The 137,106-nt window shown below is 62.2% G+C and overlaps 5 protein-coding genes across 12 annotated transcripts in view; 3 read left to right on the forward strand and 2 right to left on the reverse strand.

Moving 5' to 3' along the window:
• The first annotated feature begins 8,444 nt into the window (after window positions 1-8,444).
• On the forward strand, window positions 8,445-17,907 carry PIWIL1 (piwi like RNA-mediated gene silencing 1). The gene is made up of 20 exons (XM_070399600.1): window positions 8,445-8,522; window positions 8,740-8,851; window positions 9,714-9,839; window positions 10,293-10,507; window positions 10,651-10,772; window positions 11,079-11,159; window positions 11,611-11,808; window positions 12,063-12,174; window positions 12,254-12,380; window positions 12,511-12,628; window positions 13,017-13,131; window positions 13,471-13,658; window positions 14,063-14,135; window positions 14,486-14,686; window positions 14,754-14,857; window positions 15,328-15,398; window positions 15,544-15,697; window positions 16,299-16,424; window positions 17,552-17,699; window positions 17,791-17,907. The coding sequence occupies exons 1-20, from the start codon at window positions 8,445-8,447 to the stop codon at window positions 17,905-17,907; spliced, it is 2,586 nt and encodes an 861-aa protein (XP_070255701.1).
• A 1,830-nt stretch (window positions 17,908-19,737) lies between these two features.
• RIMBP2 (RIMS binding protein 2) lies at window positions 19,738-74,160 on the reverse strand. The gene is given in 24 exon segments (XM_070399589.1): window positions 19,738-20,789; window positions 22,774-22,908; window positions 23,375-23,446; window positions 24,541-24,647; window positions 25,497-25,665; window positions 26,650-26,834; window positions 27,766-27,880; window positions 29,507-30,184; window positions 32,577-32,732; window positions 34,374-34,514; window positions 34,750-35,040; window positions 35,043-35,189; window positions 36,247-36,398; window positions 37,516-38,346; window positions 39,027-39,136; window positions 42,555-42,631; window positions 43,738-43,883; window positions 44,759-44,963; window positions 48,246-48,296; window positions 51,779-51,883; window positions 53,535-53,660; window positions 54,446-54,534; window positions 63,764-63,897; window positions 74,083-74,160. Coding segments are annotated over 20 exon segments (4,059 nt in total). The 5' UTR covers window positions 51,881-51,883; window positions 53,535-53,660; window positions 54,446-54,534; window positions 63,764-63,897; window positions 74,083-74,160; the 3' UTR covers window positions 19,738-20,600.
• Window positions 74,161-78,369: 4,209 nt separating this feature from the next.
• Window positions 78,370-90,761, reverse strand: STX2 (syntaxin 2). Of its 5 annotated transcripts, none has more exons than XM_070399609.1 (11): window positions 90,628-90,761; window positions 86,959-87,033; window positions 86,277-86,376; window positions 85,522-85,596; window positions 84,795-84,868; window positions 83,845-83,953; window positions 83,125-83,198; window positions 82,899-83,036; window positions 81,451-81,561; window positions 79,667-79,790; window positions 78,779-78,868 (listed from the first exon to the last, which is right to left on the reverse strand). In XM_070399609.1, exons 1-10 carry the CDS (start codon window positions 90,655-90,657, stop codon window positions 79,710-79,712), a joined length of 867 nt encoding a protein of 288 aa, XP_070255710.1. In that variant the 5' UTR covers window positions 90,658-90,761; the 3' UTR covers window positions 78,779-78,868; window positions 79,667-79,709. The 5 variants fall into 5 exon arrangements, with proteins under 5 accessions (XP_070255708.1, XP_070255711.1, XP_070255710.1 ...); XM_070399608.1 differs by having other exon boundaries at window positions 78,838-78,929; XM_070399607.1 differs by lacking the exon at window positions 79,667-79,790 and having other exon boundaries at window positions 78,370-78,868.
• A 7,783-nt stretch (window positions 90,762-98,544) lies between these two features.
• Window positions 98,545-101,848, forward strand: RAN (RAN, member RAS oncogene family). The gene is made up of 6 exons (XM_070399612.1): window positions 98,545-98,644; window positions 99,200-99,245; window positions 99,433-99,643; window positions 100,882-101,069; window positions 101,208-101,378; window positions 101,461-101,848. The coding sequence occupies exons 2-6, from the start codon at window positions 99,210-99,212 to the stop codon at window positions 101,503-101,505; spliced, it is 651 nt and encodes a 216-aa protein (XP_070255713.1). The 5' UTR covers window positions 98,545-98,644; window positions 99,200-99,209; the 3' UTR covers window positions 101,506-101,848.
• Window positions 101,849-116,829: 14,981 nt separating this feature from the next.
• The window catches only part of ADGRD1 (adhesion G protein-coupled receptor D1), a 39,485-nt gene continuing 19,208 nt past the window's right edge, over window positions 116,830-137,106 (forward strand). The window contains exons 1-14 of one of the 4 annotated variants that reach the window (XM_070399596.1): window positions 116,830-117,529; window positions 117,673-117,709; window positions 121,532-121,615; window positions 123,164-123,259; window positions 125,460-125,582; window positions 126,747-126,926; window positions 127,573-127,827; window positions 128,809-128,870; window positions 129,338-129,544; window positions 129,842-129,898; window positions 130,458-130,575; window positions 130,879-130,989; window positions 131,625-131,700; window positions 132,295-132,436. In XM_070399596.1, the coding sequence (XP_070255697.1) occupies window positions 117,467-117,529; window positions 117,673-117,709; window positions 121,532-121,615; window positions 123,164-123,259; window positions 125,460-125,582; window positions 126,747-126,926; window positions 127,573-127,827; window positions 128,809-128,870; window positions 129,338-129,544; window positions 129,842-129,898; window positions 130,458-130,575; window positions 130,879-130,989; window positions 131,625-131,700; window positions 132,295-132,436 (1,611 nt within the window). In that variant the 5' untranslated portion in view covers window positions 116,830-117,466. The remainder of the gene's footprint in view (window positions 117,530-117,672; window positions 117,710-121,531; window positions 121,616-123,163; window positions 123,260-125,459; window positions 125,583-126,746; window positions 126,927-127,572; window positions 127,828-128,808; window positions 128,871-129,337; window positions 129,545-129,841; window positions 129,899-130,457; window positions 130,576-130,878; window positions 130,990-131,624; window positions 131,701-132,294; window positions 132,437-137,106) is intronic. The other 3 variants (XM_070399597.1, XM_070399598.1, XM_070399599.1) reach the window with 3 other exon arrangements.

Below are 137,106 nucleotides of genomic sequence, written 5' to 3' on the forward strand. Positions count from 1 at the left end.
GCGGCCAGGACAAGCGAACATCTGCTTTAAGTCCTCTTTTATGAACACGGCTGAGCGTCCTCGAGGCTCTTATCTTTTAATTTCAAAATTCTTTGGAGCAATAACTGCAGATTATAACCGGCCGTGTGTCTGGCCCTTTAAAAAAATAAAAGGTGGGGGAGCGGGAAGGGGCCCCCACCGGGCTTTGAACTTCTCTTTCTAATCCCCCCTCAGGCCGGGCGGGCGGGGGGCCCCCTTATTTGCGTTTAGATCGGCTGAGTCCCCCCCAAGGGCAGTCTGCTCCTCTGGGAGCCCGGCCCCGGGCCCAGCGTGAGGGCAGGCTTATGGGGGGGTCCCCGGCAGGCTCGGCTTCCCTCTCTAACCCGGGGACCACCCACCCCCTTTCACAGAGTTCCTCTGGCTGCCAGCCCCCAGGAGGGGGCACTTGAGTGTCCCGGGCACTGGATCCCTTTTCAGGGCCGGAACCGCCCGGCACACGGGGCCCAGGTCCTCGGAGACGGCATCGGGGATTGGGGGGCGGGGGGGGGGGGACTCGAACCAACAGGTCGAGATGCCCCCTCCTGGGCCCATGCCCTTCCTGCTTCCTCCAAGCGGGGGCTGGGGTAGCAGGTTAGCTGTCAACCGGTTAAAAACGCAGGTACCGGTTAAAAATGTGGATTTTGTCATCAGAGAAAACACGATAATTTCAAGAGAAACATGGAAAGTGCTTTATTCCAAGTCATGTCCATCGCTGGCCACACATCCCCATCTCTCAGGTGATCGGTGGAGACCGTCCCAATAGAACTTTCCTTGTTGTGAGGCAGGACACTCAGAGACCCAGTTTCCCACGTCGTCGCACGTGTGGAAGCGCCGCTCAGAGAGCGCGTGTGCCGTCGATCGGAACAGGTGGTCATCGGAGGGAGCAATACAACAGCATAGCACACACATCAAATCACATGTAGACCAGCACACGCGTGACTCCATCGATTGGGAAAACCCGCATTAGTCACCGGTGCACCTGGGAAACATCCATGATGCGAGAGAACCATGGACCGGCCGCCTCCTGCACGCCCCCCAGTGGGGATGGAGCCTGAAACCCTGACCTCCTGGTTCCTAGGTCTACGCTCAGTCACTGAGCCATGTGGCCAGGCAGACCCCTCCCCCGTTCAGTGGAGAACCTCGGCAAATGCCTACGCCCCCCCCCCCCCCCCCCCCCCGCCACCGGAGAGCAGCCGGCGGCTCCCGGGTGTTGACATCCCCCTTCGCCGTGACCTTTGGGCGCTCAGAGCATCACGTGTGAGTGGATGGGCCTGCGTTACGTGCGGTGACTCACCTGTGTCTCACACACACGTCACCTGTGTCACACGCGCACACGCCACCTGTGTCACACACACACACGCCACCTGTGTCACACACTCACACGCACACGCCACCTGTGTCACACGCGCACACGCCACCTGTGTCACACGCGCACACGCACACGCCACCTGCCGCCAGGCCTCTAACAGGAACCCGCTCGGCCTCCTGGGCAGGGTCTGTGCCTTGGTTTCCCCGTGTGCCCGGCAGGGGCAGCGCCTGTGTCTGGCGAGCTGCTGCCACGGTGTCGCTCCCTCTCCCTGGCCCTCGGGGCTGCGTCGGCGACGGCCACACGCCCGGCTCCAGCTGCGTGGGAACCTGCCTCCGTCCGTCCGTCCGTCCGGCTCAGTCCCCGAGACATTTCCCGCCCAGGTGCCGGCTGCCCTGCGGCCTCCACGGCGACCTCCACGGTGACCGCCACACCCAGGGGGCCGGGCGGCTGGCACTCGGGACCCCGCGGCTCCCTCATTGTTTGTCACAGGATGGGGGACAGGGGGCGGGGGCGGGCGCAGCACAGCCAGTGACGGGAAGGGAGGGGACGGGGACGCCAGCCTTCCCAGGGCCCGCGTCTCACTGGAGAAGGTTTTGACCGGGAAGAGCCAGGCCGTCCCCCCAGGTCAGACCAGAGCGCTGCCTGCCTTCCTTCCAGCAAGTTCTTCCTCAACCCGAGGGGCGGGCCCAGCACCTTCCACGGTGCGGGGGGGGGGGGGGGGGGGGGGGGCGGGGGGGGTGCTGCTGGGCCCGGGGGCAGCTTCGGGGCACCTGCTCCAGCTGGGCGGCACCCCCTCTTCTGAGCTCCGGGCGCCGATGACCCTCATACCCTGGTTCTCCCCCCACCATCCTAGGAGGGCAACAGCGTCTGCAGTTACAGCTGTTTCTGTTTTTAAATATATTTTATTGGTTTCAGAGAGGAAGGGAGAGAGAGAGGGAGAGACAGAAACACTAATGATGAGAGAGAATCGTGGCTCCGCTGCCTCCCGCACACCCCCCACTGGGAATGGAGCCCGCAACCCGGGCAGGTGCCCTGACCGGGAATCGAACCCGGGACCCTTCAGTCCGCAGGCGGAGGCTCTAGCCACTGGGCCACGCCGGCTGGGGCAGGAGTCCTTGCTCTGAGGACGAATCTCTGCCTTATTTGTGTCCTTTCGAGGCCACTTTGCAAATCCGAATCCGAGCGCAGTTCTGAGGTGTCCACGGCCGCTCGCCGCCCGGGCGCTGACTACACACCCAGTGGGGACGCGGCCGGAGGAACAGCTGCGCCGAGCCCGGCCGGCCGCAGTGACGCCAGCTCGGCCACAGCTGCTGCGGGCCCCCCGAGCCTCGGACGCCCGGAGGGCAGAGCTGGCGCTGAGCTCGTCTTGGGCCGAGAGCCATGGTCCCCCCTCCGCAAGGCTGCCCCGGAACCGCTGACACAGAGGGACTGACAGGTCCGAGGGGAGGGGCGGGCGGGACGGACGAAGGGGAGAGATTAGCCGAAGAGCTTACAGGCACGGCCGGTGGACCGAGGGCCGTGTGGCGAGGGCCAGGGGAGGGGAGGGCAGGGCGGGGCTGGGTGGGCGGAGGGGGCCGGGGGGTGTGGGGGATGGGGGGCATCTCTATGAAGGTCAACAATAAACAGGAAATACAATTTTTTAAAAAATGGCGCAGAGACTGGCCAGCGTGGCTCAGTGATTGAGTGTTAACCCATGACCCAGGTCAGGGTTCGATTCCCGGTCAAGGGCACAGGCCCAGGTTGTGGGCTCCATCCCCAGTGTGGGGCGTGCAGGAGGCGGCTGATCCATGATTCTCTCTCATCATTGATGTTTCTCCCTTCCTCTCTGAAATCAATACAAATATTTTTTTAAAGAAATTTTTAAAAAACAGCAGATTGTAAGTAGCAGGCGTGGGATTTGAACCCGAATCACAGCAGCCAGAAAGCAACCTTTAGAGACTTTCTCCACAGGCGCGAGTCATCTTTTGACGAGAGAGAGAGAGAGAGAGAGAGAGAGAGAGAGAGGATGTGGCTCCAAGATGCAGCGTCCGGGCTCCGACCGTCCTGCGGGCCAGGCGGTGCCCCCGCGGCTGCGGGTGGAAGGCGGGCGTCTTGGAAACTCGCTCTGTCGCTAAAGAGAACTCGCTCCAGCGATCGCGGCTTCGTCTGCGCGGCCGGCGGCCGGGGCTCCCCCAGCCCACATCTGAGGCTCAGAGCAGCTTCCATCCGCCCGGCTCTGGGCCCTTCCTGCTCTTACGAGGCTCAGGCTCGGGCGCAGCCGCCTGCGGGGAGAGGGCGAAGCCGGGGCAGGAGACCGTGGGCTGGGATTGCGCCCGCCGTGCGGCCCGTGAGCCCCCGCTTCCAGCCCGACACGAGGAATATCCGTGACCTCGCGTGGCCACAAAGACAGGCCTCAGAGACACGCGGCGCTGAGTCTTCCCCTGGCCCAGGGTCGAGCTTGGAAACGGATTCCTGCCCGGCCCGGCCGGCTCGGTGGCTGTGCTTTGACCTGTGAACCAGGAGGTCACGGGTCGATTCCCGGTCAGGGCACAGGCCCGGGCTGCAGGCCCGGTCCCCAGGGGGGGCGTGCAGGAGGCAGCCGGTCCATGAGTCTCTCATCATTGATGTTTCTCTCTCCCCGTCTCCCTTCCTCTCTGACGTCAATAAAAAAAGAAAAGGTTGTTTAAGTCCGTCTCTGTGGATCTGCGTGAACTGACTGGTACGGCGAGTGAATCAGACACGCGGTGGGCCTCCCACTAGGAATGGAACCGACACGGGAGGCGGGCGGGCGGGCGGGCGGGCAGCGTCCTGGGCCCCTCCTGCCCGCGCCTCTCCCCGCGCCCGCGCCGGGCTGCCCCCCGGAGGCGCGAAGGGCAGGCTCACAGCTGGCCGCTGGCGACGCCCGCTCCCCGGCTTCTCTTTCCTGTTTACCCTCCAGCATCGCATGTGCCTTCGGAAAACTCCCCGGTTCCCCTCGTCCTGTGCCTTTGTTCTGTTTCCATTTAGGGACGACATGGAAGGGAAGTGGTTATGGCAACAACTGGAGACGATGGGGGAGGGCAGCTCAGTGGGGAAAAGAAAACACGCACACAGGCGTGCACACCACACGCGCACATGTGCACACACCATGCACATGCCACACGTACAGGCACATGTGCGCACATATGCACGCACAACACACGTGTGCGCACTGCAGACACATGCACACATATACACATGCACACGCCACGTGCGCACATGCACACACGTATACAATGCGCACGCACCACACGTGCGTGCACCGTGCACATGCCACACACATGCACACACCACGCGCCACCCCCCACCACACACACACATGCACGTGCACACACACATGCACACACACACAAGCCCAAATAACCACTGGCTGCCGCCCCTTGTGTGGGATCAGGAAAAGTGAAAGGTGGACCAATGTTACACACGGTGGCGTTTCACCAGCTTTTCAGGACTTTCAGCTTCAAGACGACTTTGTGTCTGATTCTCACCAGGTGACCTGGACACCCAGCTGTCCAGTGCACCCTGACCCCCCGCCCCGTCCCCCATCCCCCCGTCTCCCACCCACCCCGGTACCGACTTCAGGTCTCTTTGGAATCAGCCACCTCCCATAAGAAGGTGTGTCTGGCCCGGCCGGCGGGGCTCAGTGGTTGAGCGTCGACCTAGGAACCAGGAAGTCGGGGTTCGATTCCCAGTCAGGGCACAGGCCCGGGTGGCGGGCTCCATCCCCAGAAGGGGGCGTGCAGGAGGCAGCCGATTGGTGAATCCCTCTCATCATGGACGTTTCTATCCCTCTCCCTTCCTCTTGAGATAAAAAAAATATATATACATTTAAAAATAAAAGAATGAGGGTGCGAGGATTATCTACATCTTGCTGTATCACATCTTCTGTCCTTAGAAACTAAGATTTAAAAATATATATTTTTTTATTGATTTCAGAGAGGAAGGGAGGGAGAGAGAGAGAGAGGAACATCCACGATGAGAGAGAATCACTGATCGGCGGCCTCCCGCACGCCCCCCACTGGGGATGGCGCCTGCAACCCGGGCCTGTGCCCTGACCGGGAATCGAACCTGGGACCCCCTCAGTCCGCAGGCCGAAGCTCTACCCACTGGGCCACACCGGCCGGGGCTAGAAACTGAGGCCCTGTGTCTTCAGCAGCGACCAGGAGGTCAGGCAGAGAAAACGAACGTCACTGCTGCCCTCTAGCGTCCACCCCGGGTATTGCTCTCCCTGCGGTGGGGGCTGCACCTAAGATCTGTTTCTTGTTTTATGGCGCCACCTGCTGGCCAAGCGGCAGCACATCCTTTTCACCGAACTCTTCCCTCCTCTTCGCCAAAGATCACGTTCCTACTGTTTCCAAAGGTGCCTTTTATTTTACAAAAAGCGCAAAGCTTTGTGCGCCCCCCCCCCTTTTTTGGCCCCAAATCACTCCCGTCTTCAAGTGCTTTTGCCTTTTCTCATTAATTCTTTAGGCGCTAACTGTTCTCAACCTGTGGGTCGCGACCCCTTTGGCGGTCGAACGACCCTTTCACCACGCGCGCACATGCACACACACACATGCACGCCTAAGACCATCCCGCATGTCAGATATTTACATGACGATTCATCACATCAGCAACATGACAGTGATGAAGTAGCAATGAAAATAATGTTATGGTTGGGTCACAGCATGAGGAATTGTATTAAAGGGCCGGAAGGCTGAGACCCGCTGCTTTAGGGGAATACTGCCAGGATCACTGATCTTGCCTCCAATTACTGAGACTTCTCTGAGCATAAGAATCACGTGGCGTCTCCATTAAAAGTCTTTGCTCCCGTCCCAAACCTACTGAGGCGGCCTGATCTGGGAACCTGTGCTGTTCAGAGGCCCCCGTGGATTTTTAAAAATTTTTTTTACAATCAAGCTATTATGGGAAACAATGAGATCTAACCTGCTCCTTTACCACCCCCCGCCCCATACAAGGACTGGGGGAGCTGGCTTTAGGGAGCCTCCCCGTCATCTTCATCAACACACACATTCTCAAGTATGAATAAAAACCAATATGTTTGCGATACAAGTGCAGCTTGAAAACAAGTCCCCAGAGGCCACCATGTTGCCACTACCCCCTACACTGGGTTGTAAAGAAGCTATTGAATGATCACAGGACTTAGCTGCTCACATCACTAGTTACCGTCAGCCCCACTTCCAAGCGGACAACGAATTCTGTTCCACTTTCCAATGTGTGCAATGGTTCTGGGTGGCTTGTGCCCAATGAGGCAGCAAACCCCTGTGGCGGTCACCCCGGCCTGTAGCCCAGTGACCCCTGTCAACCTGGACCCTGGACAAGTGCACGAGTATCACGTGGAACTTATTGGAGATGCAGGTTAGGGAACCTGCGGAGCCGGGACTCCCAGGGCCGGGCGGAGCCATCTCTGGGTTAACGGGCCCTCTGCCCGGCACCTTGTCGCGCACGCACCCAGCACACAGTCGGTCGACTTGGAAAATTAAGTCTGTCAGGCACGCAGCCGCCTGCCGTCCTGGCCTTGCCATGCCCTGGTGTTTGGGGAGGTCGGGGTGAACATTCCAATTACATTTCCCTGGTTGAGGGAGGAGCTAACTTCTAGACGTCAGGGCCAGCCCAAGGTTAGGGCCACCATTGTACCGCCGGGCGGGCGCTCAGAGCGCACCGGGCCCTGTTCCCCGCGCTGGGAGGGCACCAAGCCCCCCGCTCCCTCCGGTCCCCCTTCCGCAAGCCAAGCCCTCGAACTGTTCTGCTCCAGGGAGCACGTGGGGGCCTGGGCGGGGCCAGGGGGCGGGGCGGGGCCGGGGCGGGGCTTGTATGGGCGTGGTCAGATGGCCCCGCCTCCTGGAAACCGCCATCCTCGCGGCAGCCAATCAGGCCGCAGCGAGGGCGCCTGGCCTCGCCGTTGGCCGCATCACGTGCTGCGCACTTTGCCGCGAAGCCCGTGTCCATCCGCCGGGAAAGGCCCCGCCCACTTGCCCCCGCGCCCGCGCCCGCCGTCGCCCTCGATTGGGAGCCAGGGCCGCGGCGACCGGGCGGCCGGCGGGGGGCGGGGGCCGCGGGCCCAGCGGGCGGGGCGGTTGGGCGCGAAGCCCGAGGCGCGAGGCGCCGGCGCGGAGGGATCCACGTGCACAGCCGTTGGCGCAGCGGCTGTTGGTCCGGCGGCGGCGGCGGAGCTCAGAGCGGCTGGTCCTTCCCGGGCGGCGGGAGGCCGGTGAGGCGGGGGTCCGCCCGGCCCTGGCCCCGGGGCGGGGAGGGCGGGGAGGGCGGGGGGAGCGGGGCGCGCAGGTCGGGCGGGGCGCGGGGACCACCTGCCCGCGCTGTTGGGGCGGCCGGTGCTTCCGGTGCTTCCGGGGCCGCAGAGCCGAGACCTGGAGGCCGGGCGAGGGCAGCACCGGGCCTCGCGCTGGGGAGGGCGGGGGGGGGGGGGGCGTTTGTCCCCACATTTCACTGGTTTTCACTGGTTTTCACTGGTTTCAGGGCGGAGGGCGGAGGGAGGAGGGAGACGGAGACGCCGGGGGGAGAGGATCCCGGACCGGCCGCCTCCTGCGCGCCCCCCGCCGGGGATGGAGCCCGTCCCGGGCCTGGGCCCTGACCCGGAACTGAACCCTGACCCCCTGGTTGATAGGTCGCCGCTCAACCCCTGAGCCTCACCTGCCCCCCGGGCTGCCCCCGGGCTCCAGCCCGCGCCCTGGGGAGGGGCCGTGGACCGGTCACCCCGGTTATGGAAACAAGGGCAGGCCCGGCCGGTGGGGCTCAGTGGGTAGAGCGTCGGCCTGCGGACCGAAGGGTCCCGGGTTCGATTCCCGGTCGGGGCACAGGCCCGGGTCGTGGGCCGGATCCCCAGTGCGGGGCGTGCGGGAGGCGGCCGGTCCGTGATTCTCTCTCATCATGGATGTTTCTCTCTCTCCCTCTCCCTTCCTCTCGGAAATCAATAAGAACGTGTATTTATAAAAAACAAGGCCAGGCCGCCAGGCTCGGGCTGTCGGTGCGAAGGCCGGGCCGGCGGGGATGGGGCGGGGGGTGGGCCCTGGGGTGCAGGTGGGAGCCGGTCGCAGAGGAGCAGCCGGTCGGCCGTGGCCTTGAGCGCGGCCCCCCCTTTGCTTCCTTCCCAGAAAGAGACATGACGGGGCGCGCCCGAGCCCGAGCGCGGGGACGGGCCCGCGGCCAGGAGATGGTGCAGCACGTGGGCGCGGCCGCGGTGAGTGCGGGCCGTGTCCCCACCCCCCCCACCCCCCCCACCCCGGCCGGCTGCCCCCTTCCGTGTCCCAGGAGGTGGGGGGGCCCGCGGGGACGGCCAGGCCCGAGCCCCGGGCGTCCGCGGGCCCTGGACTTGGCGCCCCGTGATGACCGACGGGGAGGAGTGTGCGAGCGCAGACCCGTCCCCTCCTCCCGTGTGACCCGGGCGTGACCCGCAGGGCCAGCAGCCGGGCTTCAGCCAGCCGCGACCCCAGCAGCCCCTGTCGGACGCGGACCTGGTCGGCCGAGGGCGGCAGAGAGGACCAGTGGGAGCAACAGCCAAGTCACAAGGTGAAGAGGCCCAGGTGAAGGCGAGTGCAGAGCGCGTGTGTGTGAGTGTGTGTGTGTCTGAGCGTGTGTGTATGTCTGAGTGTGAGTGTGTGTGTCTGAGCGTGTGTGTATGTGGGTGTGTGTGTGTGTCTGAGCGTGTGTGTGAGGGTGTGAGTGTGTGTGTCTGAATGTGAGTGTGTGTGGGTGTGGGTGTGTGTGTATGTGAGTGTGTGTGAGCGTGTGTGTGTCTGAGTGTGTGAGCATGTGAGTGTGTGTGAGCGTGTGTGTGTGTGTATCTGAGTGTGAGTGTGTGTCTGAGTGTGTGTGTGTGTGAACGTGTGTGTCTGAGCGTGTGTGTGAGTGGTTGTGGGTGTGAGTGTGTGTATGTGAGTGTGTGTGTGAGCGTGTGTGTGTCTGAGTGTGTGTGCACGCGTGTGTGTGTGTGTGAGTGTGAGTGGAGTAAGACGTGGGCCAGCAGCCGGCGCACAGACCCCAAGTGAAGGGCCACGTGGGTCCTGTGAGTCCCAGGGGGTGTCCTCTCCCCCAGCCGTGAGCCTGCTGCCGGCTGCATCCCTCCTCCCTGAGCCGCACTGCACGGGGGTGACGTGCGCCTGCGTCTCACGCCCGTCAGAGCAGCGCGTTAGCTTTGGACACAGGACGACAAAGCCGCCGTCCCTCGCGTGGCGTTGGTCCTCGGACGCGGAGTGAGGTCCAGGCTGGGGTAGCCGTGGCCCGGCACCGGCTCAGGTTGCAGACTGTGCAGCTGCAGACGGGTTCGCACGGAGCAGCACCCGGGCAGGGCCCGTGTTCCTGACGACGCCCCGGGGCCCTGTCGTCCGGCTCCCGCGTGTTGCGGGGGGTACAGTGTCCTCTCTCCTCTAAGAGCTCCAGATCTCCGCTGGGTTCCAGGAGCTCTCCTTAGCCGAGCGAGGAGGTCGCCGCCGAGATTTCCACGACCTCGGCGTGAACACCAGGCAGAACCTGGACCACGTGAAAGAGTCTAAGACCGGTGGGTGCCCCACGCTCTCCATGGGGGCGCCGGCCCCTGTGTGCTGTGCGCCCTGCCCCAGCGCGGACACAGGGCCGGGCCTGCCCATCCCCCTCCCGTCCCCCTCCCTGCCCCCTGCAGGGGCTTTGGTGGAGGTCACAGTTGTCCCGGCTGCTCGCCTGCTCGCTGGGATGGGAGCGGTCAGCCTGCCTTAAACCTCTGCTCGGCTCTGGTGGGCCCGTGGGAATGAGTCTGAGGAGGGTTTACTCCTGAAGGAGCCTGTGGGATGAGAGACGGGATAGGGGTCCCCAGCCGGGGCCTCCCCCCTGCCCCCCGCTACCAGGGCCCGGCCTGCTCCCTGCCCCCCACTCCCAGGGCCCAGCCTGCTCCCCGCTCCCAGGGCCTGGCTTTCCCGGGCACAGGAGGTGTCGGGACGGGCACTGGCGCTTGCTGACTGAGGGGCTCGCCTCCCAGGCTCCTCGGGCATCATCGTGAGGCTGAGCACCAACCACTTCCGGCTGACGTCGCGGCCGCAGTGGGCGCTGTACCAGTACCACATCGACTACAGCCCGCTGATGGAGGCCCGCCGCCTGCGCTCGGCCCTGCTCTTCCAGCACGAGGACCTGATCGGGCGCTGCCACGCCTTCGATGGGACCATCCTGTTCCTGCCCAAGAGGCTGCAGCACAAGGTCGGCCAGAGGTCGGCGGGGAGGGTGGGCCCGGGCACTGGCCGCAGCCGGGCCTGAGCGCTTTCCGCGATCCTGGCTGTCGCCCTGGAGGGGTCGGTTCCCTCACACACACACACACACACACACCCCTCCCCCCGGCTCAGGTGACCGAGGTGTTCAGCCAGACCCGGAACGGGGAGCACGTGAAGATCACCATCACGCTGACCAACGAACTCCCGCCCACCTCGCCCACCTGCCTGCAGTTCTACAACATCATCTTCAGGAGGTACCTACCGTGCCGCCGGCTCCTGAGGAAAAGGGGAGCCCGAGGGGGAGGGGGTGTGAGCCCGCGGGGGGGGGGTGGGAGCCCCCAGGGGGTGGGAGCCCGCAGCTCCTGCCTGGCCCCGGCTCCACCGCACGGGCTCAGGCAGGACGTCCTGCCGCACTGGCCCCTCTGGGCTGACTCTCAGACACGCTTTAAACTTGTGTTACGAACACCCCGCTCTCAGCTTCCGGGGCTGTGCCTGCTCCCTGGGGCGGGGGCGCTCTCCTCCCCGTGCTCACGCCTCTGCTCTGACCTTTCACCTCCCAGGCTTTTGAAGATCATGAATTTGCAGCAGATTGGACGGAATTATTACAACCCAAGTGACCCGATTGACATTCCGAACCACAGGTGTGTGTGAGGCCGGCAGCTCCTGGGCTCGCTCACAGGCTGAGTGACCGCTGGCCTTGGACTTGCCTCGAATCACAGGAGACCTCCCAGACCCTGTGGGCCTTAATGGCCATGGGGTGCCACCGTGTCACGGGTGACGCCACTGCTGCCTCACATGCGCTGGGCCTGCCCTCCAGCTGGGGCCGTGGCCTCGGGGCTCAGCGCCTCAGGTGGTGCCCGGGCTGGGTGCAGTAACGAGAACCCAAGGCGCTTTCGGTGAGCCCGGCCGCTTCCAGTCTCAGGCAGGACACGGACACTTGAATAAAGTTAGTTACTGACTTTCAGATAAACATTGTGAGCGTCTCAGGGACAGGTCTTCACGTGGAGCCCGTAAAACACGGGAGAGGGGGAAGAGGAGGGGGTAAGCGGGGTGCCCTCAGCGGGCGGTGCCCACAGACAGGTGTGCCTGCAGGTTGGTGATCTGGCCCGGCTTCACGACCTCCATCCTGCAGTACGAGAACAACATCATGCTGTGCACGGACGTCAGCCACAAGGTGCTGCGCAGCGAGACGGTGCTGGACTTCATGTTCAGCCTCTACCAGCAGACAGAGGAGCACCGCTTCCAGGAGCAGGTCTCCAAGGAGCTGGTCGGCCTCATCGTGCTCACCAAGTGAGGCCCCGCCGCCGGGACGCAGGCCCGTTAGGGGGTCCCGCTCGCCGGCCCGGAGCCTTCCTCCCTCCCTCCCTCCCAGCAGCCCCGGGAAGGGCAGGCGCTGGCTTTAGTTTTACTTCCCGACGGGTCCAGTCCCTCCCCGCCCAGCCTGGTCCAGGACACTTGTTCCTTTTCCTTCCGTGACTCGCGTGGGCTGCGCGGCTGCAGCGTCGACTCCCCATCTCGGCCCAGTAAACGCACTTGCCCGGCAGGTACAACAACAAGACCTACCGCGTGGACGACATCGACTGGGACCAGAACCCCAACAGCACCTTCAAGAAGGCGGACGGCTCGGAGGTCAGCTTCCTGGAGTACTACCGCAAGGTACACACCGCTCACCCGCTCACCGGGCCGCCAGGCTGCGCTCGGTCCTCCCTGCACACTGACGCCCCTCCCCCCACAGCAATACAACCAGGAGATCACCGACCTGAAGCAGCCGGTGCTGGTCAGCCAGCCCAAGAGGAGGCGGGGCCCGGGCGGCGTGCTCCCCGGCCCGGCCATGCTCATCCCCGAGCTGTGCTACCTCACAGGTGCGTGCGCCGCCCGGGCCCCGGGCTGCTGGCCCTCACCGTGCCCGCCCCCCCCCCCCCCCACCCCCCGGCAGGCACCAGGCCTGGGCCTGACCCTGTCCCCGCCCCCTCGTCACCGCCCCCCTCGAAGGTCTGACGGACAAGATGCGGAACGACTTCAACGTGATGAAGGACCTGGCCGTGCACACGAGGCTGACGCCCGAGCAGCGGCAGCGCGAGGTGGGCCGGCTCATCGACTACATCCACAAGTGAGCCCCCCACCCGGGCGGGCGGGGAGGGGGACAGCGGGGGGAGGGGGGGCTGTGTCCCTCTGCCGCGGGGGGTCGTGTGTCTGGGGGGAATGATAGTGACACTAGCCGAGGCCCTGCAGCTCTTCTGTCGGGAACGGGAAATAAGACAGCACGTGGGCGCGGGCAGCGCTGCTCTCCCTGTGACACCGCGGGCTGGTTTCCTTGAGGAGTAGTCTGGGCCTCGGCTTTTAAGTCAGGGGTCTGGTGGCGGGCAGGACGGGGGCTCGGTGTCTCCGTGTCGGCACCAGGGTTCAGCTGGGGCAGACGGACGGACAGGCTGGGGTCCGTGCGCCCACGTCTGCCCGCTGTCTCCTCGCCTGGCGACGTGTCTGTGTCCCCTCGACAGGGACGACAACGTCCAGCGGGAGCTGCGAGACTGGGGCCTGAGCTTCGACTCCAACCTGCTGTCCTTCTCGGGGCGGGTCCTGCAGGCCGAGAAGATCCACCAGGGCGGGAAGACGGTAGGCGCCGAGGTCCCGGGCGGCGGGGGCTCCCCCAGGGCCTTCGTGGGTCACCCCAAGCCCTGTGGCTGGAGGGTCCAAGTGTCTGTCTGCCTCGGAGCCGTGCTAACGTGATGGCTCCCTCCCACGGCCCCGTGGGGAGCGTGTGCAGGTGGGAGCAGCCCTCGCTCGGTCGTGGTCGTGGGGGAGTCCCACCTGGCCCTGAGCTTGCTGGGAGATGCGGAGAATGCGCCAGGGCACCGGGTCGGAGAGGCAGCGGGAGCCCGTCTTGCAGCCGCCCCGCCCTCCACCGGGAGGAGCAGCTGGGCACGCGACTCAGGGGTCTGCACTCTCTCCCAGTTCGAGTACAACCCGCAGTTCGCCGACTGGTCCAAGGAGACGAGGGGCGCGCCGCTCATCAGCGTGAAGCCGCTGGACAACTGGCTGCTGATCTACACGCGCAGGAACTACGAGGCGGCCAACTCGCTGGTCCAGAACCTGTTCAAGGTCACCCCGGCCATGGGCATCCAGATGAAGAAGGCGGTCATGTGAGCCCCGCCCCCCCCCCCCCCCCCAGGCGGGCAGGGGCACCAGAGGGAGGGACTCGAGCGGAAGGTGTCAGAAGCAGGAGTCCCTGGCTGGCGTGGCTCAGTGGTTAGAGTCTCAGCCGTGTGCACACGGGGCCATTGGGAGCACGTGTGGGAGGCAGCCAGTCGATGTCTCTCCCTCCCACTCTCTCTAAAAATAAATACATTAAAATTTTAAAAATCAAGGAAGCTACCCTGGGGTGAGGATTAACAAAAAACACATCACGTCAATGATGTAAAGGCCGATACAGGCCCACAGCCCGTGTGCGGACACGTGTGAGGCTGAGGCAGGGTGTGCGCTGGGGCCTGGGGGCTCCCGGGCTGCGCGTCCGTCCGTCCTCCTCAGTCGTCCTCATCCCCTTCAGGATCGAGGTGGACGACAGGACGGAGGCCTACCTGCGGGTCCTGCAGCAGAAGGTCACCTCCGACACCCAGATAGTGAGTCGCCCGCCCAGAGCCGCGTCCCGAACCGCTGGCTAAGGGGCATCTGGAGACGTTAGGCCTGAGTTCACTCTCAAAGGTTCTAATCGGCTTCCCAAACGGCCCCCACGGCGTCCGCCCTTGAAAGGTGGCCGCCTGCAGGGGGCTTGTGCCCGGAAGGCGGGGCGGGGCTGCCACGTCCCTGTTTCCTGGCGTCCGGGGGGCGGGGGTCCTTGGAACAACCAGGGTCCCCAGAGCTTTAAAGGTCACAGCCGGGGGGCCGGGCACAGGGCACAGCTGAACCCCGGGCACTGGAGAGGCCCCTGCGCTCCCGCTGGGAGCTGCCCTGACGGCTACCCCGCCCCCAGGTGGTCTGCCTGCTGTCGAGTAACCGGAAGGACAAGTACGACGCCATCAAGAAGTACCTGTGCACCGACTGCCCGACGCCCAGCCAGTGCGTGGTGGCCCGGACGCTGGGCAAGCAGCAGACGGTGATGGCCATCGCCACCAAGATCGCCCTGCAGATGAACTGCAAGATGGGGGGCGAGCTGTGGAGGGTGGACATGCCAGTGAGTGTCCCCCGGGGCGGGCTGTCCCCCCCTCCCGGGCCCGCGTCTGACGGCGGTCTCCCTGCAGCTGAAGCTGGTGATGATCGTGGGCATCGATTGCTACCACGACACCACGGCCGGGCGGCGCTCCATCGCCGGCTTCGTGGCCAGCATCAACGAGGGCATGACCCGGTGAGTCCGCCGGGGGCTGGGAGGAAGCGGCTGTAGGCTGCCCGCCCGCCCGCCCCGCCCGCCCGCCCGGCCTCCGTCCCCATCCCCCTCCCCGTCCTGGCCCTCGGGCTGTGCGGGATGCTGAGGCCCCGGGGCAGCTGCAGGTGGACACGGGCTTGGCTTGGAAGCCCCCGTGGGTGCGCGTCGCTGGGTCTGACACAGCGACCTGTTCCCGGGCTCCTGTCGGGACGCAGGGGGTCGCGGGGACGCAGGGAGGGTGTGGCGTCCCCGTCACAGTGGGTGTCCCGGGCCCCGGGGTGCTGACAGGCCTCCATGCGGGATGCGTGTGTTGGCCTCTCAGGACAAAGGTCCCAGTTTGTGGGGTTGCTCAGGGTCGTGCACCTGTTACTTAGAGATGCACCAGGTCCTGGAGGGTCAGGTCAGGTTAGAGCCGAGGCTCGGGCTGCGGGCTGACTGCGCTCCCTCCGCAGCTGGTTCTCGCGCTGTGTGTTTCAAGACCGAGGCCAGGAGCTGGTGGACGGGCTCAAGGTCTGCCTGCAAGGTCAGTGCCTGCTGCCCCTTCCCCGCCACCACCCCCTGCCCTGTCCCCGTCGCCGTAAACCTGCCCTGAAGCGCGGCCCTGCCCGTGCCCAGTGGGGTGGGTGCCGCCTGCTGCACGGGCTCACGTGCGTGTCCGGCTGCCACAGCCGCGCTGCGGGCCTGGAACACGTGCAACGAGTACATGCCCAGCCGCATCATCGTGTACCGCGACGGCGTGGGCGACGGGCAGCTAAAGACGCTGGTCAACTACGAGGTGCCGCAGTTCCTGGACTGCCTCAAGTCCGTGGGCCGCGGCTACAAGTGAGCGCTGTGTCCCCGACCTCATTCCCACGGCCGCCCGCCGCCGGGAGGGGGCAGGGGAGGGGGGCCGCTAGCCACCGAGAGCCGACACCCAGGGCACGGGAAGCGCAGGGAGGCAGGGTCCCTGTGAGCTGGGCGGGGGGAGGTGGGTCTCACCTGGGGCTGGTGCAGCCTGGAGCCCTGAGCCCAGGGCAGCCCCGAGGCCGTGGCGGGGGGGGACAGTGACTTCCTGCTGTCCCTGTCGGGTGGAGCGTGGGCGTAGCTCAGGCCTGGCGTCCGAGAGGCTGGGGGCCTGTCGTGGGGGACCTTCCCCCCCACAGGTGGCACCGGCATCAGCTGGTGCCGGGCAGCAGCCCCTGAAGGTGGGCTGGGAGGCCCCCGGCAGCTTCCCCTTCTCAGCCTTCCCTTCACCGTGAGCGCCTCTCCTGCCGCAGGCGCTGCTGGTGCCCCGGGCTGCAGGCCTTGCGGCCACCCGGGCCTGGCGTGGGCGGGGCCGCTGGGTCTCCCACCACACGCCTCCGTCCTCCCTCCAGGCCTGACGGGCCCCCAGCGGGGAGGGGGGGCTTTAATGGCAGGAGCCCTGACGGCCCCGGCCTCCCAGCCCCAGGCTGACGGTGATCGTGGTGAAGAAGCGCGTGAACGCCCGGTTCTTCGCTCAGTCCGGGGGCCGCCTGCAGAACCCGCTCCCGGGCACCGTCATCGACGTGGAGGTCACCCGCCCCGAGTGGTGAGTCCGCCCGCCGGGCCCCGGGCTTTGAGCAGAGGAGTCCGCGTCCCGGCCCCGGTCGCAGCCCCGGTCGCACGCAGAGGCGGCTGAGCTCCTCGCCGTCCTGTCTGCACGGAGCCCTGTCCCCGCGTCCTGCTCCCGGCTCCTGGGGTCCAGGGTCAGGCTCACCTGGGACGCAGCTGCCGCAGGCACAGCCCTCCCTGCCCCGGGGCCGCCCCACTCAGGACACGCACGGCACACGTGACGCACACACGTGACGCACACGGTGCAGCCGGACGCTGCAGGCGTGGGCCTGCATAATCCGTGGGAACGCCTCCTCGTGAGAGTGAGTCAGGGCGGCTTCTGTGTTCCTATGGAAACGTCGGGGAACTTCCTGTAAAAAGGCTGCTTCCCGGGGTGCAGTGGGCCCGGGCGCAGAGTGGGGAGCATGTTCCCGTCTCACCCTCAGCGCTGGGCTGGACGGAGCTCAGGGCTCCGGCCGTGGGGAGTCACGTGAGCGGGCCTCACGGGCCTGCTGCCCTCGGGGCGCCCAGCCCGGCGCTGACCCGGTGCCGGGGAGACAGCGGGCGGCACCGGGCGGCGCTGACGGGCCTGAGGCTCGGGTCCTGCTCTGGGCCGGTGCTCTGGTCTCGGGCGAGTCCCTCCCACAGCCTCGCTCTTCCGGAGCCCTGACCGGTCAGCTCGGACCTCAGCACACGCTCCTCCAGCGTCAGGGGCGGTGGCTGCGGGCCCACCTGCAGCGGGAAAGCGCGAGGGCGTCTTCCTCGTGCCGCCCCGCGGGCCCCCTGTGGCCGCCTCTCGCCCAGTGCCTCTCGCTCGCTCCCTCGTGAAGACGCCCCAAATCCTGGGGGGGGGGGGGGGCGCGTCTCTGCTGAGCGCAGTGGGGCAGCAGGGCAGGTTCTATGGGGGCACCCGGGGGACAGCGCCCCTGGTGTGGGCGGGCGGCAGCCGTGGTTCGCCCCAGCGAAGGGTGGGCCCGGGGCCCCCAGGACCCAGCCCTCCGCACGAACCCAGCAGCAGGGGAGCCGCCGTCCCACGGGGCCGGGCCAGGGGGGTCCCCACGGTGGCCGGACGGGGAGCGCCGTGCCTGGGGAGCCGGTCCCAGGAGGCCCCGGGCGTGGTTGCAGGTATGACTTCTTCATCGTGAGCCAGGCCGTGCGCAGCGGCAGCGTGTCGCCCACGCACTATAACGTCATCTACGACAGCAGCGGCCTGAAGCCCGACCACATCCAGCGGCTGACGTACAAGCTGTGCCACATCTACTACAACTGGCCCGTGAGTGGGGGGGGGGGGGCGGGGGGGCGGGGGGCTCCCCGGGGGCGGGAGGGGCGGGGCGGGCCCCAGCCTGACGCTGTGCTCCCCGCAGGGCGTCATCCGCGTGCCCGCGCCCTGCCAGTACGCGCACAAGCTGGCCTTCCTCGTGGGCCAGAGCATCCACCGCGAGCCCAACCTGTCGCTGTCCAACCGCCTGTACTACCTCTAGCCGAGCGGCTCCCAGGCCAGCGCGGGCCCTGCCTCGCCGTCAGCCGCTCATCCTGGGGGACTGGGCAGGGGCCGGGGCGTCCAGGGTCTTTATTCCGACATCACTACCAGCCAACGTATGTTATAGGTAAAAATTAGTGTTTTTTAGTTCTCACCCAAGGACACGTTTTTATTGATTTTTTTTTTCTAGAGAGAAGGGGGTGGGGAGAGAGAGAGAGAGAGAGAGACATCAATTGGTTGCCTCCTGCACACGCCCCTACCAGGGATCGAACCCGCAACTTTTTGGTGCACAGGACAAGGGGACAAGCTCAGCCAACTGAGCCGCCAGCAGGGCTGAGAGTTGATGTAAGTTGGCCTCTCAGATGCATTGGGAGGGCTTCTGTTTGTTTGGAGAGAAATGTGGTTACAGTGCTTTGTGTTATAAACAGACCCTTAAACCACTGGAAGTGCCTTCATGAGTGAGGAAGCCATACTTGAACTTGGGTGGACCTTGTGTCTGAAATGTGGGGAAGGGACGGAGGGGAGGCGTGAGGCGGGCAGCCGGGGGCGGCAGGCAGGCTGGCTGGGGCCGCTCCTCTCCTGATGGAAGTGCCAGCAGCCCAGCCAGCCCAGGCAGGGACGGCTTGCTTTCCAGGGGGCTGTGTGCTGTGGGTTCAAAAAAGAGAGGGAGCCCTGGACAGTGTGGCTCAGTGGGTAGAGCGTCAGCCTGCAGACTGAAGGGTCACGGTTCGATTCCCAGTCAGGGCACAGGCCCGGGTTGCAGGCTCGATCCCCAGTGTAGGGCGTGCAGGAGGCAGCCGACCCATGATTCTCTCTCATCATTGATGCTTTTTTTTTTTCTCTCCCTCCCCTCCCTCCCTCTCCCTTCCTCTCTGAAATCAATAAACATACAAAACAAAACAAAAAATTTAAAAACTTTTTAAAAGTTAAAAAAAAAAGATAGTTGAAACATTTTCAGTTTCTGTCCAGAGAAGCATTTGCGGGTCCTTAGCAGGAGAGGCCGCAGCCCACGTCCGTGTCGCTGTGTGTTACTTTGCAGCCGGCACCGTTCTGTCTGTTCTACATTAAAGTGGCCGTCGCCTGGTCTGCGGGTCGGTGTCCTGTTCTTACTGAAGTCAGCACTGGGTGCGCTTTTCAAACTGCTGGAGGGTCCGCGCGGGGCCCACACAGAGGCCACGCTTTTGGTTTAAGTCGATTTGACTGAGGGACGATTCCCGTGCGGGGTAGTGCGAGGCGTGTGGACACACTTACACGCTCCCGTCTCACACCAGGAAGACGTGGGGTCCCCTTACCGCCCCCGGCAACGCTGTCGTTTCCAGGACACGGTCGTGCACACGCATTAAATTATCCCCGAGTTGTCTGCTTCTGATGGTAAATCACACATTTTTATTTTTTATGTTTTAAATATATTTCTTTATTGATTTGGGAGAGGGGGAGAGAGAGAGAAACATCAATGATGAGAATCATTGATCGGCTTCCTGCACACCCCCTACTGGGGATCAAGCCTGCAGCCGGGGCACGTGCCCTTGACCAGAATCGAGCCCGGGACCCTTTGGTCCTCAGGCCGACGCGCTCTCCACTGAGCAACACTGGCCAGGGCCCCAAACACTTTTACTGGGTCACGTGTGCACTCTGCCTGCTGGGTCGTAGGAGACGCGGATGTTGTCTCCCACGTTTGCCGAGTGTCCCCGGCATGTGGGCCCGAGCGTGGCCTGCGTGCGGGACACGTGGGGCTCTTCTGGGAAACATTCCAGGAGAGGGAGGGGAGTGAGCCCCATGCGCACGGCCCCGCCCCAAAGCACACAGGAGGCGGGAGGCGGGCATCGTGGAAAATGACAGTTTATTCTAGAAAAGATCCGACACTGACCGCACACACACCCACACGCCGCTCCCGATGCGCTCGCACACGCAGTGCGTGACCACGGAACATGCTCACAACCTCCCACAGGTTACAAAAAGGCGGTCTGAACACGTGTATAAAGAGTAAAAACAGTTACAAGTGGACGAGGGTACAAAAAAGCAGCCAGCGGAGACACCGCCGGCAACGGGCCAGTCTGTGCTCAATGCCAAGGGAGGGTTGTGTGGGTCACGTGGAGCAGACTGACCTGGGGCTGGGCCGTGGCCTGTGTGTGCCGTGGCCGCGTGTGTGGCCGTGGCCGCGTGTGTGTGGCCGCGTGTGTGCTGCTGTGTCTGTCTGGCACGAGAGGGACAGACCCACCGAGTGACACTGAGGGTGCCGGGCCTGCTCCAAGGTGTGCGTGAGGACACGTGTGGTGTGGTGTGGTCTGGGCGTGGCCGCAAGCCTGCCCGTGTGGGGAGAGCACGAGGCGCACACACAGGAGCACAGCGAGTTTATTGGACGGTACAAACCATTGTGCAGAGTAAGGCAGAACATGGAGGCGCTCGGGGCTCGGACCAGAGTGAAGGGGGAGGGGGTGAGCGTGGGGGGTGGGGCGGGGACAAGTGCACAGAGACCGTCCGAGGGCGAGCAGCCGGCCTGGCCCTGTGCCGGGCCTCCCGTCAGGCCGGGGGCCGCAACCGAGCCTGAGGCCCGGGAGGCCGGCGCTGCCCTCCCAGGTGCTGGGGGGGGACGTGGGGGGCAGAGAGGCCCTGCTGTGTGTGTGGAGGGGGGGAGGGCGAGCGCGAGTCTCGGGAGCCCCGCCGGGAACGAAGCCGCGTCGGAGGTGGTCCCAGTCACTTGACGGCGCCCAGCTTCTGCAGCAGCCTCTTGCCTTTGAAAAGCAGCCCCTTCTTCTTCCTCGAGGACACGCCCCGGCCTCTGCCGGGACCACCTGTACCCACAGACGGCGCAGGAGACCCCGCGTGGAGACGGGCTGTGGGGGACGGCGCCCTCCTGGCCGGGCCTGCCCCCTCAGGAGGCACCTGGTAGGTACAGTGACAGTTTACTGAGCGTGTCAGCGCCGCCCGCCAGCCCGGCCACACGCAGCCCGGCCGCCCTCAGCCCGGCCCGCCCGCCCGCCCGCGAAGGAAGGAGGGACGGTGGGTGTTTTCTTCTTTCAAGTGGGGGCGCCAGGAGCAGCCCGCCCAGCGCCTCGGGGACACGGGCGGGGTGCCCCTCACGCGGGCAGGACGGGGCTGGGGGTCACTTCCTGGTACGTGAGGACCCGATCGAGGGGCGGGGGCTGTAACCCTGGTGAGTGCCCATCTCAAAGCGGACGCACTCAGTGCGAGTCTCGTCTGTGAAAGCGACGGCCCCTGGTCGGCCGAGCGCCCGGGCAGGAAGGTTGGGGATGGCACACCGATTGAAAGAAAAACAAAACTAAAATGAACCTTAATTGCAATCAAAGGAAGCTTCCCGGCCTCCGTGGGCACGGCCTCCGTGGGCGCTGCGCGGCCTGCACGGCACTGGGGTCTTGGTGGGACCTTGTCCGTCGTGAGCACAAGGTCAAGTGCTGAGCTCACGGGCACTGTGGCCCCGCCTGACGGGACCTGGGCCATCCCCCAATCCTGACCTCTGACCTCTGACCTCCGGGGAGCGTGCAGGATTCAGCAGCCACGGCCAGCCACGGGGCTCCAGCTTGCTTGGATTTAGAATCAAGGTCTAACTCTAATGGAAACTCGGCAAGCACCCACGGTCACTGAAGATACCGCGGCCCCGTCTGGGCGTCCACCTCGGAGCCGCGTGTCTCGGAGCGGGTATTGCATTGGCAGCCCCCCGGCGCCTCTCCCCCGAGTCGGTGCTTCGAGGAGAAGCCCGGCTGCACCAGATGGAGGTGGGGGCTGGAGGAGACGCCGCGGGCAGTGGAACTCGACTCGGGGCCGGCCTGCCCACTGCCCAGCTGCCTGAGCTCCAGCTGCACTTTTACTAGGAAATCTGCCGGGCCCTGGCCGGTGTTGCTCAGTGGATAGAACATCAGCCTGGGGACTGGAGTCCCGGGTTCGATTCGCAGGCAGGGCACAGGCCTGGGTTGCGGGCTCGATCCCCAGTAGGGGGTGTGCAGGAGGCAGCCGAGCCATGATTCTCATCATTGATGTTTCTCTCCCTTTTCCCTTCCTCTCTGAAGTCAATAAAAATATGTTTTTGAAAATTTACATAAGGAACCTGCCGTAAACACGTTGGCGAGGTTGTGCTTTTCCGAGAGTGGCTGACAATGCAACACGCAGCCGCGGGGGAGACGCGGGGGAGACACGGGCTCGCGGGAAACATGCCCCCTGCTGGCCTCCGCGGGAACCGCGGGGGATGGTCGCACGGCTCAGGCCGCCACGCCTTCGGCTGCTTTACAACCGAGGCCCGTGGTCGTCAGGGGACATATTTCTTTCTCAGCCCCGTGACCCCGGCGTCCACCGCGGAGCCCGCTGGGCGGCTCGGGGCGTCTAGGTATCTTCAGCTGCTCACTTACGTGAAGGCTACTTTGCCTGATTAAGGTGTGAAATGCACACTCTTCTTCTGTTCCCAAGCAGATGAGCGAAGGAATAAGAATAGATGATGTAAAAACAGAACGAGCACCCGCAGCGATGACGCAAAACAAAATGAGGCGCGACACGTGGATGTCCTCGTCCCTCCAGGAGCCGCGGGCGCCTGCTCTCTGGGGGGACCGCGGCCTGAGCCTCGGGACGGGCCAGCCCCTCGCCCTCGCCCTCGCCCTCGCCCTCGCCCTCTCCACGCCGGGTGTGCGTCTGTCACGCGGGGGGCCCCCTTGTGAGCAGAGGCAGCGGTCGGGATGGAAAATGTCCCTTTTGGTGAAATAGACGTCAGGGCCAGAGGTCAGCAGGCTCAGGACGCCCCCGTGGGAGGGGAGGGCGAGGACACGCTCGGGGCGGGTGCTTCCGGCCCTCGAGGCGGAGACCACACGCGAGAGCGCGGGTGGCGGGGCAGGGGCGCCGGACACACGGGGCGGCTGCTTACCCGTCTGGCCTTGGAGCGCGAGGGCGTGTCCTGTGGGCGGTGGGCCGGGGCGTCCGAGAGGTAGACCTCCACGTCGTCAGGCACTTCTTCCAGGAAGTTGGACGGCACCAGGCCCTTCTGCCCGTTGAGCTCCCCCTGGGACAGGCGAGGCGCAGACCCCTTACTCCCCTCCCTCCTCCCCCCCTCCCCCCAAAGGAGCCGCCACCCCTCGCCCGGCGCTGAGGCCCAGTGGTTGAGCCTCGACCTAGGAACCAGGAGTCAGGGTTCCATTCCCGGTCAGGGCACAGGCCCGGGTTGTGGGCTTGATCCCCAGTAGGGGGCGTGCAGGAGGCAGCGGATCCATGATTCACTCTCATCATTGATATTTCTCTCTCTCTCTCTCTCTCCCACTTCCTCTCTCTAAATATATATATATATTTTTAAAAAAATAAATAAATAAAGGAGCAGCCTTAGGGCAGGGAGGGCCTCCTCCTGGTCTGGGGCAGCCGCCGTGGGAACCCGCCGGGGCCCAGCCCGTCCACCCCTGGTTCCCTCCCCAGGGAGCGAGCGGACAGCACAGGCCGACGCGCCCGCCGACCGCGTGTCTCGCTGCTTCACTCACGTAGTAGAAGCCGTCCTCGTCGATGTCCCCAAGGACACAGATGATATCCCCGGTGCAGAAGGTGAGCTCGGCCTGGGGGGGAGGGCGCGGTGAGGGCGGGTCCCGTGCAAAGTCCTTTTCTCAAAGAACCTCTTCACGGTTTCTTTCATTGTCTCATTTTCCTACGATTTGGGAACTAACCGACGCCTTCAGGCCAAGGAGGAAGAAAGACAGAGAGCCCACCAGGGCCTCTGTGCTCGGCCTCTTAGAAAGAGTGACCACGGCAACGCAGGCCACCCCCAGGGAAGCACCGGGCTCCCAGATCCCAGCCAGAATCCAGCGCTGGCCACGGCCTCACACCCGCCAGATCCTTAACGTTAGCACCTGGGCGTGGGGCACTGCTCCCCGCAGCCCGCAGCGCCTGGGCCTTTACGTAAATGCTCTCCCGCTGCGTCTGAGAGACTGTCCTCAATTATTAATGAAACGTCTATTTCCTCGGCCACGGGGAGGGAGGGGGGAGGGAGAGGGGGATGCTGGGGGTAGGGGGGGGCTCCAGGCTGGGGACAGGCCAACCAGCCTGGTGGGTGGAGGTGCCAGAAAATGCACTTTTCTTTCTAAATACCCGGCCGGCATGGCTCAGTGGTGAGCGCTGACCTATGAACCAGGAGGTCACAGTTCGATTCCCGGTCAGGGCCCAGGCCTGGGCTGCCGGCTCGAGCCCCAGTAGGAGGCGGGCAGGAGGCAGCCGATCAATGATTCTCTCTCGTCATTGATGTTTCTCTCTCTCCCTCTCCCTTCTTCTCTGAAATCAATAAAAATATGTTTGAACAAACAAACAAACATGAAAATGGGGCGAGGCCGCCAGGCATCGTAAGTCAAACCTGCTCAGGGCTCTGCGCACGGGGCCCTCACGCTGGTCCCTCGTCAGCAGGAACGGCCGTGCAGGCCCTGGGCAGAGCTCCAGCCGCTCCCGCCGTGGACTTGGGGCCTGCCCGCCTCGCCCGTCCTCTGCCCTCTCCTCGGGGGACACTACGGGCACCCCCACTGGGTGCTGCTGCGCCCTGAGCTGCAGGGAGGGGCCGCCCGGGCTGCTGGGGCCGCTCCCTGGAGGGTCCGGGTCCTGCGCGGTGCCCGGGACGCCGGCGGGAAGGGCGGGGGCGGGGGGGGGGGGGGGGGGCAGCGGGCACCTCGACGTCGATGTTGGGCGAGCTCTCTCTGGGGTCGTAGTCGTACAAGGCCACCATCCTGCGCGTGGACACCGCCTGCTGCCGGCCACCTCGCCTGCTCCTCTCTGCTGACGGGGAGAAGGAAGCCATCAGGATCCTGCCCAAGCGTGGGCCGTCCTGGTCACCACGGCAACGGGCCGGACGCCGCCCCCACCAGGCCCAGGCTCACAGCCCCGGACAGCCGCGGCCCCGGGCCAGTCGCCGGGCTTCCTAGGTTTTGTTTTAACTTAGAACAAGCGAGCGCCTTTGTGAAACCTGGGGCTGATTCCTCAAAACCAAACACATGCAGCCCAGGCAGCGAGGCCTATGAACCGGGAGGTCAGGGTTCCGTTCAGGTCAAGGGCACAGGCCCGGGTCGCGGGCTCCGTCCCCAGTTGGGGGGGTGGGGGGGGAGGGTGTGCAGGAGGCAGCGGGTCCATGACTCTCATCATTGGTGTTTCTATGTCTCCCTCTCCCTCTCCCTTCCTCTCTGACATCCATAGAAATATATTTAAAGCGCACGCACATGCGCACACACACGCGCACACACACGCGCACACACGTGCACACACAGGTGCACACACGCACACACAGGCACACGCACACGCGCGCACACACGCGCACACACAGGTGCACACACACGTGCACACACAGGCACACGCACACGCGCACACACACGTGCACACACAGGCACACGCGCGCACACACGTGCACACACGCGCACACACGTGCACACACAGGTGCACACACGCACACACAGGCACGCGCTGCGCGCGCACACGTGCACACACAGGCACACACATGTGCACACGAGCACACACGCACACACACACGCACACACACACGCTTTACAGAGGGAACGACAACGCTCCGCGTGGCTGGTTCCCGGGGAGGCGGCCCGCGGCGCCGGGGAAGGACAGGTCCCGGCGGGCGCTCACCCGTCCTCTCCACCGGCGTGCTGAGCGGCAGGAAGCCCTGTCGCAGGAGCTGCTCCATCATCTCCTCGTCCTCGGCCTGGATCTCGGACACCATGTTGCAGGGGATGAGGCCGGACCGGGCGCACGTCTCCCCGCGGTAGAAGCCGTCCGCGTCCTTGTCGCCGTAGACCTGGGGCCGGGGAAGAAGCCGAGGTCTTGTGAGTGGCTGGCTCAGAGTTACGTCACCCTCTTACAGTGCGGTGATTGGCTGGCGCAGAGTTACGTCACCGCCTACAGTGCGGTGAGTGGCTGGCTCAGAGTTACGTCACCCTTACAGTGCGGTGATTGGCTGGCGCAGAGTTACATCACCGCCTACAGTGCGGTGATTGGCTGGCGCAGAGTTACGTCACCACCTACAGTGCGGTGATTGGCTGGCTCAGAGTTACGTCACCGCCTACAGTGAGGTGAGTGGCTGGTGCAGTTACATCACCCGCTTACAGTGCGGTGATTGGCTGGCTCAGAGTTACGTCACCGCCTACAGTGCGGTGATTGGCTGGCTCAGAGTTACGTCACCGCCTACAGTGAGGTGAGTGGCTGGCGCAGAAGGCCTCGGTCAAATACAGTAAAAAACGGGTTACACCCTGTGCCTTGGACGCCGCCCTCTGGGGGGAGCGCCCGGAGGACCAGCTGGACTCGGGGGCCAGCGAGGGCGTGGAGTCCGGCCGTGGGACGGGGCGTGACGGGACCACGGGACCCTCCAGTGGCACCAGCGTCCTGCCCGGGCCTCGCTGTCCGCAGGACCCTGTCCCCCCACTTTCCCGCCCCCGCCCCTGCCCGCGGGCTCGCTCCGCCCCCTGATGGCCGGGGGTGATGGCGGGGACGCGGGGGTGATGGTGGGATGATGATGGGGGTGCTGTCGGGGGCGATGATGGGGGACGCGGGCGGGGGGGGGGGTGACGGTGGGATGATGATGGGGGTGCTGTCGGGGGCGATGATGGGGGACGCGGGCGGGGGGGGGTGGCGGTGGGATGATGATGGGGGTGCTGTCGGGGACGATGATGGGGGACGCGGGCGGGGGGGGTGACGGTGGGATGATGATGGGGGTGCTGTCGGGGGCGATGATGGGGGACGCGGGCGGGGGGGGGGGGTGGCGGTGGGGGCGCGGCCGCGGCACCTTGATGATCTGTCCCTCCTTGAAGGGCAGCTCCTCCTCGGCGGCGTCGGGGTTCGGGGACATGCTCAGCGGGTCGTAGTCGAACAGGGCCACGAAGATGCGCGCCGGCGGCTCCTCGGCGCCGGGGTCGGTCTCGGACTCCCCGTAGAAGTCGGGGGACAGCCGGCCCCGGTCGCCGTAGTCATCTGGGGGCGGGCGGCACGGGAAGAGCTGTCACCCGCGGCCGGACCGACCCGCTCCTCCGTCTCTAGTCACGTTCCCGGCCCACGTGGCTCAGGGGCTGAGCGGCGCCCTGTGACCCCGGAGGTCCGGTTCGATTCCCGGTCAGGGCACAGCCCGGGTGGTGGGCCCCATCCCCGGTGGGGGGCGCACAGGAGGTAGCCGATCTCTCATCATTGATCTTTCTCTCTCTCTCCCTTCCTCTCTGAGATCAATAAATATATATTAGTTAATTTATTTATTCATTCATTAGCGATCTTTTTAGGGCACCTGGGTCAGCAGACGTTCAGGGATCTCCCGTCTGGGAGGACACAAACCCTGAACAGCGGCCTCGTCCATCTCTTACACGGATTTCGGGGGTTTTGTTTTGTCCTGTTTTGTTTTGGGGGTTGTTCACGGTGATTGACAGGCGCTCCTATTTTCTCTCACTTCCTACGTGATCTAAACCGCGTCCCCCCCGTTTCGCTGGCCGCTGAGCACTGCTCGCTTTTGTCTTCGGAAAATGAAACAGGCTCTTCCCGTGCGAGAATCCTTACAAATGCGTCTGGTTTGTCTTGTGCTGATTCTGCCTTCTCTTTGCCACAACTGAGGTTCTTTGTGTCCAGATGAAAATGCTATTCCCGGTCATTTTTAACTTTTTTTATTGTTTTTAAATATATATATTTTTTATTGACTTCAGAGAGAGGAAGGGAGAGGGAGAGAAGCATCCATGATGAGAGAGAATCATGGACGCGCTGCCTCCTGCACGTCCCCCACCGGGGATCGAGCCCCCAGCCTGGGCCTGTGCCCGGACCGGGAACCAAACCGCCCAATCAGGTTTTTAGATGTTTAGGCTGAGGGCTAAGCCGCCACGCGCCCTGTGGTTGGAAGGACAACGGGTCAAGCAGGCCCACTCACCGATGGCCGGGGCCGCTGGCCGGGACCTGTGCGGGCCGGCGCCTCCGTGGGGAACCTTCCGGCCCGCGTGCTCGGCCCTGTCCGCCCGTCCTGCAGACGCTGGGTTTCCTAAAATCTGAAGACAGAACAGCAGAGCCGTGAGTCCCGCCGGCCCGGCGACGTGAGAATGGAGTCAGCCAAATCAACCCCGCGTGGAAGCAGAAGCTGTAAAGGCAACTAAACGTAGCTTTTAACTGAAAGGTTAGCTGAATGGCCCGGGGCCTGGCCGCTCGCCCGGGCACCCCGACTTCCACAGCGGAGTTGCTTTTCGACACTGGGGGCCGGGGAGGGGGATGGAAAGAATTCTGGGGGGAGGGGACATCTTTGTGTTGCTGCTCCTGCTCCAGCTGCAGAAGCCAGATACATATCTATGTTTTAATATGTCTGTATTGATGTCAGAGAGGAAGGGAGAGGGAGAGGGAAATATCAATGGAGAGAGAGAGTCATGGACCGGCTGCCTCCTGCACACCCCCCACTGGGGATGGAGCCCCCAACCCGGGCCTGTGCCCTGCCGGGAATCGAACCCTGACCTCCTGGTTCACAGGTCGATGCTCAGCCCCTGAGCCCCGCCGGCCGGGCTCCAAGGCTGATGTGTTGCCCCGAGGTGAGGACGGCTTCAATACGACTGACTCACTGGACTCATCGCCCTGCGGCCCCTTCGACCAGGAACAGCCCTGACCGTTAGGGCCGCCTCCAGGGATCGCAAACGGGGGACGACGCCGCATGGCCACGGGTCCCCCCGGGACAGGGAAACCTCACGGCACCGCCCTGGCCCTGCTCTGAAGACGGGGTCACCCCCGGGCTGCCCCGCCCCCAGTGACACGCACCCCAGGTTAGCTCTGCGTCCGAGGGTCCGGGCAGGCCTCCGGCCCCCGGGGAGGTGCCCGAGTGGGGAAGTTCTGAGGCCCAGGGAAGGAGCAGGGATGAGACAGGTTGGCCTGGGCCGGACACAGGTGGGTCCGGTGAAGTGTGGGGCAGAGCCCCCTAGTGGACAGATCGCACACTGCACCGGCCCGGAGCCCAGATGGCACACTGCGCCTGGCCCACCTGCATGTTCACTGGCAAGTCGGGCGCGACAGGAGCAAATGCTGGGAAAAGGGACCGACTCGGGGAGGAGCGAAGCTCCTGACAACCACTCACACGCCTGGAGGACTAGGCGGGGGGAGGGAGGGGCGGTGTCTAGAGCTGACGATGGAAAATTCATTCTGAAAACCGGGTGCAGGGGAATTAAACGCCTTTGGAACCATAGGCACCAGTGGGTCCCTCTGTTCTTTTCCGGTGACGGGTGAAGGCATCAAACAAACAAACAAAGATCCACAAACCACCCCAAGAAGAAACCTTTCAGTCCTATCGGGGGCCACAACCGGTCCCCGTGCTCATTTGGGAAAAGCACGTTGTCAAACGCGTGGGGGGCGAGCGTTCAGCTAACCCTTAATTAAAATTTAGATTCAGTTGTCCTTTAACCAAAGCAGCCAGAATCGTCGCTGATTGGGGGGTGGGGTGGGGGGCGGGGAGGATCTTATCCGAAAGCAACGTAAAGAACCCGTCAGCAGGCCTACGATTGGGAAGCGATGAGGAGCAGGAACCGAAGCCGCATGGACATCAGGGCATCAGCCGGGTCCGGAGGCACCAACAGAAAGAGGGAGGATGGAGGGTGCGGACGGATTGGTCTGGCAAGCGGGGGCGGGCTCGCGACACACACCACGGGGGGGCCGTCTGCCGCGCGGGGAGCCGCCTGCGGGTGCTGGGCGGTCGCCCTACTGGGGGGCGTTTTTATGCTTTTCTTCCAGACGCTGGGCCCCGCGGGCTGGTCCCAGCCCGACTTCCTGGGGGCCGGCCGCTCCGGGCTCGGGCGGGGGTCGTCGCTCCTGACGACGGGGCTGGGGTCCTGCTCCCCAAAGTCCTCCTCGACGCTGGTCTGCCGGGTCAGCGTCCGCCGCCGGGCCAGCAGGGGCCGGAGGGTCCGACAGGGACAGGGCCCGGGGCCCGGGCTGCCCGTGGCGGCCACGCTCCTGACGCTCAGTCGCGGGTCCTCTTCTTCGCTCCCACAGTCCAGGCCGCTGTCTGGGCTCCTGGTGGCCCAGCGGCCGCCCCGGCCGCCCCTGTCTTCGGGAAGGAAGTCCTCGGCGTGGGGGCCCCTGGGCTTCGCGGAGACCCGGGAGCCCTGGGGGGCTTGGCGGCCCCGGCAGGGCCTGGCGCGCCTGGGCTCCCAGGCCCTGGCCGGGCACCCTACGCCCTGTCTGTGCAGGAACTCACAGGGCTCCGTGTCCTCCTCCGCTACTTCGGGGATACTGAACAGCCTCGCACTGTGTGGGGCCTGCGGGGGGCCCTCGGGCGGCTCCGGGAACGCCCCGTCCGAGGTCCTATGCCTAGAGCACTCCTAAGGGGGCATGCGGGACCCACGGTGGGAGCGGACGTGAGGTGGGCGAGGGAGGGAAAGAAAACAGACAGCATTAGTCTCGGGGCCACGAGGGGGGGAGCATGCTGGAGGGGGGCATGCTCGGCCGGGCTCTGAAATGAGGTGCAGTGGGCGGAGGATGGAGCCAGGCGGGAGCAGCAGGGGGCAGGCCATGCACTAAACCAGCAGGGTAGGTCGGGGGGGGGGGGGGCGCACAGAGGCAGGGCACTGCCACGGCCAAGCTGCTGGGTGCTGGGAACCGCATGCCCAGAGCACTGGGAGACCTGGGCCCCGCGGCCCGCTGGCTGCGCCCACAGCCTCAGGGCAGCGGCCACTGGGCGCCGAGTGACTGAGCCGTCACAGCAGCCCCTGCCGCTCTCGTTCTCTCCCCAGCACTGAGCTGACCTCCTTCTTTCCTGTCCTCCCGGCTACAAGTCAGCGTGAAGCCGGGACCTGGTCGCTCGGTGCCCTGGCCTTGCTCCCACCCCTCAGTGTATGCGAAGGCCTGGGGGTCTCCAGACGCTCCCCAGGGCCTGGACCCTTCCAGCCGGAAGCAGGCTCCCCTGCGGCTCCCCAGCCCCTGCACCGGCCCCCAACCCTGGCTTGGGGTTCCCAGGTCAGACTGAGACGGTCCTGACCCTGGAAATGTGAGGACGCTGTGGACAAACTACAGGGACCTGCAGCTGTCGGCCGATCCACTTCCTGCCACATGTTTGGCCCACTTCCTGCCACGTCCTTGGCCCACTTCCTGCCACGTCCCTGGCCCACTTCCTGCCATGTCCCTGGCCCACTTCCTGCCATGTCCTTGGCCCACTTCCTGCCAGCTGTGATGTCCACTCAGCTGTTCCCAAGGGGCTGGGGGCTGTGCTCGCAGCCACAGGGTTTTGTAACGACCTTGCTGCCCCCTGGGCCTCCTCCCTGGGTGAGAAGGTGGCCCTTCTTTCCTTCCCTCCGCAGATGGGGGTTCCCTCCCAGGAGCTTCCTCCCCGACAAGGAGAAGCACCGTGGACGTAGGAAACGGAGGCCGCTGCCCCTGGTCCAGCTGTGAGCATGGGCGTCCTGGGGAGATGAGGCTGGACCGCCCCCCCCCCCCCCAGGCCTTCCTCCATCACAGGCTCCTGACTCCGGCTGGACGGGCCTGTGGGAGCCAGCGGGGCAGGTGCGAGGGGCCAGCGCCAGGGGTGGGAGCGGCCACCGTGGGGGTCTGCACAGGGACCCGCGCGGTGGGGGGGCGGCCTTTGCAGAGCATCCGTCAGCCTCTGTGCAGGGTGGCCCTGAGCTGGCCGCCGGGTGGTGCCGCCTTCTGCCCACCATTCAAAACGCGGGCCCCGAGTTCCCGGAGGAAGACCACGCGGGCCCCTTATCCGCCACGGAGTCTCCTCCCCAAAGCCTTTCCGTCCGGAACACCCACAGGGTCCTGCCCGCTGTCCCACCTTGTGTCTCTCGGCGGGGGGGGGGGGGGGGGGGGGGGGGCTAGGACAGTGATGGCGAACCTAGGACACCTCTGACACGCGAACTCCTTTTTTTGGTTGATTTTTCTTTGTTAAATGGCATTAAAATATATGAAATAAATATCAAAAACATAAGTCTTTGTTTTACTGTGGTTGCAAATATCAAAAAATTTCTATATGTGACACGGCACCAGAGTTAAGTTAGGGTTTTTCAAAATGCTGACACGCCGAGCTCAAAAGGTTCGCCATCACTGGGCTAGGAGCAGGCGTCCCCTGTGGCCTGGCCCGTGGCCTGGCATGCAGAGGGGACCCACCCATGAACCCAGGCTGCCCAGGGGCGTGAATACGTGCTCGAGGCAGAGCCGCCGGCAGCGGGGTGGCCACGCCCCCAACAAGGACAGGGACACACGCGGGCCCGTCTCCTGGGCTTCGTCTCCATGACGGCGACCTCCCCTCAGACCCGCTGACAGCCACGCCGAGCACGGGGTCCCTGGTGGGGGTCTGAGGAGGGTCGTGTGTGGCCCCACTGTCCCCAAGGACAGCCATCCCTCCTGGCCCTTCGCACCCTCCCGCCCTCCCGCAGGGCCCAGCGGGTGCCAGGACCTTCCCACAATCCCCAGCCGGCCCTGGCCCTCGGGCTGCTGGTTCTCTGGGGGTGAGCGCTCAGGGCCAGGGTGGAGGGTGGGCCTCCATTGTTCCCCCGCTGCCCCCCCAATCCCTGCTGCTGAGCTGGGTGCCCCCGGAGGCTGCCAAAGGGCCGTGCCCAAGCCCCCCACCCGACGTGTTGGCCACGAGTTCAGACCCAGAGGCAGGGCGGGATCCCGGGTGCAAAGTCCATGGCGAGGAAGAAGCCAGTCCCCAAGGGTGGGCTCCCGGGGGTAGCAGGGCGAGGCGGGGGCAGGACGGGGGCCGGCCGCACTGACCTTGAGGGCGCCGTGGGACGTGCCGCTGGGCCGCCGCCGGCCCCCCTCCAGCTGCATCTCCGAGCACAGCTCCTCCTCATCCTCCTCCATGATGTCCGACAGGTCCGAGCCCCGGCTGCTCTCCGTGTGGTACTCGTCTCCATGGCAACAGTGCGGCTGGGGCAGGAAGGGGTCGGTGAGCACCCTCTCTGGGCCCGGAGCTCCCTCCTCGCCGTCTCACGTCGGGCGTGAGGCGTGGCGGCCTCGGCGGCCGTAAGCCCGGGAGCTGGGCGGCCAGAGGTTGGCCCGGACGGGACAGGCACCCAGACCGTGGGCTCGGGCACAGGAAATGGAGGGTGGAGGGAGGTGGGAGGGCTGTCTACGGCCTCTTCCAGGCGTTTCAGATTTAAATAGCAGCCCGTGGTCTGAAACACGCAGAGCCGGCCGGCGTGGCTCAGGGGCTGAGCGTCGACCTAGGAACCGGGAGGTCAGGGTTCGATCCCGCTCAGGGCACAGGCCCGGGTTGTGGGCTCCATCCCCAGTGTGGGGCGTGCAGGAGGCAGCCGGTCCGTGGTTCTCCCTCATTGCGTTGGTGGTATAGTGGTGAGCATAGCTGCCTTCCATGGTTCTCTCTCATTATGGATGTTTCTCTCTCCCTCTCCCCTCCTCTCTGACATCAGTGAAAACACATTTTAAATAAATTAATTAAATTAAACACACACACACACACACACACACACACACAGCTGGTCTGGGAGGGATCGGGACCATCTGAGGACACTCCCATCAGATGACGCCTGGCAGAACCTGAGACCAACCGGCCCTGGGGACCTGCTGTGGGCGCTGCCCCGGCCGCCCGCACCCTGGTCGGCCGAGTGGCTCTGGGTTAGGGAGGTTGGGGTTGGCACAACGGTTGAAAGAAAAAACTAAAACGAACCTTCACTGCAGTCAATGAGGCTGACAGGCCCACATGTGCAAGGCCCACGTGTGCAAGGCCCACGTGTGCAAAGCCTCTGTGTGCAAGGCCTCCGTGTGCAAGGCCTCCGTGTGTAAGGCCTCCGTGTGCAAGGCCTCTGTGTGCAAGGCCTCCGTGTGTAAGGCCTCCGTGTGCAAGGCCTCTGTGTGTAAGGCCTCCGTGTGCAAGGCCTCCGTGTGTAAGGCCTCCGTGTGCAAGGCCTCTGTGTGTAAGGCCTCCGTGTGCAAGGCCTCTGTGTGTAAGGCCTCCGTGTGCAAGACCCATGTGTGCAAGGCCCACATGTGCAAGGCCTCCACGTGCAAGGCTCTGTGTGCAAGGCCCACGTGTGCAAAGCCTCTGTATGGAAGGCTCCGTGTGCAAGGCCCACGTGTGCAAAGCCTCTGTATGGAAGGCTCCGTGTGCAAGGTCCCTGTGTGCAAAGCCTCTGTATGCAAGGCTCCCTGTGCAAGGCCCACGTGTGCAAAGCCTCTGTGTGCAAGGCCTCCGTGTGTAAGGCCTCCGTGTGCAAGGCTCCGTGACTGGAGGTTATTTCTGAGTCTCCCGTGATGCTGAGCACATAGCAGATGCCCGGCCAACGTCTGCCCAGTTCCCGAGAGTGAACCAACCAGTGGCGGGTTTTGCCCCAGTTGAGCCTGGGGGGGGAGGGGGGGGGGTTCGCATACAGACTTTGGAACTGTCCCCAAATGAGGTCCCAAAGGCCCAGCACAGTTCAGTCCGCACTCCCCGCACCCACGAAGGTTGCTGTCTCGTGGGCTGGCACCTCCCATCTTTCGGGGGGGTGGGGGGAGTCCTCACTCCAGAGGCTCCTGTGGTCACTGCCCAGCTGCCCGCCCAGCACTCACCGGCTTGCCCAGCTCCGAGCCCTTCAGGAAGTCGTCCACGGAGGTGCCCCTCCTCCTGACGTCGGGGGACTCGTAGCCGTCCTCCTCGTCCGAGTTGGCGTACTGCCCGCTCCGGTCCAGGAACACGCTCCTTTTCTCTAACTTGAGGCGGAGAGGGCGGGTGAGCGAGGCGCCGGGCGGGCCCGAGGGGAGGGGGCGCCCGGGCTCCCAGGGCTCCCGGGTCCCACCCTTCCCTTCGCCGCCCACACCCCTCAGAGCCGCCCGCGAGGGCCCGGGTCAGAGGCCGGCCTGGCTCCTGGGCGGGTTTTTCTTTTCTTTTCTTTTTTTAAAACATTTTTATTGACCTCAGAGGGGCCCGACGCGGCACCGGCCTTACCCTGCTGCTCTCGGCCACCCTCTGCGCGGCCGCCCGGGCCATGGCCTTGGCCACGGAGGTGGACACGGGCGCGCCCTGCGGCTGCGGGAGGATCCGGCTGGGCGAGGGCGAGCGCCGGCCGGGCAGGCCGGGCAGCTCCAGCGTGTGCCCGAGGGACGGCGCCCGGCCCTGCTCCCAGGCCTCGTCCGCTCGGAGGTGGGGACCCGGGCGGTCGTCTTTGGTTTCGGGGGCTCCGGCACTTGCTAACGGCTGCGGGGTGGGCGCTCTCGGGGGGGCGGGGGGGCACCAGGAGGTCGGGGGGGGACGGCGGCGACGGCGGAGTCCACGGACTCGCCCTGGGCCGAGAGGGTCCGCACGGTCACGCCCTTGGCATCCAGGCCGCGCAGCCGCGCCAGCTCCACGGCCACGCCGTCCGCCGTGGGGGCCGCGACCTCGGCCACCTGCACAGAGAGAGCCGCTGACGGGCCGCCCGGCCCCCACCCGCCCCCTGCACCCCGGGCACGGGCGGGTCTCGGCGAGGGGCCCCTGGGAGTCTGCGGACACCGCCCCCCCCCCCCCGCCACCGCTGGACGGAAGGCTTCCGTGTCCAGAACCAACTCAGAGACACACCGAGGGGCGCAGAGGGTCAGCATGTGACGTTCATTGTGGCCAAAGCTGGGCAGGAGGAGGGCGGGGCCGGCCTGGCCCGGGAGCAGGGACAGGGCCACCGGCTGCAGGGACCGCGCACAGAGGGAGCTGGAGGCAGCCAGACACTGCGGTCCACGGAGTGGTCAGCCCTGCTCCTCGCAGGGACCGGGGCGGAGGGAGGAGGCAGCTGCATGACCCGTGGGCCGGGAGGGGGAGGGGGAAGGAGGAGGGGGAGGGGGAGGGGGAGGGGGAGGGGGAGGGGGCTGAGGCCATCGGCTTCCCCACCTGCCCTGTGGAGTCAAGGCCCGGCCATGTGTTCGTGGGGGATTCCTAGGCCTGTCATCTATCGGGGGGCCCTAATGTTGGGGAACTCAAGGCAGGTGGACTTTTTAAAAATATATTTTTATTGGTGTCAGAGAGGAAGGGAGAGGGAGAGAGAGAAACATCCACGATGAGAGAGAGTCATGGACCGGCCGCCTCCTGCACGCCCCGCACTGGGGATGGAGCCCGTAGCCAGGGCCTGTGCCCCGACCGGGAATCAAACTAGTGACCTCCTGGTTCATGGGTCGACACTCAGCCACGGAACCACGCCGGCCGGGCAAAACAGGTGGACTTTTGATCCCGGGGGCAGGAGAACCAGGAGGGTGAGCAGTGGGAGGCGGGCCGGGGATTCTGGGAATGGGGGGGACAGAAGTTGGGGGGGGCCTCGTGCTCTGCGGCCCTGGGGTGGCCCTGGGGTGGCCCTGGGGTGGCTCTGGGGTGGCGGGTGTGTAATAAATGCTGGTGGCAGAGGAGGGAGGAAGGACGCTCAGCCGTCCCCCTCCCCGGAGCAGGTACCCACGGTCCTGGGGTGCCCCCCCCGTGACTCACCCTCTGCCCCTTTGCGTACACGCCGTAGCCCGTGACGGTGGCCCCGTTGGACAGCCCGGTGGCGCTCAGGGCGGGCGGCTTCCAGGAGACCTGGGCGATGGCTGGGGTGGCCCCCGCCTGGACGGTGACGTCCTGGGGGGCAGCCGGGGGACCTGGGGACAGACGCAGAGGCACGTGCTGGGCGGGGCTCCCCCGGGAAGGAGGCCGCTCGCTCCAGGGACCAGCCCCCGCTATCACGTAAGGAATCACAGAACGCGGTCGGCGTGTTGCCACAGCTCCGTGCGGTGACAGGGTCACAGGTGGGTCACAGGGAGCCCTGTGTTGTGCCTGAGACTCGTGTGCTGACGTCTGTCAGCTCCACTTTAATAAAAATAAACAAACATGAGCCCGGCCGGCGGGGCTCAGTGGCTGAGCGTCGACCTTCGAACCAGGAGGTCGGGGTTCGATTCCCGGTCGGGGCACAGACAGGAGCTGCAGGCTCGATCCCCAGTGTGGGGCGTGCAGGAGGCAGCCGGTCCATGACTGTCTCTCATCGGTGATGTTTCTCTCTCTCCCTCTCCCTTCCTCTCTGAGGTCCATACAAATATATTTTAAACAAACAAACTAACGAACATCATGAGAAAAAGGAGTGGCCGGGCCGGGCGGGGAGAGGGGCGTGTGAGAGGGGACGGAGGAGGGCGCCCCCCGGCCGCCCCGGCGGGAACCAGCGCTGGGTCCTCAGGCTGTGGTTGGACTGAGCTGCTGGGGGTCCCCAGGCCCCCCGTGACTCAGGCCTGGCCAATGGGCACATGACTGCGCCCTGCCTCGCCCCTCCTCCCTCCATGTGTGTGTCTGTGCACGTGTGTGCATGTGTGTGTGCATGTGTGTGTGTGTGTGTGTGTGTGTGTGTGTGTCTCCCTCACACCCCAGCCCCTCTGTGGTCCAGGAGCTCACCTGCTGGGAGCGAGGACAGAGTCATCGCCCGGAGCTCACGGGCCTGACCAGCCCCGGGGAGAGTGACGGGGTCACAGGGACCCACTCAGATGCCACCCCCTTGGGACCTGGGTCCCACTGCTGACACCCTATCTCTCTCACACACACATGCACACACATGCATGCACGCACACATATGCACACACACATGCACACACACCATGTCTCGCAGGTGACCTAGGGGCCTTCCCAGGATGCTGTGGCTGCATGCAGCTCTCCCTCTGCCCGCCCCCCCCCGCACCCTACGTCCTGCACGGGTGCCCCCCCTGCTCCCCACGGACCCCGGGGGCCGCTCACCGGCGGGCAGCGTGGAGAACTCCACAAAGGCCTCCTTCTTCTCCCTCTGCTCCAGCGGCAGCTGCCAGGGCACCTGGTGGGGGCGGGCCAGCACGCGGACCTTGTAGGCGGTGCCGGGCCTGAGGTTGAGCAGCTGGTACTGGTAGCGGGCGGCCCGCGCCACGCCCTGCTCCTGCCCGTCCAGGAACACCACGTGGCTGTAGTTGCTGTTGGTGGGCAGCCAGGAGAGCCGCGCGGAGGTGGGCGTGACGTCGTCCACCCGCAGCTGGGACGGGGCGACCACCACCTCCTTGCCCACCAGCAGCGTGCAGCGCAGCTGGTCCGAGCTGCCCCGGCCGGTCACGCACTGCACGGACACGCGGTGGGTGCGGGCGGCCACGCTCAGCTTCTCGATCAGCGCCTTGGTCCTGCCGGCCAGCGGGAGGCTCAGGCGCGGCTGCTGGTCCACCAGCACCGTGTAGCCGCCCACGGGGCCCCAGCCGGGCGGCACGGCCGGCGGCTCCCAGCCCACGATCACGCTCTTGGCCAGCTGCTTGATGAGGGTGATCTTGCGGGGGTAAGGCACGAGGTCTTCGCCGAGGTCGTCGATGCTCACGTCCAGGGTCCCCCCGCCGTCGTCGTCGGGGCCGCCCGGGGCCGGGGGAGAGGGTGGGGGCAGGTCCAGGGCATCCTCCCCGCCCGGGCCCAGGCCCAGGCCCAGGCCCAGGCCCGTCTGGTTGAGGAGGTTCTGCCCCTGCTCGGTCTCCAGCGCGCTCAGCCGGGCCTCGCTGTCCTGCACCAGGTCCACGAAGTTGGAGGGCACCAGCCCCCTCTGCCCGCCCAGGAGCTCGCCTGCTGGGAGCGAGGGCAGAGTCACCGCCCGGAGCTCAGAGCCGCAGCCTCGGGAGAGTGACCGGGCCCCAGGGATCCCCGCCGACGTCACCCCCTCGGGACCGGGTCCCACCGCCGACACCCCCCACTGCCACCCGCGGGGCGTCCCCCACCCACCAGCCCGCCTTGGACCCAGGTCCCACTGCTGACACCCCCGCAGGGTGTCCCCCACACCCACCCCCACCCACCAGCCCGCCTTGGACCCAGGTCCCACTGCCGACACCCCCACTGCCACCCGCGGGGCGTCCCCCACCGTCAGCCTGCTCTTCCCATGGCGCCTGCTGCAGCCTGAAGAGGGGGCTCCTGAACAGGCCCTACCGGAGAAGATGCCAATGGGGACCCCAGTCCTGGGCAGTGACTGAGAGGGAGGAGGGAGCCTGTGGGGACCAGAGGCTCTCAGCCCCGTGTGGCACGTGGTTGCCTGGGAAACCAGGTGAGTAGAGTAACACCCACTGTGTGTCGGGGTCAGAGGACGGACCCCGGGAACCCCGCTGGGCGCCGCAGGGGGAACGGTCACGCGGGAGGCGGGCGGGGGAGCCTGGCCAGCAGGGTCGTCTGGGGCCTGGCCTGCCCGTTCCCCAGGCCTCGCACCGGTCAGCCCCGCCGGGACCCGCCTCGCACGACCGCCGCGTGGAACAGACCTTCATAGAAGCCGTCCTCGTCCATGTCCCCGTAGACGTAGAGGTATTTCCCCGCCGTGAGCGGCAGCTCAGCCTCTGGGTTCTCATTGGGGCCGTCGAAGGGGTTGTAGCTACGGGAGAAACGAGGGAGGCTGACGGCAGCCTCGGCCTCGCGGACTCTGGGCCGCGCCCGCCCCCTCTCCGCCAGCTCGGCACTAACAGGTCAGATCCTGGCCATCGCCAGCTTCCTCCCACAGGCTTGAAACAGAGAGCGAGCCCCAGCCGGTGTGGCTCAGTGGGCAGAGACTCGGCCTGGGGACCGAAGGGCCCCGGGTTTGATTCCGGTCAAGGGCACGCACCTCGGTTGCAGGCTCCTCCCTGGCCAGGCCCTGGTCGGGGCGCGTGCAGGAGGCAACCCAGCGATGTGTGTCTCTCACATGAAAGTTTCTCTCTGTCTCTCCCTCTCTCTTCCCCTCTCTCTAAAAATCAATGGGAAAATATCCTCGGGTGAGGATTTTTTTTTCAATTGAAGCTTATATAATTTTATTAACCAATATCCCCCCAATAAACCCAATTAAAAAGTCTCTGTCTTTAGCGTACTTGCCATCAAAGATACATACTTTTTTCTCTCTCTTTATTGATTAAGGTATTATCCCCCCATTGCCCCCCAACCCCCGACTCATGCCCCCACCCCCGGTGTCTGTGTCCATTGGCTGGCTTATATGCAGGCATGCAAGTCCTTTGGTCGATCTCTCCCATTTGCCCCCACTTTCCCCTACCTTCCCTCTGAGGTTTTGAAGGTTTTTTAAAAAATAAAAAATAAATAAAATAAAAAACAACAGAAAAGTCACCCCAGTAGGAAAATACCAGGTGTACCGGTGACTAATGCGGGTTTGTTTTCAATAGATGGGGTCACACGTATGCTGATATACACGCGATGTGATATGTGTGCTGTTTTGTTCTATGAACAACAAGCTTCAAAACTTCATGTGTCAGATTTGCTGAAGGTGTTAACATCATAGATGAACATGCTTATGGGGAACATGTTCCATCTGAAGACACTTGTGAACGCTGGTTTAAACGCTTTAAAGTGAGGATTTTGGGGGGAAAGACAAAGAATGCCCAGGTCAACCGAAAAAGATGGAAGACCGACAATGACAAGCGTTATTGGGTGAAGATGCGTGTCCAACTCAGAAACAACTCGCACAAAGATTCAACGTTGCTCAGCAAACAATTTCCGACCGTTTACAAGCAACGGGAACCATTTTAAAGGAAGGAAAATGGGTGCCACATCAACTGGACGAAAGACAAATGGAAAACCGAAAAGCCATCAGTAAAATGGTGCTTCAACGGGTTGATCCAGGTCAACTATCCACATGAACTGCAAGGCCAAATCGCTTCGGAAAGAAGAGAGAGCTCTGCGTTTGGTGGGATCGGGAAGGTGTGGGGTATTAGGAGCTGCTAACACAGGTGAAACTGTTAAACTGATCGCTACCGACAACAAATAACCGGTTAATGCCTAATCCGAATTTTTAACCGGTATCCGAATTTTTAACTGGTTAATAGCTAATCTGCATACCGATTAAAAATGCGGTTTTGAAGTGTGTGATGGTGCATCATCATGAAGCACAATTGCTTTGCCGTGTGTTCTGGCCCATTGTGGCCGTGGTTCAAATTGATTATTTGTTGTCGGTAGTGATCAGTATTAACGGTTTCACCTGGTGTTAGCAGCTCATAATACCCCACACCTTCCCGATCCCACCAAACGCAGAGCAGTGTCTTCTCTCTGAAGCGATTTGGCCTTGCAGTCGATGTGGATAATTGACCTGGATCAACCCGTCGAAGCAGCATTTTACTGATGACTTTTCGGTTTTCCATCTGCCTTTTGTTCAGTTGCTGTGGCACCCATTTTCCTTCCTTTACAGGGGTCCTCAAACTACGGCCCGCGGGCCACACGCAAATACAAATATTGGATTTGTTCCCATTCTGTTTTTTTACTTCAAAATAAGATACGTGCAGTGTGCATAGGAATTTGTTCATAGTTTTTTTTAAACTATAGTCCGGCCCTCCAACGGTCTGAGGGACAGTGAACTGGCCCCCTGTTTAAAAAGTTTGAGGACCCCTGCTTTAAAACCTTTCCCATTGCTTGTAAACGGTCGGAAATTGTTTGCTGAGCAACGTTGAATCTTTGTGCGAGTTGTTTCTGAGTTGGACACGCATCTGCATCCAATAACGCTTGTCATTGTCGGTCTTCCATCTTTTTCGGTTGACCTGGACGTTCTTTGTCAAATAATCAATTTGAACCATGCTTTGACGGTTAATCCGCGTTAGTAACCGGTTGATGGTTAATCCGCATTAGTAACCGGTTGATGGTTAATCTGCGTTAGTAACCGGTTGATGGTTAATCCGCATTAGTAACCGGTTGATGGTTAACCCGCTTTAGTAACCGGTTGATGGTTAATCCACATTAGTAACCGGGTGACGGTTAACCCGCTTTAGTAACCGGTTGATGGTTAATCCACATTAGTAACCGGGTGACGGTTAACCCGCACTAGTAACCGGGTGATGGTTAATCCACATTAGTAACCGGGTGACGGTTAACCCGCTTTAGTAACCGGTTGATGGTTAATCCACATTAGTAACCGGGTGATGGTTAATCCAAATTAGTAACCGGGTGACGGTTAACCCGCTTTAGTAACCGGTTGATGGTTAACCCGCACTAGTAACCGGTTGATGGTTAATCTGCACTAGTAACTGGTTGATGGTTAACCCGCTTTAGTAACCGGGTGACGGTTAACCCGCTTTAGTAACCGGGTGATGGTTAATCCACATTAGTAACCGGGTGATGGTTAATCCAAATTAGTAACCGGGTGACGGTTAACCCGCACTAGTAACCGGGTGATGGTTAATCCACATTAGTAACCGGGTGACGGTTAACCCGCTTTAGTAACCGGTTGATGGTTAATCCACATTAGTAACCGGGTGATGGTTAATCCAAATTAGTAACCGGGTGACGGTTAACCCGCTTTAGTAACCGGTTGATGGTTAACCCGCACTAGTAACCGGTTGATGGTTAACCCGCACTAGTAACTGGTTGATGGTTAATCCACATTAGTAACCGGGTGATGGTTAACCCGCACTAGTAACCGGTTGGTGGTTAACCCGCACTAGTAACCGGGTGATGGTTAACCCGCACTAGTAACCTGTACACCTGGTAAGCATGCCACCCCTGGCAGTCGGTGGTGACAGCCGCGCCGTTAAATCGTAACAAAGGGTGATGGTTCCCTCGATCGTACCCCCGAGGAGGCCACGTTTTTATTGGTCGAAATTAACTCTCGGGGTCAAGGCCAAGCAGACGTCTTAGTCCCGACTTTAACGTCCCAGTGAGGAGCGTGGACGCGTCCAAAGTCGGGAGCCGTGAGGCCGTGGGCGTCGGCCAGGACCCCGGCCTCCTGACGCCCGCCATGCCGGTGTGGCCACACAGCCTCCCTGTCCCTCAGCCCCCGGCCGGTCCCCACCCCACCCCGCGCCCCCCGGGCCCCGCCTCACCTGTAGCGGGCCACACACAGGTGCACCTTCCCTGAGTACCTCTGCTTGGGGGGGTTGGCGTTCCGTTCATTGTCCATCTGGGGGACACAGGACACTCGGTTAGGACGCTGCGGCTTCCCGCTTCCCGCGGGGGACACACAGGAACCCTCCCACGGCCCCCGGGTCCTGCAGCCTCACGTGGGGGGTCCCCGGGAGATGCAGCCTCATGTGGGGGGTCCCCTGGCCCTGAAGCCTCATGTGGGGGGTCCCTGGGCCCTGCAGCCTCACGTGGGGGTCCCTTGGAGATGCAGCCTCACGTGGGGGGTCCCTGGGTCCTGCAGCCTCATGTGGGGGGTCCCCGGGAGATGCTGGCGCCCCTGAGGCGATGACGGAGCTGTGTGGGCTCCGGGTCCCGTGGGGGCCTCTGTAAAGCACTCCTGTGCCCCCCAAGCCTGGACGGGGGTGAGGACCTGCCCCACGTGATGTGAGGAATGGGGCGCTCATTGAGCTGGGCCCCGCGAGGGTCCTTAGAAGACACAGAGAGCCCTGGCCGGTGTGGCTCAGTGGATAGAGCGTCGGCCTGCGGACTGAAGGTCCCGGGTTCGATTCCGGTCAAGGGCACATGCCAGGGGTTGCAGGCTCGATCCCCAGTGCGGGGCGTGCAGGAGGCAGTTGAATCAATGATCCTCTCTCATCATTGATTCTCTCTCATCATATTTCTCTCTCTCTCTCCCTCTCCCTTCCTCTCTGAAATCAATAAAAATACATAGAAGAAGAAGGAGAAGAAGAAGAAGAAGAAGAAGAAGAAGAAGAAGAAGAAGACAACAAAGACAGACCATGATCTGTGCCCGCTGCTCTCAAGGTTCCGTCCAGGGAGAGACACACAGGCCCACTTGGCTCAGTGCTTAGGATGAGACACCCGGGAGGGCTGCACGGAGGAGGTGGCACAGGGCTCTTTCCTCCTAGGTCCCCCCTTCTCTGCCGTCTCAGAGTCGGCAGAGCACAAGGACTCTGCCCACGTGTTCCCTTATGGCGGCCACAACCATGGGGGGCGGGGGGCGGGGCCAGGCCCGGCATTGGCACCGGGCCGAGGGGTAGGTGTGAGCGTGAGCGTGAGCGCTCGTGGGCACCTCCCCAGGACAGGCTGCGCGCCCGCTGCCTCCCTCCTCCTCACACACGGCCCCCTCCCCAGAGCAGGACTCACATCGGACTCAAATCTGCATCTTGAGCTTCCAGATCTGGACAGGAAGGGGGGCTTGGCAGGCAGAGGCTCCGGCGAGTCCCCGGGCAGCGGGAGTGGCCGGATGTAGTCCCCGATCACAGCGCGGCTCCCGAAGGGGCCGTCCTGACCTGGCCGCGGACAGGGAGACGGCGGACAGAGATGGAGTGACAGACAGAGATGGAGTGACGGGGACACGCACAGCGCCGTCCGCAGCCGCGCCCGCTCCCCGCGGGCTTCACGAGCCCCCGGGACATGGTTCATCCCATAAGTGTCTCCTCTGCACCCGCTGTGCCCAGCGGGGCTGTGGGCATCGGGGCACAGGGCCGTGGACAGCCCAGCCCCTGCTCCCGGGACCTGGCAGCCCAGTGCTCGATGCCCCGCTGTCAGGCTCGCTGCCTCTGTCGGGACCGAGTTCAGGGTGCGGCCCGTGTCACCAGGGGCTGCCGAGTGGGGGGTTGGGGGGGTCAGCTAAAGAGAAACGCAGGCCCAGCCAGCCTGGCTCAGAGGACTGAGTGTCAACTTGCGGACTGAACAGTCCCGGGTTCGATTCCTAGTCAGGACACAGGCCCGGGCTGTGGCCTCGATCCCCAGTGGGGGGTGTGCAGGAGGCAGCCGATCCATGGTTCTCTCTCCCATGGATGTTTCTCTCTCTCTCCCTCTCCCTTCTTCTCTGAAATCAATAAAAATATATTTTAAAAAGAGAGAGAGGGAAACGCGGCTGGCAGGTCCCAGCCCCGAGTGACAGTGTGGTTGGTCCCCGCCCAGAACCTCCTGGCTCAGGCCCTGCTCTGGGCTCCCAGCCATGTGGCCCCGACAGAGCCCGGCTTCCTCGTCTGGGCAGCGGGGCTCGGGACAGCACCGAGTCACGTGTGCCGACACCGGTGCTCGCAGGTCCCGGCAGGCTGGCTGCCCGCCCTCCCAGGCCCCGCTGTGATCGGCCCACCTGGGGGTCACCGTTCCCCTCTCCACTCGGCCCCGGAAGGGGGGAGCCCCGGGCGCTCACCTGCCCCGATGGAGGGGGCGAGTCCGTTCATGAACTGCGGGAAGGGCTTGCTGCCGGGGTCCAGGGGGGCGTCCAGGGGGGCCAGGGAGCCGCCCAGCAGGTCGACGGCGCCCGCGTGCTGCCGGAACGTCTCCAGGTCCCGCGACAGGAGGCGGAACTGCTCGCTCTGGGCCCGGCACTTGTCCTCCAGCTCCCGCACCTTGCCCTGCGGGGGCACGTGAGTCGGCGGGCGGCGGGGCGGGAGCATGCGTGTGCAGGAGCGTGTGTGCGCGTGTCTGTGCCCGGGGGTGCACGCGTGTTGTGCGTGGCTGTATGTGGCCGGGGCTGCCTCCCACCTCCATCGGCTCGGCGCCCGGTAAGAGCGAGCTTCCCACGCAGCCCGGCTGCCGGCCCAGCTCCCTCCCCGGGGAACGTGGGACCCACAGGAGCCGCCACTCAGCGCCCCGAGGGCCGCTCCGGCTCTGTGTGCAGCCGGGCACTTTGGGGTTGAAATTTGGGGCTAGAGGTGGGGACAGCCCGGACGGGGGGAGAGCTCAGTCACTCGCCCACAATGCACTTTCCTACGGGGGCCCCCGCCTGGTCCTGCAGAACCTCAGAGAACACCACGCTCCCAATGGAAGGGATTCCAGCGGCCGGCGGGCTCAGGGGCTGAGGGTCGACCTGGGAACCAGGAGGTCAGGGTTCGATTCCCGGTCGGGGCACAGGCCCGGGTTGTGGGCTCGATCCCCAGTAGGGGGCCTGCAGGAGGCAGCCGGTCCATGACTCTCTCTCATCAGTGATGTTTCTCTCTCTCTCCCTCTCCCTTCCTCTCTGAAGTCAATAAAAATATTTTTAAAAACCCAAAAAACAGAAAACAGCCAGAGCCCCAAAGGTGTTTCTCCTCTGACTCCGGCGTCATGAACGGGGCCGCCTGCGCCATCGATGTCGGTCAGAGAGCCTCGCGGGCTACGCTGCCAGGAGCCCGACCGGGACCAGCGGCCAAGGCCACACACCTGGAGGTGGAGGGCGGGACCCAGGTCTCTGACCCCCCGACTCTGAGCCGGCCGCCCTCCTGGCTCCAGCCCGGCCCCCTCGTGGGCCTCCGCCTCCTGGCCCACAATCGGGTGCCGCGTGCCCGGCAGAGCTCCAGGGTACAGGGTGGGCACAGACCTCACCACCCGGGCCCGCCCTCCTCGGCGGCCTGAGCGCCCGTCGGTCCTCAGCACAGAGTGGTCGCAGCTCGAGGCCGTGCGGCTCACCAGGCCCCCAGACACATGGGCTCACTCCGCGCGGACTCAGGGTGATCCCCAGGCCAGGAGCCCCTCCAGGGCCCGGCTCTCACCGCAGTCATCACCCCTCAGAGCCCCACGTGCACCCTCTGGGCGGCCCTGATCCCGGGGCCTCTGCACGGCCCTGGGGGGCCACCCTGCACCTAACAGAGCGGCCACGGGGTGGGGGGGAGGGGAGGGGGCTGCCACGGAGCCAGTGCTCTGCCCTGAGCAGCACGTGGGGACCCGGCACTGTGAACGCACAAGCTTATGCCCGGCCGGCGGGGCTCAGGGGTGGAGCATCGACCTGTGAACCAGGAGGTCACGGTTCAATCCCACTTAGGGCACAGGCCCGGGTTGCAGGCTCGATCCCCAGTGGGGGGCGTGCAGGAGGCAGCCGGTCCATGATGCTCTCTCATCAGTGATGTTTCTCTCTCCCTCTCCCTTCCTCTCTGAAGTCAATGAAAATATATATATTTTTTAAAAGGCACCTAAATATCCAAACGGCCCTTGGCAGGAACAAGGCCCCCGCACGGCCCTGAGGACACAGGTGCACAAGCTCCATCTGCTCGCCCTCGGGTTCTCGCGTGGACAGCCCCGTGGCACCGAGTGGCACGCCTGCGTGGCCTCACAGAGACCCCGGGATCCAGACGTGGCAGAGATCCCCCACGGACCCCCGCTCTGCCCACGCCCAGCCCGTCCGCTCGGGCCAATGCCCTGAGGCCTGGAAGCGCAGGCAGGAGCCCCCATGCCGCCCGTCCCCCCACGGACACAGCCCCCACGACACACACAGACACGGACGCGCGGGTGCGACGTTCAGGCCGGGTCTGAACTCCGATGCCGACCCCCGACCCCCCGACCCCCCGGGCTCTGGACGGCGTGGTGCCCGAGCCCACACCTCCTCCTCCCGGGTCATCGGCGCTCAGGGAGCCTGAACGTCACAGCCTCCGCAGGAAACCAGCTCGCGGCCGCCCAACCCTCAGAGGTCAGAACCGGGCGCCCGGCCCCGATGAACGCCTTGCCCCTTGGAGGCTCCGGGCAGCTCCTCCGCCCCCCAGCCCGGCCCCCCGAGCCCCACGCCCTCGGCGGCCCCAGGAGCTGCCCGTGGGGGAGGAGGGCTGAGCGGCCGGAGCGTGGCGCTCCATGCGCGGAGGGCGGGCGGCCCTGCAGTACCTGCATGCTCTCCAAGGTGTTCTGGCGAAGCAACGAGACACAAGCACAGAAACGCGTGTGAGTACAGGCACGGCTCCCGGCCCAGCGCACGCCTCCCCCAAGCGCATCGCGGCCGCCAGCACAGGCCACGGCGGGCATGCAGGCCACCAGCCGGGGACGGGCCCCGCGGGACCCTCACGGCGGCGGCGGCGGCGGCGGCGGCGGCTCGAAGGCCATCAGGACAACACGGGCCGTCCAGGCAACGCGCTGCCGGCGACTGAAAGCAAAGCAGCTCCGCTTGCAGCCAGGAGCCCGTGCGAATTGCAGCGCAGTGGGCGGCCCTGGCCCGTGTGGCTCAGTGGATAGAGTGCTGGCCCTCGGACGGAAGGGTCCCGGGTTCGATTCCCGGTCAGGGGCACGGACCTCGGCTGCAGGCTCGATCCCCAGCCCCGGCCCCGGTCAGGGCGAGGGCAGGAGGCAACCCACCGACGTGTCTCTCTCCCATCGATGTTTCTCTGTGTCTCTCCCTCTCTCTGCTACTCTCGCCAAAAATCAGTGGAAAAGTATCCTCGGGTGAAGATTGGAATAAAATTTAAAAATGCACTGGGCACGGCTCTCGGACGGCGGGAGGCCCACCGCCCTTCCCCTCGGGACTCGGCTTCTTGCCACCTCGGCCTGAGCCTGCGTGGAGGGTCGGGAGCAGCTGCAGCCGCTTTGGCACCACGAGGGGCTCCCACGGAACCCAAACCTCCCGCCCTGCCAGGGCCGTCCTCCTAGCTTCCTGCCCAGGGAGCCCGCAGGGGGAGACGCCCGCAGGGGGAGGCGGCCACAGCTGAGACCCCCGCCCTGATGCGGGCTGTGTGGCCGAGGGAAAATTGCTTAACCTCTCTGTGCCTTCACTTCCTCACACACAGGGGGCTCGAGACACCCCCTGTGGTGCAGGCCGCCTGCGCTGGTGAGAGGCGAGGGGTGCGGGGTGTGCACAGCCCTGGTGACGGGACCCCAGGCCCCTGGACAGGACCCCAGGCCCCGGCAAACCTGAGCGACCGTTCCCACGCCCGCCCCGGCCTGACCGCCGCCGCCCCTACCTCTAGCAGCTGCACGGCGCCTTCATGCTCCTTCTTCGCTTCAACCTGAGCCTTGTTGATGATAAAAAGAGACAAGTGAAGGTTTAGGGGGGGATCTAAGAGAACGGGGTGACGTCCAGGTCAGCTGGGAGTGAGCCCTGGTTTCTGTCCCCCCAACAGCCCCGAACTCCGAGCGTCGCGATCAGCTCTCATTTTTCTCCCCCTCCCCCTCCCCCTCCGGGCAAGATGGGGTGGATCCCGCTGCATCCGACCCTGTGAACACTGGGGGGCGCACCCTGTCTGAGAGCACGGGGGGAGGGGGGGGCGTGAGGGGGCGGCTCTGATTCTGCCCCTGAAACCAATGTGCCCTTCGAGGGACGACTGGATGGTACAGCCCCGGCCGGTGTGGCTCAGTGGATAGAGCATCAGCCTGTGGACTGAAAGGTCCCGGGTTCGAGTCCCGGTCAAGGGCACAGGCCCGGGTTGTGGGCTCGATCCCCAGTGGGGGGCGTGCGGGAGGCGGCCGGTCCATGATTCTCTCTCATCGTGGATGTTTCTCTCTCTCTCTCCCACTCCCGTTCTCTCTCTAAAAGTCAATAAGGAAAAATAAAAAATAAAATAAAAAATCTCCTGAAGGACGTTCTCTCAGGGCCTGGAGGACAGAGACTCTGTCTGCTCCTCCCTCACGAGCGTCCCCGGCGGGAGGCGGGAGGCGGGAGGCGGGAGGCGGGAGGCGGGAGGCGGGAGGCGGGAGCCGGGCTCATCGCACGCCCTCCCCTCTCACTCTGATCAAATGAGGCTCTAAACGCCGCCGTGAACAGACACGGGCGATGAGTCCCCGTCCTCGAATGCGGCTCCGCCTCCAAGTGCTTAACACGGTTCCTTTCACAGCAAACGCGACGATGCACACAGCGCAGGAGAGACGGCGAGCCGCCCAGCGCGGGTGACAAATAACGGAACGCTTGGGTGAGAGAAATAACGCCGTGGCCGCCGCTCAGAGACAGCCTCCGAGGCAGGAGGGAGAAGCAAACAGCGGGCGAGCGCGGTTCGCACGCCACCAGGTTGGCAGCCAGGACTGGGTCCCGGCTTCCACCGAACACGGGGCCTGGTGCTCGCGGCTCCTTCCAAGCCGGCCGAGCCGCATCCGCCGAGATGGTTGAAATGAACCGGTAAAACGGGCGGGGCCGAGTCTCGCAAGACCGTAGCCACCGCGTGCGCGGGGCTGGGCCAGGGCCAGCTGGCGGGGAGGCCGTGACCTTCGCTGGACGCGGTTTCCGATGGACCCAGTGGCCTTGGGAGGGACCAGCACCCGGGGAGACTCGGGGTGCGGCTGGGAGGCCAGGAAAAGAGAGGGGCGGCCCCGCGGGGAGCGGCGTCCGGGCGGCTCCCATGCAGCTGCTGCGGCTTCGGGGGCGGCAGAGGCGGCAGGACAGATGTCCTGTGGCCACAGTTCCGGACATCCGGTTGGACAGACGGGCGCCTCGAATGGCCCCCCTTCCCTTGGACAAGCCCCAGCCCCTCCCGCAGCCGCCCAGCCCTGGCTCGGCCCAGTGCCGCCCGAATCCCGGGCGCGGCCCCTCCTTCCCGGGAGGAAGACTGCTCCCTCCTGGACACGAGCCCCATGGACCACGTCTGTCACTCATTTAAACCTCGCCCACTGGAGTCAATGCCCCTCCATCTACCCCTCCTGCAGATGGCGCTTTCAGGACAGGAACCGATTGATCCTTCGTCTGTTCTCGACCCCTCCCTCCGTGAGGACAAAGGTCCCTGTGTGCTCGGTTCCCAGAACAGCTGCTGAGCAGCCACGGTCAACGTTTGTGGGATGGATGATGGATGGATGATGGATGGATGAATGATGGATGGATGATGGATGGATGGATGATGGATGGATGGATGGATGGATGGATGATGGATGGATGGATGATGGATGGATGATGGATGGATGGATGATGGATGGATGGATGGATGGATGGATGGATGATGGATGGATGGATGATGGATGGATGGATGGATGATGGATGGATGGATGATGGATGGATGATGGATGGATGGATGATGGATGGGTGGATTGATGGATGGATGATGGATGGATGGATGGATGGATGATGGATGGATGGATGATAGATAATGGATGAATGAATGAATGGATGGATGATGAATGGATGATGGATGGATGAGGGGGCATCCGTGTCAGGGGACGTCCGCGTGAGGGGCCATCCCTGCGCCCAACACAGAGACACGATGAAGGAGGAGAAGAGGGAGCTAGGAAATTGGACGGCGCTCAGACGCGAGCGGAGCTGAAGGCAGGGTTGGTGTCGGATGCTGGGCCCATAAAACTCCGCCCTGCGGCCCCGCCGCCTGGTTATCTGCCTCAGACGCCCCCGCCCGGGCGAGCTTCCTGGTGTCGGGGCCGGGCACCGGGCACCCAGCAGCTGCCTCCAAGCAGGGGAGGTGCCTGCGCACCTCGGGGGTGAGCAGGTGATGGCGGCCGGCCCAGCAGTGCTGCCTGGATAACATCTAACAGGATATTGCGCCTCGGGGGTCGGGGTGGGGGCACCTGGTGCAGACGGAGCGGCTGGGCCAGGCCCTCAGCGCCGGCCCCGTGAGGTCCCTCCTGAGCACGAGGCCTCCTGACTGATGAGAGGGGCCCCCCCCCCCCGCCGCCGGGGACCACGGGGCGCGGGGAGCACGCCCCCCAGAGGAGCAAGCGCACCCTTGACTTTGAGGTCAAAGACCTGGGAGGCTGTGGGGGTGCAGGCGGCCCAGACGCAGGACCGGGACCTGGGCCCCAGCTCAGGGGGCTCTGGGTGCCGGGCTGCTGCCCTGGGCGAGGGGGGAGGCGGGGAGACACCAGGCTTGGGCAGGAAATGGGAGGGGCCCTTACACGGGACCCCAGGCCGACAGAGAGAGAGAGAGAGAGAGAGAGAGAGAGAGAGGTTCCCGTGTGTGTCTGGGGAGAGGCAGGAGGACCATGGCTTCTCAAGGTCGGGCAGGACGTAGCCCCCGTCCTTTCCCAGGTGCTGGGGTGCAGGCTCTGAGCCGCCCGGTCCCCACCTTCCTTCCCTCTGCCTCTCTCTCTCTCTCTCTCTCTCTCTCTCTCTCTCCCTCCATGAGACCACACTATAAACATTTCCCCGAGCCTGGCTGGTGTGGCTCAGTGGTTGAGCGTGGACCTAGGAACCAGGAGGTCAGGGTTCGGTTCCCGGTCGGGGCACAGGCCCAGGATTCGGGCTTGGTCCCCAGTGGGGGGCCTGCAGGAGGCAGCCGACCCATGACTCTCTCTCCTCATCGATGTTTCTCTCCCTCTCCCTTCCTCTCTGAAAACAACGTAAAAAAACATTTTTCTAAAAAGAGTAGCTGTTCTGTTCTTAGGAGACGTACCCATTTCTCCTGCGACGAACTGGCAGTTTTCAAATAAAACAAAAAAGAAACAAGCAGGTCGGGTGAGGAGCCAGGAGAGAGCACCAGGGGCCACTCGGGCTCGGAGACCGCCGGCCGCTGGCGCCCCTCGCCACCTCCACCGCCCCCGCCCCCGCCCCCGCCCCCGCCCCTACCTTCTGCAGAAGGTCGATCTCCTGCTGCTTGGCGTTGAGCACCGCCAGGGCCTGCTCATGCTCCAGCTCCAGCTGCTGCCGCCTCTCCGCGGCCTCACGCATGTGCTGTGGGGACAGGGCAGGTCAGGCGGGGGGACCCCGACTCCCGCCCCCGGCTGCTCCCCCAGCGTCTCCCGAGGGCGGCGGGTCCGTCGGGGAGACCCTGGCCCTAACGAGGCTTCCACCCCAGGTTTTTCCTTTTTACGTTTTATTTATTCATTTATTTATTTATTGACCCGCTGCCCCCTGCACGCCCCCGACTGGGGATCGAGCCACCGCCCGGGCCTGTGCCCCGACCAGGGCCCGGGCCAGGGAGGAGCCTGCAGCCAGGGCACCTGCCCTTGACCGGAATCGAACCCCAGACCTTCAGTCCGCAGGCCGAGGCCCTCTCCACTGAGCCACACCAGCCAGGGCTCTTTGTATTTTAAATGCAAGAGCTACAGGCTGGGGGGAGGGGGTGAAGGTGAACAGTCCTCCTCTCCGCGCTTTCTGTGTGTATTCTCTGTCTGTTCTCTGCATTTTCCCTGGAGCCAATTACAGCCGCGCCGGCTGTGTGGCTCTGGCTGAGCGTCGACCTAGGAACCAGGTCACGGTTCCATTCCCGGTCGGGGCACAGGCCGGGCTTGCAGGCTCGATCCCCGGTGGGGGGCGTGCAGGGGGCAGCCGATCCATGATCCTCTCTGATCCTTGGTGTTTCTCTCTCTCTTTCCCTCTCCCTTCCTCTCTGAAATCAATACAAATATTTTTTTAAAAAAGAAAAATGTCATTTTCCTGCACAGGAGTTACCAGGGACCCTCGTAATGTCACTCAGTGTGTGTGTGGGGGGGGGGGGGGGCAGGGCAGACTTCAGTGCCCCCAGCAACGCGCCCCCCCCCCCCCCCCCGCCAGAGATGGGCCCGGAGCCGCCGCTCCCAGAGCAGAAATTTCCTGCTTCCCGCTATCAGCTGTCTGCATCTGGCTTTACTGGAGTTCTCGCCGGACCACAAAGAGGCGCTCACAGCGTGAACGAACCCCGACAAGGCCCAGGTTCCAGCGGGTGGAGGGCGAGCCTCTGTGCACAGAGCACAGCCCTGGGTCGGGGGGGTGCGAGGAGGGGGCTGAGATCGGGGCAGATCGTCGGCCGTGGGCTCGTTCATTAACCAGCCCAGCAGCGGTCGGAGCTCACGGACGCTGAACTGACAGCTGTTGATCGTCAGGACAGAATTCTGTTCCGAATACTTTTTTCCTTTTTCTTGGACTCATACAACCGAAGGGGTGCCCGGCCAGCGTGGCTCAGTGGTTGAGCATCGACCTGTGAACCAGGAGGCCACGGGCCCGGGTGGCGGGCTCCATCCGGGCCGAGCAGGAGGCGGCCGATCCACGATTCTCTCTCACCATTGATGTGTCTCTCTCTCCCTCTCCGAGATCAATGAAATAGACACTTTTTTAAAAGAAAAAACGAACGCAGCGGCCACCTGGTTGCCATCCAGGACGGCGCCCCCCCCCCCCCCCCCCCCCCCGTCATCAGCTGTTTAATCTCCTGGGAGATGCGGGTGCGTAGCCGCTTCCAGAAACACGCGCGTGCTGTCCTTCCGGCTTTTCACACCGTCCAAGGGGGAAGCAGCCGGAGCCCTGCCCGTGGACGACAGCCCGGAAGAGCTCCCACCCCTTTCCGCCCAGGAGCTCGCGGGGACCCCGGGAAGCGGAGGGGGGGCGGGGGGGGGAATGGGGGACCCACCTTTAGGACCTGCTCTAGGTTCTCCAGCTTGGCTCACAGCGCGCGCTCCTCCCACGCGGCCGAGTGGCGCTCCCTGGTCACTGCGGTGGGCGGCGCGCGGCGAGGCCGGGCATGACCCGCCTCTACCTGCGGAGCGAGGACAGCGGGAGGGGCTGCTCACACGCAGGCGAGGCCTGCGCTCGGTCCCCCTGAGCCCGCCTTCCTCCTGCATTCCTTTTCTCTCCTCCCTCCCTCCCTCCCTCCCTCCCTTTCTTTCTTTTTGGTGAATCCTCACCTGAGGATATTTTTCCATAGATTTTTAGAGAGCGTGGAAGGGAGAGGGAGAGACAGAGCAAGAAACATCGGTGTGAGAGAAACACACCGATTGCTGGCCTCCTGCACGGGCCCCGAACTGGGCTGGGGAATCCGCCACCTGCAACCGAGGTCTGTGCCCTTCGCCCGGAACCGAACCGGGGACCCTTCAGTCCGCGGGCCGGCGCTCTGCCCACTGAGCCACACTGGCCGGTGCTCTGCCCACTGAGCCACACTGGCCAGGGCCCCGTCTGGCATTTCTGGGTCCCTGAGCCCCGCGGGGTTTGCCCTCGTGTGACTGGCTTAGTCCCCTCGTCACACGTCCTCAGGGTCCGTCCAGGCTGCAGGGGCGTCAGGGTTCCCTCCCCTTTTAGGGCTGAATCACGCCCCACGGTGTGGACGCACCGCACTGAGCTGACCTCCAACCCTGGGCACCTGGCCGCTCCCACATTTCAGCGGCCGGGACTGAGGCTGCCGTGCACACGGGGGCGCAGGTAACTCCCCGAGCCCCCCCCACCCCACCCCCGGGGTCTCCCGGGTGCGGGCCCACAGGCAGAGCTGCTGGGTCACGGTGCCCTCCCCGCCCCGCCTCCCAGCGCCCGGCGACGGTGCTGAGTTACCGGGTCCAGCGGCCGGGCCCGAGCGGGGAGGCCTGCATGCTGGGCCTCAGGCGTGGGGCTCCCTGGGCGGCGTCCTCCTGCTCATTTTCCTACAACGAAAGGGAAGGGCGGGTGAGGTGACTCCCCAGAGTCCGGCGGGGGCCCCGGCCGGCGCGGCTCAGCTGCTGGGGCCGAGGTGGCCAGTTCGGGTCCCGCTCGGGGCACACGCCCAGGTGGCGGGCTCCATCCCCGAAGGGGGCCTGCGGGAGGCAGCCATGGATGTTTCTCTCTCATCAATGTTTCTCTCTCCCCCTTGCTCAATAAAATCAGATTTTTAAAATATATTTTTTATTGATTTCAGAGAGGAAGGGAGAGGGAAAGAGAGAGATAGAAACATCCACGATGAGAGAGAATCGTGCATCGGCCGCCTCCTGCACATCCCACACCGGGATCGAGCCCGCCGCCCGGGCAGGTGCCCTGACCGGAATCGAACCCGGGACCCTTCAGTCCTCAGGCCGACGCGCTATCCACTGAGCACACCAGCCAGGGCTCTAAAATCAATTTTTAAAAAATGAAAAAATGACGCAATAAGGCAGCCCCGAGCAGTGATGGGAAAGGCCCCAGGGAACAGCACGCAGGAACGTTGGGCCAGGAAGCGGCACAGACAGACTTTCCGCCGGGGACGCCCATGGCCTGAGGCGCGCGCCCGCCCGCCCGCGGCTAATGGGCGGAGGAGGACTTACCAGCGGCAACTGTGTTAACGTGTGGAACGAGCCTCCCAGGACCCTTCCAGAATAACAGCACGGCCATAAAACGCTTAAGTGTCTGGAAACGTGGGAGCGTTTTCAGGAATGATTTATGTCTCGTCACAAAGGACAGCGCTTCCCGGAGAGCTCGGCTCCCCCTCTCTCCTGCCCCCCAGGGGCTCCCGTTCCCAGTTCGAGTTCTGTGTGGCGGCCCTGGCCGGGGCCGCTCAGTGGGTAGCGCGCCGGCCTGTGGACTGAAGGGTCCCGGGTTCGATTCCTGGTCGGGGCACATGCCCGGGTTGTGGCTCCATCCCCAGTGGGGGGCATGCAGGAGGCAGCCGGTCCATGATTCTCTCTCATCATGGATGTTTCTATCTCTCTCTCCCTTCCTCTCTGACATCAATAAAAACACTTTTTTAAGTTTCAGAAAGTTTTGGAATAACTGGTTAAGTTTCCTATCCCGTTTTCGTTCTAAATCTCAAACGTGTCACATCTTCCCCCTTTGCCCCCCGCCTTGTGCCTCTCAGACTCTCCAGAATTTGGAAGGCGTTGTACATTCATCTGAACTGCCTTTTTATTTATTTTTTAATATGTTTTTATTGATGTCAGAGAGGAGGGGAGAGGGAGAGAGAGAAACATCAATGATGGGAGAGAACCATGGACCGGCTGCCTCCTGCAGGCCCCCTGCTGGGGATCAAGCCCACAACCCGGCCTGTGCATTGACCGGGATTCGAACTCAGGACCCTTCAGCCCGCAGGCCATCACTCTACCCACTGAGCCAAACCAGCCAGGGCCGAACTGCCTTTTTATTAATCACCTTTTCTGATTGACAGTAACATATGCTCGCTGTGGGAAACGCATAAAGTGTGGAAAAGTTCAAAATGAGCGCCGAAAACCCGTCAGAGCCCCCGATCCGGAGCCGCGCATGAGGAAGACGGAGCGGGAGCCTCGTAAGCGCCGACGCCTCTCCCGGACGCTGAGCAAATGGGCCGTTTGTGCTGAGCAGCGCGGGGCTGATCCAAGATCCAATTACCTCACCGCCATCCCGGGGGGAACGCTGAGAGCTTCCTCCACAGAAACAAACAACGATTCTGCGAGACCCTCCGGGAGGGGCCGGCGGCGGGAAACAGAAACCAGTGGACAGGGGCTGGACGGAGCCAGACAGCCACGGGGCGGGCGGACGGGCGGGCGGACCGTCAGGCCTTCAGCCCCACGTGGCCCCGGGCCTGCCTCTCCGCCCTCCCAGGCACCGAATCCCCACGAGCTGGATCTGGATGGTCTACGGGTCCAGCGTGACCCCCAGGGCTGCCTCCTGAGTCGTGCTGGGGAGACGGGGAGATGTGCCCGCAACCGAGGTACGTGCCCTTGACGGGAATCGAACCCGGGACCCTTCAGTCCGCAGGCCGGCGCTCTACCCACTGAGCCACACCGGTGAGGGCCTGCCGGCTACCGTAAATCTTCTCTTTAACGTCACTGTCCACAGCTTGGCAGCGAGCGCTCCGGGTTCTCAGAGCCCGGGGTCCGAGGCTCGGTGTCTTTGGGAAACACGGGGCCATGACTTCTCCAGGCATCTCTTCCGCTTCCTCCTCTCCTTCCCGCCCTGACCGTCATCCCGTGTGTCACACTCTACGCGGGGCCGCGCATGTCTCTCTGTTCTCCTCTGCATGTTCCCTCCCAGGTCCTCTGCTGCTTCCGTCCGTGTGGTCCCCACAAAGCTCCGTTCTAGCTCGCACAGGGACCCTCTTACTTCTGCGCGGAGCGGAGGACAGAGCAGAGCCCGGGCCCTGCAGGCTGCGTACCGTCCTGGCCGTGGGGGGGCCTCTGTGAGCTGCTGCTTCTCCCCCGGGGGCTGGGATGCGCGGATGAGGCGCCACCGTGAAGACGGAAGGCGCTGCTGTGCTCATGGGAGCTGTCAGCGCCGTGTCCGTGAGGGCGGGGCAGTCAGCACCTGTCCTTCATCCGAGCCACAAACAGCAACGTGCACGCACACATGTTCACCCTACACGTGCGCAGGTGCACGCACCCACACACGCCCACACGTGCCCACACGCACCCACACACACGTGGCCACACATGCCCACACGCACCCACACGTGCCCACACACCCACATGCACCCACACGTGCCCACACACCCACACGCACCCACACGCACCCACACGTGCCCACACACACCCACACACACCCACACACGTACCCACACGCGCCCACACGTACCCACACGCACCCACACGTACCCACACGCACCCACACGCGCCCACACGCGCAGAGGCCTGAGCGCATCTCTTGAGCCAGAGCCACGTGCACTTCCCCTGGAAGCACCCACACCCGCCTCAGCCACCGGACAGTCCCACGGACCCCACGGAGCTGAGCGGGAACGAGCGGCTTCTCCGAACGACTTGTCATCACCGGACACGTTCGAGCTGGGAACCCCCCCCCCCCTCAGGGCCTGGGAGGCCTTCCTATAGTCTGACCAGGACGAGGGAGCGAGGGAGCTGGAAAGGCCAGCACCTCCCAGCCCGGCTGCCTGACCGATTCAGAGAGAGTGACGCTGGCTCAGTGCCTGCAGCCCGAGCGAGCAGGGCCCTCCCTCCACCTCCGGTCTGTCTGTCTCTCCTTCTCTCTCCATCCATTTCTCTCTCCATCCATTTCTCTCTCCATCCATTTCTCTCTCCCTCTCTCTCTGTCTCTCTCTCTCTCTCTCTCTCCCTCTCCCTCTCTCTCCTTCTCCATCTGTCTGTCTCTGTGCGCCCAGCAATCCCACTCTGGGTTTCTACCCCAAAGGACCGAAAGCAGAACCTCGGGTACCTGCACCCTGTGTGCCAGCAGCAGGTTCACAGCGGCCCAGAGGCGGGGCCAGGCCGGTGTCCATGGGCCGATGGCGGGTGGACAGTGGAGGCACAGCCGCAGGAAGGAATATCACTCAGCCTGGAAAGTGAGAGAGAGGGAGGGAGGAGGGAGGAGGGAGGAGGGAGGAGGGAGAGGGAGGGAGCTGGCACGGAGCTGGCACGGACTGGCATGGGCCTCTGCCAGCAGCCGGGGCCGCACAGCAGCCAGGAGGCATATGTGCGCGCCGCAGGCCCTAAGCGACAGCCGGGCCCGAGCAGCGGGGTCCCGCTGCCATCGGCAGGTGCAGCGGCGGCAGATAAAGACCTTCCTGTGGACAGAAGCCTCGGGAGGTGGCCGGCGGCCAGGAGCCGGCACCGAGCGGCCTGCGGACGAGGGCAGGGCAGGCTGCGTGGGAAGCTACCTTCACATTGTGGCATCCAACGGGCAGAGCTGGGGGGTGGGGGGCGATGCTTCTCCCACACGGCGTATCCATTCCACCACCCAGTCACGCGTGTGCTTCCCGCGGCCAGAGAAACACGCCGGGGCTGCCCTCGGGGAGTCACACGGACCACGGACGGACGGACGGACGGACGGACGGCGTGGCCGCAGGCAGAGTGGGCCGCTCCCCGTGGGGGGGCAGCCACATCACAAACCAGCTCCCCGGCCCCGGGAGCCCCTGTCCCCATGCCCTCCCGCCCGACACACTGCTGTCCCCACAGGCCCACGGCGCCCTCCGCCCGAGGCCCCCAAACACAGAGACCTGACCCCCACCCCGTTCACAGGGGGTGGGGAGCTGCCGTCAGCCCCTCCGGGGGGTCAATCAGTCACTAACTCGGGCTTCGGCTCCTCCCGGGAAAGCAGGAAATGCGTGAGCCCCTCTCTCCATGGCGACCATCAGCGCAGGCCCCTGAGCAAACCGGGCAGGTCGCCATGGGAACCAGACGTCGGCCACGGCCGCGGGTTAAACATCAGCTCCCTTATCAGCCTGGCCCGCAGGGTGGCTGGCGGGTCCCAGCACGGCATCTGCCGGCCGACGGCCGTTGCCTGGTTACTCGCTGGAGGACGAGCCCGGCTGGTCGGCAGGTCCACCCGCCCGGCCTGGGTGTGGGGACTGGGCGGCGGCAGGAACGGGGCGCCGGCGGAAAGCACGCTGGCCGGGGGGTTGTGCCCAGGGGCCCCTGGAGGCCGGCAGGACCCCCCCACACACACAGCAGCTTCCCCCCACCGTCCCCCCCACAATGACTAGGGTGGAGCCCGCTCGGACCTCTCCCCGCGTCTGGGGTGCACCAGGTCCTCAGTTTCTCCACCCGTGGGTCACCCCATCTCCGCCTCCATCTCCAGCTGCGTGGTTTTTTTTTCTTTTTTAAAAAAAATATTTTTATTGATTTCAGAGAGAAAAGAGAAGGGGGGGGGGGAGAGAGAGAGAGAGAGAGAGAGAGAAACATCCATGATGAGAGAGAATCATGGATCGGCTGCCTCCTGCACGCCCCACACTGGGGATGGAGCCCGCAACCCGGGCCTGTGCGCTGACCGGGAATCGAACCCTGACCTCCTGGTTCATAGCTCAATGCTCAACCCCTGAGCCTCGCCGGCCGGGCAAGACTCCTGATCCTGGTCCCAAGGCTCTGGGAAACGGATCTTCGGGAAGATGGTGCTAAGGTGACAGACTGGGGGGGGGGATCCTTTCCACGAGTGAGAGGTAGGAAGCCCCAGCAAGGGCGGTTTTCGGTTCCGGTGACTGAGCCTCACGGTGGACGTGTCAGGAAATAGAAAAACAGCAACAGGCCTGTGCGCTCTGTTACAACGGAGACCAACACGCAGGAAAGGGAGGTTCCCAGGACGCTGCCTGAGCTCCTGGATCAAGCCATTCCTGAAGCTGTGCTGCTCTCTCTCCAACCGCCCCAGCCAACGCGCTCGCCTCTCTGCGAAAGCTCGTTCGCGCTGGTGTCCTGTGGTCGGCAGGCTCGCGGGCCCTGGCCACCACGCGGGCGCAGGGCACAGGGAGCCGGAGAGCTTCCCGAGGGCAGCCACCCCGCAGCCTCCCGGGCCTGCTCCTCAGAACAGAAGGAGAAAGTCGGGTGCACGCCAGGGTCTGGCTTTGCCGAGAGACACGAGTAAAACAGACGCCGTGGGGACCCCAGCCGTTTCCCAGCCCCTGCCGACCACCCCTGCCCCTGCCCCTGCCCCTGCCCCGGACAGAGCCAGCCCTGCCCCAGGCCGAGGGCACTTCCCGTCAGGCTGGGGGCAGCGCTCATAATTGGCAACTGTTATTGGCCCTAAGACGTTGCTATCAACAGAGCCTTTTCCGATTCGTCTACTTAAAAAAAAAAAAAAAAGGAGCAAACGAAATGGGATTTACAACATGTAATGGCCTTAGTCATGACGGTAACGACATTAAGAGCCGCCTGAACTAGACCTGCTCACACAAATGACATTACGCCCCGTCCGTCCCGAGGCCCGGCCGGCCGGACGGGAGCCCGGAACTGCGGGCGGCCCTGTCTGACCGCCGTCCGTCCGGGGCTCGGTCCCGGAGCCCAGGAACCGCCCGCGGGTCCCAAGGTGGCCTCTGAGGTCACGGGGCCTGGGTGCCCCCGGACGCCACGAGCCTGCGTGTCTGCGCACCAGCCATCAGCCCCTCTTCCGTGAGCAAGTGTGTGCGTGTCATGGACGTGGAGGTGCTGACCACGGAGACGACGTCACCACCTCGAAACCGCTGGTGAAATGCTAGTTATTTTTCCAATAAATAATGACATTTTACCCAGCAGATACATGCCGGCGTCTGTCTTTTTTGGTTGATGTTAATCCTCACCCGATTTTCCCATTGACTTTGTTTATTTATTTTTACTGATTTCCAAGAGGAAGGGAGAGAGAGAAACATCCATGATGAGAGAGAATCACGGATCGGCCGCCTGCTGCACGCCCCCCACTGGGGACCGAGCCCACAACCCGGGCATGAGCCTTGACCGGGAATCGAACCAGCGACCTCCTGGTTCATAGGTCAACACTCAGCCACTGAGCCACGCCAGTAGCATGCCCCTGGCTATGACCTCGGCCACCGTCCACGGGCCCGGCCACCCCGTGGCCACCGGTCACGAGGACCTGTTGTTGATAGCTTTCCCTTCACGGTGGAATGATTCGAACAGCCACTCGCTTCCACAGTGAGGACAGGAGCTAAATTTAAATGCGATCACTTAACGATGCGTCTGCAAAGCAGCCAACATTCTATCAAAAACACACACACACACAAAACAGCCCGTTCCAAATATAGGGAAGAGGCACGCGCACGCGCATCGCCGCTCCCTGCAGCGTCAGCGCCCGGACGCCCGGAATAAAGAATCCAGGGACCTGCCTGCACCTCCGGGGGGACGGGGGGGGGGGGGGGGGGCGTCTGGGTCCCGGGCCATGGAGAGGTGAGTGACCGGGAAAACGCCGGCAGATGACCACCCACATCCCCAGCAAGACGCATCCTGTTCGAAAGCGCGCTGAGCGGCACCATCTGTGCGCCCCGGGCCTGCGCGCGAGCCCTCCTCTCATGAACGCCGTCCGTCCGTCCGTCCGTCCGTCCGTCCACCGGAGGAACGGCTCCTGTTACATCCATGACGATGGGAGACACGGGGCCGGGGTATCTTCCAGGTGTCTCCCCCCCAACCCCAGGGACCTGCCTTTACTGCTTAAATGATACTTCTTGGGGGGTTAGGCTGAAACCAAAAGCAAATGGTTACCAAGTACAAATCCTGTATCTGAAACAGCCGAGTTTCACACACAGAAAATGAACACAAACTAGAAATCTCGGGAGCGGGTGTGAAGTTAAGTTTGCTGAATGGCTGGGGCCATTCCTACCATCACCACCATCACCACCATCACCACCATCTACACCATCATCACCATCATCACCACCATCATCACCATCACCATCACCACCATCACCACCATCTACACCATCATCATCATCATCACCATCACCATCATCACCATCATCACCACCATCATCACCACCATCACCACCATCTACAGCATCATCACCATCACCATCATCACCATCACCATCACCACCACCACCATCATCACCATCACCATCACCATCACCATCACCACCATCACCATCACCACCATCACCATCACCACCACCACCACCATCACCATCACCACCACCACCATCACCACCATCACTATCACCACCATCACCATAACTATCACCATCATCACCATCACCATCACCATCACCATCACCACCATCACCACCATCACCATCACCATCACCACCATCACCACCACCACCATCACCATCATCACCACCATCACCATCACCATCACCATCACCATCACCACCATTACTCCCACCGTCACCATCACCACCATCACCATCACCATCACCATCACCACTCCCACCATCATGTTTTACTGGAAAACGAGACTCAGACCCACTGTTTCTCTCGGGAGCAGCCCCAAGGCCAGGCCCAGGCGCCGGGTCACCTGCTTCACACGCTGGTCGTCTGACCAACCACCACAGCCAGCAGGGCCTGGCCAGCCACTCGCCCCGTGAAACCTCCGGTGGAGAGCGGTGTATCGTCCTCACCACCGACAAGCACGTCAGCATCCCGGGTGCGAGTCCCTGTCCCCGGCACCGGTCACGCCTCCGCACAGGGACCCTCCCACCAATCGTGCCACACGGAGCGAGGGAGCGGGCCAGGGGTCTCCCCAAACTCTGACCTGGCCACCCGTCCGCTGCTGCTCTCCGTGTTCAGGGGCAACTCGAGCTCAAAACCAATGGAGTCTCCGTGCCCAACGGAACCCGAACCTTCCCCACCACTGATGCTCCCGCCATCGCTCTCACTTAGGCCACGGACACCTCCCTCCGCCACAGCGTCCACACCGAAATCTGAAAGCCATGCCCCCCCCCCCCACCCTGTCCATCACCATGACTGAGGGCTCCCCCGGCCCCTCCATCTGCCATCTCCCCACCTCCTATCCCTGACACCCTGTCCGAGCCCCCACTGCCACTCACTGGGCCGCACGGTGGCCTCCTGAGTCGCCCGGCTGCCGCACGTGCCTCCATCTCCACCCAGAATTTGCCGTCATCGCTTCAGACGGCAACTTTGATCCTGGCAACCTCCCACCTGACATCTGCCCCTGATGGCTGGCCGGTGGCCATGGCCCTTAAGACGTACAATCAGCCCTGGCTGGTGTGGCTCAGTGGACAGAGCGTCAGCCTGTGGACCAAAGGGTCCCGGGTTCTATTCCGGTCAAGGGCATGTACCTCAGTTGTGGGCTCCTCTCCAGCCCGGGCCCTGGTTGGGGCGTGAGCAGGAGGCAACCCATCGATGTGTCTCTCTCACATCGACGTTTCTCTCTGTCTTTCCCTCTCTCTTCCACTCGCTCTAAAAATCAATGGGAAAATACCCTCGGTGAGGATCAACGACAGCAATAAAGAGACTGACGATCAATACTCTAACACAGCCCGAGGCCCGGGAGGAGCTGCCCTGTCCACCTCTCCCACTTCGTGTCCAGACAACTGCTCTCCATGCCGCGGGCTCCTTCGTGCCCCGGGGCCTTTGCACGGCCCTTGCCCCCCACCCCCCACCCCCCACCCGCTGTCGCTGCAGCATCCGCTCTGCTCGCCATGCTGTCCTCCCAGGTAACGGACACACAGTTGGCCGTTGACCAACGCGTCTTGACTAGGCCATTCAGCGACGACGAAGAAAAGCACACAGCACACAGCCGCCCGACACCGGGCACGGCGCCTGGGAGGCAGGAAGGACACCTTACCCCTGAGCGCCACGGTCGGGCTCCTGGTCTCGCGACAGGAAGCGGGGAACTCCCGGGGGCTCTTCCCAGCCTTGGGTCTGACCAGACGCGTCCTCCGGACCCACAGGCTTCAGGGGCGACCGGTCATTTCTCAGCTGCAGGACGAAGCGTAGGATCTTCGGTCACAAAAGAAGGGCCTGGGGTCCGGCCGGCGCAGCTCAGGGGTTGTGAGTCGACCTGTGAACCAGGAGGTCCCGGGTTCGATTCCCGGTCGGGGCACAGGCCCGGGTTGCACCTCGATCCCCAGTGGGGGGCGTGCAGGAGGCAGCCGGTCCGTGATTCTCTCTCATCATGGATGTTTCTCTCTCTCTCCCTCTCCCTTCCTCTCTGACATCAATAGAAATATATTTTAAAATAAAAATAACTAAACTGAGAAGAGAACCCGGCACCCGTGGGATGAGTGATGGCTGAGGAGCCGGTTGGCAGCAACGAGACGAAGGGTCTGCAGAGTTCAGGCCAACTGTGCCGCCTCGTGTCTGAGCCGCAGGTCCTAACCCGCCCCCTTCCCGCTCCTCCGGCCCCCGAAGTGGGAACTCACAGGACGCCGGGGTCCGCACCCGCACCCGGGGGCTCAGAGGGACCAGCTGGACGGACGGACGGACGGGCGGACGGAGGGCAGCCTCTCCCAGGCTCCAGGTCTGTGCCAGGCGGGTGGCGAGCGGGAAGCCTGTTTACTTATTCATGCCCGTCCCCGTCGCCAGGAACGGCTGTGTCAGCCGCGTGGGACGGGAACTCAATCCCCAAATGGGGCTGCCGGCCGCCGGGCGCGTGGTCACCCCCAGGCGCACAGGTGAGGACCACGGCGCCTTCCCTCCCTCCTCCTCCTCCTCCTCCTCCTCCTCGCTGACCCCTCGGACTGTCCCAGCTGCTTCCTGTGCTCGGACTTAGCGGTGTTTCGATTCTTTTTAAATTTTCGTTAATCCCCGAGGATGTTTTCCCGTGGATTTTTAGAGAAAGTGGAAGAGAGCGAGACAGAGAGAAACATCAACGTGAGAGAAGCACATCGACGGGCTGCCTCCTGCACGCGCCCCGACCGGGGCCCGGGCCGGGGAGACCGGAATCGAACCCGGGACCTTCCGGCCGACGCTCTAGCCACTGAGCCACACCGGCCAGGGCTGTATTTCGATCCTTTTGCACTGAGACATGTTTACGGCCCAGAATGAAGTCTGGTGAGTATTCCCTGGTCACGTGTGGGGGGAAAACAGTATCTTCTCTACTGTTGTTTCTGCGAGTGACAGTGAAATGAAATCCTTCACAAAGGCCCACCCTCAGGGTCAGGTACCCTCATTCCGCCCCCCCCCCCCCCCGTTCTGTCAATGACGGAGAGAAGCGTGTGGAATCCCAACGTTCTCGGCCGGCGGCCGGCGTGGCCCGTGGGCAGGAGCGCGGCCTGCCCTTCGCCTTCAAACATTTCCAAGACGCAGAAGCCCTGCCTGGCTCGGCGCTGGGAGGAAGAGGAAGCGGCCGTTTGCGAAGTGGAACCGGAGGGTCGTATTTCACGGAGCAAATTGACAAAAGGTCAAAAAGCTTGACCTCTGCCAGGGACGGGCTGGCTCGGAAAGCTGAGCCGTCATTTAAATATTTATAGGCCGGAGCCGAGGGGCTGAGGGGTGGGGGGGGGCGCTGAGGACGCTGATGTCCCCAGGGGAGGGCATGCGGGGCCGGGCCGGCGGGGGCCACAGACACTCACCACGTTCTCTCCCAGGAGTGGGGGTGGGGGGCAGGGAAGGGGGGCGGCGCCCGGGAGACGCATTAAACCGATTAGAGCAGGTGCTGGGAGGAGGGTCTATGGAAACGAGAAGCCGTTTTCCATCGGGGAGTCTGAGGGCGGCCACCCAGCAGGTCCACGGGGCGGGGCGCCCACAGTCGGGGTGGGGGAGCGAGCCGTGCATTTCAGGGGCCCCTGGACCCGGCCAGGCCCCCTCTCCCCCCTCAGTCGTGTGGATGGAGAGGAAGCTCTGGCCGGCCAGCGGGCTCAGTGGTTGGGCATCGACCTGGGAACCAGGAGGCCACGGTTCGATTCCCGTCGGGGCACAGGCCCGAGTTGCGGGCTCCGTCCCCAGCGTGGGGCGTGCAGGAGGCAGCCGGTCCGTGGTTCTCATCACGGATGTTTCTCCCTCCCTGTCTCCCTTCTGCTCTGAGCTCAGCTCCCCGCCGCCGGCCCGGGCACAGCCAGGACGGCACCCGCGGGACCCCCCACCTCACCCCGCGGCCGCGTCTCGGTCACGTGGCTCCCCGGGCTGAGGAGAGGCGGCGGGCGACGGTGGCCGCACATGAAATCGAGGCTCGGATTCCAGGCGACGGTGGCGGGGCCAGGCGGGGCCGCGTCTGACGGGGAAGGAGCAGTGGATGCCGCGCTGGGCCCCTGCCCGGCGCCCACGGCCGGCGTTTAGCGCAGCCTGGCACCTCGGTGGGCGGCTCGGAGGCGGCGGAGCCAGGGCCCAGCTTCCAGCACGACTCGAGCCAGCGCCACCTGCCAGCGGGCCGGGCGCCACGGAGGGGCTGGGAGCAGATGGCTGCACGCGCTGCAGGCCACAGTGAATTGGGAACGAGGGGGAGAGCGCGGGGGAGGGGGAGGGGGGAGGAGGGAGGGGGAGGGGGGAGGAGCAACGGATAAATGACAGCACACACGGTCACCAAGGACAAGGCTGACCCTGACGTACAGAGGTTAGAGACCAGCTTCCAGATGAGAGACAGAGAGACACAGAGAGACAGAGAGACAGAGAGACAGGGACACAGAGAGACAGAGAGACAGGGACACAGAGAGATAGAGAGACAGGGACACAGAGAGACAGAGAGATAGAGAGACAGGGACACAGAGAGACAGAGAGACAGGGACACAGAGAGACAGAGAGACAGGGACACAGAGAGACAGAGAGATAGAGAGACAGGGACACAGAGAGACAGAGAGACAGGGACACGGAGAGACAGAGACAGAGAAGGTGTGTCCTCCTCCCCCTGTTATTCCTCCAGAGCTGCCCGTCCGCCCAGAGGGGACCTGCCTGCAGAGAGAGGCCCTGGCCCGGCCCCTCTGCCTGGGCTCTCGGTGCCCCGGTCACACCCCGTGGGGCCGTGGACAAGGGACCGCCTGTGTCGGGCCTGTGCTTTCTCACCCATGGAGCCGGGTGACCAGTAGGCTGTGTGGACATGGACTCGAATACAGAACCCAAAGGCCAGGGCCTGGCCCCGGGCGGGAGCAGCCTGATGTCTGACCCTCCCCCTTCCAGCTGTGGGTTTATTGGGGGGGGGGGGGGCGGGGAGGCTGCCCCTTAGACACCCGGCGAGGGTCCCCCTGACAGGCTGTCCCCGCTCAGGCTCGCAGGGCACTGGGCACCTGTGGGCACAGGCTGGCCGTGCACCTGGAACCCGGAATGGCCACGGCCGGGGCCACCAGGGCCGCCGGGTCACCAAGAGCCACGCTCGAGCCAAGCCCCGGCCCACCAGGCCGCCCGGGGGTTCCCTGCCTGGCGGGAGCCTGGGCTTGGAGAGTCGGGGGACGGACCAGCCCGCTAATCCCATCACCTCCAACGGCCGGTCAGCTCGGCGTCCGGAACAACGGCCTGAGAACAGCAGCCCACGTCTATGGGACCCTCGCTCTACGGGACCCTCGCTCTAGGGAACCCCCGCTCTACCGACCCTCGCTCTAAGGAACCCCCGCTCTAAGGAACCCTTGCTCTAAGGAACCCTCGCTCTATGGAACCCTCGCTCTAGGGAACCCTCGCTCTAGGGAACCCTCACTCCCAGTCAATGCCTTTTCCTGTCAAAACGCCCGAGGCTGCGGGAGAAGAAGGTGACAGGCAGCACCACCGAGCGCTGACTCTGTCCTGAGCCGAGAACAGCCCTTCGAGGAGGAGACGACACGACTGCTCCCCCATTTCACAGATGAGAACACGGAGGCCCAGAGAGGCTGAGAGACGTCCCCGTGGCCACACAGCCAAGATCAGAGCCGGCCGGTCTGGCTCAGGACTCTGCCCTCTAACCACAGCCAAGGGCCCTTTCAGCCGGACGGGCTGGGAACCGACTTCCCTCGCCGCCGGTGCCGGAGGGGGAGAGGGGGCGCAGGAAGGGGTCAGCACGCTCCCCGGCCATGTGGTACAGTGGTTAGGTCTGTGGCTCCGCCCACTCCCTCTGCCGCGGGACCTGGGGCAGGTGACCCGCCTTCCTGGGTCCTGCACCTCCCACCCCACCCCCCCCCACCCCCGGAGACGGGAGGAGCTGAGCATCCCACGAGGTAACCAATGGGACCCCCTGGAGCAGGGCGCGGCCACGGGGAGGACCTGATACGCAGCTATGGTGGCGAAGTTAGAACGAATCCAAAACAGCATGAAGCAGCCCGGCCGGCGTGGCTCCGTGGTTGAGCATCAACCTAGGAACCAGGAGGTCAGGGTTCGATTCCCGCTCAGGGCACAGGCCCGGGTTGCGGGCTCCATCCCCAGTGGGGGGCGTGCGGGAGGCGGCCGGTCCACGATTCTCTCTCCTCGTGGATGTTTCTCTCTCCCTTCCTCTCTGGTATCAATAAAAAAAAATTTTAAAGAACGGAAAACAGGAGAGTGGAGAGCCGGACGTCAAGAACAGCCCGGGGAAACGTTACGCGGCTTCCAAACAGCCGCCTCCACGTGAACCCCGGGAGAGGAGCCTGGGGAGTCGCGGCCGGCGTTAGCAGCGGCGGCGTCTGGGCGGCAGCACGAGGCGCGAGGCATGTGCTCTCCTTCGTGCTTCGCCGGGACGGGCTGACGCTGCCCCGATGAACGTGCATTATTTTCGTAATAGAAACTAAAAGCTGTTTCTTCATAAAAAAGATAGGAACCAGGTTCCGGACGCGGAGCCCGTCCGTGGGGTCGGACGGCAGCTGACGAGACGGCAGCCGGGTGCCCAGCTCCGAGCTCAGCCGGCACCCCACCCCCAGAGCGGGTCCCCGCTTAGAGCCCGGGCAGGGAACCTGAGACCCTTAAAGTCCAACGGGCCCTCCATCCCAATGCTCTGGGGTTCCTTGGGGACGGGGACAGGGCGGGGGGGGGGGGGGGGGAGTGTTGACAGAAACAGAGAAGCAAACAGGTCTGTGGCCACAGCTTCTGTCTGGTCTCTGCCCCGAGGCGGCAAAGCAGCGACAGCGACAGGTGGGGAGCGTTGCTCAGCCTCAGAAACAATGAGTCAACAATAACCATTGAGCCCCAGCCAGTGTGGCTCCGTGGATAGAGCGCTGGCCTGCGGACGGAAGTGTCCCAGGTCCGATTCCCGGTCAGGGCACAGGCCCGGGTTGTGGGCTTGATCCCCAGTAGGGGGCGTGATGTTTCTATCTCTCTGTCCCGCTCCCTTCTTCTCTGAAATCAATTTTTAAAAAATTTAAAAATTAAAAATAACCATCGACAGGACTGGCTAGAAACCCACTTGTGGAACCAGCGGCAGCCGGTTCCGGAGGCCTGGGCACCCAGTGGGAGGGAATCCTAGCAGCGTCCACGGCCAGAGCGCCGCGTCCCACGCGAAAGGCCTCGGTTCCAAAAGCAGCTGGGTGTTCCCTGCGGCGGCGCAATGGGCTGGGGGGTGGGGGTGGGATGGGGCCGATACAGGAGGCGGCGAGCCTGGGCCCCTCAGACAGAGGGACCCCCACAGCCCATCCGTGAGGACGCCGCTGACAAGGGGCGCCGCCCGCTGGTGTCCGGATGCTCTGGGAGCTCACCCTGGAGGGTGGGGGTCCGGGTTCTGGGCTGCGGGCTCCAGCCCCTTGTCCTGCTCCCAAAACACCCCGTCAGCACGTCCGCCCATCAGTCCGAGAACGGAAGCGGTTGAGCGGCTGCCTTCCTTCAAACAGCCGGGCCTTTCTCGTTGTTCATGGCTCAGCCTACATGTCACCTCCTCCGAGAGGCCCTCCGGGATCACACAGCCACATTCACTCACACCCAGCCGGCCGCTGTGACCCTCTGCACGGCACACCTCTGTTTGTTAGCTATTCATCTGCTTGTGTCTGAATCCCTCTCCCTCTCTCTCTCTCTCTCTCTCTCTCTCACACACACACACACACACACACACACACACAATCACCTCCATGAGAGGAGGGACCACATCATCTTGTTCACCATTCTGTGCCCAGCACCTAAAATGCTACTTAGTATAGTTTCCATAGGTGCTCGGATGTTCCCTGAGTGACAGAAAGAAGGCAGAAAGGAAGGAGGGAGGGAGGGTGGGTTAGGTCTATTGAAGGATGGATGGATGGATGGATGGATGATGGATGGATGGATGGATGGATGATGGATGATGGATGGATGGATGGATGATGGATGGATGGATGGATGGATGATGGATGATGGATGGATGGATGATGGGAGGATGGACGGATGGATGGATGATGGGAGGATGGATGGATGGATGGATGATGGATGATGGATGGATGATGGGAGGATGGATGGATGGATGGATGATGGGAGGATGGATGGATGGATGGATGGATGATGGATGATGGATGGATGATGGATGGATGGATGGATGGATGATGGATGATGGATGATGGATGGATGGATGATGGATGATGGATGATGGATGGATGGATGATGGATGATGGATGGATGATGGGAGGATGGATGGATGGATGGATGATGGATGATGGATGATGGATGGATGATGGATGGATGGATGATGGATGGATGATGGATGGATGGATGATGGATGGATGATGGATGGATGGATGATGGATGGATGATGGGAGGATGGATGGATGATGGATGGATGATGGGAGGGTGGATGGATGGATGATGGATGGATGGATGGATGGATGATGGGAGGGTGGATGGATGGTGGATGGATGATGGATGGATGGATGAATGGATGATGGGAGGATGGATGGATGGATGATGGATGAATGGATGATGGATGGATGATGGGAGGATGGATGGATGGATGATGGGAGGATGGATGGATGGATGGATGATGGGAGGAAGGATGGATGGATGATGGGAGGATGGATGGATGGATGGATGATGGGAGGATGGATGGATGATGGGAGGATGGATGGATGGATGGATGATGGGAGGATGGATGGATGGATGGATGATGGGAGGATGGATGGATGATGGGAGGATGGATGGATGATGGGAGGATGGATGGATGGATGGATGATGGGAGGATGGATGGGTGATGGGAGGGTGGATGGATGGATGATGGGAGGATGGATGGGTGATGGGAGGATGGATGGATGGATGGATGGATGATGGGAGGATGGATGGATGATGGGAGGATGGATGGATGATGGGAGGATGGATGGATGGATGGATGATGGGAGGATGGATGGGTGATGGGAGGGTGGATGGATGGATGATGGATGGATGGATGGATGATGGGAGGATGGATGGATGGATGGATGGATGGATGATGGGAGGATGGATGGATGATGGGAGGGTGGATAGATGATGGATGGATGGATGGAAGGAGGGAGGGAGGGGAGGGAGAGGGAGGCAGAGGGGTGACAGCCCACGGACTGTGCGCTGAGTCCGCGCCTCAGCAGGAGCAGCCACGGGGCGGCACCAGGACCAGGGCAGCGGCTCCCCCGCGGGCAGCCCCGAGAGCCAGGCGCAGACCCCCTAACCAGGCTGGACAGCGTCTCCCACGGGCGGACGCAAAAGGCCGAGCTGGGGAAACACAGGTCAGGAGATACCACGATCTCATGCGAAAGGAGCAGAGGAAGGGAGTCGGCTTTGCTAGAAGCTGGTGTCAGCCGCTCGGGCTCATCCCCAACAGACGGGGCAGCCAGGCCAGCCCCCCGCCGGCCCCAGAACCGTCCCCGGACGTGGGAGACGCCGAGGGCCACGCGGGGAAACCCCGCACATGGAACAGATGCTGACGGGGCTCCTCGGGGAGGCTCCTGGCCCCGGGGGCTGGGCCGGCGAGGGATGGACCCGCCGGGGAGGCCAGGCCTCTGTTAAGGTCACAGGTCACGTCTGACCCTCAACCGACCACGGAGAGAACAGGCCATGCCCCAGAGGCAGCACCGCTAGCTAACCCAGTGGTTCTCAAAGTGGGTCCCCAGAGCGGCACCACTGGCACCCCTGAGAACTGAGGGGCACAAACCCGGGCCCCCGGACCTGCTGGGTCAGGACTCGGCCGCCCACTAGCGTTTGAGAGCCGCTGCTCTGCTTAAAGCTCCAACCTTCACTCCGAGACCACCACGGCGGGACCTGGGGAGGCATGAGGCAGAGGGCTCCCCTACCCACCGCCAGCCTCGCACAGAGCGAACAAGAGAGCGTGAACGTCCTGGGGGGAACACGCTGGATGGGTTTGCTGCCTTTTTAAAAATATATTTCTTATTGATTTCAGAGCAGAAGGGAGAGGGAGAGAGAAACATCCATGAGGAGAGAGGATCACGGATCGGGTGCCTCCTGCACGCCCCCCACTGGGGATCCAGCCCACAACCCACACATGTGCCCTGACCGGGAATCGAACCCCGACCTCGTGGCTCCTAGGTCGACCCCAACCCTGAGCCACAGCCGGGCAGCCCTTTTCCCTTAACAGCTAAGAGCTCTCGGCTGGGTGCACCCCCCTCACCTGGGCAGGTTGGACTCCGCCCACATCCACGGTTCCGGGTGCCCTGGGGGGGGGCCAGAGAGGAAGCCCTCGGCCGGGTGGGGGGCAGCCCCATCACTGACACCTTCCCGCACACTGACCTACAGCCTTGCCCGGACCCAGCTTGTCACCTGGGGGGGCGGGGGGGGGGGTAGCCACATCCCTGACTCCCCTCAGCTCCGCTGTGGTCCTGCCGGCACCGCCCTCACCCCACACACAGCGCCCCCACCTGCTCCTGCCCCGGCCCCAGGGCTGCCTCACCCCCTGAGCTATGAGCTGAGGTGTGGTCAGGACCCAGCACATTCGGGGAGGTTCCAGCCGGGCCCTGGGGGCGGGGGCGGGAGGGGGTGACCTCCCAGAGGCCCCTGGCTGTCCACCTTGCAAACGGGGTGCGTTTGAAGCGGGGCCCTCCCATGGCTGCCTCGTTCACTGGGGTTCAGAAATGGGGTGCAGAGGAGAGGGGCTTCCCGCGTTCCCCCCCGACACCCCCCCACACACACACAGCAGCTGCTGCCTGGCCACCCCCCCCCTCCTCTGGCCTCTGTGCAGAACCAGCTCCCCGCTTCCTGGCTGCTCCCATCTCCCTCGAAGAGGGGGGCTCCCTCGGGGAGAGGAAATGCCAGGGGAGCCCAGCAACCCCTCCCCAACCCCACTCTCTGGCTCACAGACACCCTAAGAGCCTGGGGGATGGAGACCAGAGGTCCGGGGAGCCCCTGCCCCTCAGGCCCTGCGGGAACCCCTCCCCCCAATGACAAGGTGGGGGCCCCCTCCCCAGCCCTCAGCCCCTGACAAGGACACGGTGGTGGGGACAGCAGTGGGGGCTCCTGGGGACAGGGACCCGCTCCCACAGAAGCCTCAGGTCAGGCGAGCCAGCCGCGCCCGAGCCCCCCCCCCCAGGCTCCCCAAACCCAAGTCCCCCCCCCCCCGCAGGGGGTCCCATAAACACTGCATTTCCAGGAAAAATACAGCTTTTTTTGTGGGGGGGGAGAGGCTGCCCGCACACGGGCTGCTGCGTGCACACGCGCGCACACACACGCGCACACACGCACACTCCGCCGGAAACATCTGTTTTGACAAACACATTATTCCAGTGGGTCTACGACAAATAGACAAATTCTCCGCGTGCCGGCTTCCCCCTGCGCGCACCCCACCGCCGGGCCGAGCTGGGGATGAGACAGCCAGCGCTCTGGTTTGGGGGCCCCCCAGCCCCTTCTCTGCCCCACCCCCCACGCGCAGGGAGACCCCCCCCCTCCATCCCCCCAGAGTCTGGGAACCCCAGACAATCACATCCTGGGGTCAGGGAGGCGCTGCCGGTGGGCGCGAGGAGAAACTTCACCCCAGGGGCTTTTCTGCAAAGCTGGGGGCCGGAGGGGAGCGGGGAGCCCCCACAGAGAGGGGGACCCGTCAGCCTTGCCCTTCGGAAAGGGAACCATCCATCCCTGGGGACCGCGAAGCCCCATCCAACCGGCGGGAGGAGCGACGTGCAGACACCCGGATCCACCGCTCCTGCGCCGGGTCCGCGCGCCCTCGCCACCTCGCCGGCCGCTGCGCCCTCGCCACCTCGCCGGCCCGCCGCCTCCCGCTGAAGGGCATCCTCCCGCCGCCAGAAATAAACTTTGTGCGGGCAGAGTCCCCGCCGCCGCCCTGCCACCCGCGCCCTGCAGCCGGGGGCGCGGAGGCGCAGGAACCAGGCGCTGTTTGAGGAGCAGGAGACGCATCCCGCAGCCTACCTTCCAGCAGGGCCGGGCTCCGAGCGCCGCGCCGCGAGCACTGCAGTCGGCTGTGTCAGGTTACCCGCCGGGGGCGGAGGGAGCCGTGGGGAGCCGTGGGGAGGCGGAGGGGGGCGGAGGGAGGGGATCAGCCGCCGGCCGCGGCCCCGGAGCCCGGGCGACGTCAGTGTGAAACCCGCGCCCGCGCGCACATCCCCCGCCCCCCGCGCGCGCCTCGCGCACAGACACAGGCGCGCGCGCGCACAGACACACGCCAAGATGGCTTTCCGTTCTGTTTCTTTTTTCTTTTTAAAAATACATCTGTATTGATTTCAGAGAGGAAGGGAGAGGGAGAGACAGAGGGAAACATCCATGATGAGAGAGAGCCAGGACTCGGCCGCCTCCCGCACGCCCCCGACTCGGGAAGGAGGCCGGCAACCCGGGCCTGTGCGCTGACCGGGAATCGAACCCTGACCTGCCGGTTCACAGGTTGAGGCTGAACCGCTGAGCCTCACCGGCCGGGCCTCCCTTTCCTTTTCTTAAGGTTCCTGGTCCCCCGCCCACAACAAGGAGATGAGTGTCAGCTAAACTGTGGGCTTGATTCTTAAGTCCTGGTTCAGGCAAAACTCCCACGGGGAGGGGAGGGCTCCTAGCCTGGGGCTGAGGGTTCCGACTCGCCTTACCCAAACTAAGCATTTCCCAATTCTGTTTAATTATTAGCGCGCTGCAGGTCTGTCTAAGACGCGACCCCAGCGTCAAGTAAGCTCCAGGGAGGATCCCTTTGCGCGGATGAATAAAGGATGCGCTGTGCAGCCCCCCCCCACCACCACCACCACCCCCCACCGCCACACCCACCACCACCACCCCCGCTAGGCTGCTCCCGCGCCCTTCTCGCCTCGCAGGCGGCTCTTCCACGGATCTGTCTGTCCGTCCAGCTGGGACAGATAAGGATCAGGCTGAGCCAAACGGCAAATGTCAACGCCCGCCGAGACAGGCCCCGAAGTCCCAGACCCTCTGCAGCCGGGCTCGGCGCGCTGCGGGGCAGAGCAAAGGGCCAAGGCAGCGCCTGCTGCTCACCCTGCAGCCCAGGCCACACGCCCCGACCCGGGCGGAGGATCCAACCTGCAGCCCGGGCATGTGACCTCCTGGTTCATAGGTTGACGTCCAACCGCTGAGCCACAGGGCCCAGGCTGGAGGGGGGGTTTTCCATTGCTTTTTAGAGAGAGTGGAAGGAAGGGAGGGGGAGGGGGGTCGATCCTGCAACCCAGGCAGGTGGCCTTGACCGGGAATCAAACCCGAAACACCAAAGGTGCAAAGGCCGATGCTCTAACCACTGCGCCCACCAGCCAGGGCGGCGTTGTTTTTTCAATCTCGGGCATCCCAAAGGGGCTCAGGTTCGCACAGGGCTTCTGGGCAGCTGACCAGGACACCACGGGTGCCTGCCCTGGTCACCTGGGCGTCCCTGCCTCTGGGCCACTCATTTCCAGGGGGTTCCTGGAAGCCGCTGAGCATTGTGGGAAACTCCCTGGAGCGCCTTCTCCGGAGGCACAGCCAGGAGTTATCCCACCGGATGGACCGGACGGCCCCCCGCTCGCCTGGCATCCCCCCCGGGGCCTGAACAAGTCCGTCCATTCCACCGCAGCCTTTCCCGCCGCCCCCGAGTGGGGCGGCCTCCAGGTGACCGTGGTCCCGGTTATCCGCGGGCTGCCGGCCCGGAGGCCCCCCTTCGGAAGCAACGTAAACAGCTCTCCCCGGGTCGCAGGGGTCCCCCAGAAGGTGGGATTTGATTGACACCCGTCCTGGGTTAAGAAAACAGTTGCCAAGGAGACGAAGAAGCCGAGTTCCCCCGCGGGGGTGCGGGGGGGAAGGGGGGGCAGCCCAGACTCGGCGCCTGGGCCGGGGCGCCCTCTGCTGCCCGGCGGGTGCTCTGCAGGCCGCAGGCTGGGGACTCCCAGGTGCTGCAGGGAGCGAGTATCAAAACCGTGACTTTCTTTATATAAAAGGAAGGGATGAGAGAGGGACAAGGAGAGAGAGAGAGAGAGAGAGAGAGAGAGAGAGAGAGAGAGAGAGAGAGGAGAATCACGGACCGGCTGCCTCCTGCACGCCCCCCACGGGGATCCTGCGCTCTGACCGGGAATCAACCGGCGACCAATCGGTGCAGGGAGGACGCCCAACCCCCTGCACCGCACCGGCCGGGCCTGATTCTGGCTTTTGAACGTCGGTTCCAACGTGGTCAGAACCCAGGCAGGGCTCTGGATCGGGAAATCCCACTGAAGACAGACGCGGAAAGTGTGGAGCGATGGTTCTCAACCTTCCTAACGCCGCGACCCTCTCATACGGTTCCCCGTGTTGTGGTGACCCCCAACCATAACATTATTTCCGTTGCTACTCCATCACTGTCATGTTGCTACTGTTATGAATCGTCATGTAAATATCTGATATGCGGGATGTATTTCCATTGTGAGAAATTGAACATCATGAAAGCATAGTGATCAATCACAAAAACAATAGGTAATTATACATGTGTTTTCCTATGGTCTTAGGCGACCCCTGTGAAAGGGTCGTTCGACCCCCAAAGGGTTCGCGACCCACAGGTTGAGAACGGCTGGTGCAGAGGGAGATGGCTCAGAGCCTGGGGAGGGCGCCCCCTATTGGTCAGCGTTAGGGCACCTGTCAAAGTGGCCTAAGGCAAAGCCAGTGGCCGAGTCAGGGCCCAGGTCCCTCCAACCGGCATCTGCCGGGACCGCAGGCATTCGGGCGGGTCCTGAAGGCGCAGGAGCGGCTGACGGCTGAGACGGGTCAGAGAAGCTTGTGACAACAACAACTAACAAATAATCGAAGATGTTCTCGAAGAACCTGAGTCATCGACTCGCCCTGACGGAGTAACGGCCGCAGGTGGGTGACTTCCTTAGAACAGTTTATTCGTGGCTATGCAGTAAAACGGCTCCCCAAATCCCTCCCCAGAGGTGACGGGCAGGAAGCACATGGTATTTGTGGGGTGGTTTTGTTGTGTGTTTCTTGTTGATGTTTCGGGACTCGGAGTTTTTTTTAATGTAAACACAAAATACCTCCAGAAATAGTAGCAGGTGACAAGCAAACCTGTGTGTGTATTTTTTTTTTAAAAATCTGATTTCAAATCGGTGCAGGAGGGTTAGATGTGTTATCTGAAAAATGCCGTGAGTATCTACATAGAAACCAAAAAGCATTTCCGCAGCTTTCACTGTAAAAACACAGATTCAGTCAGGACTCCCGGTCCGGGAAGAATGGCTCGAAGCTGATGCAGCAGGAAGCGCCGTGAAGGGTGAGGCCCGGCCGGCTGCAGGTGGGGGCGAGGGGGGCCGTGGAGAGGCCGTCGCGCGCGGCTCCTGCACGGGTGCACGTAACCACACGGACACACCGGTGCCCCCGAGGGACAGCGACACGGGCATCATCTCCGGCTCCACGTCCTCCAGGCTGCCCCCCAGGCACGACCAGCCAGGAAGGAAGACGCCCACACACAGACCCGAGTCGCAGCTCAGCAGGCAGACGGACACGCTGGGCCGGAGGGGGACCCGTCAGCGTGTAAGGAAGGAGCAGCTTCCAATGTCGTTTGGAATCAAGGCATCTGTTTAGGTTTTCAAACCCAACCAGGTGAATGCGCCGCCCCGTGCTCACACCCCCGGGGACAGAGGGAGAAGGGGGACGGTTCTCGGGGATCCTTCATTCAAATGTCGAGTGGCTGTCTCATGGGTGTCCGCTCCCGAGTAAGTCTTCACCCGTGTTCCACGTCAGAAGCACAGTATCGTCACAGAAACATTCGTGAGCAATGAGAACGCTTACTGATCACAGACGCCTGTAAACTCTAGAATGAACTCTCAAAGGTCAGGCGGGCGGGAGGCGCTCACAGGAACACAGACGTGATCGACACAACGGTTTTCGTGTGAAGGAACCACTGGGTGTCTAGGAATAAATGCTCTGCGTGTAGAAGGGAGCGAGTCTCGGTTGTAACTTCAGACTCGGTCATGTCAGCGGGGCACAGGCCTCGCTGGGCGCGCCTCGCGGTGCCGTGGCTGAGTCGCTGTGGGTGGCGAGTGGGTGGCGGGCGGAGGAGGCGGGGCTGGGTGTGAGCGCGGGGACTGTCCCCAGGGCCTGGCATGGTGGCCCTCGCCGCCGGGTGCCCACAGGGGCGCCGGGAGGCGCTGTGCGGCCGCTGTCCCCTGTGGCAGCCGCCAACCTTGTAAACATCTGGGCGAAGACGGCTCTGACACCGTGTCTCCTACTCCTTTCAAAAGGCAGCATTTATATAGAAAAACGGGGTAAATTAAGAGGTGAATATATTAAACAGTTAATTTATAAACATTTAACGTCATAGATATCTTACAAAACAGCTCTGTGATAACAACGAGGATTTCCTTGCGAACAGTAAACACGAAGGAAACGGTACAAAGCGTCAGTGAGCTTGTGGGGGGGGGGTGGGGGCGGGGACGACGCCAAGTCTCAGACCCGGAATCGCGTGGCTTCAAACATAAAATATTCCTCATGAAACGCGACATACAAATAGTCTTAACACTGAAATATAAAAAATTGAAAATGTCAATCATTCCCATCTTAAGGCCACTGTTTCACATTGCTGAAGGTTTGCGGCGTGCTGTTCCTGGAGCCGAGGATGCGGGGCTAACGCATCGCGTCCGGGCTGCGGGCGGCGTTCTCCGTGTCCCTCGGCGCGCTCAGTGCCACGGCCGCCACGCCCGGGGCCCGTGCGCCACGTGGAGGGCTGGCGCCAAGGACGAAGGGCTTGTGGGCTTCGGTTGCTATGACAATGTTGTTGCTAGGATAATTCCAAGGATCACAAGCAAAATAATTACACAAATAACAATGCACATCATTTTCTGCAAGATAAAGAAAAACAGTAATTAATTTGCGAGGCATCGAAGGAAAGAAGTCACTCATGTCATTTCCTAACAAGCTTCTCCTGGACTCGAGAGTTTAAAATACAAGTCCGTGCCCTGACCGGTGTGGCTCAGTGGATGGAGCGTCGGCCTGCGGACTGAAGGGTCCCGGGTTCGATTCTGGTCAAGGGCATGTACCTTGGTTGCGGGCGCAACCCCGGTGGGGGGCGTGCGGGGGGCAGCTGATCGATGTTTCTACCTCTCTATCCCTCTCCCCTCCTCTCTGTAAAAAATCAATAAAATATATATTTTTAAAAAATACAAGTCCGGCCCTGGCTGGTATGGCTCAGTGGATAGAGCGTCAGCCTGCGGACTGAAGGGTCCCGGGTTCGATTCCAGTCAACGGCTCATACCTCGGTTGCAGGCTCGATCCCTGAGCAGGAAGCAACCAATCAATGTGTCTCTCTCACATCGATGTGTGTGTCTCTCTGTCTCTCCCCCTCCCTTCCACTCTCTCTAAAAATCAATGGAAAACTATCCTCCGGTGAGGACTAACAAAAGTAAGTAAAATGTATTCTAGGTGGCAGTCTTTAAAAGAGGAGGAGGAGGAGGAAGGGGCCTGGGCCTGAAGACGCTCAGCGGCCACGGCGAGGCGCTGGGAGGTTAGAGGCGCCAGCTGGGTGAGTCGGGGCAGCAGGCAGAGCGGCCGGAAGGTTAGCGGGTTAGTCGTTACTTACTGCCGCGCCGGCAGAGGCATGCACCCTGGCGTCATCCGCAGCCTCACTTGCCAACCGATAAGCCAATAATCAGAGCCACGACAGCGACCAGCACCACCGCCACGGCCACCAGGATCCACTTTTTCTGCCAAAGAAAAGCGAGCTGGTCACACCAGGTCACGCCCTGTGGCCGCGCCAGGAGGAGGCCTCGTGGAAACCACCACCATCTGGACCCTGGTAGGCCGGGCGCGGGAGGGGCCTGGGACCGTCGCCGGGGGCTCTCAGTTCCGGGACAGCGTCACGTTTACTGGGAGGCCCGGGGTTCAGCGTGACGGGAGACGACTGTCGGGGAACCTGGAGCCGGGGGCTCACAGGGAGGCCTGCCTGGCGGCCTCGCTCTGCTCCAGGCTGAGGGCCCGGCTCTTCCCCTGTGGCCTCTGCAGCCACCCCGCCCACCAAGACAGCGGCTCTGTGAGCAAAGCCCAGACAGCCACCAGGTCTCCCGGCCGCACAGCTGCCCGGGAACAGAAGCGGCCGGAGGGGCCGCCCCGTGCAAGCGCCGAGGAGCAGGAGGCAGGTCCAGCAAGCCGTGCGCTGGGGGCGTCAGGCATCTCACAGAACGAGCGAGCGGTGAGCCATCAGCTGGCCCCAAAGCGAGGCCCCTGCAGGTCTGGAATGGGGTGCGTCACCCCACGCCTGTCATCTCTCCGCACCGATGAGCCTCGCCTGCACGTTCCCATTGGCCTGGACCAAAGCGGGGGAGCTGCCCCTTTTCCGTGACTTGAGGGGCCAGGCCCTCTGAGCCTGGACGAGGCTCAGCGCCGCCCTCTGCTGGAGGGTCAGTGCGGGGCCCACTGACTGGACAGGAAGCCAGAAGCCTGGCCAGGTCCCAGGTCACCTGGGGGCCCAGGTCCCAGCACGAGGGGCTGCAGGCAACAGGGGAGCAGACCTGCACCTGTCGTCACAGGAGCCTGTGCACGACCCGACCCCATTCCAAGGCCTTGGTTGACATGGCTGCACACATGCACGCGCGCACACACTCACATACACTCGTGCACATACACGCACGCACACACACGCTCGTGCGCACACACGTGCACACACATACACACATGTGCACACACACACGTGCACACGCACACGCACACACACCCCGGGCCGGCACTGAGCACACGGCCTCTGCAGACCCAGCAGCCAGCTTGCAGGAGGCGGGAGGCGGACGCACATGGGAAGGAGGGACAGGGACACACGGACACACACAGCCTCCCGTCCCCGAGTCAGAAGGGCACTGCGTCGTCTCCGTGTTCCCTGGAAGGGCTCTGGCTCACACACACGACACGTTTAAGGTTCAGATACAAAGGTTCATGTGGACACTCCTGGGCTGCACCTCTCGGCCGTCAAACCCTCCTCCTTCCTCACCAAGGGGTCAGCAAGCAGCCTCGGCGGAGAACGCAGCGCTCACTGCGTGAAATGTGCAGCCCATGCGTTTTAGGAGAACGTCCAATCCCGTTCGTTTATTTCTTTCAAATAAGGCCCGAGAGGCAGCGGACCGGGGATGAGCCGCCCGGGGGAGGGGGGGGGGGGCGGGGGTGCCGTCTGCGAAGGGTCTGAATTACTCAGACACAGAAGGGCTCTCAGCGTAATTTACCTCACAAACTCCCAGGCTTCTCAGCAAAAGAACGGCTTCTGCTTAAAAACGCAGCACGAAGACGTGTTTATTCCTGGGACGCCCGAGGTCAGCCGACACAGATCACAGCCCACAGCCGGCCCGCGGGGGAACGCGCCTGCCCCCCGCGGCCACTCACCCTGCGCGCTTTGCTCTGATACTTGATGGCTTTCTTCGTCTCCTCCTTGGCATGTTCCACGTAGTCCGCCGCGTTCATGACGTTCTTCTCTATGTTGTTGATCATCTCACCCTGAGAACAAACGTTCCGGCTCAGGGGCGGTTCCCGCGGCCCCGCCGCGTCTCCGAGACGCCGCGAAGCCAAGGCGGTGCGCACGCGAGCGCAATGCGTGTGGATGGACCCGGATGCCGTTCTGACGCTCATGAGATGAGACCATGACAAACGGACCGACACGAAGTCACCAAAACCGATCATGTTTTGAAAAGAGCGAAAGGGATGGCGGCAGCGCGGTGACGAGCAGCTGAGAGGTGGGCGCGACGCTGGCCGGCCGAGGCCATGAGCGGGAACGTCGGGCGAGGGCGTGCAGGGACGCGGCGGGGAGGCGTTACCTGGTGTCCTGTCCACCTGCAGGCGCAGCTGCAGCGGCATCGTAAGGCATGGAGAGGACGCACAATTAACTCGCTTCTCAGTCTGACACCCGCTCTGAGCCCGACTACACACACACTTTGAATTAGGGGAGTCGACGTCACGCACTCCGCACAGGCCCCCACGGGGAGCCAGGGGCAGGGCGCAGACACGGCAGGACGTGAAAACGCCCGTCGTTTGGGGAAGAGCATTAAACTCCGGGGTCACCGTCGTCACACCGCATGGCCTGTTTCCCTCCCTCTGCGAGTTCTGTCCTGGGAGCCAGGCACATGGCATTGCGTGTATACACACACACGCGTGTGTCACATGTATGTTATCTTTATACACATGTGTATATAGTCTCCACATAAAGTTTTACAGATCGCTGTTAACTCAGAATTCCAGCATTTGTCTATCTCAGTAAAAACCCTCAGTGCCCTGGCCGGTGTTGCTCAGTGGATAGAGTGTCAGCCTGTGGACTGAAGGGTTCTGGGTTCGATTCTAGTCAAGGGTACAGACCTCAGTTGCAGGCTCCTCCCCAGCCAGGGCCCTGGTCAGGCGTGTGCAGGAGGCAACCAATGGATGTGTCTCTCTCACATCGATGTTTCTCTGTCTCTCCCCCTCCCTTCCTCTCTAAACATCACTGGGAAAATGTCCTCGGGGGAGGAGTAAAAACAAACAAAAACACAGCCTCAGGGAACAGGAGTGTGTGTCCCTCTGGCTGCCAGCAGGCTGCCCTGTGGACACACCGATTCCATGAACCAGCCAGTCCCTGCTGTTGGCAGTTTGAGCCAGCGGTCGCCAACCTTTCGGACCTCACCGCCCACCAGTGGCCTCCAACCGCGGTGTAAGCTGCTTCCAGAACTCCGGCCTCACGCTGCAGTGACGGCCATCGGCTCTGAATGCCGAGGCTGCACCCGAAACAGGGCTTCCCCGGGGCACGGGTCGCCCGTGGATCTCACAGAGCCCCCGCCCCGCCCTCCGGCTCCCGGCCCCGCGGTCACCTGGGTCTCCACGAACATGGCCATGTCCATGAACATCTCGTGCAGCTCGCGGATGCTGGTCTCCAGCCTCATGATGTCCTTGTGCCGCGACTCGATCTCGTTGAGGGCCTGTCTTGTGATCTGTGAGTCGGAGATGATCTGTGGGGAACGGGAGAGATGCTGAGGACCGGGGACCCTCGCAGGCGGGGACCCGCCGGGCGGACGCGCAGGCGCGGGCGGCACTCACGTCGGAGGTGAAGATGGAGGGGTTCCCGCTCTCCAGCATGGTCTCCAGCTCCTCATCCGTGGTCGTCTTCCCGGCTGGAAGGTCAAGGCAAACCTCCCGAGTGACCACCCTGAGGAGGGAGGGTCCCACCCCCGCCACCAACGGGCACCCGAGCCCTGAGCCCTGTCACCGCCTTCCCCAGCCCCCCGAGGCGTGTCGATGAGGAGGCCGCCCGAAGGCTGGGGAGCAGGAGGACCAGGCACACTCGCCAGAGCCTTCTCATGGGATGAACCATGAGGCTCAGCTCGGAGCGAGGAGATGACGCGCCGATTCCTGGACTTTAGCTCTGGCCTGGGGCTGCCGGAGCTCCGCCAGGGAGGCCGGCCGCACTGCTCATGGGGGGACGCCACAGTGTCGGTCTGGGAGTGACGAAATGTTCTAACATGGACGGCGCTGCCCGGCCGGCGTGGCTCAGGGGTTGAGCATCGACCTGGGAACCAGGAGGTCAGGGTTCCGTTCCCGGTCGGGGCACAGGCCCGGGCTGTGGGCTCGATCCCCATGGGGGGCGTGCAGGAGGCAGCCGATCCATGACTCTCTCTCATCACGGATGTTTCTCTCTCCCTCTCCCTCTCCCTTCCTCTCAGAAATCAATAAAAATGTATTAGAAAAAGTGATGGACAGGCGGCCGCCCTGGCGTCAGGCCTAAGACAGAGCAGGCTGAGGGGCCGGCGCTGCACTCACTGATCTCCAGCTGCCGCTGGATGCGCCCCTTGCTGCGATCCCGGAAGACCGTCTGGGCTTCGTTGAACTCGGTCATCACGTCCACGAACTTCCGGGAGAGCACGGAGTGCTGTCAGCAACGGACATCGGGTTAACACACACGGTCATGCCTCCCACCGAAAACGATGCAGAGAAACAGCGCAGGACGAAAGCCAAGCAGGAAACTCGGAACGCCGCCGTCAGAGGGAAACCGGGAGCGACAGCGACGTCCTCCCGAGGATCCGTGCGAGGCCCTCCCCAGGCACCGTGTGACCCTGCTGCCCGGGGACTACCCCTCGCGGAAGCGAGAGCCGAGATGAGGGCAGCCAGCCCACGGGGACAGGCCGGGGGGGGGGGGGGGGGACCAGGCCGGGGTGGGGAGGACCAGGCGGGGTGGGAGGACCAGGCGGGGTGGGAGGACCAGGGGGGGTGGGGTGGACCAGGCAGGGGGTGGGGAGGACCAGGCAGGGGGGTGGGGAGGACCAGGCAGGGGGTGGGAGGACCAGGCAGGGGGTGGGGAGGACCAGGCCGGGGGGTGGGGAGGACCAGGCGGGGTGGGGAGGACCAGGCGGGGTGGGGGGGTGGGGAGGACCAGGCGGGGTGGGAGGACCAGGCGTGCACCCTGCAGCGGGTGCCCAGCGCCCAAGGCTCATCCCCGCGGGTCAGGAGGAGTTAGTCTGGTTCGCTTGCTGCCCTGTAACCTCCAGAAGGTGAGGCCCCGCCACGGACACTCTGGTGACCCCAGTAATTCTCGGCTTTCCCGACAGAATGCTGTCGATGGGCCGGGCAGGCTTCCCCTCTACAAACACTATCTTTTTTTTGCAAAAACCCGAGGGCTGGTGGCCGTGACCATGGACTCAGTTTTCGGCTGAAATGAGAGAGGGGAAGCCCACTCCCTGGCCTCCCTGCGGCGAGGAGGGGCCGGCGCAGACCTGGCTCCTCCGGATCCGGGCGTCCACGGACGTGCGGGGCGTGTTCCCATCCTGCTCCAAGCTCTGCTCGATGGCTGCAGGCACACGGGGGGGGGGGGGGGGGGGCGCGTCACGCTGGGCGGGCCGACGTGCGGGTTTTGGTGATAATCATCAATGGGTGACAATATCACAAAATAAACCCAGACGTCACGTGTTAACGTTTAAAAGGAAAAACCCGGCCGGCATGGCTCACTGACTGAGCGTCGACCTAGGAACCAGGAGGTCAGGGTTGGATTCCCGTCAGGGCACAGGCCCGGGCTGCGGGCTCGATCCCCAGCGTGGAGGGGGCGTGCAAGAGGCAGCCGATCCATGATTCTCCCTCATCACTGATGTTTCTCTCTCTCTTCCTCTCTCTGAAATAAATAAAAAAAAAATTTTTTTAAATAAAATAAAAAGAGATGAGCGATCTGTAAGCATGGGCTTGGTCTTGCTGGCTGGGAATTCGTGCTTCGCCCTGAATGGAAGGACTGCGAACATCGGCTCTGGCCCCTCCTGTGCAGCCCTGAGGGCCAGTCGCTTAAACACCCCAAGACGATGAAGAACACAAGGCCTCCTGCCCCAAGCCCACACACTGACTAACGCGCGCACAGCGTTCGCTTTCTGAAAACATAAAATGAAAACTTATAAAGAAAACCAACTACCCAGGGTCCCATCGTCCGTGATTAAACAAACCGAAGCTTCAACTCACACTTTAACTTGACGCGGATTTTATTAGCCGTTTTCTTGATTTCTTTGTTCAGATCTTCAAGCTCCTCTTTTATTTCTTTAAAATGAAAAGGAAAAAAAAAAGTCGCCTGAGCGATGACATCCAACATCAACCCGTCCAATGAGCTGGAACGGCACAATCTCCGTCCAGGTGTTTGTTTCTTCAGATAAGTGACCGGGCCAGCGGCTCTCAGTGGTCCCTGGGCCGGCGCCTCCTGCGGGCGGAGGCAGAGAGGCCGCGGGGCTCGCCCTCGGGCACAGCGGAGGCGCAGGCACAGGCGTTTGTGGAGATAGAGGGACGCGCCCGTGATAAGGCTCGGCCAGCTCACCAGACGCTTTATCTGAGAACGTGTCTGCAGGGGCCCAGGCCGCACGGGGCCTCCGGGCTCAGCTCCGGAGCTGACTTCAGACTGAGGAGCGGACGGCTGTGGGCACCCGCTCCGACCAGCAGCGTCCCCGAATCCCCCCTCAGCGTCCACCCGACACACGATTCCCCTTCCTGCTCCACCACGGCCCCGGCCCGGATGGGGGGTCCGGCTCCTGCCGTGGCCCGAGTTCTGCATAACCTCCCGCGGGCCGGGCCGCCTGGCTTTCGGGGTCAGTGGTCCCCCCCACCCCCGACCAGCACCGTGCGGCTCCATCGCTGCGCGGCGAGGGCCGGGGCCTGAGGGACCCCCGGTGAGCGGGAGAGGCGAGCACACAGACGGACGGAGGGACGGACAGGCCGGCAGGACTCACTTCCCTCGGGGTTCGGTGCGGACAGGATGATGCTGTGGCTTTTCTTCACTTCCTCCACGTACTGAGCTATCTTAGCGATGCCGGTCCTGATCTCCTCGACCTGGAGAGAGAGAGAGGCGTCACCCTGCGGGCAGCGCCAGCCCCCCCTTCTCACGCCTGGAGAGGGAGGACAGCGGAGGGAAGTGGGTGAGTGATTACACGAAAAATAAAAGCCGGCCCCGCCTCAGGCGGATGGACGGTCACTGACTGTTAAGAACACGCACCACGTGAAGTGACAGCCACAGCAATACCCATCGGCATCGCCAGCAGAACCCACCAGGCTGGGCCCCGGCCGGTGTGGCTCGTGGACAGAGCGTCGGCCTTCGGACCAAAGGGTCCCGGGTTCGATTCCGGTCAAGGGCACGAACCTCGGTTGCAGGCTCCTCCCCGGCCTGGCTGGTTGGGGTGCGTGCAGGAGGCAGCCCATCGACGTGTTTCTCCCACATCGAAGTTTCTCTCTCTCTCTCTCTCTCTCACTCTTTCTCTCCTTCCACTCTCTCTAAAAATCAATGGAAAAATACCCCCGGGTGAGGATTCACAAAAACATAGAAACATGACTGTCGGCACCGCCTCCAACACGCGCTGGTTGGCGGGTTCTGGCCGATGCTGAGGAGGCCGGTCCGACGGCCCCGAGGACCCTCACCTGGTGGAAGAAGTCGTCCATGAAGTGGTCCTTCTCGACCACGACCACCGTGTCCCCGTCATCGCTCTTCCGGCGCTGCAACGGGAGGGGGGGGTCAGCTCGGGCCTCCTTCCTGTCGGCGCACAGAGCCCGGCCGGCCGGCATGGCTCCATGGCCGAGCACGGACCTAAGGACCGGGAGGTCACGGTTCGATTCCCGGTCAGGGCACAGGCCCGGGTGGCGGGCTCGATCCCCAGTGTGGGGCCTGCGGGAGGCAGCCGGTCCACGACTCTCTCATCATGGGTGTTTCCCTCTCTCTTCCTCTCCCTTCCTCTCAGAAACCAATAATAATATAAATTAAAAAAAGAGCAGAGAGGAGAGCAATCCAGGGCTCCGGGGTCCCCGCCACCAGAGCCCCTGACAGCTGGACTCTGAGGCGGGGCACCCGCAGGCCCGTGAGAGCAGGCAGCCGGCGGTGAGCCCTGCAGGGGGCGCGGCCGTGGCAGGGACACCAGCGGCTCCCAGGCGCCGGGCGGCACGGCTCCACTGGCTCCCAGCGGCCCGTCCACGCAGGCAGCGGCCTCACCCGGGAAGTGAAACTGCTGGCGCTGCACGTTTCCTCTACAGATGGGAACGCTGACGGCGCAGCTAAGCTTTCCCGGGCACAGAATGACCGTCCAGGAACTTTCGCACACATTCCTCCCCAAGTGAGAGACGCAGGGCGCCCCCTAATGGACAACCCCTCCGGCAGAGCCCTGGCCGGTGTGGCTCAGTGGACAGAGCGCCGGCCTTCGGACAAAAGAGCCCTCCGGGTCCCGGTCCAATTCCGGTCAAGGGCACAGGCCCGGGGGGGGGGGGGGGGCGGCGGGGGGGGGCAGGCTCGGTCCCCAGTGGGGGGCGTGCAGGAGGCAGCCCGTCAGTGCTTCTCTCTCTCATCGATGTTTCTCTCTCTCCCTCTCCCTTCCTCTCTGACATCAATAAAATAAATAAATGAGTAAACACCACGCAGCGAGGAAAGATGAGGTCAGGAGCCCCGAGCAAGCCGACTGGGAGGAAGCAGCTCTACCCCCGCCCCCCCCCCGCTCCCCCCCCCGCCCCCCCCCCCACCCCCGGGAAGAGGCAGGCTGGCCCCATAGCCTGGAGACCCGGCACCCACTCTAAGTCTAAAATCACCAAAGGACGCAGGATGAGTGGTCAGAGCCCCCGCGCCCCCGGAAAGCTGTGTGTGTCTAACTCAGCAGGTGTGTGTGTGGGGGGGCGGGGGGGTGCTCTCAGCCTTATTGAACATTCTAGAATACTGCTGCCTCTTTTTTCTTTTTAAATATAATATCTTTCTTGATCTCAGAGAGGAAGGGAGAGGGAGAGAGAGAGAGAAACATCCATGATGAGAGGGAATCACGGACCGGCTGCCTCCTGCACGCCCCACACTGGGGATGGAGCCCGCAACCCCGGGCCCATGCCCTGACGGGGAATCGAACCCCGACCTCCTGGTTCACAGGTCGACGCTCAACCACCGAGTCACGCCGGCCGGGCAAATATTTTATAGGGACGAGAAGGGTGCTTTTTAAAACTCCGACCACATTAACAGCACTTATAATTACACGGCACTTTCTCTCTGGGCCTAAGGTGATGTTTCACAACTTCCTCCGTGAGTGGTCGAGAGAGAGATCATTATCCCCATTTTATATTCAGGAAGATGGAGGTTTGGAGAGTCTTAAAATTGTTTTCCCAAGATGAGACAACTCCCGAAGATTAGAAAAGCCCACTGATCGGCTCTCCGGCGGCCCCGCCCCGCATCTGGAGCAGGACGGTGGTGGTCTAGCGACGGTCCCCTGCGGCCCTAAAAGCGGGGGTGGCGTGGTCTCCCTGACGCCGCGGCACCGAGAGCTGGAACATACACAGACTTCACGAGTGACAAACTTGCCTTTTCTTATATTTTGCTCATCAAGCCAAGAAAAGCTGCTTCTGTACTTGGCCGACAGGCCTCTCTCTCTCTTCCCCGATTCCATGCACGCTGGGCTGTGTTTTGCTAAAACAGCCACCGCTCTCGAGCTGAGATGCATCCAGCAAATCCTCGCGTCACAAAGAGCTGGGCGCCTGCCGGAGGCTCAGGGTGAAGAAATGAGCGCAGCAGTTTGCTATGTTGAGCCCGACGCTCCGGCGGATGTCAAAATACAGGGTGTGTGCGTCCCCCCAAAAAAAACACACCCACCGCCACCGCGGACGGCTCAATCCTGAGAACGAACTGTGTTTTCATGAACACTGCCTTTATAAAATCACCCCAAGTGTGCGCATACGTTTTGGGGGGACACACCCTGCAAGCGAGCGCCGATAAAAAGGGAAGGAAGGAAACTTCGCTATGAAGAAACCTCTCTTGCGAGGAGTGCCCAGCGTAATTTCCACCCAGCGATGCACAGGGCTCCTCCTCTGACTGAGTGACCCTTCTCTCTCTACTTTCCTACGGACTGGAAGCCAAAGAGAGAAGTTAATTCATTGCACGGGACGGGTACCTGAGAGCACTCGGCCTGCTGCCCCCCCACACACACACACCCCACGGTTCTGAGGCTGCCCTGGGGGTGGGGAAGGGAGACACGCTTGACAAATGCTTGTGTTTTTAGAGAAAAAGGGCGTCATTCTAAAGTGTGGCTGGTCTGGCTCAGTGGATAGAGCGTGGGCCTGCGGACTGAAGGGTCCCGGGTTCGATTCCCGGTCAAGGGCACAGGCCCAGGTTGCAGGCTCCATCCCCAGGAGGGGGCGTGCAGGAGGCAGCCGATCCACGATTCTCCCGTATCAATGATGTTTCTGTCTCTCTCTCCTCCCTTCCTCTCTGAAATCCGTAAAAACATATTCAAAAAAAAAAAAAGAATAGATTTCCTCTATTAAATTTAAGGGAGCACTATCCCCATCCGTTGAGACACTGCTTCCTGGCAATTGCCGACAGTTTGGCTCAAATAAACTCACACGAATTCTTTAAAAAGATAAAAATTAAAAACTACAAAGAGCGTCCATGGGTCTCTTCTCTAAGCAGCCGCTACGGTCCCCGGGCGGTGCGCCCACAGCGCTGTCAGCAGCCGGTGTCCGCCCCTAAGGGAGCCAGGACCTCGCTGGCTTCTCCCCAGCGGGTGCGGGCGGTTGAGTAAGAAAAAGCAAACACAACCTGTTTACTGGGAGGCCCCGCCCGCCCTGGGGTGCCAGCCTGGGCTGGGCTCCACCGCGACCCCCCCCAGCGACCCCCACGTGCAGGGTCTGGGTGGGACCCGGGGGCTGGACCCCCAGGACTGGACAGGGAGCCAGGCGATGGGTCCCCACCCGGGGCGCTGACATCCCGCAGGGAAGGGCTGCGTGATGGGGTGACTTCGGGGCAGACATCAGCTGGGGAGGGGGGGCAGAGCGCGGCTCACAAAGGGGTTCAGGGCCCGGACCCCGCAAAGCCCAGTTTCCCCAGATGTCGAAGCGCTGCGCCTCGGCCGTCGGAGCGTCCCGAACACAGTGGACACAGCGCCCCCCGAATCCGCACCGCGCACCCCCCACGATCCCGCATCGCGACCCGGCGAGGCAGCCCCCCAACCTTTCCCGAAGCCCCCACCCCCGCCCAGCCGGGCAGAGTCCCCGCGCCCCCGACAGGCCCCGCCCATCCCGCCCCGCCCGGCCTGAACCGCTATCCGCCCGCTCGCCCCACCCGCCACTCACCGCCGTCAGGTCCGGCAGTCGGTCCCGCATCCCCGCGGGCCGGGCGCCGCGCCCCGCCGCTCAGGCCTGCCCCGCGCCTTCGCAGCTTCAGCCCGCCGGTCGCCCGGCTCCGCGCCGCGCCCGCCCGCCGCCTCCCCTCCCGCCGGCGCTGCCACGGCAACCGCGCCCGCGCGCTCTGCGCATGCCCAGCCCGCACCGCGCCCGGCCCGCGCAGCCTGCGGGAGCTTTCCTGCGGGAATGCTGCGGAGGAGGGGCGGGGCCGGGAGGGGGCGGGGCCCGGGGGAGGGGCGGGGCCTGCTGGGGCGGGGAGCAATGGGGTCTGCCGAGGAGGGGGAAGGGCCCGCTGGGGAAGGGGAGGGGGCGGGGCCTGTTAGGGAAGGGGCGGGGCCTGCTGGGGCATGAGCGACAGGGGCTGCAGAGGAGGGGGAAGGGCCCCCTGGGGAAGGGGAGGGGCGGGGCCTGTAGGGGGCGGGGCCTGTTAGGGAAGGGGCGGGGCCTGCTGGGGCCGGGAGCAACGGGGAAGGGCCCGCCGGGGAGGGGCGGGGCCTGGTAGAGGGGCGGGGCCTGGTAGAGGGGCGGGGCCTGGTAGAGGGGCGGGGCTTTGGGGCAGCCGGGCTGGGGCGGAGCCCACGAGCTGTGCTCACTCTGATCGCCGGCTGGGAAGTGCCCTTCGTCCCTTCTGGATTTGCCTCCGTGTTTGTGCTTTCCCACTCGTTTTCTTTTTAGAAAATAGTGACCCTGTTGATGGCAGAGGTAGCGAGGCGATGGGAACGAGCTGGGTGCCGCTTCGCGTGCACGCGCCCTGAACAGGCCTGGTCTGAGGTCGAGCGACGCCCACAAGGCTTGAGGGCCGGGCAGTGAAGGAACAGAACCGAAAACGGCCCGCGGGGGAGGGGGGAGCAGGCAGCGCGCCCATCTTCGATCTGTGACGCTGGCAGCTCGGATGTGCCAGAGAGAAGCCTTAAAGGGCTTCGTTTAGGTCAGCGGTCGGCAAACTCATTAGTCAACAGAGCCAAATATCAACAATACGACGATTGAAATTTCTTTGGAGAGCCAAATTTTTTAATCTTAAACTATATAGGTAGGTCCACTGTTATTAACTTAATTAGGGTACTCCTAAGGCTTAGGAAGAGCTGCACTCAAGGGGCCAAAGAGCCGCATGTGGCTCTCGAGCCGCAGTTTGCCGACCACTGGTTTAGGTGAAAAGGTGAGGCTAGCGCGATTACACATTTAGGGAGCCAGGGACCACAGTCACGTCTTTTATTATAATTTTCTACTTTATTACTCGTTGTTAATCTCTCACTGGCCTAATTTATAAATGATACTGCATCATAGGTAAATATAGGTATGGGGGGGGGGAAAAAACAGCATGAAACGTACAAACATTGAGGATGGAGCCAGGTGCATGATCTGGAAACAGCTTCATGAGGTCGCATGTTGTCGCAGTCTCCTACGGCTGTTGAAACAAGTCAGCACAAAGTCGGTGCCTTAAAGCAACACGGGGTCCCCCACCGGTAAGGAGGGACCCCAGGAGTTTCTGTCCGGCACATTGACACCTTTCAGGAAGGCGCTGAATGGACGAAGTTACCCATGGTGAACGCCACCTTCTTCCTCCGCGGGAGTGCCTCTCTCGGGCACATGACTGGCTTCGGTTTACAAGTGCCCACCTGTGTACACAAATGCTCCCACAGCCTTCCCTGACCCCTGCGAGCAGGCCTGCGGCCGCCACCCACCGCTGGGATGGGAGCCTCCTAAGGTGCCGGCCTATTTTAAAATTCTGTGGTTCTCATTTATTTGATTAATTTTTTAAAATATATTTTCATTGAGTTCAGAGAGGAAGGGAGAGGGAGAGAGAGAAATATCAGAGATGAGCCCTAGCCTGTTTGGCTCCATGGATAGAGCGTCGGCCCTCGGACTGAAGGGTCCTGGGTTCAATTCCGGTCCAGGGCACTTACCTCCATTGCAGGCTCGACCCCTGGCCCCGGTCGGGGCTCGTGCGGGAGGCAACCCATGGGTGTGTCTCTATCACATCGATGTCTCTCTCTGTCTCTCCCCCTCCCTTTCACTCTCTCTCTAAAAATCATGGGATAATATCCTCGGGTGAGGATGACCAACAACAAAAAAGAAACATCAATGATGAGAGAAAATCACTGATCGGCTGCCTTCTGCACGCCCCACACTGGGGACCGTGCCCTGACCGGGGATCAAACCGTGACCTCCTGGCTCTTAGGTCGACGCTCAACCACGGGGCCACACCGGCTGGGCATCGCATCATTTAATTTATTTTTCTTGCACGTAAAGTAATAGTAGGGGAATTTTAAGAGCCCGTTTCAATTCAGACCCCTGAAGAACTGACAGCGGTTGTCCGTTGACCACAGGAGTGTTTGATCGTAAGTTGAAGACCTGGTTAAAATTCACCTTTGCTCCTGAGCCTGCACCCAGAAGGTAAATTTAAACGGGGAAGAAGCCTCTACGGTCTTTGGAGAGTCAGTAGCCTTGTTTAACTTATCATTATGCGAAGTTAAGAAATAGGCTGCCCCTTTTATTTATTATTATTATTTTTTAGTCCTCACCCAAGGATATTTTTCCATTGATTTTTAGGGAGAGTGGGAGGGAGGGGGAGAGATAGAGAGAAACATCGATGTGAGAGAAACACATCGATTGGTTGCCTCCTGCACGAGCCCTGACCAGGACCCGGGCTGGGGAGGAGCCTGCAACCGAGGTACCTGCCCTTGACTGGGATCGAACCCGGGACCCTTCAGTCCGCAGGCCGACGCTCTACCCACTGAGCCCAAACGGCTAGGGCTAGGCTACCCCTTTTCAAGATGGGGCCGGACACATGATCTGGAGATAGCTTTGTGAGATCGCATATTGTATTTATTAGTCTCCTGTAGCTGTTGTCGCAAATCACCACAAGCTTGGTGCCTTAAAACAACACAAACCTATTATCTTGCGGTCATGGGGCCCGTGTCTCAATGGCTAACATCGGTCCTTCCTGGGGCTTTAGGAGAGAACCCGGTTCCTTCCCTCTCACGGCTCCTGGAGGCGCCCACGTACCGTGGCTCATGGCCCCTTCCTCCCCCTTCGAAGCCAGAGGAGCCGCCGAGCTTTGACCCTCTCCCTCTGTGGAACATCTTCCGCTCGGACCACACCCAGTCTCTGCTTCGAAGGCCCCCGGTGATCCCACCCGTTCCCCTGGACGTTCTCTGCACCTCGAGGTCCATGTCACTGGTCACATCTCCAAAGTCCACTCGCCAAGGAAGGGAACAGAACCAGCGTTCCCGTGGCCGTCTTTGGAAATGGCCACTGTTCTGCCCACGACACATGCGCGTGGCCTGGCTTTCAGAGACCTATCGAATGTCTTCACGCGCGTGAGTGGAAACAGGATGAGACCCTTCTCACCGAGGACTGGTGACTTTCGTTTCGGCGCCCTCGTCATCCAGGAAGAAAGGACTTGAACTGCTGCCATCTGCCCGGCTGGCGTGGCTCGGTGGTTGAGCCTTGACCTCTGAACCTGAGGTCACGGTTGGATTCCCGTCAGGGCACAGGCCCGGGTCGCAGGCTCCATCCCCAGTGGGGGGCGTGCAGGAGGCAGCTGACCCATGATTCTCTCTCATCATGAATGCTTCTATCTCTCCCTCTTCGTCCTCTCCGAAATCAATAAAAATACGTGTGCTTGTTTTTTAAAGCCGACTATGAGGGTCAGTAGGGTGGTGCCCTTCGAGGAGGAGGAGGAGGTTAGGACACGGACACACCGAGGGCTGACCACGTGGAGACTCGGGGGGGGGAACCCTAGGGGATGGATGTCAGAGGAGTATGTCGGGGCGACGCCCCTCCACCCGCCGTGCCAGGAGCTCAGAGACAAGCCTGGGCCAGTCCCCCCAGAGCCTCCCGGGAGGGCCCGGCCTTGCTGACGCCCCGACCGGGGAACCCGGGACGGGACGGGGAAGAACGATGTCTGTTATGTGAGGGCGCCTGCTCCGTGGTATTTGTGACGGCGGCCCCGGGAGTCAGCACACCCTGCAATTACCCTACAAATAGCACGGTGAGGCTGCGCTGGCCACGGCTGTGCCTTACAAGAGTCGGTTCATTTAGGAGCAGGCATTTAAAATGTACTTCAATTTTGAATCCCTGAAAAAAATATATATACTGAAATTTATGTATATATATATATATATATATATATACACACACATATATATATACACTAATACATATATATGTATTTAAATATATAGTAAAAAATATATACTGTAGTCTGGAATTTTTCACATATATACTTTCAAAATTATGTGTCTAGCTAGATATCCATATAAAATATCTATATCTATCTGTGTATAGATAAGTACTACAGAGATATAGATACTATATAGATACTATGCTATGTATGATATAGATCAGTGATGACGAACCTTTTGAGCTCAGCGTGCCAGCATTTTGAAAAACCCTACCTTAACTCTGGTGCCGTGTCACATATAGAAATTTTTTGATCTTTGCAACCATAGGAAAACAAAGACTTATGTTCTTGATATTTATTTTATATATTTAAATGCCATTTAACAAAGAAAAATCAACCAAAACAATGAGTTCGCGTGTCACCTCTGACAGGCGTGTCACAGGTTCGCCATCACTGATACAGATACTAGATCCAAATCTATATATAACTATGCAGATATCTAGACATAGATAGATAGATAGATAGATGATAGATGATAGATAGATAGATAGATAGATAGATAGAGCCCCAGGCCTGTCTCAGCCTCGGGGACGTCCTGTGATGCCCCGTTACAGGCTTCTGTGTCCTTACGACCTTTTCCACCCTCTCTCCTTAGACCAGACTCTCCTGCGGTGACACGGACGCAGAATGAACGTCTCTTTCACAGAAAGCGTGTCCCACCCGACGGCCAGCCGTCTGCTTCTCACCTTCCTCTTGCCGAAGAGAAGCAACCGTTGTTCTTCGTACAAGGGCCCCTCGCACTCCCCCCAACACCCTTGTTCATACAGACGGACAGTCAAAAGGTGAGCCCCGCCCACCCCCTCTGAGCCGCCCTCTCCAGCCACAGGCCTCCTTGTTGTCCCTCCCGGCTCAGGGCCTGTGCACTGGCCAGGCCTTCTCCCTGGGGTCCTGGCCCCTCAGCTCTCTGTGGGGCCCCTCCCCTCCAGCAGGTCTTAGGGAAGGCCTGTGGGTCGCCCCACCGCACTGTCACCCCTTCCCCTGACCTCCCGCGTCCTCGCATCGTCCTCACCTGCTGCGTTGTTCATTCACCACAGCCATCATCACTGTCTCAGACGTCCCCGTCCTCGCCACCTCTGTCTGCAGTTTCTTCCTTCCAGGATAGACGCGGGGTGAGGCCAGATCTGTCCTGTCACTGCCCCCGGGAAGATATCGAGCTATTGCCACGCCTTCTGGAACTCGCCTTTCTCCATATCACCCTTTCGAGATCTAGCGACCCCTGTGATGAAGATGAACTTTGTCCCTTTTCAATGCTGGCCCCCTGGCGTCGCCCAGTGGTTGAGCATCCATCTATGAACCAGGAGGTCAGGGTTCGATTCCCGGTCAGGGCACAGGCCCGGGTTGCCGGCTGGATCCCCAGTGCGGGGCGTGCAGGAGGCAGCCCATCCGTGATTCTCTCTCATCACTGATGTTTCCATCTCACTCTCCCTCTCCCTTCCTCTCTGAAATCAATAAATATATGAATTTTTAAAATCCTATATAATAAAAGCCTAACATGCAAATTGTCCCCTCAACCGGGAGTTTGACCAGGGGGCAGGGCCAGGAAGGAAGCAGGGGGCAGGGCCAGCGATAGCGGGTGGCCAGGGGAAGGGAGGTGCCCCAGCCTGTAGCCGCTGGGGACCCTACCTGTGTACAAATTTTGTGCACTGGGCCTCTGGTGAGTAAATAAAATAAAATGCTGTATAGTAACCCACAGAATAGCTCACACCCTAGTTTCCTTATGCATTTTCCCAACTGGGCATTCACGGAGGTTCCACTCACTGCCGTTACGTCACAGGGAGCATTGTGATCTGTCTCCGTGTGCCTTTGTGCTAAACTCCAGGGCATCTCCCTACAAATGAACACACACGGCTAGGAACGCAGGACACGTGTGTTCTGTTCGTTTCTGCTGTCCCGGAGGCGGGACCAATTCAAGGGCCCACCAGCAGCACGGGGCTCTGATGGGAGTTGCCACGGTCCCTGGGGCCCTGGCCTGGAGTCCCCCGCGGCCAGACTCCCAGACGTGTTGGGCCCAACCCGCGTCACTCAGGCTCCCAGCAGACGTGCCTGCGGGTGCGCTGGGGACTCGAGGCGAGGCCCTCGGTCACCTGGGTCCTCCTGAGGCCCATTGTGGGAAGGGACGCCCGGCTGCCTGCACAGCGGTCACTCCTGGATGGTTGCCTGGGGAGGGGGCCTAGATGGCAGTTCAAACACCGTGGCCGCCTGTCCGGCCAGTGTGGCTCAGGGGTTGAGTGCCATCCTCTGAACGAGGAGGTCGCGGTTCGATTCTGGGTCAGGGCACATGCCCCAGTTGGGGGCCCCAGTGTGGGGCGTGCAGGAGGCAGCCGGTCCATGATTTTCTCTCTCATCATGGATGTTTCTCTCTCTCTCCCCCTCTCCCTTCCTCTCTGAAATCAGTACAAATATATTTTTAAAAAAATTTAAATACCCCCAAAACAAAAAAAAACACGGTGGCTGTCCCTACAAATGCCAAAACCAGCCTTAGACTTGGGAGCTTGGAGGACTCCGTTCGGCCCCCTCATCTCATTTTCTAGCCTGACCACCCCATGGAGGGGGCACCCCGGTGTCAACGTGAAAACACACACACACAAAACAAACCTGTAAAGAATTTTGTGAGTTTATTTGAGCCAAACTGGACAAAGTAGTGGTTCTCAACCTTCCTAACGCCGCGACCCTTTAACACAGTTCCTCATGTTGTGGGGACCCCCAACCATAACATTATTTTCGTTGCTACTTCATCACTGTCACGTTGCTGCTGCTATGAATCGTCATGTAAATATCTGATATGCAGGATGTATTTTCATTGTTACAAATTGAACATAATTAGAGCACAGTGATTGATCACAAAAACAATATGGAATTATACATGTGTTTTCTGATGGTCTTAGGCGACCCCCAGGTTGAGAACCGCTGTTAGCTGCAGACAGACAACAGGCTCGGTGAAGGTCGGAAGTTGCCCTTCGTCGGGGGAAATACTGGCCGGACACGACCACCCCCGTCAACCGCTTTCAGTGCAGTGTTCCACTCCAGACCCTCCTTTGGGGTTCCTGGAGGCCTCGGGGTTTGCAAAGCCGCCGGGCAGGCCCTCCCCGAGCGCCCAGCCCAGCATGTGGCCTCCCCGCTTTCCCGTCCACGGCGGGAGCAATGGCTTCCGCACCCGGCAGCCTTCGGCCCAGAGTCTGGAGCCCAGAACCTTAGGAGCTGCACCGGGTTTGCCACGAGGATGAGCCGCGCGGGTTGCACACGCGCAGACCCATCACCCCGTTTGCAGGAAACGCCCCAAAGCCTGCGGGCCGATCCCACACTGTCCCGCCCCCCGCCCCCCAGGTCCTGATGGAGACCCAGGGGCAGGGATCGGGGACCGCACCCCGACCAGGGCGCCGGAGGGGGCTGCGGGGCCCGCGTGCGTGCGGGGGGCCGGGGTCTTTGTGTGGGCGCGGCCCGCGTTTCCCGCCCAGGCGGCCCGGCCCGGCCCCTCCCAGCTCTGTGACCGCGGCGGCCGGAGGGCGCGCCGCCTAGCGACGGCGCATGCGCAGGCCGGAGGCCGCCCGGGCGGAGGGCGCACGTGGCCCGCCGGCAGTCCTGCGCCTGCGCGCCCGCAGACGGGTGCGGCCGGCGTGCGTGCGTGCGCGCGCGCGCGCCAGGCCACGTGGGAGCGGCGCCGCGCCGTTGCCCCGCCCCCTTCGGCGCGCGCCGGCGTCGGCTGCGTCTCCGGGCATTTGAATCGCGCTTCCGCCATCTTTCCAGCTCTCAGTCAGTCGGCCCGGGAGACGGTTCTGGAAGGTATCGGCGGCGGCGGGGCCGGGCCGGGGGCCGGGGCCGGGGCCCGAGGACGGGGGCCGGGGCCGAGGGCGGGGCCGGGGCGGCGCGGCGGCGGCCCGGGCGGCGGCCAGCGGCGGGCGGTTACTGCGGGCCCGGGCGGCGGGCGGGCGGGCGGGCGGGCGCGGGCTCCTCTCCCTCCCGGTGGCGGAGGCCGCGGGCCGGGGTCCCAGCGCGGGGGGCCGGGGCGGGCGGCCGGGCGCTGGGTCGCACCGGGGGGCCCGGGAGGGGCGGGCGGGGGAGCCGAGGCCCGGCCGGCCGCGTGACCAGGCGCTTGGGGCGGCCCGGCCTCCGAGCGGCTCCCGGGCGGGCGGGCGGGCGCGCGGCCGGCCCGGCGCTGAATGAGCGGGCGGGGACCCGCCGCCATTGCGCGCCCTCGTGCCGCCGCCGCCCTGCCCGCCCGCGCGGGGCCCGGGGCGCGGGGCGCCGGCCTTTGTGGGCGCACGTGGGCCGCCCGCCATGTGCCCCGGTCCGTCCGCCCGCCCCGCGCGGGCCTGACGCCGCCTCTCCGCCCCGCAGTGACATCGCCATGGCCGCCCAAGGAGAACCCCAAGTGCAGTTCAAGGTACGTCGCCCCCGGGGGCGGGGGCCGGAGGGGAGGCGGCGCGGGGCGCGGGGGGCCGTCCCCCCGCCTTTGTGAACCGGGTCTCCTCCGGGCCGCTTCCCGGGGTCCCGGGTGGAAAGGGCCCGGGGGGGGGGGCCGGGAGCGCCGGGCTCGGGGCGCCCCTCACGGACGGGCCTCCCGCCCGCAGCTGGTGCTGGTCGGGGACGGCGGCACCGGGAAGACCACCTTCGTGAAGCGCCACCTGACGGGCGAGTTCGAGAAGAAGTACGTGGCCACCCTGGGCGTGGAGGTGCACCCGCTCGTGTTCCACACCAACCGCGGGCCCATCAAGTTCAACGTGTGGGACACGGCCGGGCAGGAGAAGTTCGGGGGGCTGCGCGACGGCTACTACATCCAAGGTGGGTCCCCCCCCGCGGGCCCGGGGGCCGGGGCGCCGCCTCTGCAGGGGAGACGCGGGTGCACGTGCCCGGTGTCCCGTGGGGCGCGGCGCCCCGATTGACACGGGGGCTCCTGGTGAACAGCAGCGCGTGGAGACTTAGTTTGGGGGCACATTGGGGGTCACCGGCGACCATTTCCTTCCCGCTCCGGGAAGGGGGCGCGGACAGGCTGACCACACACTGGACGGAGCAGCCAGCGCGCTGGTGGCCAGTGTGGAGTGAGATCCACTCGTTTCTTTCTGACGGCACTGAATTTTGCAAAATAAAGTAAAAAAAAATCCCCCCCAAAGATGCTTGGTTTAAAAATGTCAAAGGAAAGGAATGTTCATTGTTGCTCCAGAAAGATGACCAGAGAGAAACCGACTTCCTGGGGTTTGGCTCTGGGTCCGAGTTGCCGGGCGCCCTCCTGGCTGCGCTGCTCGCTCCCCGACTCCCCCGGTCGCGGCCGTGGGTGCAGGTCCGTAGGTGGGGGCTGCGCTGCTTAAAACAGAACACCCTGTGGACCCAGCCGCCCGAGGGCCTCGTAAAGGACAGGTCTCTGGACCCTCAGTGTAAGGGGCGGGTTCTCTGGGATGAAGGCTGGTTGCCATGATCTGGGGGTGCTCCTGGGGACGAGGCGGAAGAGGGGGTGTTTCAGGGAGGGTGGGGGTGGCGGGCTGGTCTTCCATCCTGACCGCCCTTCCTGCTGCCCCCGGGTGACCAGTCACGACGTGAGCCCGTGTGCACCGTTCCCATCTCAGGACGGCGTGTGTGAATGTTTTTGTGTTTTTCGCTTTTGTTGCTGATACTGGTTAAATTTTCATTTTTTACCGTACATTTCCTTTTCTCTGTTAAATTTACATTTCATGTCCTTTTTATTTTTAGTGTTTATAGCACAATAGACTTGCACCGTATATAAGAAAGGTTCAAATGGCATCATTTGGGGTCTGGAGCAGGTTAATTCAGTTTATTTCTAACGGGAAAAAATGATTTGGTTTTCGAACAGCCTTCTGGAACAAATTAACTTTGCGAAACAAGGTTCCACTGCCTACACATATTGTTTAGTACAACTTAGAATTGGGAGACCTTGAAATTGAGAAACATCTGGTTGACCTGGAGTTTGGCCTGAGACCATGCATTCGAATTCATAGTCCCTATTATTTCTCATCCGTGTCGGAAACTCCTGGGAATGTACTAATCTCTGTGAACCCGTCTTTCAGCCCAGTGTGCCATCATCATGTTTGATGTGACTTCGAGAGTTACTTACAAGAACGTGCCTAACTGGCACCGAGATCTGGTGCGCGTGTGTGAGAACATCCCCATCGTCTTGTGTGGCAACAAAGTGGACATCAAGGACAGGAAAGTGAAGGCAAAATCCATTGTCTTCCACCGAAAGAAGAACCTTCAGGTGCGGGCCCTCGATTCACCGAACCGTCCCCTTCGGTGAAATTCCATTACGGCGACTCGTAATGTGTGGATCGAAAGGATTTTGTCTTTTGGCTTGAAACATCTCCTAGAATCACTAAATTTTACCTCTTTTTCACAGTACTACGACATTTCTGCCAAAAGTAACTACAACTTTGAAAAGCCTTTCCTCTGGCTTGCTAGAAAACTCATCGGAGACCCTAACTTGGAGTTCGTCGCCATGCCCGCCCTCGCCCCTCCAGAGGTGGTCATGGACCCCGCGCTGGCAGCACAGTATGAGCACGACCTCGAGGTGAGTGTCCTTCCCCGGGACGCTGGGAGCTCGCGCGCCTGCCGCCGCGTCTGCAGCGTGACATGTGCGTCTCTCTGTCCAGGTTGCTCAGACCACCGCGCTCCCAGACGAGGATGACGACCTGTGAGGGAAGCTGGGCCCAGCGTCAGAAGTCTAGTTTTATAGGCAACTGTCCTGTGATGTCAGTGGTGCCGCGTGTTTGCCACTTTATTATATAGCTAAGCAAAGAGAACCTGTGCTTGATCCTGGGATGCTGAGATGAATGGGCTTCGAGTGAATGTGGCAGTTAAAATACTTCACTTTTTGGACCTGCATATTTAGCTGTTTTGGAACGCAGTTTCCGTATTGAGTTTCAACTATAAGAATGCTGCAGTCGCATCACAATACTCAGTGGTGAAACCTTGTTTGTTACTGTCATTCCCATTCCTTTTCGTTTAGAATCAGAATAAAGTTGTATTTCAAATATCTAAGCAAGTGAGCTTATCCCTTGTTTAATCAGCATTTGGAAACCACTAACAAGGAAGCTGTGCTGGTGCTCTTTAGGGTGCCTTTACTGTTGTCACTTAATCTGCATCCTGTTACCTTCCATTTTCCCAGTCTCTATATTGTGTTCATTTGGGTCATTTCACACGAACGTTAAGACAGGTCAGTATCTATTTGGTAAGTTGTTCGGAGCTGTAAATATTGCCAATGCAGTTAAGCTAAAGTAGCACCTCCCCCCCCCCCTCCTGGCCCGCGGGGTCACCTGGGAAGTGCTCGGTCAGGATTTAGCAGCCGCCAGGGTAAAGGTGGTGGGTGCGACCAGCACTTACAGAGCCGTGGATGCTTCTGTCTGATGGCGAAGGCCGCCATGTGGTAGCACAGAGCTGGGGGGGGGGGGGGGGCGTGCCGGTGACAGCAGGGCTCGTGGGAAGCCGCTGTTAGGATGGATGTAAAGGCCGCCCTCACCTGCCTTTGGCTCTGTGTGAATTGGACGTGGAGCTGAGTCCGGGAGGTGTCCGTGTTTGCCCTCTGCTTTCAAGTGACTCCCAAGCGTTGAAGATGCCAAACCAAGGAGTTCAGTCGGACGCGCAGCTTCCGCGCTTTCGTTCTGTGAGTTGGTGCGAGGACGTGGACAGCCAACCAGCCGGCCGCCACGGGGAGAGGGGTCTGGCTCCTCGGTGTCCTGTGCGGTTTCCGTGGTGAGAAAGCGGGCCCCGCCTTGCCCGGCTGGTCCTGGGGCTCCGCCATGGAATTGGGGTCTCGATGGACGCGCTGCTGCGCTCACATAAGGAGGTGCGGCTACAGTTTTACCAAAGCTCTCGAGTGGCCCAGTTTCCCTTACGAAGAATCACTTAAATATGCAGGAAAGTAAGATTCAAAGGGTAGAATTGATTAAGTTTCACTTAAGATAGAATAAACATGAACATATTTGCATTGCTGCTGTGTGCTGAGCTATATTCAATCCAGACCCAGGTGTGGGAGGTTCCCGGAGTCAGGAGGAGCCCTTGCAGGTGCTTTGCTGTGGGGTGCGTGTGCGTGCGTGTGCAGAGCGTGTGCAGAACTCCGCGAGTGGTGGGTCCTCGATCTTGAATGTCCCCACATGGCTGCGTCTCAGAAGCGGCTTGTTGGCTGGGGGTGGGGAGCATCCACACCATCGGGAGGAAATACGCTGCAGAACACGGCCTCCCCGTGCTTGGTTCCCCGAGGCGCCAGTAGCACAGGTCGTCTTGTGGGAGCGGATGTCTGTCGGGGTCACACAGGGCGGAGGGGCCTGTTGTCTGCAGGCTGGTGTCTGAGGGGGACCTGTCACCTATGGGAGAAACCAGCGCCGGGTCTAGGCCACTGGCAGCACTGGTTTGCTGCCTGGGAGGCGGGAGGCGTCTTTCCATTTGCTGAATGTCCCACCGTAAGCGAGAGTTAACGACGGGGGGCGGGGGGGGGGCGCTGTCAGGGGCGGGTGAAATGGTTTTGAAAAGCAGCTTCTCGTGTGCGTGGCCAATGCTGTTTAAAGCCCGACAGACTGGTTTTCAACCTCAGAATACCGGATTTTCAAAAATAAGCACCAATTTCCTGGCTGATGGCGGGGACCTGAAGTGACTCCATTAGTGAGGATTTGCTGTCTCAGGAAGTTACATGCTGAGCAGATGCTGGCGGGATGGGTTCCACTCGTGCAGGTGGGACCAGCCCGCCTTCCCTGAGGTTCCGTGGCCCCTGCGGCCGGCACTGCGGGGGCAGCATCAGCCCAGGCCCCTCGCGCACCTGGGACCCTTCGGGCTGGAAGCCTGTCCAGCACCAGAGTCCTCGTGGCCTAAGGGCTGAGGCCACAGGAAGGGGTCTGGCCCACCCAGGGTCACCGTCGCCCCGTCACCCCGTCACGGCAGCCTCCGTGTGTCTTTTTTCTTTTTCAAATTCGGAGGAAAGTTGGTGGAAGGAGCCAGCGGGGCCGAGGGTTCCCCCGAGGAGGAGGTGGTTCCGCAGCCCGGCCTGCCGTCGGCACCTCTGCGCTCAGCGTTCGCTGGTGCGTCCCTGGGCCTGGGCCTGGGCCTGCTGTGGACGGCGCTGCCCCTCGGCCCGGGGGGGGTGGTCCGGGCTGGGTTGTCCCCCTGAGGTCTCGCTGCCATGAGGGTAAGGGCCTGGCTGCTCAGATCCCAGGGCTCAATTTCCCTTGGGAATGAGGGAGACAGGGATGGGGCGTTGGTTGGGGTGGGGCTGGCCCAATGGGATGGGGGGAGCAGGCGAGTCTTACACCTCGTAGGCGCTCAGGGCGGTGGTGTCGTAGGCGCTCAGGGCGGTGGTGTCGGCCCAGAGCGTTGCCGTCTGTACTGGGAGCCAAGCTGCCTTGTGAGGTGGGGACCTGCCTGAGGGCTGGGAGGGGCGGGTGGCGAAGGGCCAAGTGGGCGGAGACCTGGGCCAGGACCTGGAGGGGAAGGGGGCTCGGGCAGGGGTTCCGGAAGCCCCTGTGCTGAGCCCCGCGGGTCCCCAGGGAGCCCAGCCATGGCCGTCCTCCACGCTGCGATGTTCCAGAAACATCTGTGCACCGACCCGTCGGCAAAGACTCGAACCCGCATCCACTGTGCGTGCCGGGCACCACCACCTCCTCAAACCGCAGGCCGCACCCACCTTCACTCAGGTTCGTCCCGCGTACAGTGCCTGCGGGTGACATGGTGCCACAGTCAAGTGCTCACATACTCACCGCCCCAGCTATTCGTTCATGTGTCCCAAGGACATTGAAAATTACTCTCTAACCACTGAGTCCCACCGGCCAGGGTGACATTTTAACATCAAACAATGACAAGCAGGGACCTCTGCAATGGAAACAAGTGAGGTGAGCCCCTCAGAGACTCCAGCTTTGCCCTGGCTAGCTCTCAGTGGTTAGGGCGCCAGCCCACGGGCTGAAGGGTCAAGGGCATGTGCCTCAGTTGCAGGTTGGATCCCCAGCCCCGCTCGGCGGGTGGGAGGGAGGCAACCAAGAGGTGTGTCCCTCTCACATCCATCTCTCTCTCCCCCACTCTGTCCCTTCCTTCCTCTCAAAAAAAAAAAAAAAAAAATCAATGGAAGAATATCATCCAGTGAGGACTTCAAAAAATTCCAGTGTGGCCAGCGCGGCTCATTGGTTGAGCATCACCCTATGAACCAGGAGGTCGCGGTCCCCGTAGGGGCCTGCAGGGGGCAGGCGATGGGTGATTCTCATCATTGATGCTTCTCTCCCTTCCTCTCTGAAATCAATAAAAACATTAATAATAAAAAATACTCCGGCTGCTCCCTGGAGCGTTTCCAGGCTGTGGCCCAGAGAGGGTGACCAGGTGGAACCCAGCAGCCCCCAAGTTGTGGTGGGCTTGGGTTCAAGGAGCAAAAGTGACTGCAGCGTGCAGGCCAGCGTCGCGGGTGGGAGCCTTGGGGACCGCGCCCCAGATCCGCAGCGGGGAAGGTCCTGTGGTCTCCGTCTGAGTCCTGGGACCTGCGTCTGGGGGAACCGTGGAGCCAAGGAGCCCCTGGGAAGGCTTAGAACAAGTGTCAGCACCCCGGCCGGGACCCGGAAGGGGAAGGTCATGGTTTGTGGGCGTTGAGTCCAGAGCTCCACAGGTCGCCTCAGAAACCCCCCGAATGGGGCTGAGACCTAAAGCGGCTCTAATCTCCCCCAAAAGCTTAAAATCAAGACCTGAAGGAATCCGATTGTTTCCAGACAACGTAACGCACCCAGAGCAGAGCCGGAGGAGCGGTGGCGGGTGCTGGGGACGCCAGCGTCAATCATGTAAGGTTGGTGATGCTCTACGGCCAATAGGAAAACCAGCAGCACGCAGAAAGGCAGGAAAACGGCGGCCCATGATCATGTTAATCCACCAAAACCAACCCAGAAAACAGCAGTCATTACTAGAAAAGCACATGAAAGCACCGTATGTTTATTTTTTATTTTTTAAATATTTTTTTATGGATTTCAGAGAGTGAGAGAAACACCAATGATGAGAGAGAATCATGGGTCAGCTGACTCCTGCACGCCCCCCACTGGGCAGTGAGCCTGCAACCCCGGCCTGTGCCCCGACCGGGAATCCAGCCATGACCTGGTTCATAGGTCGATGCTCCACCACGGAGCACGCTGTCTGGGCCACTGGTTTGACCCACGTGACCGAGCACCTGCCCGGCCTGCCCAGGGCACAGGCTCCTGTCCTGGGGACTCTCAGGCGCGATTCCAAGTACCTCCTGTCCCCTGAAGTGGACCCTCCGTGGTGCGGGGACCCCACCCGCCCTATTCGCTGCCTCTGCCCTAACAGGGTCCTCACCGACGGGGTGACTCCCGCACGAGCCACACGGGGGCGCTCACACTCCACGCTGGTGGCCACAGGCTCGCTGGTTGGTGTCTGTACACACTCCGTTGTCACCCCCCCCCCCCCCGTTCACCTCCAAAAGGGGTCACGCACCTGACGTGATCCCTTGAGTAATAGACACCTGTTCCGTTTTAAAAAGGAGATTTTTATTCATTTCAGAGAGGGAGGGAGAGGGAGGGATAGAAACATCGGTGATGAGAGAGAATCACGGACCGGCTGCCTCCCGCACGGCCCCCACGGGATGGAGCCCACCACCCGGGCCTGTGCCCTGATGCAATCGAACCCCGACCTGGTTCATAGGCCGACGCTCCATCCGCGGAGCCACGCCGGCCGGGCTAAAGCCGCTCTTATTCATGAGTGTGGCCTGTCCTGCGTCTGACGAACGCAGCCTTGCCCAGCGCGAGCACAGGCCACGGGGCCACGGAACCGAGCTGGCGCTGGGATGGGCGGAAGCCGCCGGGCAGGGGTTGCCATGGAATTCCAACACCGGTTCAGAGAGCCCGGGGGAAGCGGGACCCCACGGACGGCCGTCGGCACCATGTCGTTTCAGGGGACGGTGGCACCGTGGGAGGGGACCTGCCTCCACCTGGGGCCTCACGGGGCCGGACGGCGGTCTGCGGGCTGCCCTGTGCAGCGTGGAAACGGCGCCGCGTCCTGCATTAGCTCTGAGCGAGCCGGGGAGCCTCCCCCCCATCCCCACCCCCGGGGTTGGGGGGCTGTGGGGGCAGCGGCCACCCACTGCGTGGGCCAGGTCTCAGCCCGTCTCCAGGGCGTGGGCTGGCCTCTCCTGGCTCTGGGACCCTCCCGTCCCCTCCGCACTGGGAGAGGATCTGAGGCGAGAGGCCCCGAGGAGAGAGACAGACTTGAGGTTCGAGGACGGACTGGCACCAGCCAACCCCGGTTGCCAAGGAAACCATCGGAGCCCGGGCACCAGCCACAGGCCCCTTGACGACAGGGACGTGTGTGTGCGAGCATCGCGAGGTGACTGCGGTGGGCACAGCACGGTGCCCGCTGGGCGTGGACACAGCTGGCAGCCCAGCAGGCGTGTTGGCTTATTTATTTATTTATTTATTTAAACATATTTTACAGAGAAGAAGGGAGAGGGATAGAGAGTCAGAAACATCCATCCGCTGCCTCCTGCACGCCCCCCCACTGGGGATGTGCCCACAACCGAGGTACATGCCCTTGACCGGAATCGACCCGGACCCTTCAGTCCGCAGGCTGACGCTCTATCCACTGAGCCACACCGGCCAGGGCTGCTTTTCTTTTTAAAAATTAGACTGATTTTTAATCGCCGTGGATGTGCAATGCTGTCGTAAGTTCAGGTGTCCAGCATAGCGAGCAGACGCTCGTGTGACGTGTGCCGCGGTCCCCGGGCACTTCCAGTCCCTGCCTGTCTGCGTCCGTAGCTATGACGACGACGACGCCGTTACCGACCGCATTCCCGGGGCTGTGCTTGTACCTGGTCCGGCGGGGAGCGTCAGCTGTCTGTCCAGATTCCGGCCACGGAGCCTGTGAGGAGGTCAACAAGGCGGGGGGCTGGTCTGGCCGGCCTGGCGTCGGGGCCCACATGTGACACGGCGCCCCGGGGGGTCCCCTCTCCTGCCAGGAGGGAGGCCGTGCGCCTCGGCCCCTGGGAGGGAGCCTGGTCGCGACCTCCTTGGAATTCGGGCCCTCCCTGCCGGCCTCCTCTGCCAACGTGTGTTTTACGGCCAAACAATGACCAGGCCTGGCCGGTGGATTCGCAAGTGGAGGGAGCCCCGGCCAAGGGCGGGCTGGGCGCGGCGGCCCAGCCGGCTGTGGGAGGGGCGGCTGCTTGGCTGTGAGCGTGGAATGTGCAGACGCTTTCTCTCCCAGCGGTGGCGGGTCAGTCGGGCCCGGAGCACGGGCGGCGACCCACTGGCTTAATCTATTTTATTGATTTCAGAGAGGAAGGGAGAGGGGGGGGAGGGAGAGAGAGAAACATTGATGGGAGAGAATCATGGATTGGCTGCCTCCCGCACGCCCCACACTGGGGACCGGGAATCGAACCCGGGACCCTTCAGTCCGCAGGCCGACGCGCTATCCACTGAGCCAGCCGGCTAGGGCTCATCATGGATGCTTCTATCTCTCCCTCTCCCTTCCTCTCTGAAATCAATAGAAACACATTTAAAAATAAATAAAGAAATAAAAAGATAACCCACCACCAGTGACAGGGCGCCTCTGGGTCGGACGCTGGGTTTGCCCACGGGAGGAGATCTGGGGGGAAAGCCGGAGGGTTGGGGGCCGGGAGGGCGGGAGAGGGAGGCCCCTTGGCCGAGCTGTGAGCGTTCCCATCATCCCTTCGATCCCTAATTGCAGGAAAACACACATAAAAAATGAGGGTGGGAGGGACGCCAGGGGCGGGCTGGGCGGCGGCCGTCTTGGCAAAGCGCTGGCTCTCGCCGGGCTGCAGGGAGAGGGGGAGCTGCCTCCCACCGCCGGCTACTCCGTCTCCAGAAACACAGCCGGCGGACGGACGGAGCCCATTAGCCAGGACGGGCAGCTGCCTGCTCATCGCTCCCCTGATGAACCCACCGGCCGCTCAGCGCCGGGCGGGAGTGGGAATTACCCAGAAAGCCCCACGGAGAAGCGGCCTCTGTGGGAGCTGAGCTCTGTTCTCCGAGTGGAGAAGGACCCAGAGACGTCAGGGAACCCCATTCTCTACCTCAGTGAGGCGGGGGCGGGACCTGCACGGCCCCAAGACCCTCTGCTGGTTTATAGGTCGTGGCTCAGTGGTGGAGCGTCGACCTGGGAACCAGGAGCTCAGGGTTCGATTCCCGGTCGGGGCACAGGCCCGGGTTGTGGGGTCCACCCCCAGTTGGGGGGATGCAGGAGGCCACCGGTCAGGATTCCCTCTCATCACGGATGTTTCTCTCTCTCGTCCTCTCCCCTCCTCTCTGACATCCATATGTATGTGTACATAGATAGGAACCGTGGCCCTGCCCAGTGAGGGGACACTCAGTGGCTCTAACAAAAATCGTGTCATCGTGCGCGGGGGTGGGGCAGGTGATGCCGTCGCCGCTGTCGGCATAAAGGGCTGTGTGACCCCTCACCCAGGCCGTGTCCTCGTCTTTGTCAAATCCCTTTGTTGTTGTTGGTTTTAATTATTTTTGCTAATCCTCACCCAAGGCATTTTCTCCATTGACTCTTTTTTTTTTAATTCTTTTTTAAAAAATATATCTTATTGATTTTTTACAGAGAGGAAGGGAGAGGGATAGAGAGTTAGAACATCGATGAGAGAGAAACATCGATCAGCTGCCTCCTGCACGCCCCACACTGGGGATCGAGCCTGCAATCAAGGTACATGCCCTTGACCGGAATCGAACCTGGGACCCCTCCGTCCGCAGGCCGGTGCTCTATCCACTGAGCCACACCGGCCAGGGCTCTCCATTGACTCTTAAAGAGAGTGGGAGGGAGGGAAGAAGAGGGGAGGGGGAGAGAAAGAGAGAGACAGAGATCAATTGGTTGCCTCCCACACGTGCCTGACCAGGCCAGGGATCAAACCTGCAGCCCAGCCCGGCCGGCGTGGCTCAGTGGTTGAGCGGCGACCTTCGAACCTGGAGGTCGTGGTTCAATTCCCGGTCAGGGCACAGGCCTGGGTTGTGGGCTCGCTCCCCAGTGGGGGGGCGTGCAGGAGGCAGCTGATCAATGACTCTTTATCATTGATGTTTCTCTCTCTCTCTCCCATTCAACCCCTCTCCGAAATCAATAAAAATATATTTTTAAAAAACGCCTGCAATCCAGGTACCTGCCCCTTGACTGGGAATCGAACCCATGACCCGTTGGTGCCTAGGACAGTCTCTAACCACTGAGCCCACTGGCCTGGACGTGCTTCTGAGCGATGGTGGGTTCCAGCGCGTGCCAACCGGGCGGCAGCAGCCGGAGTTCGTGGTTTTCCAAACTCAGAGGCGTTTCTCTCCAAAGGCAGGCGCTGCGCCGGGGCCGGGCCGGCTCCCCCAAACCAGCAGTTAGGCCTCGGAGAGCCTCGAGTTAAATATAGACGTAAGTAGAGGCCGGAGCTGGGGAGGGCGCGGCGCCCTCTCATCTGCTATTTTAAAGTCTCCAAACCGGGAACTATAATGGCCTTTGTTTTCTGCTTCTGAGCAGAAGTACCGGGTGCGCGCGGTGCGTGTGGTTGGGGCTGAGAGAGGGTTCTTTGCCGTGGGTCTGACTCACATTCCAGGCCGTGGGAAGGGGGGATGCCGCCTCCGGGGAAACGGGCGACGCGTGGAGGATCGCGGCTGTGACACCAGGGCGACCAGCCGTGTCCCGAGTGGGATCCCTAAGACTCGCGCTCGGGAATGTGGTCCCGGTCCTGGGTCCAGCCGTGCCTGCAGCCAGCTCACCGTTGGCTTTCCCTCCGGTGGCCCTGGGCGTCCGCCTCTCGCTCCGGCCAATGGCGTGGCAGCAGGTGGCCCTCGGTGAGGGCTGCGGTGTCCGTCACCCTCTCGGTGCATTTCCTCTGGTTTCAGCCTCCTCTGTGAGCTTCTGTCTCCTTCCTGCTGGCCGGCCTCTCTCTCTCTCTCTCTCTCTCTCTCCCCCTCACCCGAGTTCCATTGATTTTTAGAACGAGTGGAAGGGAGGGCGAGAGACACAGAGAGAGAAACATCCATGTGGGAGAGACACATGGATCGGTTGTCTCGCACACGCGCCCTGCCCGACCAGGGCCAGGATCGAGCCTGCAGGCCAGGTACGTGCCCTTGACCAGAATCGACCCCAGGACCCTTCAGTCCGCAGGCCGACGCTCTGTCCACTGAGCCACGCCCGCCAGGGCCCTCCTCACTCTCCTTTCAACCTTGCAAAGGACCCCAACGGTCAGCCCCCCTCATTAGTGTCGCTGCGTGAAGGTGACTATGTATCTTCCTGTGTTCATTTGTATTGGACTCAGGTAACCTGGCAACCCCGGACTGCCCCCCCCCCTCCATCCAGCAGGAATCCTCCATGCGGCCACAGCATCACGTATTGGGCAAGAAATTGTGTGATCATCTCCGCTCCAGCGTCCTGGGCAAGCATCACCGAGGAGCTGGCCACGTCCCTACGCGCCCGCGCCCGCGAGTCCAGCCTGAGTCCTGCCGCGAGTTGACACCAAACGGCCTCTCCATCAGCCTCTTGCCCTTCAGTGAGATAAACACGCCGTCACTGGAGATAAACGCTCGCTCGCGCGCAGGCACACACACGATTAACTTTCACCGGGCGCCTCGCCTGCTCTCGGGCACAGCCGAGTGTGTCTCCTAATGAGAGCCCCAGGGCACGGGGCCCCTAGCTCCTGCTTTATGGCTGTGGCCGACCAGGGGCCAGCGAGGGGCCTGTTGGTCAAGGACTCCGAGGGCTGGCGCAGGAAGTGCGTTTTTAAGAAAGAGATTCAAGCAAGAAACATGCTCAGCCCTGGCCAGCGAGCTCAGTCCGTTAGAGCCTCGCTCCCATAGGCCAAGGCGGCGGGTCCGATCCCTGGTCAGGGCACATGCAAGAACCACCAATGGCCCTGGTCGGTGTGGCTCAGTGGATAGAGCGTCGACCTGCGGACTCAAGGGTCCCAGGTTCGATTCCGGTCAAGGGCATGGACCTGGGTTGCGGGCACATCCCCAGTGGGGGGTGTGCAGGAGGCAGCTGATCGATGTTTTACTCTCATCGATGTTTCTAACTCTCTATCCCTCTCCCTTCTGCTGTGTAAAAAATCAATAAAATATATTAAAAAAACAAACAAACAAAACAAAACAACCACCAGTGAATGCACCAAAAAGTGGAACAGCAATTCTCTCTCTCTCTCTCTCTCTCTCTCCCTCTCTCTCCCTCTCTCTCTCTCCCTCTCACTCCCTCCTTCCTCTCTTTAAACAATAAAAAATAAACAAAACATTTGTTTAAAACAAGAAAGAAACATTGTCTTGAAAGGAAGATGCTATGAGACTGGGAAACTTTCCAAAGTCTTCGAATTGTCGACCGTGAAATCGCTATAAAAACTTAGTCCTGCTCAGCCGGGGGGCTCGGTGGTTGAGCGTTAACCTATGAACCAGGAGGTCAGGGTTCGATCCCCGGTCAGGCCACAAGCCCGGGTTGTGGGCTCGATCCCCAGTGTGCAGGAGGCAGCCAATCAGTGATTCTGTCAGCATTGATGTTTCTCTCCTTCTCCCTTCCTTTCTGAAATCAATAAAAAAAAAAATATTTAAAAACAAACAAACAGCCCAGAAAGGGGCAGGGGGCACGCTGACAGGAGTTAAAATGCTGTCGGCAGTGCAACAGGAAGAAAAGGTGATGATGTTGGGGAGTTATGTGAGACCATTACAGGAAGGGGCGTGTTAGTCACCACTCTCTTTGGTGGGTAATTCTATCACTGAAGATGTTTAAGCAGAGATGTTGTTGAGATGCCTTAATTTCTGCAACAATTCACCTGCCTTAGCACCATGTAATGCCTTAGCAAAGTCTATTTCTTCCCTTCTGTGTGTTGGGAATTTATCGTTTCTCTTTCTTTTCTGGTTTCTTACGTGGACCTTCAGATGATTGATTCGGCACCTTTTCTTCTTTTAGTAGAAGCATTCGGTGCTATGAATTTTCCTCTAAGCACTGCTTTAGCTGCATCCCACACATTTTGATATGTTGTACGTTCATTTTCACTCAGTGCCTAATATTTCCTAATTTCCTTTGAGTGTTCCTCTTTTACCTACGGAGCATTTGGGAATCTGTGGTCTAATTTCCAAGTGATTGGATATTTACCTGTCATTTTTCTGTCACTGATTCCTAGTTCAATTTCATTCTGTTCGGTGAGTTCGCTTCTTTGAACGGGTTAAGACTTGCTTCACGGACGAGGATACGGTCCGTCGTGGCGCATGTCCCATGAGCACTTGTGTGTCTGCTGTTGTTGGGTGGAGTGTCCCGTAATTGACAATTAGGTCCAGATGGTTGATCATGTCGGTTTCTCCTAAATCCCGTGCCGATGATCTGTCTCCTCGCTCTGGCTGTTACTGAGAAAGGAGTGTCCAGGCCTCCATGTCTGTGGTTTTGAATTACAGGAGAAATAGACAAATATTTTCCTTCCTTGCCATCTTTTTAAAAAGTATATGTCTTTATTGATTTCAGAGAGGAAGGGAGGGGGAGAGATTTAGAAACATCCATGATGAGAGAGAATCACGGACCGGCTGCCCCCTGCACGCCCCCGACTGGGGATGGAGCCCACAACCCGGGCCTGTGCCCCGACCGGGAATCGAACCCTGACCTCCTGGTTCCTAGGCCGACGCTCAGCCCCTGAGCCTCCTGGCCGGGCCTGGCTGCGCATGCCCATCCAGAGCGTGCTTCTTGCAGACGCTGGGTCCTTCTATTTCTGTCCAACGCGGGAAACTCGGTGCTCGCTGCGTGAGTTTGGATCATAGACTCCACGCGGTGATGGATACGATTGGAACGAAGTCAGCACTCTTCCCAGTTCTTCTGTTTGTTCCATCTGTGCTCTGTGCTCTTTCGCCTTTTTTTTTTTTTCTTTCTGCTTTTGGATTATTTCAGAGTTTGTCATGGTTCCATCTTGTCTTATTATTAGCTTAGTCCTCAGCTCTCGGTACCGGCTTTTCCACGCTTGTCCTAAGGTTTAGCCACATGACGTTGCCCCCGGGGTTGCCCAGGGGATGTCTCTCTAACTGACACTCGACCATCCAATCAGACGAGAGCACGTCAGGGCAGGGCGAACCCCCAGCCGTCTCCTCCGCTCCTCCTCCAGCTATTGTGACATTTTCGGACAGTTTATTTTTATTTTTTAAAATGTTTTTTTATGGATATTTAGAAAGAGAGGGGGGGAGAGAGAGAGAGAGAAACATCCATGATGAGAGAGAACCATGGATCGGCTGCCTCCTGCACGCCCCCCACTGGGGATCGAACCCGCAACCTGGGCCTGTGCCCTGACCCGGAATCCAACCCTGACCTCCTTGTTCATAGGTCGACGCTCAGCCCCTGAGCCGGCCGGGCATCATAGTTTATTTTTACAGACATATGCTATCTACCCACGGCGCCTCCCACCCTTTTTACGAGACACGGTGATTTTTATAGCAGCTACAAATAAGAGGAAAGGTCTTTTCTACCTGCCCCAGTCGCAGCCATTCCTGGTCCCTTTGTTTCTTTTGGGGGGGGCGGGTGTGTTTATCCCTCTGTGTGCACCCACGTTTCTCTCGTGTGGAGAGCCCGGGCTGGGACAGATTCCTCCAGGGACTGCTCGTCTGACAAAGTGTCTCTTTCTTTTTTATTGAGACATAAATTCACACGCCATAGAATCCACCTCTTCAGAGTGTGAGATTCAGTGGCTTTTTAATACATTTCTATTGGTTTCAGGTAGGAAGGGAGAGAGAAAGAAACATCAACGATGAGAGAGAATCACGGATCAGCTGCCTCCTGCACGCCCCTCACTGGGGATCGAGCCCACAACCTGGGCCTGTGCCCTGACTGGACTGGAACCCGGGACCCTTCGGTCCACAGGCCGACGCCCTATCTACTGAGCCACACCCGCTAGGGCTCATCATTGATGTTTCGGTCTCTCTCTCCCTCTCCCTTCCTCTCTGAAATCAATAAAAATATATTTAAAAAAAGATAAAATAGCCCTGGCTGGTGTGGCTCAGTAGAAAGAGTGTCGGCCTGCAGACTGAAGGGTCCCGGGTTCGACTCCGGTCAAGGGCATGGACCTCGGCTGCAGGCTCCAGCCCTGGTCGGAGCATGTGCGAAGGCAACCAATCGATGTGTCTCTCTCCCTCCCTCCCACTCTCTCTAAAAATCAGTGGAAAACGGTCCTCAGGTGAGGATGAACAAAGATAAATGAGAAGAACAAAGGTGAGCTCTTCTTTTATTATTTATTTTTAAATACAGTTTTATTGATTTCAGGGAGGAAGGGAGAGGGAGAGACAGCGCAAAGCATCCATGATGAGAGAACCAGGGATCGGCTGCCTCCTGCACGCCCCACACTGGGGATCGAGCCCGCAACCCGGGCCTGTGCCCCGACCGGGAATCGAATCCTGACCTCCTGGTTCCTAGGTCGATGCTCAACCACTGAGCCACACCAGCCTGGTGTGAGCGCTTCTTTTCTGTTTTGTTTTATTTTGTTTTTAAATAAATGAAGGTGGGCTGGCCGGCTCACCCAAGCAAGGAGAAGTGAGGGAGGTACGGGTAGGAATGAGCCAAGCGCTGGCCTGTGGACACAGCGGGCAGGGGGAGGGGGGGAGGGGGGGCGGGCTCAGCTTCCTCTGCTTCCACCCGGTTTTATTACCCCCCTGGAGGGGGGCCCTCCTGGTGTCTGTGAAGAACGCGGATGTGAAAAGAGGAACCCGCAGGCCTTCTCAGGCCCAGGCCCACGTGGGGAGCGGGGAGCGGTCTGCTTCATTCCTCTTTCGTCAAGATCCGAACCGAGAAAAAACATCAGCGTCTGGGCCCCTCCCTGAGCTCAGCTCACTCTCCTCCGCAGCGAGGGGAACCGATGGACCGATGGACCGCAAAGATAAAGGCTGTAAATTAGATTTCCCCCGCGGTGCCACACGCCGGGCGACGGGTAAAGGTCATTGCTGCGCAGGCCCTGTAATTGGAGTCCCCGGTTCTCAAGGGCGCAAGATAACAGCTCCAGGAGGTGGTCTGGCACCTGGGCCGCCACGGGAGTGGTTCGGGGTCCGGGTCACCGGCGGGGGCTGCAGCGCCCCCCCCCGCCCCCCCCCGCCGCCGCCCCGGGAACACAGCAGCGTGGGGTGGGTTCGGACGTGGGCTCTCTCCTCCGTCCTGGAGACCGAAGTCCGTTCCCATCCCCTTTGGGGAGGGAGGCCCCTGGCGTGCAGGACTCCGTTCCCACGTGAAGTCAGGCCCAGGGAGACCGTGTTGGCCAACACTTAGGAGCTGTGATCTCCTACGTTGACTGAGCGGGTGCTGCTCTGCAGGAACCAGCCAGCACTTATGGGTGCTGCCCTGTTTCCAAGCCCAGCCTGAGCCTTATGTGCATCATCCATGGAGGGGGACCGAGGACCCGGCCACAGGCAGTGGGAAACAGAGAAGTGGGGTAACTTGCCTAAGGACACACAGCACGTCAGGGGACGGTACAGAGAGGGTGTGAGTTACATCACAGGGCAGGGGAGACGTGACGAGCCGTGTGTGTGTGTGTGTGTGTGTGTGTGTGTGTGTCTTGGACTAGAGTGGATACACTTTTTATCTTTAAAAAATATATGTATTTGTACTGATGTCAGAGAGGAAGGGAGAGAGAGACAGAAACATCAGTGATGAGAGAGAATCATGGATCGGCTGCCTCTTGCAGGCCCCCCACTGGGGATGGAGCCCGCAATCCAGGCCTGTGCCCGGACTGGAATCGAATCCTGACCTCCTGGTTCCTAGGTCGATGCTTAACCACTGAGCCACACCGGCCGGGCTCCCCTTTCATCTTCAGTGAACGGAGGTGCAGGCGGGCGGAGGGTCTGGCTGTTAGCACGTGGGGAGCACTGTTCCGAGTGCTGGGGGGTCTGGGGTCGGCTGCAGCCACACAGTGTCCCCTGGAGACAGTCCCAGGGCGTCCACTCACCCCGAAGGGTTAAGGAGAGAGGGGGTGGGGGCCTCCTGTGCCGGCCGGTGGGCGGGGCGCTCTCCCTTCGCACCCCGTTCTTGGGGCAAACGCAGTTTGTGGCGTGTCCTGCCCCGTGCACTTGTTAATATCCACGGCGATCTGGGGGGTACAGATCAGAAGGCAGCGTCCCCCGCCCCCCCCACGCATCTGCTGCCTCCCGCCCAGCGTCCTGCGGAACGGACGGAGCTAGGACCCAGGAAGGACGGGGCAGCCGGGATATAAATAGCGGACAGACCAGAACAAAGTTTGAGGAGCAGCCTGACATCACTGCCTCCCTCCACCCCGGGAGCCGCGGACGAGGTCGGACCCGGAGGACCTGGCGGGCGAGTGGGGACAAAGGTCCCGTGGTCCTCGGTCCCACCGTCGGGGAGGAGGGCCCGTCGGCTCAAACCTGGACGGAGGCATGAAGGCTGCGGGCTGAGCCGGCCGAGCGCCGGCCGGGCTCCCTCCCTCGAGGGGCCGACGTCTGCTGTCGGATCAGAGCGGCTCCTCGCGCATCCCTGCCGCCCGCGGTCCCTGCGACGTGCGTCTGTCCGGAGGCGCTCAGGCCTGCAGACGCGTCCGACCGCGCGCCGACCCTCGAGGCTCCCCCCGCGAGGGGGACAGACACGGATCGCTCTCTGCTTTTGAGAACCTGGGACGGCGTCCCTCTCCCCGGGGCGCGGCCACTGAAGGCCCAGGTCCCTGCTCATCCTCCGGCCGCCATGAGGGAGCCGCCGCGGCCCCGCTGGCCCTCCTGGCTGCTGATACTGTGCTGCAGTTTCCAGGTAACGTCCCAGGCGGGCGCTGGGACCGGGTGCTGGGACGGGCGCTGGGACCCGGGCGCTGGGACCCGGGCGCTGGGACCCGGGCGCTGGGACGGGCTGGCTCTGAGGGGCGGCCGGCTGACGCTGCTGTGTTCTGTGTGCAGGTGCGCCCGGCCCTGTCCAGCTCGCAGGCCCATCCAGGTAAGGAGCTTCCTTCTCGTCCGGTCCCGGCGCTACCTGCTCGCCCTGCCTCGCGGGCGTCGGGGCGCCGTCTGTCTGTCTGTCTGTCTGTGAGGAGGTCCGGGTGGCCCTCCTGGTCGCCGTTCTTTTTGTTGTTGTTCGTCCTCACCTGAGGATATTTCTCCGTGGATTTCAGAGCGAGTGGAAGAGAGAGGGAGAGACAGAGAGAGACATCGATGTGAGAGAGACACCTCTATGGGTTGCCTCCTGCAGGGCCTGGGCCGGGGAGGAGCCTGCAACCCAGGTGCATGCCCTTGACCGGAATCGAACCCGGGATCCTTCAGTCCACAGGCCGATGTGCTATCTGCTGAGCCGCACTGGCCAGGGCCCCCCCCTCCCCCAATCCTTTGCTGTGTGAGTCCTCGGCCTAGATGCTGTTTGACGAGGCTTTTCGGGGCGTCTGGGGGACAGAGGCAAACAGCTTCGCCGGAAGGTGGGGCCACCCACGCAGACGGGGAGGCTCAGGGCACGGACGGGAGGCCCGCGTGAGCAGCCGGGGTGGGCGTGTGGCGGCGTCCCCCTTGGATCCCTGGCCGGCCTGTGTGTGGTGGGAGGGACCCCACACGAGTGTCCCCACACCCTGGGAGGCAGGCCTGCATCTCGGAGCTGCGGGGGCCTGGCGGGCACCCCCCCCCCCATTACTCCGTGAGCCACCGGCCACCTCAGGGGCGACCCTCTGACAACCAGGGGCTGTGGGCACAGCCAACACGCCGGTCCTGCCCCGGGGCTGAGCCAGGTCTGTGGACGGAGCCGTGGGCGGGGTGGGCGCGGGACTGGGGGTGAGTCAGAGCTGGTGGGACTGTCTCCTGCGGGCGCTGACGCAGGCCGAGCGGGTGTCACGCCCCGACTTATCAGCGTGGGAGGGGTGTGGCCACCGTCCTTCGTCCTCAAGTTCTAGTTCAGTCACTGCTGGGAAGGGAGCAGAGACCGTCCCGCATCGCGGCAGAGAGAGGACACGCGGCCGAGACACCCTCCCCCGTGTAGCCTCGTGGGGAGGAAGCGACAGAGGACGGGGCGGGGGGGGGGGGGGGGCGTGTCCTCACCAGGACTACTGACGGGCGGCCCAGACCCAGATGCTCACACAGTTAGAGGCTGGGAGACACTTCCCACGTGTGCCAGGGCCACGTCGTGTCCACGCCCTCCACACATGTCCACACGTGTCCACATGCCTCCAGACATGTCCAAATGTGTCCACACGCCTCCACCACACCATCACATGTCCACATGCGTCCACCACACCATCACATGTCCACATGCGTCCACCACACCATTACACGTTCACACACACACACATGTCCACATGCCTCCACACGCGTGCCTGGCCCTCAGCTCCCAGGAGCGGTTGAGTTCAGTCCTGTTCCCTGTGCAGCTGGTCTCCTCTCGGGGCCTCGCTGGGCAGAGAGGACGTTTCCGGGTCCACCCGCTGCGGCGGGTTTTGCACAAGGAGCCGGAGGGAGGAGACGGCAGCCAGACTCACAGGCAACACGTTTCACGTCACAGCAGGTGCCCGCGGAGCCGCACGCGGGGGGTGGTCGGCTCGGCCCCTCGGCCCCTTGGACTCGGGCGTGCGGGCTGAGGCTGAGCCGGAGCCGTCGGGCGCGTGGGAGACAGTGGTCCCGGCGTGGCTGCCCGGGGCCCCTCGGACCGCAGACCCCGGCTCCCTTCGCGGACGGCGCGGGCCCAGGAGAGCCGGCCGGCGGCTCTCCGTGTGGACACGGCCCTCCCTCTCCTGGGCCCCGTGTCGGCGGCGGACGGACGGGAACACGGGCCCTGAGAGGAGGAGGCTTCTGGAGGCGCCAGCTGCTCCGCCCGCAGCAGATGTTCTGGCCGTTCCCGCCTCCTTCTCCCCGAGGAGCTGAGAACCAAGTCGGGCCGTTCCCTCGGCCCGAGGAGGAGCCAGATGTCCGACCAGGAGGCCGGGCGACAGGAGAACGGAGACACGTGTTATTTTATTGGTTAAGCCTCCCCCGAGGATAGGTTTTCGGTTGATTTATTTTCTTTTTCGAGAGAGTGTGGGAGGGAAGGGGAGAGACACAGGGAGGGAAACATCGATGAGAGAGAGACCCCTCGATGGGGCGCCTCCTGCACGCGCCCCGACCAGGGCCGCGGAGGAGCCCGCATCCGAGGTACATGCCCTCGACTGGAATCGAACCCGGGACCCCTCAGTCCGAGGGCCGACGCTCTCTCCACTGAGCCGGACCGGCCAGGGCGGCACCTTTTCATGTATCAAAAAACAATGTGCATTTCTTTGTCTTTGTTTATGTCCTTTTCCCCAACGTTCTTTCGGTGGAAAGGCTCTTCACATAGTAGGAGCTTTACGCCTGTCATGTATGTAACACACGGAAACAGCAACCGGGACGCGGCCGTCCCGTGTGTCACGTGACCGCGGCCCCCAGTCCCGTGTGGCTCGGTGTACGGTTCGGTGCGGACTTTGAAAACTGGACGTTGTCAAATCTACGCCCGTTTGCCCCCCAAGCGTCTCTGTTTTATTGCGTTTGAGTGTCGATCCCTTAGACGTCGCCAGCGAGGAGCGAGGTCTGTGGGCGGCTGATGGTTCCCAGGCCTCGGGCCAATGCTGCGTCTCCTCCGATTTGAAATGCCACCTCGATCGCAAATCACTCTCCGCGGGTGCTCGGGGGTGTTTGCGGGTGTTTCCCCACGTCCTGTCCGCCCTCGGGCGCACCCGGCCGTCTGTATCGGGCGGCTTTACCCTCATCCTCTCCTGCTCTCGCCAGATTTCCCTCGTTTTTCTTGCTTATTTATTTATTTTTCTTTTAAAAAAAAAAAAATATTTTTTTTTAAAAATTTATTTCAGAGAGAGGAAGGGAGAGAAAGAGAGAGAGAGAAACATCAATGATGAGAGAATCATGGACCGGCTGCCTCCCGCACGCCCCCCACGGGTGGGGATCCAGCCCACAGCCCGGGCCTGTGCCCCGACCGGGACTCGAACCCTGACCTCCTGGTTCCTAGGCCGACGCTCAGCCACGGAGCCACGCCGGCCGGGCCACGCGTACGTTCTCTCTATCGGACGCACTCGCACCTGCGCGCGTTCCCGCCGTGGTGTCCGGCGAGGCCGCTGGGGTCCAGGGAGCCGCCGAGGCCGCAGAGGCAATCTGTCCGCCTCCGCGCTGCATTCTTCCACTGTTTGTAACCGTTTCTCACTCACTGAATTCTTTTCTCATTTGTCATGTTTTCTGTTTTCCCTCCGTGTTGGTTATGCGCACACAGCGTCTGAAAGTAACGATCCCATTATCTTCTCTCAGAACGTTTATTGCGGGACTAGCACAAGGGTCACTCCTCGTTCTCCGCGCCTGGGCCCTGGCAGACCTTAGGGCGTCTGATCAGCTTTAGTCATCGGGCTGGTCCTGCACTTCTGGGGAGCGGCCCAGGGAGCCAGCCCGAGGGGGCCAGAGGGGGGACCTCGTTGAGTGTGGGACTGGACAGGGCGGCCCCTCCGGCCACGGTCCCCATGCTCACCAGGAAGGGAGAGAAAAGCAACCAGCCTGGCGGCCAGCGTGGCTCAGGGGTTGAGCGTCGACCTATGAACCGGGAGGTCAGGGTTCGATTCCCGGGCAGGGCACAGGCCCGGGTGGCGGGCTCCATCCCCAGTGGGGGGCGTGCAGGAGGCAGCCGGTCCGTGGTTCTCTCTCATCATGGATGTTTCTCTCTCCTCCCTCTCCCTTCCTCTCTGACATCCATAACAATAGATTAAAAATAATAAAAAGCAGGAGAGAGCTCTGAGTGTATCCCCAGCGGAGCTGACGCCTTGTCCTTCGTCCCCAGGGTTCAAGGTCTTGCTCACCGCCTCCCACTACTGGCCCCTGGAGCATGTGGACGGCATCCATGAGCTGCAGGAGACGGCTGGAGGTACACGCGGGTGGCAAGGGCGCCAGGGAGGGCACGGGCGGGGCGGGGCCACGGGAGAGACGCCGGAGCAGCGGGTGCGTGGCCGCCGGGACGTGTGGCCGCCCCTACTTGTCGCTCTTGCAAAGCAGCAGACGAGAGAGTCGGGATGTTGGTGCCCGAAGGTCGGAATCAGTTCAGAACATGCCGGTACACGCTCCCCGGGAGCCAGGCGCTGCGTCTCCAGGGTTAAGCTGGAGGCGGGTCCATCGCCTCGGGACTCGGGACTGGGGATGGGGTCACCTCGGTGCCGTCTGCGGGGGCCCAGCTGGGACGCACCGAGGGCTGTGCCCACCCAGACGGGCTGGCGTGCTCGCCGCGCGGTCTCGCTCAGCAAAGGTGCCCCCGCCTGCCAATCAGCTGGTCCCCGCATCAGGGCACCTCCCCCGTGGAAAGCGAACTGCGACCTCCAGGTTCAAAGGTCGCCGTGCACCCCCACCCGCCCCCCCCGGACGCACCCACCTTCACGGAAAGCGTCTCCTTCTGACTCGGTCCGGACCTCTCCCAGGAGACGCCCCGACATTCCTGAGCGCTTTCTTTTCTAATCAGAACTTTTATTCTATTTTTAAAATGTTTTTATTGATCTCAGAGAGGAAGGGAGAGGGAGAGAGAGGAACATCCACGATGAGAGAGAACCATGGACCGGCTGCCTCCTGCACGGCCCCCACTGGGGATGAGCCCACAACCTGGGCCTGTGCCCGGACCGGGAATCGAACCGCGACCTCCTGGTTCATAGGTTGATGCTCACCACTGAGCCACACTGGCCGGGCTCAATCAGCCCCTTTGGTGTTTGGAAAACTCTCATCCATGAAAAACCTTCTTGTGAGAAGACGTCAACCCTCAGACACACTCAGTCTGTGGCCGAACCGTGGCTCCCGACGCCTCCCTCCCCATAACGTCTCCGTGTAGACGTTTGCCCCGAGCCACGCGGGCGATGAAGGGCTCCCTGCAGGCCGTGCCGAGCCCATGGTTTATGGCACCAGGCCGTGCGGGCCCCTTCCCATCGTCTGAGGAAACCCCGCAGAGCGAGCCGGGACAGCCCGGCTCTGGGGAGAAACCTCCGTGGATGGGCAGTGTTGGTCTCCGTGGCTGGCTCCTCTGTCGTGTGTGCACGTGTCTTCATATCACGTCCCTGTCTCCACACCGTGTCTCTGTCCCACCCGTCCTGTGCCATCATCACCGTCCATCCTCCCGTGGCGAGCTCAAGGTCATCTCTCTCAACGGGATGTCCAGGTGGGCGTGGAGCCCGCTCTCTGGGCCAAAGTGTGTGGCCAGGTTCTGTGGCCTCATCCCGTGGCCTCGTCCCGTGGCCTCATCCCGTGGCCGTGGCGCTCCGGGGGCCGTCGTGAGCCGTCCAGTGGCTGCACAGTGAGGGGGGAGGGGAGGTCCGAGAGGGCGCCCGCGGCGAGGGGAGTGCCCCGCCCGGACGCGGAGCCGCTGAGAGATATGCCTGTGGCTCTGTGTTGCGTGTCACTCATCTGTTGTGCTTTCTTCCTTCTGTTGCCCACCCAGCATGGCGAGCCCGCAACCTCACCGCGCCCCCTTCCCATAACGCTACCTTTGTGCCCACCAATGACTCTGCCTACTCCAATGCCTCTGCGACCATAGGTGAGCACGCGCCCCCGTCCCGTCCACCGCCGGGCGCCCACGGGTGTGTGGTTCCATGTGAATTCTCTCCGTCACAGCGAGCGGGCGGGCACGCCGACGCCCAGGAAAGGAGGAGACCAGGGTTTCTGTGGGTTTTTTCAATATATTTTTATGGATTTCAGAGTGGAAGGGAGAGGGAGAGAGAAAGAGGAACATCAGTGATGAGAGAGCATCGTGGATCGGCTGCCTCCCGCACGCCCCCCACTGGGGATGGGCTCTCAACCTGGGCACGTGCCCTGATGGGAACGGAACCCCCGTGACCCCCCGGTTCACAGGCCGAGGCTGAACCCCTGAGCCACCCCCGCCGGGCAGGGCCAGGCTCTTCCGAACCGTCTGCTCCTTTTTAGCACAAAACAGACCCAGGACGGAGGCTCTGAAAATAGAGACTGTTTGGATTCTTCACGGGCCTGTGCTCTTGGGGGGAGGACGTTAAGAGCCCCGTAAAGCACTGGGCCTCTCAGCAACATTAAACATCGCTTTTCTTCGCTGGATTCTTTGTTAAATCGTTAGAAGCTGTTTTATGCAGCGCACACCCGCCCGCGTCTCGGGGAAACGGTTATCTTATCTGTTACTGGAATTTTTTTAAATCATTAGAAACGGTGTTATAAAACACACGCCCGCTGCTGTCACGGAGAAATTATCTTCTCTAATAACTCCCACTCCAGGCGTTCCCTACGCAGCGCAGAGCGAGGGGGTGACGGCCAGTCTGCTGGACGTCGGCCCCTTAACCTGGGGCCGCACTCTGATCCCCCCGCCTTTTTTCTTTTTTTAAAGGAAAGACTTACGGTCTTTTTCCCCCTCCTTTTTATTGATCTCAGAGAGGAAGGGAGAGGGAGAGATAGAAACATTAATGATGAGAGAGAATCATGGACCGGCCGTCTCCTGCCCGCCCCCCACTGGGGATCGAGCCCACAACCCGGGCAGGTGCCCTGACCGGGAATCGAACCCAGGACCCTTCCGTCCGCAGGCCGACGCTCCACCCCTGAGCCACACCGGCCGGGGCTGATCTCTTTTTATCGCGTAACCATTGCTCGCCCAGCTGGGAGGTGTTGGGCTTCCAGCATCAACCTGGCCCCCGGCCAGTCCGGCTGAGGGCTTCCCGCAGCCACATTCAGCGACCCCTCAGGCACATGACCGAGCGCAGGGGAGGTGTCCAGGCGACTTTGACCCTGTGAACTGCAAATGCCTGATTGCTCCGGCGTTTACAGCCCTCGCTTATCGACTCTGTCAGCCGGCGACGCGCAACCTTCTCCGTCGCACGGCACACATGGGCTAATCACGAAAATTCTGCAGCGCAAATATATATATACAGATTCATTCACACCAGACGGCTATTGTTGTGTTAGCTGTTGTCATTGTTTTTTGTTTTGTGTGTGTGTGTGTGTTTTAAAATATATTTTCATTGATTTCTGAGAGGACGGGAGAAGGAAAGAGAGAGAAACATCCATGATAAGAGAATCATGGATCGGCTGCCTCCTGCATGCCCCCTACTGGGGATCGAGCCTGTAACTCGGGCCTGAGCCCTGACCCAGAATCGAACTGTGACCTCCTGGTTCATAGGTTGACACTCAACCACTGAGCCACGCCGGCCGGGCAATGGATATTAATTTATTATTTACTATTCACATCAGCGTATAGACCATTGATAATTTAATGATTAATGCTGAAATATGGGATGTTCGTATCAGCCCACATCCCATATCAATGCGTACTAGTAGAGACATCTAGATATATAAAAGTCTAAGCGACCGTTCAACCAGTAGCTATGACGCGCACTGACCACCAGGGGGCAGACATTCAACGCACAGGCATGGAAACATGGAACAGACTGATGAATCTCAGAGGGAAGGGGGGAGGGGGGAGGGCGGGAAGAGATTAACCAAAGATCCTATACGCAGACTAGAGGCCGGGTGCACGGATTCGTGCCTGGCCTGCGGGGATCGGGCCGAAGCCGGCAGTCCGACATCCCCCGAGGGGTCCCGGATTGCGAGAGGGCGCAGGCCAGGCCGAGGGACCCCACGGGTGCACGAATCTGTGCTCCGGGCCTCTGGTTTCCTTATAAACACGAACGGTGCCGAGCGTGTAGGTGGGTTGTCAGTGGGAAGCGCCCCTGGACTCCCGGCCTCAGGAGGCCGCTCACGGCCGCTGCCCTTCTCCCCAGACCTCGTGGAGGGCAAGATGGGCAAGGGCATCTACCTCCGGGAGCAGAAGGGTGTCACGCTGCTGCTCTACGGGCACTACAAGGCCTCCTGCGTCAGCAACCCCGCCCAGTGCGGCCCCGAAGGTGAGTGGCCGGATTTGTTTTGTGTTTTTAATGTATTTGTACGGATTTCAGAGAGGAAGGGGGAGGGAGAGAGAAACAGCGATGATGAGAGCACCGTGGACCGGCTGCCTCCTGCACACTCCCCGCTGGGGATCGAGCCCACAACCCGGGCCTGTGCCCTGACGGGGGAATCCAACCCGGGACCCTGCGGTCTGCAGGCCAGCGGTCTATCCGCTGAGCCACACCAGCCAGGGCTGGATGGATATTTAAATGGAAGCCGCCCGGGGTTCAGAGCAGCTGTCTGTGGGTGAAACGGACGCGGCGACAAGCCGGCCGGGGCCTCTTTTCCTTCCTGGACAGAAAGGCGTTTGGCCCAGACAGGACTCAACAAAACGCGTTTTTAGAGGCAGCAGCGAGTCTGGGGAAGTGGGCGCCGCGCCTCCCGCGGGGAATCCGGGTCGTAACAAGCGTTTCGCCATGTGCCGTCTCCCCGGGAAGCGGCTGCTCCTCGGGTCGGGGGGTCCGGCAGGGGCTCGGGTGTCCTGGGCTCGGCGGCCCCCCCCCTCGGAAGCCGCGAGGAGAGGCTGGGGGGACCCCGTCTTTGGGGCTCGGCCGCCACCTCCGCAGGGAGCGGGCTGCGGGCTGCGGGAGCGGCCAGGTCCTGGGACAGCACAGCGGCCCCCGAGCAGCCCCCCAGGTCCCGTCTGTCGGGGTGACCACATCGCAGGGCACTTTTCTGCGTGTTAACCTTCACTCGGGGATAGTTTTCCATGGATTGTTTTTTGTTTTGTTTTTTAGAGAGTGGAGGGGAGGGAGGGGGAGAGAGAGAGAGAGAGAAGCATCGGTGTGAGAGAGACACACCCACCGGTTGCCTCCTGCACACCCCGCCCAGGGCCAGGGTCCAGCCACGTGCCCTTGACCAGGAACCGGACCCGGGACCCTCAGTCCGCCGGCCGACGCTCTATCCCCGGCAGCCAAACCGGCGAGGGCCCGGCCACGAGCTGAGCGGCCTCGGGCCCGTGGCCTCGGTCTCTCCGTCTGGGTAATGGGTTTGCTGTGAGAGTCAGGAGGAGAGAGGTCGTTGGAAACTCCGGGGGCAGCACGGTGCCCAGGGAGCCCTCGGGGAACCTCGCTGTTGCTTCTGTCCGCGGAAGGAGGTTAAGGCCCCGCCTCTGCCTTCGCCAGGGGTCACCTTTTCTTTCTTCTGGAAGACACACGGGGAGCCGCCCCGGCCCAGGCCCGAGGCCCAGGCGGGCCAGGTCGTCTCCGACGGGTTCAAGGTCTGCGCCAGCCACGGCCGGGGCTCCGTGGAGCTGTACACGCGGGACAACTCCAGGGCGTGGGAGGCCACCTTCAGCCTGCCAGGTGAGGGCGGCGTCGCCGGGGCCGGGGAGACCGTCCCCCGACAGGAGCCGAGGGGCCTGGCAGGGAGCCCCTTCCCGAGAGGGTTGCTGGGAAGACCTCAGAGGGAGGGCACCCTGGGGCGGGGGGAGGGGGAGAGAAAGGGAGGGGGAGGGGGAGGGAGGGGGAAGGGGCAGGGGGAGGGGAGGGACGGGTGTGCAGAGGCCCACGTGTTCTCTCTGTGGACTCCGCTTTCTTTTTTTAAATATATTTTTATTGATGTCAGAGAGGAAGGGAGAGGGAGAGAGAGAAACATCAGTGATGAGAGAATCGCGGATCCGCTGCCTCCCGCACGCCCCCCACTGGGGACGGAGCCCACAACCCGGGCCTGTGCTTCGACCGACCCGGAATCGAACCCTGACCTCCTGGTTTATAGGTCGACGCTCAGCCCCTGAGCCGCGCCGGCCGGGCTGTTATTTCACTTTAATTGGAAGTAGAACAGGGTCTCTCTGAGCTGCGTCCGGGGCTTGGGCAGTGGGCCAGGGCGACGCGAGGACGTGCCCCAGGGGACAGGGACCCACCGTCGGGGGAAGGGGCTGCGCCTACGCCCGGAGGAGGCCGCGGGCGCTGGTCCCCGCGCTCAGCCCCGCCCCCGGCCCGCCGCCCGCAGGGCCCCACTGGACCCACGTCCTGTTCACCTGGAAGCCGGAGGAGGGCCTGAAGGTCTACGTCAACGGCTCCCTGAGCACCTGGGACCCCAGCGGGAAGGCGTCTCCCGCCTACGGCGAGCCCAGCGCCAACCTGGTCATCGGCTCCGAGCAGGACCTGCCCCGGGGCCACGAGGTCGGAGCTTTCGACGAGTTCATTGTCTGGGAGCGGGCGCTGAGCCCCGAGGAGGTGGCCATGTACTTCACCGCGGCAGTGGGTCAGTGCGGGGGGCGGGGGGAGGTGCGGGGGGGCATGGCTGGTAAGGGGGGGGCTTGAGTATCCACCCCTCCCCTGACCCTGACCCTGACCCTGACCCTGACCCTGACCCTGACCCTAACCCTGTAACCCTGACCCTGACCCTGATCCTGACCCTGACCCTAACCCTGTAACCCTGACCCTGACCTGATCCTGACCCTGACCCTGACCCTAACCCTGTAACCCTGACCCTGACCCTGACCCTGACCCTGTAACCCTGACCCTGACCCTGTAACCCTGACCCTGACCCCTGACCCTGACCCTGACCCTGTAACCCTGACCCTGACCCCTGACCCCTGACCCTGACCCTATTTAAAATTACCCAAATGGAGTCCTGAATAGAAAGCATCACAGAACCGTTGGGGAGGACGGGGTTTGGGGGGTTGTGCCCCCCGCTTTCTGGGGCCCCCCTGCCTCCGTCTGGGAGGGAAGGTGCTTGCCCCCAGAATCAGCATCTGACTCGTCCGGATGCGAGTGAAGCTCCTTCTAGTGGTTATTTATTTATTATTTTAAATATCTTTCTATGCATTTCAGAGAGGAAGGGAGAGGGGGAGAGAGAAGCATCAATGATGAGAGAGAATCACGGATCCGCTGCCTCCTGCTCGCCCCCCACTGGGGATCGAGCCCACAGTCCGGGCCTGTGCCCTGGCCGGGAATCGAACCCGGGACCCTTCAGTCCGCAGGCCGACGCTCTACCCACTGGGCCACACCGGCCGGGCTGTTCCTTACTTGAGCGTGTGAACAGCTTGTGTGAAATCCCCTCCACACGGCGATTTACAGGGCGGGTGCGGGAGAGCAGCTGGGACACCCCCGGGAGACGTGGCCAGGAGACGCGTACAGACCCCGCCCCCCCATCCCTCCCCGCTCAGAGCCTGCCTCGCCACCGGGCCCAGCGCGGGTGCTGAGGTGCCGTGGGGCCCTCACCGTCCCCCGTGTTTTCCAGGGAAGCACGTCTGGCTGTCCACACCCCCGAGCCTCCTCGCGACGCCCCCAGCCAGCACCCTGGTGAGCAGACGCCCACACGTCTGTCCCTCCCATTGGGGCCGCGCGGGGTCTGGGGAGACGTGGCAGGTGGAGGGGACGCCCATGTGGGCTGAGCTGGGGCTGAGGTCACGGGGGGGGGGGGGGGGGGAGCTCAGCTGGTGCGGCTACACCTCCAGGCCGAGGACTCGAGAGGCAGGACGGCCCCGGGCAGCGGGGGCGGGGGGGGGGGGGGGCGGGAGCTTGTGGGGAGGCCGTGGCCTCAGACCCGGCTTCCCCCGAACCCCTGTTAGAGGACGGGGTCCGTTCACACCGAAACCGTCCCCTCTGCCATTTTTAAAAAATATATATTTTTGTTGGTTTCAGAGAGGGAGAGGGAGAGAGAAACGTCAACGATGAGAGAGAATCGTGGATCGGCTGCCTCCTGCACGCCCCCCACTGGTGGGGCCTGAACCCGCAGCTGCCCGAACCCGTGACCTCCCGGTTCCTAGGTGGACGCCCGACCACTGAGCCGGCCGACCGGGCTGGCTTTTCTTCCCCAGGTGCCCACCAGTGCCTACCAGCCCATCATCACCGGCCTGGCGGAGGAGAGGGGGCGCGTCCAGAGCCCGGGCGCTGTCCTGAGTTACCTCCAGAACCTGTCGCTCAGCCTGCCCGCCAAGTCCCTGTCGGCCGAAACCGCGCGGAACCTGACGGAGGTGAGGCCTGGGCTCCGGGCCCAGGGAGACGGGGAGACGAGGGGGAAAATGGGGGGGAGGGGGGGACAGATGGGAGACGGGGCGGCTGCCAGGGCGCGGGGGGCACCGGGGCTTGGTCCGGCCGACAGTGCTCAGCACGTGGAGCTCTGACAGCAAAGCCGGGGCCTCAGCGTGTCCCCAGCAGCCAGGCGGAGTGCAGTGACGGGGGGTCGGGCAGTGACGTCGTTGCCCCAACGCTGCCGCCGGCCCCCTGGCGTCTGGTGGAGGCCGAGCTGAGCGGGTCCTTCTGTCCCTCAGACTTTCCTGAAGGCGGTGGGCGAGGTGCTGCTGCCCAGCTCGACGGCCGTGTCGGAGGTGAGAGCGCCGCCCCGGGGCCTCTGTCCTCCCAGAAAGACGGCCCCACGCGCGTCCATCCGGACGATGCCTCGCCCTGGCCGGTGGCTCAGTGGGTGGAGCGTCGGCCTGCGGACCGAAGGGTCCCGGGTTCGAGTGCGGTCGAGGGGCACGGACCTCGGCTGCAGGCTCCATCCTGGGTGCTGGCCGGGGGCAGGCGGGGGCGGCCATCGATGTGCCTCTCGCCTCGGCGTCTCTGTCGCTCCCTCTCCCTCCCAGTCTCTCTAAAAATCAACGGAAACACATTTTCTCGGTGAGGATTCAAAACAAAAAAAAAAGAAGAAAAAGGCCCAGCCCCAGGGTCACGGTCTCCGGGGGACGTCGCCTGGCGCCGACCCCCCCCCAACCCCCCCAGGTGGCCGTGACGCTCGGCCCCAGCACACCAGGAACCTCAGACCCCGCCGGCTCTAGTGTCTCCTCCTGTGGACCCATGTCCGCAGAGCACGCGTGTGAGCTTGATCTGGGGCGTCTGGGGCATCGGTCCCGGGATCCTGAGCGAGCTCCCCGCTGTCGTTGCCAGGACAACGCCGTGGTGCTGGGCCTGATCGAGACCGTGGACGTGGTCATGAGCCACATCTCCTCCAACCTGCAGGCCAGTGAACCGCAGGTCGCCATCGTGGGCTCCTCCTCCATGGCAGGTGCCTGGGGGCGGCTGTGGGGACGGGCGGTGGGGACGGGACGGGCGGGCGGAGATGCGGGAGGAGTGGCCTCAGGCCAGAGTGGCCCACGGGTGGCGGGATGGACACGTGAGCCACGTGGCTGTGGTTCCTTCCCTGGGACTCCAGGGTGTCAGGTCCTTGCTTGTAGCAGGGATTGCACCCCCAGAGCGTGATTGCATCCCCAGAGCGTGTTCTCCTACAAAAGGTGGGTCCCCCGGCCCTGCCCGCGGAGGCGCTGACCGCACCCCCCCTCCCGCCCCCGCACTCCCCCCCCCCCCGCAGAGTTCTCCGTGGCCAAGCTCCTGCCCAGGGCCCTGAACTCCTCCCACTACCGCTTCCCGGCCCAGGGCCACAACTACATCGAGATCCCGCAGGAGGCCTTCCGCAGCCATGGTGGGTGCCTGGGGCCCCTGGGGGCGGGGGGGGGGGGCACCGTGGTCTCCCCTGGGAGCCGCTCTGTCCTGGGAGCTCGAGGTGCACCCTGGGAAGTTCCCGGGAGGCTCCCTCATTACCTGACTCCAAGTCCACGCCTCCAGCCTGGGGCCCCTGACGTGTTCACGTCTCAGCAACCCCCCCCCCAAGAGCTCAGGAGGCCCCCTGAGCAGCCCCCAGCGAGCGGAGGGGATCGGCGGGAAAGCCCTGGGAGGGAGGCGGGCCCGGGCCGACGGCAGGGAGGACAGCGGGTGTCGGCCCGGGTGCCGTCGGTGTTGCTGTAAAGACTCCGAGTGCAGGCGGCAAACGCTGCCCACTGCCCAGGGCGGCGGCTGCTGACTCCCGCGCGGCCCTCGGGGCGTCCTGGGCTTCTGGCCTCTGGGGCCCCAGCGTCCGCAGGTCTGGCCGAGGCTCAGGAGCAGCGGGGAGGCAGGGACAGTGGGAGGGTTGGAACCCAGGAGGGCCCCTCGCGCTCTCCTCCCCTGCCTGTTTGGCGAGGGTCTGCGTGTCGGGCGAGGGGGCCTGGCGGGGGCTGCGTGTTCCTCCTGCTCGCTCCCCCGGATGCTGACGGGGCCGCGGCCTCTGCCCTCCCGCAGCCTGGACCACCATCGTGGGGCTGCTCTACCACACGATGCACCGCTACCTGAGCAACATCCGGCCGGACCGCACGCGGTGAGCGCCTGGGCCACACGCCAGAGGCAGCGTGTGTGTGCGTGTGCGTGTGCGTGTGCGTGTGCGCGCGTGAGTGTGCGTGTGTCTGTGTCCTCCTGTGGGTCTGGGGTGCTGGTGCCGATCTCACTGTGAGCACGTAGTTAGTTAACTGGATTATTTAAAAAAAAAAATACTTTTATTGGTTTCAGAGAGGAAGGGAGAGGGAGAGAGAGAGAAACATCAATGATGAGAGAGAATCACTGATTGGCTGCCTCCTGCTCACCCCACACTGGGGATCGAGCCTGCAACCCGGGCCTGTGCCCTGACCGGGAATGGAACCCTGACCTCCGGGTTCACAGGGCAACGCTCAACCACTGAGCCAGCCGGCCGAGCAAGGGAACAGGTTTTGACGGACACAATTCAAGCTGCAGGATTCAAACGCTGAGTGTAGGACTCGCCCCCGGGTGCCAGCACCCATGGGGCCTGGGAGGGAGGCGCGGGCACGGCCGGTGGGAAATCAAACATCATCCCCACGAAGCCCCGGCCCCCACATGCCAGGCTTCACGCTGTGCGCCCCCCGGCCCGCCCGGTCCTGATCTTTCCTGTCCTGCCCAGGATCGCCGAGGCGGCGGCTTACAGGAGCTGCCCGCTGTCGGCCGCCAGCTACCTCATCTCCCTGGAGGTGGTGCCGCCCCCCACACTCTCCCAGAACCTGTCGGGCTCCCCGCTGACCACCATCCGGCTCAGGCACAAGTTGGTGAGTGGAGGCGGATCCGCCCTCGTTTCTGTTCTTTGCGTGGGTTCCAGGCGTGGTTGTGTAGAGCAGGGGTGGGGGCGTCCGGCCCGCGGGCCGCGTGAGGCCCCAGAAATCATCGGGTCAGGGCCTGCCAAGGCATTAGGGGCGAGTTCATTAACCGTTTGACCACAGATCGCAGGCCAGTGGTTAAGTTGATGATTTTTGGCGAGTCGTGCTGGAGGCGCTTTTTTTTGCTGAGTCATGGTATTGGTTTTTGCTGCGTCATGCTGATGCTTTTTTTGCTGAGTCATGGTATTGGTTTTTGCTGCGTCGTGCTGATAATTTTTTTTTTTGCTGAGTCATTGATCGGCCGCCCCACACCGGGGATCGAGCCCACAAACGGGCACGTGCCCTGACCTGGAATCGAACCATGACCTCTTGGTTCGTGGGTCGACGCTCAACCACTGAGCCACGCCGGCCGGGCTGGCACTGGGATTTTGTAACGTGGCCGTGAGACACTGCAGGCAGCAGGGAAAGGCTGTGGGGGGTCGAGCTGTGTTTGAGGTTGAAGTTTCCCTAGTGGGGAGTGGGGAGGGGCCACGCGAGCCGGAGCCACGGACACATTCGACTCGCACCGAGTCTGAAAGGTGTGGATGAGGTCCGAGGGGGCTCGCGGCCAGGCTGGTGGCGTGAGCGTGGGAGCCTGCGTTTGGCGCAGGGCCCAGTGGCCCTGCGGCCCGAGTGTGCACGCGGCTCTCGGAGTTTCTGCAGCTCCTGGTGCTGGGGGAAGCCATCGGTCTGGGCTGTAAATTATACCTCGGGACGTGTGGTTGGCAGCTAATCCGCATTTGCTTTTAACCTTGTCGACCAAAATAAATCTGTGGGTGGAACCTAGCCAGTACGGTCGCCCGGGTACAGCCTCTCTCTCTACACTTATTGTTTTGGCTGTTTATTTGGAACGATTTTGAACTTAAACATCGCCAAACAGGACAGAGTTCCCAAACACCGTTCGCCCATCGTACCCTCACATTAATTCTGTTTCTCAGTTACAGTCCAGTATCACCTTGTACTGCCTTCAGGGATACAGCTCAGCAGTTAGACACTCGGGTGCTTGGCTCGGTGATCAAGCATCGGTCTGTACCCAGGAGAGAACGGGGAGCCAGGTCCCCACCCCATGACCGTCCGTGACCGTGTGTGCGTGTGTGTGCGTGCGTGTGTGTGCGCACGCGCGCGTGTGTGTGCGTGCGTGTGTGTGCGTGTGTGTGCGTGTTTAATTCACGTCTGGACACGGCATTCGCGCTGTCGACCACCGATAACATAGAATGCGCCTTATAGGTTAAAATCTCGCTACGGTTGTCACGATCCCGCCAGAGGCAGAGCCTGCATTAGCCGTGCAGAGCGGGGACAGGTGCCCAGGGCTCTGCTCGGCCGTGTGACCTGGGCCGGGGCTGCAGGGCGGTGGAGGGAATGGCTTCCAAAGGCCCGAAAGCCGCGGGGCCTCACGCGAGGCAGGCGAGGCCGCGTCAGAGGAAAACCGTGCTTTTCGGAAGCGGAACTTGTTAAGGGCGTTCAGCCTGTGGACGCCAGGAGCTGGGAGCCTCTCCTTCAGGGGGGACCTGGGCAGGTCGGGGGCATCGTCTCCGCGGGTCCTGGATGCTTTTCTTTTTATATGAGCCCACCCGCCGTGTTCACCAGCCCTGCTCCTTCCGATGACCACCTGTTCCCATCGACGGCACACGCGCTCTCTGAGCGGCACTTCCACACGTGCGAAGACGTGGGAAACTGGGTCTCTGAATGGTCAGCCTCAAAACAAGGAAAGTTCTATTGGGACGGTCTCCACCGATCACCTGAGAGATGGGGAATGTGTAGCCAGCGATGGCCATGACTTGGAATAAAGCACTTTGGATGTTTCTCTTGAAAACACGGTGTTTGCTTTGATTACAAGATCCGCACTTTTAACTGGTGTGCGGATTAGTTTTAACGGATTAAAAGTGCGGAGACCGTCCCAATAGAACTTTCCTTGTTGTGAGGCAGGACATCCAGAGACCCAGTTTCCCACGTCTTCGCACGTGTGGAAGTGCCGCTCAGAGAGTGCGTGTGCCGTCGATCGGAACAGGTGGTCATGGGAAGGAGCTGGGCCGGTGAACACGGCGGGTGGGCTCATACTTCCCAGGCAAGATCTTCTCACGTGTCTTTCACTGGTTTTGAAGTGTGTGATGGTGCGTCATCATGAAGCAAAATTACTCTGCCGTGTCTTCTGGCCCACTGTGGCCGTTCCACGATCAAAGCGTGGTTCAAATTGATTATCTGTTGTCGGTAGCGATCAGTATTAACGGTTTCACCTGGTTTTAGAAGCTGCTAATACACCACACCTTCCCGATCCCACCAAACGCAGAGCATTGTCTTCTTTCCGGAGCGATTTGGCCTTGCAGTGGATGTTGATGGTTGACCTGGATCAACCCGTGATTTTGTGCGTCTGGGATTCTCAGAATAAACCCACTTCTCATCGCCAGTCACAGTTCGATGCCAAAAAGACTTTCTTTCGTGCCGTTGAAGCACCATTTTACTGTGACTTTTCGGTTTTCCATGTGTCTTTCGTTCAGTTGATGTGGCACCCATTTTCCTTCCTTTAAAATGGTTCCCGTTGCTTGTAAACAGTCAGAAATTGTTTGCTGAGCAACGTTGAATCTTTCTGCGAGTTGTTTCTGAGTTGGACACGCACCTTCACCCAATAACGCTTGTCATTGTCGGTCTTCCATCTTTTTCGGTTGACCTGGACGTTCCTTGTCTTTCCCCCCGAAATCCTCACTTTAAAGCGTTTAAACCAGCGTTCACAAGGATCTTGAGATGGAGCATGTTCACCATAAGCTTCCCGAAGTATACGATCACTTTCAGCGGCACTTTTCTTCAAAATAAAGTCATGAATTAAAACTCCCCGCAAATGCTCTTTTTTGGCACGAAATTTGACATTCTTAAACGTAAAAACATCTATGATTTTAACATCTTCAGCAAATTTGACATAGGAAGTTCTGAAGCTTGTTGTCAATACAACAAAATAGCACACATATCAAATCACATATTTATCAGCATACGTGTAACCCCATCTATTGAAAAAAATCTGCATTATTAACCGGTTAATGATTAACCCGCATTATCAACCGGTACACCTGGTTCATGTTTTTATTGATGTCAGAGAGGAAGGGAGAGGGAGAGACAGAAACATCACCGGTGAGAGAGTCATGGACCGGCGGCCTCCTGCACGCCCCACACTGGGGTCGAGCCCGCAACCCGGGCCTGGGCCCTGACCTCCTGGTTCGTAGGTCGACGCTCAACCGCTGAGCCACGCTGGCCCCTTTCCTGTCACAGGAGCGTCCCCCAGGGTGAGCGCCGGGCGGGGAGGCCCGTCTCCCCCAAACACTCCAGCTCCCGCCACAGCTGGACGCGGGGCTCGGCCGCCGGGGCGAGTCAGGAAGGTGCAGCTTGGAGAGGAGACCAGGGAAGGCGGTTGAAGCGCGGCCAGGCCGGGCGGCTGCCGGGTTATCTTTGAAGCAGAGAGTTTCGGGCCTGCGGGCGGGAGGCCGGGCCTGCGGGAAGGAGGCGGGGCCTGCGGCCCGAGGGGTGTTCATCACCCCAGAGGCCGCCATGGAGGCCCGGGAGCCAGGCTCGCCCGGGGCGGTGGGGTCTCCTTTGAAGGTTGGCTCACGTTTCTGAGGACGTGTGGGAAGCTCTTTCTGAGTTGAAATGCGTTGTCCCGTGGGAAGCATCCGTCCGTCCGTCCGTCCAAGGGCAAACCGGTGTGCGGTGCGGGGGCGGGAGCTGGGGAGAGAGGCGGACGTGCACGTGGGTCCCTCGCCCTCATGGACGGGGCCTGGGGCCCAAGGTCGAGGCACCCGGTTCTCCTGGCCCAGAGTCGGGTGCCTTCCAGGGGGCCTCCTGCTTAAACCGGGGTGCTGCCCGGCCGCCTGGCTCAGGCTGGAGGGACAAGCCCCCCTCCCACCCCCGTCACACACCAGGCGACGGTCATCATCAGGGCGTGAAGCGAGCACTCGTGTCCAGATGCGGCCCCTTCGCTCTCGTCGCTTTGTCACGGCGGGTTCCCTAACGGGTCCCGAGCCCCCCCCCCCCCGCCCCCGCCCCCCCTCTCGGCCCCCAGCTCTGTGCTCCGGGGCCGCCTCGGCTATTGTGGGTGAGAGACACGTTTGAAAATCGATCCGCGCTGCGGAGCTGCCCTGCAGAGGTTGTAGCAATTTATGTTGTCGCCAAAGGGGCTGCGGCGCTGACGTCCCCGCTCGGCCGCTGCTCGACTCTGCTCTTGTTTTTGTTGCTTGCAGTTCTTGCTTTAAAAAAATTTTTTTTTTAAATTGATGTCAGAGAGGAAGGGAGAGGGAGAGATAGAAACATCCAGGATGAGAGAGAATCATGGACCGGCCGCCTCCTGCACGCCCCCCACTGGGGATGAGCCCGCAACCCGGGCCTGTGCCCTGACCGGGAATCGAACCCTGACCTCCTGGTTCATAGGTCGACGCTCACCACTGAGCAGCTGGCTGGGCTCTGCTCCCACGTTGGCCGTTGCCTGCGAGGATGTTGCCTTTTCCTTCCTGGAGCCCCTCCTCTGCTCCCAGCTGCGTCATCCCGCCCCGTTCACCGGGGGACGCGCCCAGAGGCCAGGGCCGCGGAGTGGGCAGCCCCGG

Source organism: Myotis yumanensis, unplaced genomic scaffold (genome assembly GCF_028538775.1).
Source record: "Myotis yumanensis isolate MYYU_CA2020_CCGP unplaced genomic scaffold, mMyoYum1.0.hap1 SCAF_19, whole genome shotgun sequence".
Classification (NCBI taxonomy): Eukaryota; Metazoa; Chordata; class Mammalia; order Chiroptera; family Vespertilionidae; genus Myotis; species Myotis yumanensis.

Excerpts from the sequence above, each read along its gene's own strand:
- PIWIL1 (XM_070399600.1), top strand. The coding sequence starts at position 8,445 with ATGACGGGGCGCGCCCGAGCCCGAGCGCGGGGACGGGCCCGCGGCCAG. Across the intron at positions 12,175-12,253 it reads TCCTGGAGTACTACCGCAAG|CAATACAACCAGGAGATCAC; the intron begins GTACACACCGCT and ends CTCCCCCCACAG. Across the intron at positions 15,698-16,298 it reads TCCGTGGGCCGCGGCTACAA|CCCCAGGCTGACGGTGATCG; the intron begins GTGAGCGCTGTG and ends CCGGCCTCCCAG.
- STX2 (XM_070399607.1), bottom strand. The coding sequence starts at position 90,657 with ATGCGGGACCGACTGCCGGACCTGACGGCG. Across the intron at positions 83,199-83,844 it reads CCAGCGGCAGCTGGAGATCA|CCGGGAAGACGACCACGGAT; the intron begins GTGAGTGCAGCG and ends TTGACCTTCCAG. Across the intron at positions 81,562-82,898 it reads CCATGTTCGTGGAGACCCAG|GGTGAGATGATCAACAACAT; the intron begins GTGACCGCGGGG and ends GTTTGTTCTCAG.
- RAN (XM_070399612.1), top strand. The coding sequence starts at position 99,210 with ATGGCCGCCCAAGGAGAACCCCAAGTGCAGTTCAAG. Across the intron at positions 99,246-99,432 it reads AACCCCAAGTGCAGTTCAAG|CTGGTGCTGGTCGGGGACGG; the intron begins GTACGTCGCCCC and ends TCCCGCCCGCAG. Across the intron at positions 101,070-101,207 it reads ACCGAAAGAAGAACCTTCAG|TACTACGACATTTCTGCCAA; the intron begins GTGCGGGCCCTC and ends TCTTTTTCACAG.